At 33.4% G+C, this 144,179-nt stretch overlaps 5 protein-coding genes and 1 long non-coding RNA gene across 15 annotated transcripts in view; 3 read left to right on the forward strand and 3 right to left on the reverse strand.

Moving 5' to 3' along the window:
* The first annotated feature begins 11,732 nt into the window (after positions 1–11,732).
* LOC148604682 (ganglioside GM2 activator-like) lies at positions 11,733–29,996 on the forward strand. 2 transcript variants are annotated; one of them, XM_088548930.1, is made up of 4 exons: positions 11,733–12,561; positions 22,970–23,177; positions 25,595–25,778; positions 28,871–29,996. In XM_088548930.1, the coding sequence occupies exons 1-4, from the start codon at positions 12,438–12,440 to the stop codon at positions 28,982–28,984; spliced, it is 630 nt and encodes a 209-aa protein (XP_088405056.1). In that variant the 5' UTR covers positions 11,733–12,437; the 3' UTR covers positions 28,985–29,996. The 2 variants fall into 2 exon arrangements, with proteins under 2 accessions (XP_088405056.1, XP_088405057.1); XM_088548931.1 differs by having other exon boundaries at positions 11,738–12,561; positions 25,595–25,772.
* A 946-nt stretch (positions 29,997–30,942) lies between these two features.
* On the reverse strand, positions 30,943–68,188 carry LOC148604683 (putative polypeptide N-acetylgalactosaminyltransferase 10). 4 transcript variants are annotated; one of them, XM_088548929.1, is made up of 13 exons: positions 68,169–68,188; positions 50,996–51,185; positions 50,225–50,303; positions 48,578–48,722; positions 47,186–47,352; positions 45,807–45,995; positions 45,005–45,182; positions 42,857–42,974; positions 41,079–41,189; positions 39,521–39,742; positions 38,797–38,907; positions 37,529–37,672; positions 30,943–36,232 (listed from the first exon to the last, which is right to left on the reverse strand). In XM_088548929.1, the coding sequence occupies exons 2-13, from the start codon at positions 51,143–51,145 to the stop codon at positions 36,068–36,070; spliced, it is 1,779 nt and encodes a 592-aa protein (XP_088405055.1). In that variant the 5' UTR covers positions 51,146–51,185; positions 68,169–68,188; the 3' UTR covers positions 30,943–36,067. The 4 variants fall into 4 exon arrangements, with proteins under 4 accessions (XP_088405055.1, XP_088405054.1, XP_088405053.1 ...); XM_088548928.1 differs by lacking the exon at positions 68,169–68,188 and adding an exon at positions 65,603–65,721; XM_088548927.1 differs by lacking the exon at positions 68,169–68,188 and adding an exon at positions 65,505–65,642.
* Positions 65,534–79,755, forward strand: LOC148604684 (uncharacterized). 6 transcript variants are annotated; one of them, XM_088548924.1, is made up of 4 exons: positions 65,534–65,638; positions 70,225–70,320; positions 70,750–71,049; positions 72,041–79,755. In XM_088548924.1, exons 2-4 carry the CDS (start codon positions 70,272–70,274, stop codon positions 74,539–74,541), a joined length of 2,850 nt encoding a protein of 949 aa, XP_088405050.1. In that variant the 5' UTR covers positions 65,534–65,638; positions 70,225–70,271; the 3' UTR covers positions 74,542–79,755. The 6 variants fall into 6 exon arrangements, with proteins under 6 accessions (XP_088405050.1, XP_088405047.1, XP_088405049.1 ...); XM_088548921.1 differs by having other exon boundaries at positions 65,538–65,677; XM_088548923.1 differs by lacking the exon at positions 65,534–65,638 and adding an exon at positions 66,306–66,432.
* Positions 79,756–81,024: 1,269 nt separating this feature from the next.
* On the reverse strand, positions 81,025–107,739 carry LOC148604685 (uncharacterized). Its single transcript, XM_088548932.1, has 4 exons — positions 107,547–107,739; positions 100,535–100,643; positions 84,680–99,844; positions 81,025–81,577 (listed from the first exon to the last, which is right to left on the reverse strand). The coding sequence occupies exons 2-4, from the start codon at positions 100,590–100,592 to the stop codon at positions 81,297–81,299; spliced, it is 15,504 nt and encodes a 5,167-aa protein (XP_088405058.1). The 5' UTR covers positions 100,593–100,643; positions 107,547–107,739; the 3' UTR covers positions 81,025–81,296.
* An 18,907-nt stretch (positions 107,740–126,646) lies between these two features.
* LOC148604686 (uncharacterized) lies at positions 126,647–129,327 on the reverse strand. The gene is made up of 3 exons (XM_088550655.1): positions 129,151–129,327; positions 128,440–128,572; positions 126,647–127,734 (listed from the first exon to the last, which is right to left on the reverse strand). Exons 1-3 carry the CDS (start codon positions 129,172–129,174, stop codon positions 126,938–126,940), a joined length of 954 nt encoding a protein of 317 aa, XP_088406781.1. The 5' UTR covers positions 129,175–129,327; the 3' UTR covers positions 126,647–126,937.
* An 8,466-nt stretch (positions 129,328–137,793) lies between these two features.
* The window catches only part of LOC148604687 (uncharacterized), an 11,369-nt gene continuing 4,983 nt past the window's right edge, over positions 137,794–144,179 (forward strand). The window contains exons 1-2 of the long non-coding RNA XR_015916084.1: positions 137,794–137,965; positions 142,845–142,899. This is a non-coding gene — a long non-coding RNA (uncharacterized LOC148604687). The remainder of the gene's footprint in view (positions 137,966–142,844; positions 142,900–144,179) is intronic.

Here is a 144,179-nt window from a genome sequence, read left to right on the forward strand (position 1 = left end):
AATCAAATATGGTGAAAAAATCAACCTTAGAACAATACAAGAAGTACTCAAAACCAAAATTATCAATGTGCAATACACGGAATTAAGAGTTTTGGAATTTGTAATACTGCAAAATTTGATAAATATGATAAATAAAATCTGATATAATTCGGGGTCAAATAAGTCGGACTACTGGGTTGGAGACTACTCTCGGCGACCTTAGGTACATCAGCAGAGGCATCAACCCAGTGGTTTTAAATACAAAGAAATACCAGTCATATATATTGTAAAGTTCGATTCGAATTGAGCAATACTGACTACATCATTAAATGAGTACACATCCTCTGTTTCATTTCGAGTTTATGTGACGAACCTTTTTCGTGGCACTTTAAACGACAATTACGAAACACGGTAAATGCTACTTTAATACGACTTAAGATTTTTAAAATCTGGTTTCCCAAATTACAGAAAAACAAGTACTATCTAAAAATGATAGCCGACATAGTAAAATTTGTTCTTTTTACTTATAATTGTCTACAGTTCATTCAGGAAATAACACATGACTCGCAATTTCAATTCCCGATGCAGATTTTTCGAACGCCACTAAGTTATCAGTATTTGGCCAATCGGGAAACAGAATTTCGATCAGGTGACTTACGTTTCTATGGAAGAGCGTCTTTAAGGTCGAAGGGTGAAAAGCGAAACTATACCGACTGTGTCGGAAAAATACTTCTTTTATCAGTCCTCAGTTCATCTAGTTCAAAACATTTTATCAAAGATGTTAACAAGACAGAAGATGATACAAAGATAACTAATTTACTCGGAAATTTCCCCTACATTAAAATATCTGAACTATTCTAGTACTTAACTTCCGCTTGTTTCCTCCAATTTATCAACTGGACAATTAAGCATAATTTATTTACTATTATCTTTTTATATGAAAGTTCACAGCAATCATCAAATTATTCTATTCTCATTCCTTAATAAATCTTCTTAATATTGATTAGTGAACTGGTTGAACTTTTGTAAATAACCACCCACACCACAATATTTTTTTGCCAAAGTTTAAAGGATAAGTGTAGGCATTAGTGATGAACATCGTGACTGTTTTTTAAAGTTTATATTTGGGCGTATCAAGTGTAAAAATATTGGTTGTCTACACAGTATTTGTTTTGTTGGGAAACAGATCTTGTATTCCACGTATAAGCTTTGCTCTGAGAATCTCTTTCGCAAATTGGAAGTATTAAAATAAAATAAAATAGTTCTTGTCAAATCACTGATTAGAAGTGCAAAAGTATAAAACAAATACGGGCTGATTAAACGTTAAAACAAAAAAATATTAGAGAATACCATTGCAAATGAACAACACGGGCTTAAGAAAAGACGATATATCGAGTCTGCAATGTATTTTTGCCTTGCCTCACTTTGGAGGTTGTTTAAAACACCCATTTGTTCCTATTATTGTAATTGAAAACAACTTTCAACAGCAAATACAAATGAAACAAGACTGCTGTTCAGAAAGAAAATCTTTTAAAATTGAATCTTCATTTTTACCATACAAGCAACGATCAATTTCCTTTTATGCCAAGTTTCATACCTAACCAGAAGTTTAAATCATTTTCTTGCTCAAGAGTTTTCGTTTCCCTGTAGTTTAATGGTTCCCTCTCATATCCTTTATTGATTTTGCTTATACAACATATGAAATGCCAGAGTAACTGAAATGTATGGAATAACACTACTATCTTTAAAAATAAAGATAGCCGACACAGTAAAATTTGTTCCTTTTACTTATAGTTTTCGACATTTCATTCAGGAAATAACACATGGCATGCAATTTTTATTTTCGATACAGTTTTTTTTCGAATGCCACTAAGTTATCATTATTTGGCCAATTGGGAAACAGTATTGCAATCAGGTAACTTTCGTTTCCATAAAAGAGCATCTTTAAGGTCAAAAGGTAAAAGCAAAACTATACCGACTGCGTCAGAAAAATATGCAGATGATGAGTTAGTAATCGATGAACACCATGGTTAGAACATTTAGAATCACGTTTAGAACAGCACTCAAGCTCACGGTTGGAACATTAAACTCACTGTTAGCACAGCATTGAAAGTCGCGGTAGAACAGCATCAATGCTCAGTATTAGTACAACATCATAGAAAACTAAATATACTTTGTCTAAAAACAATAAAATTTTCACTTCTTTAATTTTTTTTACGTTTGAGCATTAATTAGGTACCTAACTTTCTGCCTACTCATTAAAAACAGGCCCTTGGTGTACTAACTATTTACCTGCCTATCTATCTTTCAAAATATTGGTGCTGAAAATTAGTCTTTCGCATAGTTAAAACCTTTATTGATTTTGTGTTTATTTGTTTTCTCTCTTTTGGACCACCATACCGATAATGTAATGTGAAACAAAACATTATTTGTGTTTATGAATTGATATAAATAATAAAACGTCAGTAAAAAGGCATTCAGAACAAGCATTACCCTTTGTTGAATGTGAAGGATAGTTAGTCTATTTAACACATTTATCAAATTGCACTCATCTTCTTTCTGTCCTTGAAAGATTTATTCCGATAACTTTCCTTATCATAGTTGGTGCTTTCGTAAAAAATAAGATGTATTGTGCATACATACATCTTACCGGAAGGAAATTAGTCGTTATCTTTCGTTCAACTTGTTGCATGTCACAAGCATCTCCTGAATAACATCATTCTTTACCCTACTGAAGAATCATGATATCTGCAAAGGGTATCTAGTTGTTAAATTCAGTGGTAACCCTTTTCTTGAAGACTTCGTACTTTAAGGTGGTGTTTGAAAACGATAAGAATATGACTTTATAACGAAATTTAAAGTTTCTGAATAGACCGATTATAATCTAGTATCTACGTTAGCATGCTATATCGCTAAAATTTCAATAATTTCAAATTTCAACTATGTAACTTTCCTTAAAAAAGATATGTACTAAAAAGTATTAACACATCAAATTATAAATTACAAATAATTGAAAGTTTTAATAAATCTACAAAAGAACGAAAATCAATGTTTAACTGGAATTATGTATAACCGAAAATAAATTGGTTAGTTTTCTATTTTTTGGAAATACGTCTGTAAAGATGTAAAAGGCAACTCATATTAGCTATGTTACATACATTTTGTATGTCTTTATATAAGAAAAATGCATAACAACTGTAACACTGTTTTTGTTTTGAATGAACGTATTTTTTAAGGCAATGACAATTAATGAAAAAAAAGGAAAAAATAGTAATAATAAACAGAAAGAAAAAGGAAACAAGCTTTCGAAATGATATTGAATGAAGAAAGAAAAAGGAAAGAAGCTTTCGTAATGAAATTGAATATTTATCTGGGGTTGGATCAACTATGGTCAGTCCAGTATTAGGTAAACATTCTTTATTCGTTGTACATAAAAAATCCCCAAAAAGAGGAGAATCCAGTTCAGATCGGAAATACTTAGGTCTGGTTCAAACAACCTACCTTCATAAATCTTAGAGTAGTCAATATATTGAATATCTAGATGTTCTTTAAACCGAATATTTAAAGATTCTCTCATAAAAGTGTCTGGTTTAACCCCGTATATTACTGGGTTAAATACTGTTGTTATACTTTTGCGTCGTTCAAGTTGTTCTGTGTCTATTTTGCTTTTGGTGTTCCGGTCTTCCTCAGGCGTCTTCGTTATTTCCCTTCGTTTGTACGATTAATGTAAAAGAAGGCTGCCTTATTTATATAAAATTTTGTATACGTTCATGGTCAGTTTTAAGTTTAAAGTATCTAAAGTACCGGATAACACAGGTATATGAAAGGTATTGACACTAATTAGCCTTTTTATAACGATACAAATGTTGCCTTTAGAACCAATGACACTCACGGGTCAAGGAGTATCAACAGCATGTCAAATTTCACCGAAATCGTTCAATTAGTTTTGACATATGTATACCTGTAAAACAATTAATCAACAGGTAAAAGTCTCACCTGGTGGCCAAGGTGAATGAATGACCAATGACAAAAGAAATAATATAAACTGTCAAACAATAATCTATGAAATCTTTGGTGACTAGGTCCACCTTGACCAGAAACTTCGTAAATAAAATTTTCCTACAATATATTTGTATTTTAAAATTATTTTTTTCTTCAAAATTGCTGTCCGCTTTCTCGTTAAATATCTTAACTTACTTATAATGGCACGCGCCGCAATTCTTAAGTCTGCTACATTCCTCTGTTGTTTTTTAACATAATTTCCTTATTTAAACAACAAAAACAAATCTATTCACTAAAAATGATAAATGGAGAAAATAGACATTCATTTTTAACACAGACCACGTTAGAACGACGGTTTTGTATACGTTTATTTAATATATGAATATAAATGTGTAATTAAGAGTGATCAGGAGAACTAAGATTCGAGCAGAAATCAAAAGATTATGATCTAAAGCTAAAGACAGACACACGCAACAAAGGACATGAAATAATCAAAATAACACGTACAAAGAAACAAAAGTAATTGAGCAACTCGAACTCCACCAAATACGGGGAGCATGGACAAGATGCACCGGTAAGGCAAGCATCCTCTGCTTTTCTGGAAACACCCGCCGAGTTACTCATAAAATGTCAAGTCCGGGGTAGACGAAAGAGGAAAGGAAAAGTATGACATGGTAAATCGATTAGATAGGTACGCCGTTTTTATTAAGTTTTGTCCCCCTGTCAATGATTTCCCTACATAGTGTACCTTCGACATTGCTACTTCGTCTTTTATTCACCAACCAAGTAGTCAGACTTGTCTGATCCGAATTATATCACGTATCATTTATCAAAATTTGCAGACTTTCTTTTTCGATAGTTTAGATTTTGAATACTTCTTGTATACAATTACTTTGGAATTAAGATCTCCCTATGTATTTAATTTTTATGCTGCTGATGAGCGGCAGGTGAAACACGTGTATCAACATTTTTAATACTAATCTTTAAATGGAATCTTTGTATTTATGGACAATGAAAACATAGTGTGCTTCCTTTCTTAAAACTTACTAAGTTTAAATAAAAATCACGGCTATAAGTAATAAGTTTCTCATTCTTCTCGTCGGTACAACTACACAAAACTATTTTAAATGAATTTTCATATTCTTTGTAGTTCTACTAAATGACTAAAATTGGAAATTCTTAGAAAGAGTTAAATAATTTTAAGTCATGAATGCACTTTTGAATACCATGAACTCTATAAATTGAATGAAAAAAAAAAAAAAAAAACAGGTGCGAATATGATATCTAATTTTACTTAAATCAAGAACAATTTAATGTGATTGACAATCCAAAATCAGTTAATGGATAAAAAGTGTCAATATATCATTAATTAACAACACAAATACATCATAATCTTTGCTTGTATTATGAAACTTTAAAAAAAAAATAATTGTTTTTATTCATCAATTATAGAAATAACATTAAATGAATCCACTATGAAAATGCACTAGTTATCACAAATTAAGTTATATTAATTTGATTCAAAACAATAGCTATTTGTTAAATGAAATAAACAATATATTGAATGCAAAAGGTTATATTAGATTGATGTTAGAAATGACCTTTTTTTTGTCATTACTAGTTTTTGCATATTCGATGAAATATAATAAATGGTAATAAATGATGTAATAAATGTGATATATCCCTTTCATATTATTTTGCCTTCATTGATATGTTGAAGGGCTGTCCCTACACGGGAAAGGCCTTATTGTTTTTTTAATGTTTTTAAGGGCTTTCCCTACCAAGGAAAGACCTTATTGTTTTTCTAATGTTTTTTTTTATTCTTCCGTTATTTGCAAAAATTTCTTTGACATGGTCTCCCCTATTCATCTTTCAAGATATCATTACCAAATTTGAAACATCGATAGAGCTCATTAAGGACTTTTATCAGAGGACCCTGTGAAGAATTCCATTATCCATTGTAGAAGTTATCTCCCTTTATTGGCATTTTTTTCAACATGGTCCCCCGAACTCATTTTTCAGGATATGATGACCATATTTATTGAACATGTAGATGTCATCAGGTTCAATTAGGAAATGACCCTGCTAAGGATTTTAAGAGTTATGCCCCTTTAAAACAGACGGCCTAATTAATAAACCTAAATTTGTATTTTGTTATCAAACCATACGGGAGTTATATCCCTTGAAATATCATACTTAAATTTTAAAAATTTATATTTCGAGAACTGGAAGTTGTAGAGACATGGGACCTTCATCAATGATCTTTGGTCGGTGTGACCTTTCATTTGCACCCAAGGTCAAAGGTCACAGAGTGCTAGTTTTTTCTCTTTCAATATTTGCATTGGCACGGCACTGTTGCGTCATCTTTCAAAATATCATTACAAAATTTGGACCATCGATAGACCTTTCGAGAATTTCATTATCCATTGTAGAAGTTATCTCCCGTCTTATCAATATGGTTAATAAGTCCCCCGAACTCATTTTTCAGGATATCATTATCATACTTGGTGAACATGTAGATGTCATCATGATCTATTAGAAAATGACCCTGCTAAGGATTTCATTATCATCTTTAAGAGATATGTTCCCTTAAAACAATTTCTTTTAATTGCTCATATCTTGAAAACCATAATAGATAGAATCAATCTAAAAACTGTTTCATGTACACAACAAGGAAACCTAATGAATAAACATAAACATGTACTTTATTATCTATTATGTAACTATACAGGAGTTATATCCCTTGAAATATTAAAATTAAGTTTTAATATTTATATTTCGAGAACCGAAGTTGTAGAAACATGGGATCTTCATCAATGATCCTTGGTCCATGTGACCTTTCATTTGCATCCAAGGTCAAAGGTCATAGAGTGCTAGTAAGCCTTCTCACTGCAAACTACAGGACTTGATATTAAGAAAACGACATACATACAGCGTATGAAATAACCCTCTCGATCAGACCTACATTTTGAGTCAGTTTTGACTATTTAAATGTTTTGAAGAATCCGGTTTGTGACCTTGACATAAATATATGACCTTGACCTTGTAAGTTTCTTCAAGGTCAAATAATCCTAAGATGTATGGTGGTAGTTTCATGTCTGTACGACTTTCTGTTCTGAGGTTTGTTATTGCATCATATTTCAATAATCATTGGGCTCAAAATGAGGTCCAGAGTTGCCCAAATTGTTTTGTATTTTTTTTGCATATGCACTGTAAATTATCATACAACTTTCAGATTTAAGATATCTTGTCTAGTTTTGGATCTATTGAAATTTTAAATTTAATTTTGTAAGCGGAGATATATATTTTAAAATCCACAACAGACACAGACATGGTCATTCCACTGCATGAAATATTTGCGCAAGTACAACTGTTTGACAAAATACCAAGGACCAATATAAAAAAAAACAATGACACTACAACAACTTAAAATTTTCATATTTTCCAATGGTTTGATATATTTCATCAATACCTATTTATAGATTTGATATCAGCTCCGTCGAAGGGGGTCATGTGATATATCATTTTGAAGGTCTAAATGAGCACATTTAAAAAATCAGAGTTTCAACCATGATAAGTCATATATGTTCAAGTAGTGGGGTCATTAAGTGCAAAAATTTAAAGTTCTTAGAGGGTAAAGTTGTTGCATATCAAATGAAAGGTCTTAAAGCGTACATCCGAAATATCGATGTTTTGTCTCGAAATAAATGAGTTGTTGGGGTCAATGAGTGCAAAACATAAGTTGTTTATATAGTAAGATTGTCGCATTTTAAATTAAAGGTCATAATGTGTACATCTCAAATTTCAATTGTTGGGGTTAATAAGTGCAAAATTCTAAAGGTCACAGAAAGTAGGGTTGTTGTATATCTAACGAAAGGTCGTCGAGTTTACATTACAAAAATCATGATGAACACATCGACAACTGCATTTGACAAGGTCACCAAGTGCAAAAAGTCAAATTGTTGTAGAAGGTTAGCATTTTATGTATCAAACAAAATGTATTAATGTGTATATTACAAAGAGAAAGTTTGCAAAGGAAAGCCCTTTCAATTGTTTAACAAAATTTATCTACTAGAAATATTAGATATCATCAACCTATACTTTTGAGATTTCCACCCCACGTTTTTCAATATAATTCCAAAATGGTTTTGAATAAAAAACACCAAAATATCACAGAAATGTTTGTGTACATCTTTAGCGCAAAGTAAAACTACAACAACAGGAACCCCCAAAATCTGTTTGTGAATTTAAGTTGCACTCCGACAATATCTTAATGTTAAGCAAATGATTCACCCTAATCCATTGTGATCGGAAATATTGGTTTTCTTTGAAAGATTAATCAAGGGAACCAAGGTTATAGCGGTAATCAAAAGAATGTAATCCAGGGACAAAGACCAGACATGAAAAACAGACACACACAACAAAGAACATAGAGTAACTAAAATCATACAAAGTAACAAAACTAAATGAGCAACTCGGACTCCACTAAAAACTAGGAGCATGGACCTAGTTGAATCGAGGTAAAAACACTGATAATAGTACTTATTATAATGATATTAGAAAGTAAGCATGGTAAATACACAGCAACCAAAAAGTGATTAAAAACACATTTAATGTTATATGCTAATTTACAACAAAAATAAAAGTAGACTAATCGGAACCAGACGTCATGAGAGTAAAAGTCAGTAGTTTGGAAACCAGGAACTTCAAAACGACAACAGAGGAACAAGGCAAATGATGGACAAAATACAAAAATCGACGAACAGTTCGTACCATATTGACTAGAACTCAGGTGCACCAGAAGAGCTAAGGCCGACACACAGGAAGAATTTAATCTAAGATTAATTGCATTTTTTGTTGCATGAAACTCGGTGTTCACATGTTGCGTTGAATATTATATTTTCTGGTAAATATAGTTTCTCTATAAAATAGATTATGTTTTACTCAAACCAACAACGTAATTAAACAGTTGTATGATTAACACTTTTGATGAGTGTATTGTAGGGGAGAAGGACTTGGAACTGGCGACACCGAAGTCAGATAGAAATGTCGGGTTAGGTGAATTAGATCAAATGAAGGCCTACAATAAAGACCTTCCAAGCCCTTTCACAGATGAAAGTCAACAAAACAACAAACATGTTTTTACATATGACCTCTTTTGATTGGCAATCGAAAGTAAAGTCTCATCCAACACATTTTACAATAGAGCAATTTCCTATTCAGAAAAAAAATCCTATATCTTTTGGCGTTTGTTGCATGCAACACAAAATTTATCGGTGCATATGGTAATATTTGTTGCATGCAACTTATCTCATAAGATAAATCTCTTCGTATGTACCGGACATTAGAAGTTTCTGCATCATTTAAGAAACCCGACATGCTGCTCATTTATGGTCATGTAAACATCTATGATAGTTCGAGATTTACTGTCTTATCGGAAACTGACTCCGAAAATGAAGTCAACTGAAATGCACACTAAAATCCTGACAGTGCGTTGAAATTACTTATAGAGTTGTATGTTTGTCGACTTTTTATTAAAGTAACATGTCCATGTCTGGAGAGATAATAATATATAACCTCTACCGGAAATGCATATGTTTGACATAGATTTTTTTTCTTCAAATCATAGCACACTTAAAAATAATATATTAATAACTCTGCTCTGGTATCAATGCCATGGGTTTGTATTGTCTAAAACGCTTTTTATGTTGAGTTTTACTCTATACATGATTGAGTTTTTTTCTTAAAATATGTCCTATATTCTAGGTACAAGAATATCCATTCGCAGGTCTGGCGTAAATAAATATGTATATTTTCGATAAAACTCATTTCATCTATTATCGGAAACGTCGTGCTACCGTGTAAATACTTTTAGAGAGACAGAAAGAGATACATTTTTTCCTTTGAAATCTTCAAGTAAATTTTTAGACCTATGTTGATTTATATCGCTTGATTATTGCTTTATTATATCAAATTCAAGATTAAATTCCGGTTTAAAAAATAATTGACAATGGCGTATGGTTTATGGTGATTTTTGTTATCTTAATCTAATTTTGTCAATTTAGGATATTTTTCAACAATTTCCAAGTTATTTACATCATGGTATGAATGATTAGTGTGTATAATGATTTCTCTCCAGTGTGTATAATGTTTGATAAGTGTCTCGGAGCTATATCATTGTTACCAGATTATTACCGGATTGTACTCACCTGAGTTTGTTCACTGTGTCATAGCTTTCATTTCGTCTCTCGTCTATACCGAACGCGACATTTAATGAGGAACTCGGTGGGTATTTCTGGAAAATGATCAGGTTGCACTTAGGGTACAAGATAATAAAGCCGATTATACAGTGAACAAAATTTTGTGATTGATTAGTACTAAAAATCTAATGTAGGTCGATTTACTAACTGTGAACTAAAATTGTTTCGTTCTTATAACTGCAGCTAATTCACGACAATTAAAATCATGTTCTATAGGCAAAACTACATGAAACGTAGACTTATTTCTTTCCTGTATTAAAAAAAATAATAGAAGAGATGTATTATGGATATCCATAGACTCCAGTAATAGAATACTTAATAAAAAGACAACATCTGATAAGTCCCCCTTATCTATACTTTTACTTTTATTTGTAGGAGAGCTGACACACAAGTAGAATTAAGCTGATGTATAATACCTGACACTTGAAGTAGACCTGTCATGCTGTTGTGACAGAATGGTAGCACAGTAGGACTTGTGTTGACTGTTAGGCCAAAGATAATTTAGGTTTAGCTTATGTGTAATATCAGGAAAAGATGATTTAAGTTACACGTTTAAATTTTAGAAAGAAGGGAATGTCGGTAAATATTAACGAGCTTAATTAACAATATACTCAAGGCTAACTGAAAAGACAATTGTCCTGTTCTTTATCTTTGGATATAACTATTGATATATTGTGATATTAAATATTAACACATCGTCATCTTTTGAATACCACAGCAACTTACTTATCCTCTTCACGCCTGGTGGCGCATAAGGCTGTAATCACGGACCTCCAGTTTTCTCGATTTTTGGCAATGCTCTCCATGTCACCCCAGGTCTTTTCCATGTCTTTGAACTCTGATGTCATAGTTCGCCTCCATGTTTCTCTTGGTCGTCCTATCACAGCAACAGTCAACAGTCAAGTTTATCAAACAATAATTGACACTTTTGCACTATTCTTATTGTTAGAAAGTAATAAACTATTTTCGTTAAAGACGCGTGCAATTATTAACAATGTAGCAATGTAAGTATATATTTTGTTACCTAAGGGTATATTCCAAATATTAAACTTTACAAAAATAGAAGTATCTAGATATGGTCTCATATACAACGGTAGGATATCACAAAATGTGAAATGTAGTGTGATACAGAGAAATAGTTTTGTGTGGCCTAACCTCCCAAACACCTGTATGTCACCCTAGTGTAAACATAAATATCATCAGTATCCGGTTAACAATTAATTACCTACTCTTTTCTCCATTCATATATCTAATTTATACCAATAGGGATTTATGTTAATAGATGAGTGAAAGAAAATAAATAATCCTACATCTGTATACTGTCATTTTATTTGTTGAATAATTTGTTTTTGGATTGAAAATTGATGTAATGAAAAATTTTCATTGCATTTTTACATTGCAAAATATAGTAACGGTTCAAAACATTTAACTTTTCATCCCAATCTCGTACACTTGCCAAGATCTGTGAACGTCGTGTGTGGCAAGACAGATATTGTCGAATAAAATGCTTATGACTGACCGCCACTCTTTATATTTTCAATATATGCTTCATAAGTTTGAACGTCAATAACTACTGGATAATGTAAAATCAGTCTTGGCATGTAGGAAGCTAATAACTAATATCGACAAATCGGATAAACTTTTTAAAACTAGCGTTTTAGTCAATTACAGCTTCTGTTAAACGAACAGTATTAAACACCGAATGTGTGTCTTACACCATAGAAGATAATTATTCGGTTCAACGGACACTTTTATAGGTTAAGCCTTAACTTGTATATATGGAGTGGATTGTTCCAACCTTCCAGCTCTGTCGCTGCCCAGAATGTTTAACGTTTTGGTAAAGAAAAGTGGGGGTGTTCCCTGGGACGTAGGATATTCGATGTGTGAGGTCTCTACAGGTTTACATGTGATCCAATGATCATTCTAAATACATGCGACTGTTCTCCGAATTCTGACATTTTGTTATCAACGCTTGTCATATTCATAAGCCAATAATTATGGCATTATGTAGGAATTTATTGGATATATCGAAAATGTGTTTAATGACGATAAAATTTTATTTCACTTATTAATAACAAAAAGTACATACATATTCAAAGAAAATTGGATTTTATTCATTAACACGCTTTATGCCAAACGAAATAAACCATTGAACAGTGGATATACGATTTTACATATTGATGGTTGATAGAAAGAATGGTTAAAATTAATTACCAGAAGTTCATTGTATTACCGAGTTTGATTATTTTACTGACCGGGTGTTCGTCAGTATTAGGCAGGAGAAAACGAGACGAAAAATCTTTCAAATTTTCTGATTGTGGTGAGTTTATATTAAAGATAGTTTAAAACACTCTGTTCAACACCCAGCATACATTCTAATACTGGTAAGATCGACTAGTGATCAACTGTTCAAAGGAAACAATTATAAGAAATATTATAATCTACAGTATGTTATCATTCGACACAGTACACTCTATCGATTGACTACAGATTTCTTTTAATTTTAGAAATTAGAAATGGAGTACATTTTTAAAAGCCAACTTGACATATTCTATACAATTAATAGGTGTCAATTTATTTACACGTACGTTATGTACGAAATTGCAAAAAACCACACACATATATATATGTATATATGTATATGTATATTTACTGCAAATTTTTTTGAATTTCGTTAAAAAACCTATAATGAAAATTGGAATGTCAGCTGTATACTACCAACGCTAGCAATAGTGATGTGTTTCATTACATATTCGCCAATTTTCTCAGTAGTTTAGTAGTTACCATTCGTTATTTTATCTGGACTTGTGTTTTTGAAATATGTATAAGACTTTTTTATCATCACCATTCAATTTAATGTCATCTTTTGAAATGATTAAAACATCAAATAATCAAAGATACAACATTCGCAACCCTTAAATCTATAAGACTGTATTTCTTAAATATGATAGCTACAGTGATATGACTCCTTTGACTGATTATGATATAACTTTACACTGCTTGATTTGGCTTCCAATTTCGATATTTTTGGTTTTGAATACGTCTTGCATATACTATAATTTTCGTTCAATTTATTTATTTCCGTTGTAACAAGGGACTAAGACCTTTTAAAGTGATTTTAGGTCTGTTAAATTGTGTAATATTTTTTTCCACACTGACCACATACTTTTGGATTCGAAATTTCTAGAACTAGAGTTTGTCAAATTTTTATAGCAAGAAATTGCTTAGACTTTCTACAAGGAACTCTGTATTAATATTACATGGTCTAGTGTACAAATCTACGTTGTGGCTACTAGTATTCAATTTCCAACTGTTGTACTACTTGTACCGCAGTTTGAGTATAATTTGATATTTGATAGCAATGTTGTAAATTTTTTCTTAATGATTAATTGATTGATTGATTGATCGGATGGTTGTCTATATTACCTACATTTAATGAAGATTGTTAGAACGTATATTATGCTTTTTCATAATAGTTGTGTTCACATCACAACCCAAACGTTATGCCAGAGCTTGCCGAAACTACACAGACTTTTTTTTATCGTGCTAGAACTCTAACAAATAGGCTTCTGGAACAGGGTTATGTTGCTACAAGATTGAAGTCATCACTACAGAAGTTTTATGGTGGTCATCATGAACTCGTGGATCGTTATGGTGTATCCATTTGCCCATGAAAACTGATTTATTCGACGGGTCATAGTTTTTCTTTCCTCGTTTGTCTACCCTGGACTTGACTTTTTATGAGCAATTCGGCGGGTGTTTCTAGAAAACCGGTGCACCAGGTCCATGCTCCCAGTTTTTAGTGGAGTCCGAATTACTCATTTGCTTTTGGTTCCCTTGGTTACTCTTTAAAAAGCCCATAGTATATTTACGTATACATTCTACTTAAGTTGCTTATAATTTGACAGACAAGAAAGTGAAATACATGAAATTTGAGACAGAAATCATATCTTTCTCTTTAACATCTTTGTACAAACAAAAACAGAACTTAATATTAACCATTTGAAAGTAATTTCTTCATGACGTCCGAAAATATTACTTTGATAGTAAGGTATTCTGACATTTTATAGTGATGTAATTATGTAATTAGCTTAACTGTATGTGATATATTTACTTAGTTTGTAGTATTGCTTAAATCTACATGAAAAAGGACATTGCTTATAGAATACAAGACTGATCATTTCGAGTGATGACATACCTGGTTTTTAACACTGATATTATCTTAAGAGAATTATATCATTACATACAAGCGTACTAGACCAACAGGGCTTAATCAGAACACAGCCTGTCTAATGTCCATTTATACTACAATTATTGGCACATAATGAGAATATTATACGCATTCGCTGTTAATGATAAATCGTTTGATGTTTAAAAACAATTAATCAGATCAGGTATCGTACCCAATTCCGGGTTCAATCAAATGAAATAAACATCTACCTCCCTGAAAAGAACATAACCCCCTGCTAGTTAATAGAAGTCATCTATTGGCAGTGATTTATTTTGGTTGTTGGGAAGAGTTTTATTAGATTAAAATCTTTTATTTTCAAATTTGATTTATTCACAAAAGATTAATATAAAAATGGAAAACACAGGTCGTTAATCTTAGGAAGTTTGGAAGGAAAATAGATTTTCAATGTGCAATTTCAATACTCAAAGACGTAAAATTGAAATCTAACCACACATGTTAATTTCAAAGTTGTGATGAATTTCAATATGTCAAGTCACAATAAAAAAAAGAATGATAGGAAAAACTATCAATATTGATGAATGAAAATGGCTTAGTACCAGAACACATTGCATTTGAAGACTTGGCAGATCACTTCATTTTAATTAGATATTATGCGCTAAACTTTTCTTAGGTATGCATAAGACTGCCACAAACTTATTCATATACTGTGAAAGTGTTATTGTTCTTGGGGTACAAATTATCGTGGTTTTGGTGGGCTGGATAAAACACGAAATTTGGTTACCAACGAAACGGATATTTCTCATTCGTATGTAAAGTAGAGTTGACAAATCAAGGAATTGAAGAATCCACGAACTTACACATTTTCTCTAAACCACGAAAATTGGTACCCATGAATAAAAGTACTTTCACAGTAATTGTATAACCTTCAACAAATCAGATATTTGTGATATATAAGTTAGCATACAACAATATAAATATTGTTAAAAAAGATATCTGATTTCATTTCTATTTGGATCAAAACAGATCCCATCTCTTACATATAGCATAGTTGTATAACCCATCTATGTTTATTCAAGAAAGGTCTTTGGTCAAGATTTAGCCGATACTAAAATCCATTCTTGATTATAATAAAGTAATACTGATTGACCAAAGAAGCAATTTAAAGAATCCACTTTTTATATCTACTGAAAACAATCTGCACATCGATATATACATTTCTTATAATTTAATTTATAATGGATGACAGTCCAAATACTTAAGACTGATTCGTAATCAAAACGTCTTTTTGTTTGGGAATATTTGATTCGCGGAGTGTGGGTCAATCGACGTTAATGACGTCACAGTACCAAACCAGGTTATATACAAAATAACATGGTTTGTTCAAAGAGAACCAACCAATCAGAATGCTTGCTACAGATCAAATTAGATTATTTAACGTTAATTTGTTAAACAGGAAGAGTATGGCATGAACCACTTCGTTTTTTACTAATTTCATTTTACATAAGTAACACTGAACTATTTCGGTACAAATACAAGGCAGCACATGGTATAATTATTACATTATCATAACCGGTTAATATATATAGTCTTTCATGTTCTATTTTAAAAATTACATATCATGAAATTATTTTAAAGATGTTCGCCAAGAAGATAATTGCTTATTGATTGACTAAAAGTCGTACTTTCTTCGTAAACAAGAGAGTGCCTTCAAAACGCAAGCAGATGTAACAATTTATTATCGTTTTGTTTATCATGGAAGTTTTTCGTCGTAATTCTTGTTTGTTTATTTAGTATATTATAGGACCTATTGTTCGTCCACTTTTTCTTCATATTTATTTAAGGTGCTGTATTTTAATTTCTTATTTGATACTTAGGAGCCCTTAGAAAAATTGTGCAAATCCTGATTTTTAGATTGAGGAGAACGCAAGAAAGATTTTGGTGGAAGTTAATGAAAAAAAATAAAATACTAATATGTCAGAAATATAGCCTAGCTGGCCAAGTGGTCTAGGACTCTGAACTCAGTGCAGACGATGTTACCATAGATCTAACAACGGAATGAGTTGGAGGAAGCCCAGACAAGATAACAGTCAAAATTTTGCTTTGATTTTTTTCAAAACTCTAACATAAATAGGAAGTTTTCAGACTCTGATATGTATACGTTATCTTCCTTGCATTATGCAAAATATGATCCGATAGAACAATGTAGGAAATTGAATGGTCACATTTTAATGCGTTATTTAAAGGAATAATTGCCATTGTTTCCAATTACTATTTGTGTCATGCATGAAACGGGTTCCAATTTTGGTTTATTTAAGTAGACTATTTCAACCATCACAAACAAATATATACATTGTATTAATTCTTTTTTAACTATTATAATTTCACAACGCTTTTCATTACTCACATAAAAGTTTTGGATTGCAACTGAGATGGGGCTGTGTACATTTTGGTCGCCCTTTTTTCTATATCTCTAAGTTTGAATTTAAAATAATGTATTGGAATTTTAAACCCCACAGAGATTGTTCTCAAATGAGGTTACGAATCATCATAAATATACATGCTGTAGAGCTTTTTGTCCATTACAGATAAATCCCTGATGAAACCTTTATGTCTTTAGTTATTATTGATACAATTCATACGATGCATTATGACAATTAGAGGCATAGACAAAATTTTACATTCCTGAACGAAGTCTTTTATTAATATTAATTGAAATCACACATTTATTTGACATCATTAAGCTCATACATATGAAGATAAAATATTAAAATTGTTTTATCAATACATTATAAATGCTTAAAACGAATATATGAATTTAATACGAAAAGGTCTTGCACGTGTGAGATTAGGTCTAAAATTTAAAATTAGGCGGATGAAGACAAGGAAAGAGAGAAAAAAATTACTAACAATTTAAAGGAACAAGCAATAACTCAATATTGATTAATTTAGTAATACTAAAATGTTCTGTTATCTTTTTTTTGAAGTTTCGATGGTTTTATTACCAGTTGAACTTTTTGGCGACATTTTGATATTACAAAGTCAAATGAATATGTTAGAGACATTTTGAAAGAAAAGCATACGACACCTCAAAGACTGTTATTCATGATAGGCAGCTCTGACATGTTAGAGTGGCATCTTGAAAAATTTTAAAAATCTGAAAAGCATCCGTGACTAGGATATTTCAATTGACACCTGGATTTCTAAATTGCGTGACGACACACCTGTTTAAATTCATTAGGGTTTAAAGTATTCCTATAATGTCACGGCATACAATTTGATGTATAGAAAAAGCAACGATTTTACACTTTTACTTTCCTTTCGGATTCATGTAACTTTCTCCTTTTAGTAAGATGTAAACAAATAGTAAAATTCAGGGAGGCCCCAATGTTTTCATGGTCGTTTGAAATTCATACATTCATTTCAATGAGAAAGCAAGAAGGTTTCAATTTCTTTTAAGTAAAACTTGATCAAGGTTCAGCCACCAAAGGCTTACACAACGATCAAATGTGACATAGTCTATTTCTTGAAGATTTTTTGTTTTGTTTTGTTTAAATAGAACATTTTTACTCTAACAGTAAGCCCAAATAACAAATCCTGAATTGCATAATAGAAAAAAAAACCTTATTTTTCATTGTCTATAACGATACTTCAATAGTATTGTACATGTATAATGTTCATTTCTGAATGTGGTCGGGAGAGAACATATGAATATACTAGCATTGAAAAATAAACCATAGCAAAGAATGAGGTAGTTTGATTTAAGACCTTTAAGAAAAATTTCCTCACGTCACGAAAATTCCGTATCAATTTATATATACTACAGAATTTTGGTTCAAACTGACATGATATCGATGTTTCGATACCTTTCTGTGATCATTCTGTCACGGAGGTTTGTTTACACGAATCATAAACAATATGATTGACAGCACCTAAAACAATTTACCATCAACGTTCTACTGCCCATATCCTTTCAACAATATTAATTACAGGTCTTCTAAATTAATTAACGATCTCTAATTTCTTCAGATCAAACAAGGCCACCAGCTGCGACTTCCATTCTCCGCTTACCTTACTATATCAAATTACTGCCATCTGTGACCAGATATTTAAAGAAGTACAAAATCTTCATTTGTTAAAATTTACCCTACACGAAAACAGAAGAATGGGAAATAAAGAATAACATTAAAAGCCGTCAATATATCTTGTGAAGTAGTATTTAGAATGTATATTTTTCAAGTTACATGTATATCATTAGCAGTATAAAAGTAAGATAAAATGCATCAGGTAAAACCGACAACACCGTAAAAATTAAGAGTAAAAATTCGGACTTTCCGGTTTTTATTGGATGTAAATGACACACTTTGGACGATCTCTTTACTATAGTAGATTGTGTCCTTAAAGAGTAAAGCAGACCCTGTGCATAGATCGACTAAACACTATTTTAAGTGGCACAACGTTAATTAATTAAAGATTTTTTATTTTTTTATTTTCAAAGATGCAATTTTTGCAATGATGTGACATTTATTGCAACACATTGCAAAATTATCAACAAATTATACATTTTCTTTCATACAAAACACACCTGATCGTCAAGAGGTTGTTAAAAGTTGTTTCTACAATAAAATACTCAGAACGGAAATCTTGGTAAACATTGGTTTTCTAATAGCGATGTTAATGCCTATTTCAACCATGTGAGAAAACTTTGATTAGGTAACAACTTCTACCTACAGCAAAGGTTCACTAATTGAAACATATACCTTTTGTATACAGGTAACCTTCCTGACATTCATTGCACTCATAGACTACCAAGTTCAAGTTTCCTTAGAGTTTTTTTGATAGATTTAATTGAAATTGATGAAACACCTTTTTGTATGTGTTCACTCATCCATGAAATAACAGGCAGTGGGTTTCAATGCAAAACAAATGTAATAGGTTTTAAAAAATACATTACATCTTCAATATGACAATGTCTGTATTTTTTGAGAACATGTAATTCAAACACATAAAAATGTTTGAAAGAAGTTATTATCTTTAGTTTTTTTTTCAATATCGCAAAATCGTCCGTATTTGTATATAAAACCACAATTTGAGGATACATGCTCCAGATCCATAGAAGAAAACATATGACAATTCAGTGGTAAATAAACATATTTGATATTTAAGGGGAACTTTGCACACCATACAACCGTTTCTTTCATAAACATCTTTTTTCATTTTTATCAGATTACGTTTTGTCCTGTGCTGTAGTAGTTACCGAAGGAACATTATTGTTTTTTACAAAAGGTATATTAAAAAGAAAGGTATAGTAGAAAAACCAATTTCAACACCCGTTCGTTTGAATGAATGAACCTCTCACGGAACGTTTTGGGTGTAATCTGAATAATAATTCAATATAAAATATATTTTTTTAGTTTATTGGTAATGAATTTTCCTATTGTAAGCCTATACAAATTCGAAATTATTCAAAGTTGCTTTCATCCAAAAGCAAATAATTGAATATAATTAAGAGGAAGCGGGAGGAACGTAAAAGTTGTAAAAAATGCTTTAAATCTTGGTTTTCAACAAATTTTACTCCAAATAATTTAGCGCCTCGAAACCCTTTGAAGATGGTTATTTTTACGCACTTTGTCTCTCCTATGCCTGAAAACTTAGATCTCCCCTACGTTTGTGAACAAAAACACAAGTTCAAAGATTGGTCTGTTTACAATCGGAACTAGTCGGCCATTTCTGCTACACTAAAACATAACTTTTCTTTTGTGTAACGAGAAAGGCTGAGGAGTTCCGATTGGCCTGTTTCATGGTTTTCAATCAAAATAAGCTTAGAACATTATTGATTATGTTTACATGCATACAAATAAAATCAGATTTGTTATTTACTCCGATGTGTAAACTATTTTCAAAAATTACATTGAAGACATTCGGTCCTTTGTTCTATAGGTCGATAATTTTTACGTAAATTTATGACCAAGATCAGCGCGGTCAGTGCGGTTTGACTACTATTATGAATGTAATAAAAGTTACCCATTTCTGTAATAATGTGATATACTTGTAATGGTACCCGTACGTCATCACCGAGAAGAGATAATTAGTTTGTACTTGAAAACATTGACTAAAAGAATTTAAGACATACATAAACATGACCCGAAAAATGTGGTCTTCTTATAGTATACGTCACTGCATATTTACGTCTTACGTATTTCTGACTGCAATTTAAAGAATTTGCACTATTGGAATGATAACAGATCAGCATTCTTAATACTCTCATTTAATTCTCCACATCCTGAAACTGAAAAAAAAAAGAAAAATGAATTCACAGGTTTAAGCTTTGTATTGCCATTATAATTAAGCAGCCGAACAATTTTTGAAAGTACATGCTAATTTTCAACTAAGTATCCTGGAATTATTTGTTTTTACCAATGAGCATACGATCTAATTTTAAGCATAATTTACCCAATTTTGATTTATTTGCCATTATGTCCATTTCTATCCGGTATTTGGTAACAAGTACAAATCATACAAACCAAGTACACACTCTGAGAATTTTTTACTATCGAAATTTTACAATTAAACATACTCTTATGAAATGCACAATAGAAATTACATTTGCCTGTGAAAGTGAGAAGTATTCACGAAACAGAATAGACAAAATACTATTAGTAGGGAAAAAAGGAACGATTCTAGTTTTCTTTCGCAAGAGCATTTAAGGATATATTCTTGCGCTAGCTGTGAATCTTTGATCATCCCTACAGAATTTTAGTTATTTATTGTAGACACTTAAATCTATATATCTGAATATAAGCTGAAATTACTCTGAGAAACCTAAACTAATAGACAAACTTTTACAATTCAAATACATAATTTTCTATTTGTTTGTGGTATTATCCTGTCATCTCCCTGTGTTGTGTATGTTTTTAGATTTTCCGCAGTAAATGTGCTATGTAAAATCTGTTGAAGTAATTTTATTTTTTAAAATAAATATCATGAAAAATGCCTCAGCTGCCACCGTGAATTTATTGATGAAATTCGAATTCATATCTACCGGGAGTACAACATTACCTTGTCGTTGTTCTCTTCCGACGGATATGTGATCATATAGAAACATGGAGAACGCTTACCTAACCAATGTATTTGATCCACATTTCTAAAATAAGGCTGACTTTTTTTTTGTTTTCTACCAATTGTACTTAACCACTACACTTGTTTTCACTTTGAAAATAGGATATTTCCTCATTATTAGACATGCGACACAGTGATGGATCCAGATACTTTGAAAAAGAGGAATGCCGGCCTGGGTTCCTCAGAAAAAGGACATTATGTACCCTTTTTGTCAATTTTACACATAAAATGACTAATTTACCAATAAACAGAGGGTTCAACCCCCTGCACAATCCACTTGATCCGCCACTGTGATAATTCTGAGTTTTTTTTAAATGAAATAACATGAGTTTTTGATATGAACAAAATGTTGATAATACAATCTTAAATTCTTATTGACAATGCTTCTTTAATATTTGTTACTTTACATAATAGTTTCCTTGCAATATTACAAATTTGTTAAATATCAATTGAATTATTTTTTAGCCACACGAATTAACAATAAAAATTGTTAAGCTGTCCAAGGAAAATTTTAACAAAAACTTTTGAAAAACCGCAAAATGTCCTTAACAATGGTTTCTCATTTAATGATCCAGCAAATATTTAGTTCTTTACCATAACTTATATTTGTAAATAAAACCGATAACATGTATCTATTGAAGGAAAACTAAAACGGTATACAATGAACATGACAGTTGTATGAAGATTTGTATTATGCGAAAGTATATAACCTCTAGGAGTTATCTTTAGCGCTTTGTTAAGATAAACGTATTATATCATACACTATAATTTATCTCTCAAAAACATATCACAGAATTAAATAAGCTGCTACCCTGACCCAAAAGAATTAAAATGTCAAAACATAATGACAATTATAAGATTGTATAGCATACCCCACGTAATAACCCCCATCGTAGATGCCAACAATCTGAGGATTATATAGTGAAGTCGATACATCTTAGTTTAAGATTCCTCATTCATATGTTGATAACATGTGATTTGTTATTTCATGCTTTCAGTGTGAGGTAGTTACAAACATGTTAAATCTGAATGGTATGATTCCGAAGACACATTGTTACAAAAAAACAGTATTGTCAAATTCAACCGAATAGGTTAAAATATGACAATGTGTTTACAAAGGTAAATGTGGATAGATGTATTGTCATGTAAACGTTTTACTACAACTACTTTCATCAAGATAGGTAGCACACCCTTCTCATATTGCACCAACTGTCATTACTATTTTTTCATTTATTACTATGAGATTCTATAAATATGCTTTTTAATTATTGTGTTAAATTACACCTAAAAATACAGTTTCTCAGATCAATGCTTTGATGTCAGGCCAGTCGTAAGCACTTGGCCAAAGGAATTAAACGTTACATTTTAGATGTCGTTTATTGCAGCGTAATAACGATGTAGTACTTTGTTTTTTTTTCAGGTTCCAGTCCTCATCGCCCTATATTCTTTCATCACGTCAAGATACATCCTAATCCCATTATAACGCCCGGTACTCTGCAGTTTTCGATGGCTGGAAATATCACTTACGATCTGCCGAGACGCCTATCAATAGATATGAAAGTCACAAAATATTTCTTTAATAGAATCCCTTTTAGTCTTCCTTGTTTTGACAACAAAATTGGTTCTTGGTAAGTGTGATATATAGTAAGTATAATTTCCTAACGAATGACTGAATGAAGTGGAAGAAATTTATTTGTCTTATGTACAGGTACAAATAAACATAATATGTTATAAGATCTGTCATGTTCCGTGGGAGTGCCAAATATAATTGAATTACACCAAAGTCGTCTTTTCTATTTTGAGTGCTAGCGATATAATAACACTATATTTCATTACACACATCATCATGAAAGCATGTACTAACCTTATTCATTTGACAAACCATATTACCAAGCTCCGAAGCAGCGTCTAACGTTAGAAATTTACTCTAGGCGTTGCAGTCAGCCCTCTAAGAATCTTTCAAGGAATATGGCTAGACGGACAGACAGGGAAATTCCTAAGTATATATTACCCAAAATTTTTTTTACAAATGGTATATTGCAAAGTCGGGAGAATGTGAATGATTTTACACGATGTTATCTGATTGTCAAACAACGTTTGATTTAAGTAATGTCCGAGAATTTCGAAAGTCTGTCTTCAGCTGTTAATTAGAGAGGAAATAAACAACTGCCGCCGCGTGGAGCTTGCCATATTACAGACTTACGGGCGATTTGTTCTTCTATTTTGGATACAAGTGGAACTATGTCAATATCTCTTCTTCAGAAATAATGTTAATTATACTATTTTAGATTTGTACCTTCTTTTAAATGTTAAAGATAAACTATAGCCTGACAAATCTAAACATAATCAAAGTGAATTACCATTATTTCTTTTAAAGTTAAAGAGTATCAAGGCTAAAAAGATTCATCGGGGTACACCATAACATTTTGGGTACAATTTTCGTAAGGGGAAGACCAGACTTAGATGACATCCACAAGACAGCTTTGTATGTTTGTATGATATTTGTATAGAAGCGCGTCAGTCTTTGGTCTCTTTATAGATAATTAGTGATAAAGATCAACCCTCAGATAAAAACCAAGCTGAAAACGATATGTTAATCGTATGTATAGGTATTTACTTATTCAGTTACCGTACACTTCAAATTGCTCTTTTCTACGAAGATACCAATGGTCTACTTTACTTTAACATCTCCAAATTAGAAAATTGTTTGCTACTATGACGCAGAGCGTATACAGTAGTAGTAAGTAGATTATGTATAAAGTGACTGACATTTACTATAAACATGTAATTACTGAAACCATAATGATATATAAACACCTTATTATGTCTGTCAGACCTCACACATCGTTCCTTCCACCCCGTTATATATACTTCCAGTTCAATAGTCCTTTACTATTAGTAGAAAGTGTATCTTATCAATAACAGCTTCTTTTACATTCATTTTAGTTTGTGCTAGCACTTCGGCTAGTATCTTTAAATTTAAAAGAGCCTCCAATTACTTTAATCGAACAATCAAAGTTGAATATATTGTTCTCGTTTGAAATTTTCTAATTTAGTCTCATTTAATTGTCATAATTATTTCTGCTTGGGCGAGGTCTGTGTGTATGTATTTTTTCCTACACTATAATAAGATTAAAGTGATTATAACATGGGAAGAAGAGGAAAAGGAACTAATAGACAACGTATTCAATTTCTACATTGATTTTTTTTAAACATATATATACCCTACTTCAAACTTTTAACTGTATTTCTTTACGTTAGTATGTCACTCACATCAAGACTTAAACATCTCATCATAAATGTTCTTAGAAGTTCAGATTTACAGAAAACAAATTTCCAATAAAATGGTTTTCAGAAAATCAAATAACGCTTATGTTTCATTTCGTATCATTCGTGATATTCGAGTTTTAAAAAGCTTTCAAAAACTACTTACATCGAAATCCCCATGCGAACACTACTTAAATAAAATATCGGACTGTTTTCGAGAGACTTCGTCGTCAAAATATATCTTCAAATACCATACTTTTGCAATAAAGTATTATTTATCTATCTGTATACTGGTAGCGTTTTCAATACAATTGCTCAGAAGATTAACGAAACACGTAGAGTCTTAGTTATATATTATCTTTCTGATATTTCCTGAGACTAAACTTCTAAATATGATATTTCAGGGCGCCCTTTTCTGTATGAAATTATTCAAAATGTGCATTATTCACAACTTATTTTTCAGTTTCTCTCTTACAAATTGAATACGATAAGCATTATTGTCGAGGTAAAGACTTAATTTTGTTTTAAACTGTTAATCTTTTTTTTCAGGTCTAATAAATTACATTTTTTTCATATTTTTTCCAAAATTCTATTCTATTTGCCAAAGAATTGTTAATATTAACGAATTAATAAATTCGTATTTGCTTCAAGAAGTTAGACATTTCATCCCCTCCCTAAAAAATTATAGTATAAAAAAAGTAGAGGAAAACGTTACAAAAACAAAAAGAACATCGTTCAAGTCCATATCAGCTTTAATAGTTATTGTTTTATTTTTCAGCAAGTATGAGAATATTTGTTTTAATTTAGAAAGATTCGAACAGAGACGACGATGTCCGAAGAGATTAAGACATTTAGATATACAATGTTATTGTCCATTCCGAGCAGGTGCATTTAGTGTGAAGAATTTAGCTGTAAATATACCAAAGATAGGCGGATACGCTGGTTCATTTGTCAAAGTAAGAGTAAGCATATTACTTGACTTGTTGTTTTATAACATTTGAATATCTATTGCAAATGACTTCGAAAATTGGCTTAAGTATCATTTTAGAATATGATTCATTCCATGGAAATGTTTAATAACAAAATTAAGAAGAAATTTCCAATAAGTCAAAGTATGGTAAACTACAAAGAAACATTCCTATCCTGTTTCAATTAGCTAGGTTTCCAAGATACATCATGATGCTATGTTAAAACCTTAAAGTATCTGCAATATAAAATTATCTCCTTATTTCCAGTAAATACTGAAAACCGTTAATTTTTAATTAAAAATATGACGGTGACTTTCACACACACACACACACACACACACAAAACAAACATAGAAAATATCAATTATATAAATATTGCAAATTCCTGCATGATGTACACGTTTCAAGCAGTAACCTAATTCCTTACAAACGCCGATCTCACGATTTGTGATACGGAGGGACTACTTTTTTGACCTCCTGTGTAAGTTCGGCGTGACGTATATAAATAGAACTCTGCTCAAGTCATGTCCTATTGTAGAACAGATAAAATACTATGGGGTTTGTCTATGTCATGTCCAATTATATTGGAAATAAACAAATATAGCGAAAAAAAAAATCTGCCCTCACTCAGGGAAGTAAACAAGCCATGTCGATCACTAAGATCGGCGTGGCATTAAACAAACATAAAGCAAAAAACGAACTTCATTATGACATTGAAACGATATTGTTTCTCATGCAAACTCTTTATTTGAGTTATCAAAATCGTCTATTCATTTTACTTTCACCTAGTCTTAATCGATATTTTCAACAACTAGTATCATGAAACACATCTGTTAAATATTTTTTTCACGAAAATGCTTAACTGCGAAAAATACCAGTATTCAGGCTTGAAAATTATAAATATGGTACAAACAATTGTACAATATCAAATAGCGTTCCGCGATTTTACGCGATGTTATCCGATGGTTAAACTACTTTTGATTTGTATTATGTCCGAATGTCCGAAAATTTCGAAAGACCTGTCTGCAGCGGTTAGTAAGAGAAACGATCGTCTGTCGCTGCATGGAGCTTGACAATTGTAAAACCAGATTCTCAACCTCCTCTTCGTGTCAGTAGCGAAATAAAATATACATGTCATATTTTATTCACTTGATGAAATATCCCTCACATACTTTGCTTATAATATAAAGTAGCACCCACTTAAATTTGAATAAACACTTCATAACTACCTCGTATCTCAGGTCATGGATTTACTTTAAATTCCACCACAACGGGCACCTGCTATATAGAACAATACAATTTAAGTAAGAGTTTATTAAGAATTGAGAGCTTAGTCCAATACTCTAAAATGACAATTATACTTATATTATAAGACCACCTAGGTAGAAAGAGCCTTCGGGCTGCTACGCAAAGTCTTGTTAGTTTTTCGCTGTTCCGTTTCATTACATTTCTTTTGTAATTTACATCAGTTTCTGAATAGCGGAAAATGATTATGTGATTTAACACAAATAATTAATATTTATCTATTTTCCGTCATATGTAATAATAATATAACATGTCCCTTGCAAGGCAAGAAGATAACAAATTATTTTGTGGTTGATATACGCCTTATTAATGATGTTTAACCTTTCCAGTATGACTGACTCTACAGTGTCGTTTTAATGAGTATATTAATTATATGCTACAGTGGTGTAGAGACATAAAGATTTGCCTCCCCATGAAGATAGAAGTATGAAGAAATATTTATTATGTATAGGATGATATTTAACTTCATAGGGCAAAATAGAAAATTAATTTAAGTTAATATTTATCTTTTTGTGAATTGATGTTTGACAATAAATCAATTTATTTAACGTGCTGAGAAAATTAAAATGAATGGGTTTTGGGAACGGCGCTACAAAATTTCTCATCATTTTGTGAATGAAAGGCTACATAGTAAAATTAATGGTAAAAAGCGTTTGGTTAAATACGAAGGAGTTACTTAATATCAGAATTAAGATTACAGCTAAATTTGGGCAGTATATATATGTACCAAATATATTACAGGGTTAGGCATTAGATATAACCATGCTACCTGATAAATACTTCTAACATGCAATGAATGCATTACAAGGCTACCCGATATTGTCAGTAATTTCTGTCAACACCTTTTACTTTGACACGCTAACTTGACACTTATCTTCATATACCGTTTAGCTCTCATTTACGGTGTGAAAGATTATCTGACTTGATAAGTTACCCAAAAGTTTAACAGTAACTTAACGTGCACTGCGCGGTGGAGTTATACGATCTGCCACAGTTGTAACATTCGGTCGTAAACCTTCATGCCAATTCTGCTAAATCCGTTAGTTGACATTTGCCACTTATGTTATTGAAATTTTGTATAGCCGATATTTCAAGGTCAAATCGAAAACAATCTCTTTTTTACTAAACCCCTGTCAATTTATCTGACATGTGTGATTGATAAGTAATCGAACAATAAAATACCATCTGAAGAGCTGCATTAGGTAAGAAAGTCGGTAATTTATTGCGATTGCAAATCTATATAGAAAAAACCTGAAATTGCCTTACGAAATGCAGATTCATTCTGACCAATCCGACATATCAATATTCAAACAAAAAATAGGAGAGTTGTAGGGTCAGAGGAAATCGGACTAACATTTGATATTCTCAATAAAAATGGGCCACCATAAGATTATAGTCAATATATTTTAGTTAGGAAGTCTCGTCTTATGTATAACTGTCATTCTAACAATCCACTCTTCAAAATAAACTGTGATCACTGCAACTATGGTTAAGAACTAGAATGAGTTTGTCGAAACAGTCAGTCATACTAGAATGTAGCAACAGTATTTTTTCGTCAACGAACACATTAAATGTAATTGAGCAACAAGACTCAATGAATAGTATCATAAAGTGCATGGTGAGAACGTAGGTATTCTCCGCTTTTATAAAAACTGACCCACAAAACTTTTAATCCTAACACTAGAAAACATCAAATGAGTTATTTTAGCAAATTCTATTGATATATATTACTTGTTTCGTTTAACCAGCATGTAAATTCTTCATTTTTTTTCTTTTTGTAGGGTGATTATACCGTAAACTTCAGAGTCCTTGATGAAAATGATGATGAATTGGGGTGCTTGAATTTGAGGTTCTCGATGAAAAAACGTAATAAAGGATGGCTATTTCGGATATAACATATGAAATGAAATGACATTTCAATCACAATACGGGTCTTTATTCCGACAACTGAATAATGATCAGAATGAAATCCTCGTTAACCCTGCAAGCAGGAAGATTCAATAATGTGGAAAATACAACTTGTAGCTAACTGGAATGTCAATAATAATTATCCTGAACTGTACAGTTGTAGAACAACCAAGTGAGAATTTAAAACGTTTCATCTGAACAGAAAAGATGTTTAAAGACATCCACTTCAATCAAACTAGCGTTAGTTTGTTGCTTCATCAACTATTGTATTTGGAATCCACTTGTTTTCATTTAGTGGATTGGCTATATGTTAACCCAATTACGTTAAATCTTTAATGATATGTCAGTGTACACTTTGTAATGTTCATATTGTGTGTGATTATTTAAAATTTGTTGTTAGATATTTTCAATTATCTGTAACATTGTTTCATGGACTATATCATTCCTTCATTGTTTTTCGTGTTTCAATTTGAAAATCAAATATTTCTATTTAAAGTGTGTACACAAGTTTTTCTTTAAACCATTTCAGTCTCAAACGAAAAAAAAATTTAAAAAATCCATTTCACAAAAAATGAAAGATATTTAATGTCAGAAAATAGTAAAGTTGATCAATAACTAATTACAAATTCGAGCTAACAACCCTTCAATGAATTTGCAGTATAAAAATATTTTCTTTTTATTTGAGCAGAAAAATGTAAACGGCTGTAACACACATACTACAAAAAATAACAAGTATCAAAATGATGTATATTTAAAAGATGACTTTTATCAAATGCAAGATATCACAATTTTGTAGAATATAAGACATTATATAGAACACTTCTATAAAATGTTTCCTTTTCAATAAAATTTCAGGATCCATGTTCCCTTGAGAAGAGGTTGACCTATTGTAACAGTATTATAATTAACTGACTGCATTTACTATTGAAAATCAAACCATTAGTCTACTACTTAATGTAAAATGTGTATTTATTTATAGATTAAATGTGGAATCAAAATTAGAAATGAAGTTTTCTTTGCCATTTCTTAAATATATGTTACTAGAGCTGCAATTTTACAATTAGTTTTATTTACATTTTTATACAAATGTAGATTGCGCAATGTTATATAAGGAGTTAACTCACTTGTTTCATAACTTATGAACAAATAGTTTCTTTTACTTTAATCTCCTTACATGAAATAGAAAAAAAATGTGAAAAGAGACTCATTAAGACAAGGCGCAAATGCCAGCATGTGGTAAACCCAGCAAATTGTAAAAAATGAACTTCTAAAACTACTGACTACATCATTTTTGATCCAATGAACAATCATTATTGGGAAAATTCGTTGAAATTTCAACTGAATGTTTATAATATAAAATAAAGAAACTCAACACCATTTTTCAAATATATTTTTATTCCCCCATCTACTAATTGCATCAAGAAAAAACAGGACCAAAGCAGAAACTGTAACATTGTACATTGTCATCCTACATGTGACCATGTCACTCTCTCTTGTCCTGAATGTATAACACAAGGTTAACAACACTATCTACATGTATTATGAATATGATACAATGATATGACCAACTGCATGCATTATACAAAATATGAATCATATAACATGGTTTGGGATGAAAGTCATACATTAAAAGGGAATTTTAGACCTGTTTACATTCTTCATGATTTAGCACAATTTTTAATGACCACACCTAACAGATAGAGGCATTAATGAAAATTGATGTGTACCTAACATGTATAGAAAGCTATACAATGCTTGAAATTTAATCATGCACGAAAAACAATATACTTTTTATTACCAGGAATTCCCAGTAACATCAAAAACATTAAAAAACGTTACATCTGCCACTAAAGGAAGGAAAAGATCGACACAAAGATTGTTAAAAAATCAAAATGTTTTATTGAATTTTGAAACGTTACTTAATGCATTGATATTTCAATTAAAGGTATTTTTGTTGAACAACTGAGCATATAGGTGGTCAAATTTAAGTCATGTTCCTGAGAAGTTTTTCAAGTGGACATAACAGATAAAGCAACAAAATTGAGACATCAGTAAAAAATGTATAACTGTCCAAACAGTAAGAATCAACAGTTCCAAAAATATTTTAAAGTAAACATTAAACTTCTTCATAATTGCTTATAAAAAAATTAACAGTTATGATTTAAAAAACAAACAACTAATGCTTAGTATTCCCTTATTCACTCACACAGATTCATTCAGACAACATCTATCAATTAAATTAGTTCAATTTCAATAAAAGCAATTATATCCATGGAATAGTAATGATTTTACTACAATGTAGAAAAATGGTTACAGTTTCTGTTTTGCTCAATGACAGCTACCATCAGATAAAATACAAAGTGATACATTCATATTCATATACAATCTCATTCAAATTAAAGTTCAATGTTGTCACACCATCTAATGTCTGCCTGCAGAAGACCCAACATTTTTCCTCTAGCAGTCACATCAGGAGTAAACACAACTGCATTTCAAGTCTTGTTAACCAAATACAGAAGTCATTTCATGAATTTTGATAATTAGTAAGTTAGTAATGAAATTATGAAAACTCTTTGAGTTAAAATGTGGTATATTTTGCTAATTCACTTTTTTCAGGTTTCATAGGCAACCATAGACACAGCAGGTATACTAAAGGACATAACATATATAATACAGACATAAAAAGGGCAACATTGAAGACTTAACCTGAATGAGATGAATATTCCAAATACACACAAAAAACTAAACAAAAGCAACCATACAAAAATGCTTAAGAGTTCAAAACACTACAAACAAGTTAAAATGAAAAACAAACCAAACTTTACTTCTGTGGAAGTACTTTAATTCGTGGATAACAATTTTCGTGAATTAGGGAAGAAACATTAATTCGTGGATTCTTGAATTTATGGTTTTGAGGTTTTCAGTACACACTTCAGTGGAAATCTCCATTTTGTTGGGAACCACGAAAATTGGTACCCCAAGAACAATAATACTTTCACAGTATATAGTAGATAACATAATTCTATGAAATGATAATATTTTGACATAAAATAAAATTAAGTATATCGAGCCTTTCATCTCTATAGTACCAATCGTTTGTATGTCATAGAATAAATAGGATATTTCAGAGTAACCTTAAAGTTCTCTATCTGGTTTGTATGTCATAGAATAAATAGGATATTTCAGAGTAACCTTAAAGTTCTCTATCTGAAACACCATAAATAAAAAATTAACCATTGTGCTTCACTTCCTGTAGTAAAATGTTTTTATTCAACAATGAATTTGTTTTAAAAAATTAGAAATATGCATTATAAAACCACTTCTGAATTGCAAATCTGCAATCAAAGCACCCCAAAAATGTTGGAAAACTAAAAACCAAACCAGCGGTCAGTCTGAAGTTTAAAACTGACCATAGGTGTTGACTACCAGTACACAATAAAGAGAACAAATTGTGATATTCTATCTTTGTAACATTTACAGCTTTGTAAAAATAACTGCTGGCCATTTTATTAAGTATGATGGTAGAATTTGTTGGGAGGGGAGAATTTTTACTGACCAATATTTCCTTACTATATAGTACATGTTGATAAATATATATACTGGCATTCAACAGGTTTAGCTGAGACATATTGGTTGACAAAGTATTTATATAAAATATTGTTGTCTATTGATTGTAAATGCACTGTTAAATAATTTCATTTTTGACAGCATGTGTCAAGAATATTGAAATCAAATAATCAGTTCTGAACTTAAACACTTTTTAAAAAAAAAAGATATCAAAAGAATTTTGACAAAGACAAAATACAAGAACACCGGACACAAACCACACAGAGATTGTCACAGATTTTAGAAGGAAATCATTAGAAATACTGATAAATTACAGAAAAAGAGGAATTAAAATAGAAGTAACATTTAATAGACGTAAAGTAAAAAAATACAGAAAAAAGAAACAACTTACAAAATGTATTAGAAATTAAAAAAAAAACACGTTATAAAATTAGAATCACATATGTGTACTTACTAGCCCACGACTGATTTCATGGATAAACGAAAATAATACATCATTGAATATAAAATATCAAACTTCTCGAAAATCGTCCTGAAAAGTCTCAAAAGAGGACATGATTTTAACCCTAAAGTATTTCCACAAAAAAAAAATATTGATAACAGTACATTGTTTAAAGTTCTATATCAATCACTAGTCATTATGGATTTCCAGAAAATATAAAAGAAAGTATATCACTCAACCACTTAACTAATAATCAATCTTTCAGGTACTCACAATTTAATAAACGACTAATCTTTAACACCTGTCATTAACACAAATTTATGATATGGATACTAAGTTAATAGTTGAGAGATTGAGAAAACTTCAGCATGGGCCTCAAGCAATTTGTTGAAAGATAAGAACAGACACAGAAAACTACAGCATTCACTTATCATATCAAAAACAAAGAAGTTAAAAAATATTTTTTTACAGATGAGGTAGAAAGACTTTTAGGACTTCAACAGAGAGAAAAATAAATCATTACACACATAAGGCTGGAATACAGATATGTTAATGTAAAAATTATTTCATATTTATAGAGACTCTTAAGACCAAATGACTACAATCAAAATAAATTTACAGCCTATAAACAACACAATCTCCTGCACAGATGGTAAATTCATAATTTCAAAGCTTTAAATCTTTGCCACACTTAGTACTTAACACCACCTCTTTATGCAAATTAGCACTGCACAATGGAAACAGCTTGGAAGAGTAATCAAGGGAACCATAGTTCTAGCGGTAATCAAAAAAATGTAATCCAGGGACAAAGACATGGAAACAGACACACACAAAAAAGAACATAAAGCAACTAAAATAATACATACAAAGTAACAAAAGCAAATGATCAACTAGGACTCCACTATAAACTGGGAGCATGCACCAAAAGACACATCTACACCAGGTAGAACTGTATTAATTTTGCTTACCCAGTATTTTGTTTAATAGCCATGACACATACTAACAACTAGAAAAACTGTGAGCAATGCTAACTAAATTGATACTACCCATACCCCTATTTGATAACATTCACCTTTTGACCTCCAAAATGATTTGGATCAAAACCTATAATAGGAGGTGTACAATAGTTATATGAAATAAAGCTTCTGTGAAGGTTTCATAACATTCTACTCAATGGTGTAAGATGAGTAACAGATCCTCCATTTAATGGAAGGAAGGAAGGAAAAAAAGTAACAGTACAGACAGAAGGATGGACACCACTATTTCGAGATTATAATAATGAAATAAATAAAACTGACAACTACATGGCAAGTCATTGGAATATTTACATTTATAATATTTTTTCCTCTGTTATTCAAAAGATTTATGATAATCCTACAAACATTACAATCTCTCACTAAAGCAAACAACTCCAAGTAGTTTTTCAATGAACAGAGTAACTTCCCTTTATTCTAGATATCAATTAACCAAGGATAGATTTAAAAAGGAAAATAGAATACCAGTTAAATAATAATAATGAAAAATAAATATCAGCACAAAAATCTTACAATGTGTCTCATTTTACAGCATCAAACCTCTAAAGAAAAAATAACGCATATCTTTAAGTTGTTTACAGCACATTTAATAAGAACTAAAATTATGATTTATTTAATACAGCTATTGCTGGTTTCCATTTATGATCAGTACCACAAACACACTCATTGTTAGAAGTAACAACCAATTAATCTAATCAGCACATCTTGTTACATAATTCACACAAAACAACTGGGAAATTAAACATACCACTTTAATCACTGTCCTAACTCAATAAAAGAATTTCCAGCAACATGAAAGTACTATTTCTTTGTAAAAGTGGTCAGTGTGAAAACCCATCAATATTACATTCATAAAGTAAACATCTAAACACCTTTAATAGTATAATTATTTAAGTAATAGTCTTTCTGAAAATCAGATGGTTATTCATGCATATCAAAAACCTATGGAATTCACTTTATTTCTTATTCAGAAACCCTTACTGACCACATAACCTGTCTTGATTTTCATTCTCATGTTATAATTGGAATAAAAACATGAAAATGGATGTATGGTTTTCTCCAAAATACAGGTTTCTATGCAGACAGGACAATAATAACTGTCTGTTTGGTGTTTTTTTCTGCATCGTGAATCACCTCTATCATAGGCAGTGTCTGAATTCTATATAAATTGGAATTTATCATTCAATTTAAAGGAATGATAAAAGAAAAATTGTAAAGATATTTGAATAGAAAATATATATTTTACCACAAGAAAAGACTAGATGATGAAAGTCAATAAATAATCTATAAATATTGGATTCTTTCCATATAAATCTATAATATCAAATCAACACACATGTATCTTATGACTACAAAACACTCAAAAAAAATTCCTAAATCACCCAGACAAATCCTGATTCAAGCCTATATTATATTTGCATACTGAAAATATAACTACCCACGTACAATACTGGTTTTAAATTTATATTACCGTTAGTAGAATCTCTGATATCATCAGAGCTAATTGAGACACCGCCTCTGAATGAACAAAATTTAAAGCATGTAGAAAATCTAAAAATAAGTCTACATAAAACTTTTGAATCTAGATGTATTTGATTGAATAAATGTATCCTTTTTCTTATCCAGTTAAAGTACAAAATTTCAGCAATTAAAAGGACATGCGCTATTAGAAAAAAGTGGCATTTACAGATAACATACTTTTCATCACATGATATGGTTTTATCAGTAACATTTGTACCAAATAAAAGTTTGCAAATTTATACACAATACCTGCTGTAGTTGGACTACAATATTTGTCCATAGATTCACTATCTACTTATAGTTCTGTGGAATGTATGTTAAAACATTGTCATGTACAATATATATATTGCAGATAACTAATCACAGCTTGTTGCATAAAAGTTGTTTTTTATCAACACCAAACATTCACTCCCTCTCAATCACACATTACCACCACCATTCTTTCTTCCCATATATTCCTCCTATAAAAGAGCACCATCTATTCATCTGGCATATTTTCCTCCAACCTAAGGAGCACTCCACTCATGCTTTACTTTATCTTCCAGCACATGTTCTATTTTCCACTTTTGACTGTCTGATGACTGGTCACACGGATTCATAAATATTTCCTTATTGTTTGGATCACAGTCTAAACATTGGTTACTTATAACATGATATATCTGTTTTGTATCCTGTAAAAATAATATGAACAATGATAAATAAGTTGTTAAATCTTTTGAATTTGGACAGTATTAAAGCATCAACACAATCTCGTTTGTTTGAAACAGTTTTTGAAGTCAGTGGTGTACAAATACATAAAGTCAATATGAAAACAGGTATCTAGCAAAATTTATAACTTCATAGAGACTTAATCTCTGACTAAAAATGTATGATTAAGATTTAATACTGTGTTTTAAAATGTCTGCCAAGTCTGTTCAATTGTTTGTTAGACATCTCATATATTTTAAGAGTGAAAATGATATATAAAAGTGATACACATCACAAGGGAGGTAACTACTGGGTATAGATAATCATTGGGAAATAGCTAATTTATACATTAAATTCAATATAGTTTTATCATCCTTCCCCTTGCATTTATCATTTGACATGTTTGGTAAACCCAGAATCAAGTCAGGCATGACCTGGTTAGGACATATCAACAGTCTCAAGGGAATTAAATCATAGTTGCCAATTTATAAACCAAAAATATGACAGCTGTGGATATCTAATAAGCCATTAATGGCACAACAAAAAAACAAGTTGCCTTTATTAGATGCCAAAGAGTAATCAAGGGAACCAAGGTTATAGGGGTAATCAAAGAGTAATCAAGGAAACCAAGGTTATAGGGGTAATCAGAGAGTTATCAAGGGAACCAAGGTTATAGCGGTAATCAAAGAGTAATCAATGGAACCAAGGTGATAGCGGTAATCAAAAGAATGTAATCCAGGGACAAAGACCAAACATGGAAAACAGACATACACAACAAAGAACATAAAGTAACTAAAATCATACATACAAAGTAACAGAAGTAAATGAGCAACTCGGACTCCACTAAAAACTGGGAGCATGGACCAGGTGCACCGGTAGGGTAAGCGTCCTCTGCTTTTCTAGAAACACCCGCCGAGTTGCTCATAAAAAGTCAAGTCCGGGGTAGACAAACAACATAGGTTTTGTATCACCTAAGTTGTAGACAACATGAAGTACCATATATGATCATTATATGTTTTCCTATCCATCTGATAATATAACATATTTACATCAATATGATTTTCATATGTAAATATTGGCCAGATAATTTTAATCATATATTTGTGAAAAATATATTATACTCATATTATAATTATATGTACACTGAAACATATGATAATCATATCATGCTTGAGTCATAATAAGATAATCATATTACCAATCAAAATAAGGATTTAATTTAGATAAATTTATAAAAATTTTGTAAGGACCAATATTTCTATTATGTAAGGTATACTCACTATATTATATTTAAATCTTTGGTTGCCTTTCATACCATGACAGTTATATAACAACACAGGAGCTTTCCTTATAGACTGAGATACATCAAAACATACAGATCTTCTCCCTGGACGAATATCTTTATGCCATGTAAACTGTATATTCTGAAATGATATTTATTGTTAAAAACTAAGACCTTTACTAGGATATATCATCATTTTACCTAATATGTAATTATTTTATAACTTGATATCAGCTGTTTGATGTCTTTTATATCAAATTATTAGGCATAAAACAAGTACCTGTAGTATGACACTCAAGCTAGAAGGTGTCATTGTATTTCAGTTAAAATTACAGTTCAGCTTTTAAGAATATGTGTTGACAGACTGACAAACAGAAAACTATAGGACAACTCCATCATCAAAGCAGGGTACTAATAATATTATATAATAGTTTCTGTCATAAATTGTGTTAAATTTTCAAAGGACTGTTTTCACCCTGATGACCTCAGATAACAACTTGTTTGCAACTACCACTAGCTAAATCATTATCACAGGGTTCTGTTCTAAACCTCTCATTGCAATAACCCCCTTTTTTCATGCCCTGGTATCAAAGCAAAGCTGTTTCTCACCAACTTCATCCCCATCTGTAACACATGATTGAATTGTAAAGCTTTCAATGTAATACAAATCATTCCCTTTTCCTTGGCTTGTATCCAGACAAAGCTGTTCCAGACCAGCTTCTCATCCATCTTTAATGTAAGACTCCTTTAAAAGCAAAAGTACACCCCCTATTCGTGGTTTGGTTTCTACACAAACCTTTCATTGAGAACAAAATACAGCTCCACTTCCATCTTAAACAGGGTTTTACTGTAAACCTTCCATTGAAAACAAAATTACAGCTTCACCTCCATCTTAAACAAAGAGTTCTATTGCAAAACTTTCATTGCAACAATAACAAAACCACCCCCTCTTTTCATGTCATGTTATATACACAATCTGGCCCTCATCAGCCTAATCACCATCTTTAACACAGGATTCTATTGTAAACCTCCCATTGTAGCATCAATAATCCACCTTTTCATGTCATGTCATCTTTACAAACCTGTTAACCAGCTCAAATGCCATCTTGAACACATGGTTCCATCTTTAACCTTTCATGTCACCGTATCAACACAAACATGTTCCCCACCTAATCCACCTTCATCTTTAACATGGGGTTCTATTGTAAACTATTCATTCAAAACAAAAATATAAACCCCTTTTTATGCCTTGTTATCTATACACACCTGTTCTCCACCAGCCCCACCACCATCCTTAACACAAGGTTCTATCGTAAACCTCTCATTTTGTCCTTTAAACCTGGTATCTATACACATATTGGCTGCTTTGTTTCTAATCTGTAATACAAAAGAAAAGGTTATTCATTAAACTCTGTATAGTTATAATATATAATTTTAGAATGTCTTTTAAAGAGACTAATTGGTGTGTAAAGTAGATCAATTCACTCATAAACTAAGAGAACTAAAGAATTGTTGATTGACTTTATCAATTTCATACACCAATATATATCAAACTGACAGCAAACCAGATTTTCTCGGCTAAATATAACTCAAAAAACCATAATAGTGAAAATTGCAAAAATCAGTACAGAACTTCCTAATAAATAAAAAAAAAACAAAGCACCTAAGTTTGAGAAGATTCTGCCAAGGTAGTTTATATTTATATTGTTTAAGTTGGTATATAAATAAACATTGTTGATCCAAGGAGAGACACCTTCAAGAACTTCTCGACCCTTTATATAAATGTATACCTTATACATGCAAATCATATAAGAATTATGAAAAAAATCCATTACTGTTTTTAAGTAAACACCCAAAGTCAAAGTGACCAGTGACAAACTTTATACTGATGTCGTCTTTTAGCAAGTACCTATACAGCAAACATTTAATAAAGGACAAGAAAAAAATCAGATGAGAAAGTTATACCACCCTAACACTACCATATACTTACTTCACCATTAGCAAATGGTGGTGGTTCAACAGCAGGATAGTAATCCTCTAAATCAAAGGCCACTTCTTTCATGAACCACTTGAATGGTTTACAATTTAATTTCTCTCGGATAGCTTTCTGTTCCGACAGATCTCCAGCATCAATGTTTCTATAATGTGGTCGATGGTCATATAAATACTTGGCATACTCGTCCATCCATACCTCAGCTACTCTCTTGTAATTCTGTAAATTTCATAAGTAGCATTCTTTCTAAAAATCAGACTGAAATAGTGACTGATCCCATAACCAGTCTTAGTTAATCATTTGACTGCTATGCTTTTGAGATAAAAATCATACAGACTACATGAAATTGGTACTTTGAAAGAGTTATTGTTCCTAATTTGGTTTCATTTGGTTGATTTCAGTGGGTGATGAATGATTTTCTACAAAGTGCAGATCTGGGTTCAGAAATGATTATCTTTATATGAAAGTATAGTATAAATAGACTGAAAAGCATCATATGTTTGACTGTGGACTGGTACATAAATGAACAGAGAAAACTTTATTAGTCAAACCATACAATTACCTAATACATGCTGTAACTTAAGTTTGACTGTCAGAGATTTTAAGGTACATGTATTGTCAGGGGCGGATTTAGGCGGGGGCAGGCCCCCTTAAACTTGAAAAGTATGGGTTGTCATGGGTAGATATAGGCGGTTTTAGGTTGAAACTTTCTTGCTAATTTTACTGCAACAGTACCTATACTGCACCCACTCTAGAAGAATATTTCAAAATTTAACCTCAAAAACTTTTATCTGTGCGCCCCCTCCCCCCCCCCCTATCTAGAATCCTGTATCCACCCCTGATTTTCAACTTAGATACATTCATCAAAGCCGAACAATATCGTCAGGGCAGTAGACAGGTTTGACTGTATGTTAACATAATGAAAATAAACAAATAACTTAGGGGTAAAAATAACCTATTATTAAGGATGTTTACTGCTCATGTTCAGTAATTTTTGTAAGATTTTCAGACTCCTCTTGTTTTATCCATTTCTTAGCATAAATATTTTTTGCCCAGTGACCGTCACTTTTCTTTTCATAATTTCATTTAACATATCTTTGGGAAATCCTTGTTATCTCTTCAGTATTTTAAATAGATAAAACTTACTGAGACAAAACCTATGGAAAATCAAGAGAAATCCTTTTCACGACAAAATTTCAAATGCTAATATATCAAAAATGAGCACACTGACTTATAAATTTTTTGTACTTATATTGATCTAGCATGAAAAATCTTAAAAGATTTCACAAATTTTTGAAACCCTTTATAACATGAACCACAGCAGTAAACACCTTTTAACGTAATATCTTTTAACCATCTTGGGAATGGATATAAAAGCCTTCAAGTTTCATATGGATAAAGGAAAGACTTCAATGTGTTATTATGTAAATACAGAGTTGGAATCATCCTGAGTGATACATGGTATTTTTAAAGAGTGCGTTGAAATGTAATCACATGTTTTAAAAGTACTTGTTTCAAGTTAGAATGAAAAATCAAATAACAAAGAGTTACCTACCCTTCCTACAAAGTCTCCAACTCCAGGGTTAGGAAACGGAGCAAACTTTCTGTAAATATGACCAATCCTAGAACAAGGTGCATCTACCATCTTACCACCACACTGCCAAATCTAAACAGAAATCACAATGTTAGATTTGTATCCCTAAGATAAAGGTTGTATGTACTAATATAATTATAGCAGAAATAAAAAAAAATATGTTAGTCATACCACTAAGATACATGTTGTATGTGGATGTAATTGTACAATGAATGCAACAACTACCCTGTCAAATCTAAAAGATAAAACATAATTGAAGTGCATTTGAAACATACATGTGTCTGAAGATAAATGCTGTTCACCGACTGAATATAACTATTTGCTGACATCACATATATCATATTTGACACATTTGAAGTTACCAGGATGTCACCCACTTTGAACCAAAATCCTTTTTCTGACTTAAAATGCATTTTTGATAGCTTAAGTTGCAGTAACAATGACTTAATAACTTTCATATTCAAATGTGGCTTGAACCAGTGAGATTTCTCGACACAGCCCTTTATTTTCCCTGTGGTTCTTACCCTATTCCAATATCACTTTTACATCTAGTCAATGCACTATTATTGTTTATTATAACAGTAGAATATTGTATTACCACTTTGTTTGTCTGGGTGTAACACTAGTTTCGATGTCTCACAGTGTTTTTTTTTTTTTAGAAGTATAATATTGAACTCATTTGCTTCGATTTCTAACAGAAATAGAATTTGTTCAGTTTTCTGAGGTATATTTTATTTAACTAGTAACTGAAGTTTTAGGAGTAAAGTATCACAACTCATATATTATGCTAGAGGTTGCCATAACTACACAGACTTTTTGAACCGTGCTAGACTTCTTACTATTTGGCTTCTGGAACAGTTTTTTGTTGCTACAAGATTGAAGTCATCAGAAAAGAAGTTTTATGGTTGTCATTATGTCTCGTGGGTCATTACACTGTATCCATCTGCACCATGAGAACCAATTTGTTCAATGTGTATAGTTTCCTTTTCTCTTTCATCTACCCCGGACTTGACGTTTTATGAGCAACTTGGCAAGTGTTTCTAGAAAAGCAGAGGACACTTACCGTACCAGTCGAAGCTCCCAATTTTTCGTGGAGTCCAAATTGATCATTTACTTTTGTTAATTTGTATGTATTATTTTGGTTATCTTGTATTGTTTATTGTGTTTTCTGTTTTCCATGTCTGGTCTTTGTCCCTAAATTACATTCTTTTGATTTCTGCCAGAATCTTGGGTCCCTTGATTAATCTACTAGACACTTACCTTACCTCTTTTTAATCTCCAGATAAGATTTGAAAAATTGCATAAAAATACATTTTTTTAAAGGTAACCATAGGGATTCTACTGTGTCTAATTTTATGAGCAAGAAGTGATATATAAAAGCAAAGATAAATACTATTCCCAAAAGAAGCGAATATATTTCTGCTACTAAACCAAATAAGTAAACAAAAACTTAATGAGAAATATCTATTATCTGATCACCAAACTACACCTCTCCACTGCTTTGTCAAGACTTCAGTGTCAGATACATACTGAAGAAAGGACTGCTTCCACTGTCTAATAATATATACACAGTTCATACAGCTCTCCATAACAATCTGTTCCATCAGGAGACCAGTCTAAACTGTTTACAACCCACTTATTATACCTCCATTATAAAGAACCCCTTAATTTAAATCCATGGCAAAATATCTGGTGTGTAGAGAAGCATCAACTGTATGATGACCTACTGACCAACTTACCTTAAATGACAGTTCATACTGCTCACCACCCCAGATATCAAGACCAGGATCATAACCACCTAACTCCCAGAACCACTTAGCACTAATAGCAAACAAACCACCAGCCATTACAGGAGAACTACAAAAATAAAATGTAATGATAATTGAGATAAATAAAATGGAGCTTAAAAATCATACAATCGAAGTTAATACAAAAATCCAAAAGGTTTTCTTGTTCAAATGTTTTGGTTTACAAATACAGAAGAATCAAAACATCAAATAAATGACCTTTAGTCAACTTATAGGACGATACCGTTACTTACAGTTCAGGCCCATTACTATGAAGTACTTACAGTTCAGGCCCATTACTATGAAGTACTTACAGTTCAGGTCCATTACTATGAAGTACTTATAGTTTAGACCCATTACTAAGAAGTACTATGAAATACTTACAGTTTAGGCCCAATATTATGAAGTTCTTATAGCTCAGGCTCAATACTATGAAGCACTCATAGTTCAGGCCCAATATTATGGAATACTTATCACTCAGGCCCAATACTTTGAAGTACCTATGGTTCAGACTCAATATTATGAAGTGCTAAAGGTTCAGGCCCAATATTATGAAATACTTATAGTTCAGGTCTACAACACTATGAAATATTTTCAGAAATGATTATTCAAATTCTATTTCACATGACAGTATTTTAAGATTAGTTGTTTTTCAAACACCTTTACTGACTTTAACATTTAAAATATTATCAAAAGCAGTTAAGGGTAATCAAATACTTCTAATTTGTAAAAAACTTGTATGACACACATTTTTGTCTATAATAATTTTCATATTTTGGGGTGTTTAATAGTAATGAACTCCTTTTGAAGTAAGACATCAATCATACTGCTTTAGTGGATAATATTTTAATTCCTATGAAATTCTGTTCAGTGCTATTATGCAATATTGTCCATTTTGTATAACCTAACTTGGTACTTTAGCCACGCCCTGAACTACAGAACTACTTCAATGATACCCAATACACTAAAAGCATGCATGTAAATTACAAACGGCGCTATTGAATGGCAGTTGACAATATTGATCCGTGTTAAAAGAAAATTTATTTCTATATTAGAAAAACAAATTCTTGTTATTTTACTTTTGCTTTCTGATGTTTTTCAAATAAAATATAAGAACTGTTTTCAATAGTCAGTTAGATTATTGGATATTAATGACTTTGGGTCTATTTACACTACAACATAAACAGTTTCTCTGTTTATTCAGCTCAAATCAACTCCAAAGTCATTTATATCCAATGATCTAACAAGCAACTGAAACCTTAACTGTAATTGATAGAAGGCATACCTGTTAACCCTTGGAACAGTTCATGATGGAGATATACCTGTTAACCCTTGGAACAGTTCATGATGGAGATATACCTGTTAACCCTTGGAACAGTTCATGATGGAGATTCTTCTCCAATGACAGTCTCATTATAATTTTTAAGTAAAACTAAATTTTCTATGTAAAAATTCAATTATTTAGTACTTTTACAGAAAATATAGTAATTCTAACAAGCAAAATATCCCACAAATCTCACTTTTTTATGTGTGATATTTTAAATTTGTCATTAACTTTGAGGGAATCTCTTTCCTATTGTGAAACAATTGACAGGCAGTTATACAGTGAGTCAGACCTACTTTGAAATAGCTTTTCATGGAAGCTGTAAAAAATATGAGCCATGTATGGATTGCCAGCAATTCCTTTAATTAAACGTTTCTAAGCTTTTGAATTAAACAATACTTTGAATCAGACTTTATTATATAAATAGCAGTGATTTACCAAATGTACCCAGTGTAATCAATTTATTTCGGTAATTCACACTGTGAAATAAATTCAGTAATTTCATCCTGGACTTTCTCCTGCCAAAATGTCACAATGTTGATTTTAATCCACCAATCACAGAATTCAAAATTCATGTTGAAAATATTAATCAATTATGAAGAAAATCTACATAATCAATAAGAGAATCAATTGTTTATTGTGAATAACCAAAATATGATCACTGGTGCCAAGAATGCTTGAGGATTTAACTCGTGATAATATTTTGGTTATGCACTCTTTCCAATTAATTATCCTATTAATTACAAAATTAAGAATATTAAAATTGCATATCCTACTCAAAAGGCTCTGCTGGATGTTTGAGATCATTTGGTCTCAGTGGCAGACGTTTGTAGAAGAACTCCCAATCAAATGCTCCCCTGGCTCCTTCATCCTGAGCTCTGTAGGCAAATGTTTCATAGTCAATCACATCAATAAATGGACAGACAGTCGTCTTGTAATCCTCGGCTATAGGATCTGAAATATTGCTTAATCTAATACTGCTGCTCAATTTTGATCATTGGTGTTAACGTTGAAGTAGCATTGTTATTGAAATTTCCCCCCTTTTTTTATATCACAGCCTGAGACAGAAAATATAAAGCTACAACAATGCAAAAATGTACAAGTCACCAATATTTATAAATGCCTTGTACAATATTGCTATTCTATATAATTGATTAAACCAGTAAAGGATAAGATTCTTTGTTTTCATAGCAAACGGTACTCATTCAAATATAGTCAACAGCTTGTGTGATCTATTTTTTCCAGAAGTCAATAACTTCATCAAAAGACAGTAGTTATGTAATAGCTTTATTTATGTTGTGTAATTGAAAATTTTCTATGTAAAAATGTCAAAATGTCATAGGATATGGCCCCTCTAATCCCAACCACCGAATCATACAATGCAGTTTTTATACCATAAAAGACCCCAGTGTACAACCATAGGTCTTAAATCATGCAGCTAGAAAAACACTATTAGACAAAATTTAATTCTAAAATATGGTATTTAATGAAGAGGGAAAGTATTTAGTTATTGCTAGCATCATGACAGCCAAAGAATGTAATTACTTAAAAGGGGAGGTAATCAGATAAGATACTTACCTAGGAGGGGTGGTAACCAGTTGACATTGGCCTCACAATGAGAGTCCAGAAAGATCAGAACATCTCCAGTAGCAGCCTTGGCCCCCAGTAACCTGGTCCTGATTAAACCTTCTCGTTTCTTAGCTCTCACAACTCGTACATTGGTGAAGTGTTCTTTACAGTATGCATCCAACTTATCCCCCAGGAAATCTTAAATGAAAATATCAAAATGCTCCTGTTTAGTTGATCTGTTTATTAGTTCATGATTAAAACATACATCACCTTTCCATTATAAACTGCTAACAAAATATGGAAGAAAAACAATACTTTTTGCAATCAAAAGTTACCTAAAAATCTTTGTAAAATTTATTCACCGACATTTAGCCATTAGTAGATTGTTTAAAAAATCTGACCCTATTGCCACAAAAGTTGAAAAAATTACTTAAGTCTGAGAAAATTCTTCACTGTTCATGACATCATCAATTTCAAAGACTTTGATTGGAGTTACCATTGACATTAAGAATATTCTAAGACTCAGTTCAATGCTTAAACTTTTTCAAGTGCCAACCAGTTTACATTTCTAATAAAGAAATAAAATTTAATGCATTTATTTTAAATAACATGAGGTAGTATCTTTCAGAGCACAAGACTTAAAGACAGCCTAATTTTATCATTATAAGGTTTGATCAACAAGAACCTTGTAAGGAACAGTCTATTTTACAGGGTTCATACACCTTTTTTGCTCCAATTTTCCAGGACATTTCAAGGATTGTTTTTAATATTCCATACCCAAAACCACAAACAATTGCGCATCTTTTTATAAGTTTTTCAATTATTGTAAGCATACGTTGTATTTATGTATGCCAAATGTTTTGAACACATTCATAAAGCTGGTATGTATTACCATGACTTCTAACAAGAGCAAAATCTAAGCTTCTTAAGTTTCAGATTTGACCGGATTAGACTGCTTTGACCTATAAAAACCTTTGCACTAATTTTGTGAATATTTTAGCCCTTCAATATGTTTTAGCCAACATAGCTGATAAGAACTTTAGGTTCGAAACATATGTCCTATGTGACAGAATTTTGTTAACCTCGATATCTTTAATGACTGTATTTTGTTCTATAAGGTCATAATGGGTTGACACTGGTTAAATCTGGTTCCCTTTATGACATTCACAAATGGAAACCAGTCCCTGAACACTTACAGCCTAATCCCCCTTGACTTACCTTCCCGAATGTTAGATTGAGAAGACTGTAGATTGCTTATTTCAACACTTAATAAAACAATATGTCATTTGAATAAAATTCCATGACTTTTCAAGACCTTTAATTTTCAAAATAAAATTTCATGACTTTTCAAGGATTCAAGAACCTGTATGAACCCTGATTTTACTTACCTTTAGTACTGAAATCATCTACTAGTATGACCTCCTTTAGAAGTTCAGGTGGAGCTCTATCTACGACACTAGTAGCAGTCCTTAGAAGTGTTGTCCAATGTTCGTTATGGAAAGGTACAATCACACTAGCTGTAGGTAGTTTGTTCCAATACTTTTTCTTCCTACAGCTAAAAAAATATACCGGTACATGTATACGATGTACAGTGTATAATTTCCACAGAGGTGTAAATTCAATGTATCCTAGCAGTTTAATCAAACTTGAAATAACTTAAGTGATATGTACAGAATAACAGCAGTTTTGAAGTCAAGTCAGAAAATATCACAGCCTGACAAAAAGAGTTCAAAACTGACATTATTCTGTTTACTGGCAATAGCACAGTCAATGTTACTTAATGTTGTCATTGAAAATTGATTTTTTTAGCATCACTGCAGTAGCCAAAAATAAGAAATTATCAGGAAGTAGATACAATGGAAAATTGATAAATCTACACTTCATAAAATGTTATTGATATAACAAAGTATTAAAGTAATGATAGTAAAAATGTAAACATTCTGCAAGAACCAGTTTTAGACAAAGTAAATTTCTATTTCTGGTCATCATTACTGACCAAAATCTTCAACCATAGGGAAATGTCAAATTAAAAGGTGAGGAAATAGGGAAAGGTCAAATTCAAAGGTGAGGAGATAGGGAAATGTCAAATTCAAAGGTGAGGAAATAGGGAAAGGTCAACTTCAAAGGTGAGGAAATAAAAATCAAAAATAAATTTGAACAGGCTGTTGTTGTAAAATGATGTACACGTGTATGATGATGTAACAAGGCAAAATATATCAATAGACCTGTGTTGAAGTAAATTACATCATTTAAGAGCTATTCAAGGTACAAATTTAAAAGTTCTACGCTTGTTTATATGACAAAATAAACTCTTAAGTGTAAGTGTTTGTAAGAATCAAGCAAAATGGGAAAAATCAAAAACATGCATGTCAATACCCCACCGATCTGACAGTGTAATATCAATCAAGGATACTTTCTCTATTTGAAAAGACCATTATTTTATCTCTGCATCACTGGCTTTGCACTGAAATTTTTCAATAGAATCTTAAAAAAAAAAAAGAGGTTTTTGACAGTTATCTGCATTTCAAATTTTCAATGGCATTGTAACTCAAAGGTCCAGCATGATATGGAAAATCTTGTCTGTTTTCCTTGATTCTGATGGTGCAAATAGTCAAATTACACTATCAAAATGATGATTTTTTTCATACCATGTTTCACCTACTGCCTGATTCTTACTGGGACTGACACTTTATTTGTTTCCAGTGATAGACAAGCTTGGCCAATAACAAAGGTGTCATCTGAAGTCTCAGGATGTCACCTTAGAATACTGGCTTCCTTACTCTGGATGTCTGATGTCCTTCATAGATCTGTGTAATGAGATTTTATCACTACCAAAAGCATTAAATCCATTCACTTTATATAGATCTTGTTTCTTCTTCTCTTCACTGGCATCTAAGATAACGGCCTGTCCTTGCTCACCTGGACCTATGATATAATTACAGTTGTAATAGACCCTTTTGTCTTAACTGCATGCCCAATATACTACATTTATTATAATATTTCTGTGATGAAAATTTTTTGTTCTAACCCCAACCCTACCTTGTGAACGTATATGTCATGCAAGCTTATGGTGATCTCAATTAGAAGTAAATACAAAGGGGTTTCACAACAAGTGAGCATTCTATTTACTTGATATCATCTCCAGTTATTTCATTTCTACATATTAATAAATGAGTATTTTTTTTTCACAGAAAATAAATAACATGTAAAGGTATCATGCATTCTAATATGAGGTGTTTCAAGGGTCTTCAAACCACAGCCCTGGTAAAACTTTGATAAATGTATGGCCAATGCCATGGTCTTATTGCCGATTGTAATAAATAAGTTTACTTAATTTTATCAATGACATAACAGAATTTTGCTCAATAATAGTCACCAATTGGTGCAACAAATAGGATGCTTCTTTAAAAAAAAATATAAAGAAATTAGTCCTTTTAGAATTGAAAAAAAACATTGGTCAGGGTAAAATAATGATAAAATGGAGTTTCCACGATTTAGTTCTTAATAAATAAACAATTTCAAAGAATGTTGAAAAAAAAAATTTATGATTTTGTAGGGATTATTTTTTTCTTTCAGTAAAATGGTGTCTTTTGTCATAAATCAGATTGTACTGTGATATAACTGACCAAATCATAAAAAAAACCAGCCCTTCGCTACATTTAAAACTACGATAATAAATAATTGTGTTGAATTCTTGTATTGTGACTATAAAATACACTAGATAACATGGTGGGACCACAGAATTTATATGTAATGTTATATATTGTCATTCACATATGTGTCTCATATTGAACTATAAGATATCCTATATGAATGTCTAATACTGAACTATCTTTATGTGTTAATAACTTTTCAAAACTCCTTCCCCCAAAATCATCATAATTCTCACGAAATGTTCTTCACTCAATAAAATAAGAGAACAATATTTACAGTGTTCTATGTTCCCATTTCCAGTCACCAGGGGCAACTTCAGTAGGAGAAAATTATTTATTATGTTCCACTTTCCAATTGGCAATTAGAAAGAATAATCAACTGAAACAAGGTTATAGCGGTAATCAAAAGAATGTAATCCAGGGACAAAGAGCAGACATGGAAAACAGACAAACACAACAAAGAACATAAAGTAACTAAAATCATACATACAAAGTAACAAAAGCAAATGAGCAACTCGGACTCCACTAAAAACTGGGTGCATGGACCATGTATACAGGTAGGCTAAGCAACCTCTCCTTTTCTAAAATTTTTTGAAAACTGTGTTATGAAAACTTGAATTTATGAACAGATTTAAAAAGTAATCAAGGGAACCAAGGTTATAGTAGTAATCAAAAGCAGACCTTATTTGTGGGCAAGTTATTTTTTATTTCAGTTTTCCCTTGTAAGTTTAAAATTATCAAACCAGAACACTGAATTATTTCGTTCTCTCATACCATTCCTCTGTTTCTCTTCTGCTATCTGTTTATAATTGTGCCAATCTACCTTCTTCATTTTACCATCATTGACAATAAGCTGAAAAAGAAAGAGTTGGATTAGATGTCAGAGTTAGCCTGTCTTCAAGTCAAGGAGAAAACATCTAAAGGTTTAAAAAAGAGAGCTACATGTCATGTAGCCATATATCTCCAACTGTGGCAGATTAAGTTAATGAAATATAACTATAGAATGCACTTGTTGTAAAACTGGAAAGAGTAAAATACTCAAATTCCTAGGTAATGAAAAAATGAGTATACAATGTAATTTTCAGAGAAGAAGCGTCTACAACATCTTCTGTCTATAACTACTACAAAACTGAGATTTACACTTCATAACATAACACCACACATCTGTCATGTGGTTTCAGAGGAGTTGCATCTAAAAACTTTTATGGACAGATGGCCAGAAGGATGGGCTGATTGCTCCCATTATCAAATCTCAGCATTACCATATTATTGGGATATATTTCCTGCATAATACAGTTAGAAAAGATATGATCTCTAATAACTCAAATATTTATTATTTTGTTTTTAACCTTTTCAAAGAACTAAAAAGCTGAGGATCAGTGTCGTAAATTTGTGCCAGCATGCCAAATATCAGAACCATATCTAAAGACAAAAAAGTTACATGAGTTTGGTCATGGCAAAACAAGAATTTGACCTTGTGGTCCAAGTTCAAGGTCATAAGCCAATATCAACCTGATTCTATTGTAATCGTAAATTCATACATACGGCATCTACAGATTTTTTCTCCTGGGGAAATTTGCTGTCAACATAGACATCCTCTGGTCCACTTAAACTACCCACAAAATACCTCATGATGACAACAAATATAACAGCTACAACCAAAAACTTCAGCAGGGTCACTGTGTTTCTCCTCATCTTGTCTGGTATTTGGTTATACCCAGGAGTTGGTCCCTACCTAAAAATATTGAGATTGTACAACTCTAATAATTCCATAACATTACCTAAGGCACTGAGCACTTGTATACTGAAGGGGGCCTGGGATTATTTTGAAAAGAAAAAAAAGGAATATTCCAAGTTTGAGCAATTTTTTTTTCCTTTTACTTTGTTTTACAAGGACAGAAAAAATATATAATTTAATATGTCTCCCATCAGTTAAAAATGTAGATTTTCAAAGAAAATTTTTAACTTTGGTTGCTCTTGAAGAAAACTTATTATTTCTGCTCTTGCGCAAACAAAATGTCCTAGCTCAACAAAAAAGCACAGCCCTCCCCCACCCTCAAGAAGAAAATGGTCTGGATCTTTCATAACAGTTATCATATCTTATACCTGCTCCTCGTAGATGAAAAAAAAATATGGAAAAATATGTCTCTACAACACTTCTGTCTTGCCTGGCAATTTCTTGTTTGAACCATGCATCAAAGAAGCATTTTATTTTTAAACTTCACATCTGAATTACATGTGTATGGAGCTTATATAACTAGAGGCTCTAAAGAGCCTGAATTGCTCACCTTGTCAAAAATTTCTTAAGCTGGACTCTTGACCTTACTGTACAATTATCACAAGAATCATTTAATCAACAGACAGCATCTTAATTATCTACCCTGTTTTCATATTATACATGTACATTAAAATTAATTTCTCATAGCCATTTTTTTACTCTTCAAGGGCAATTACTCCAACATCGATCAAAAGATCTTTATGAAAAATTTGGCATAGGTCTGACTCAACAAGATGATCAATTTTACCCTATGAAAAATTGGCTAAACCCATTTGTTTTAGAGTTATTCCCACAAATCCTCAATTTTCAGAAATGGTGGCCATCTTTATTAACAGATCAAAAATCTCCATTAACAGATTGTAAAAGGATATTCTAACAAACATCTATGCCATGTTTGGTTACAGTCCATCCTACTAGGTGTTTTGTCATAAAAAAAGTGCATATTTTTTAAATCCTTGGTGTGTGGATGTTCAAGTCATTTATAAGTAATTTAGTGATTATTGTTCCAGTAGCCCTGGTAACATACTGAAAAAAATATTACTGAGTTTTAGTACAAATCAGGGGTGCCTTTCCAAAACTAACAGCCAATTACTATGTTTTACAAAATATCAGGCACTTAGACACTACCACAGGATGAAAGCATGCATGGAGTAGTTGGAAAAAGGGTAAAAATAATAAGACCATTTTCGATTCATTCTCTCACAATTTTAGTTCCAAAAATTTGTGCAAAATAAGGTATTTTGAAAATCAGCCATCTGATGCTGAGGAGAGAACCTAATACGGCAGGGGACTGAAACGTTCCGGATACCATTCTTCCTTTAATTTACACCTGTTTACCATTACATATATTATATCTGTCTACGTATAAATGCTTAACTACATTTAAACAATATATCCACCAAATTTCAACTTTTAAGTTTTACAAAATTTGACCGGGGTAACTTGGTGTGCGAAACAGTGTGCCTTAATGTAACTGTATAGTGCACCCTCTGAGAAGATTTTCAAAGTTGGAAATGTAAAATTTAGGAAAACTATTCATTTCAGGACCCATAACTCATTCATCTCTCTAACCATATGGACAAAGAGTCAATGAAACTTTAACACAGACCTCACTCTTGGACAACTTACAATGGACACATTACACAGAGACTACAATATAGATGTCCTAAGCTACAAACACACAGAGACTACAATATAGATGTCCTAAGCTATATTTTGCATGAGTGGAGAATAAAAACTGATACTTGTACAAATATGGCAATGGGTTTATTTTTTTTTTATGGGAGTGGGCTTTTTAGCCAGATTTGTATGGTTAGTATTTCTGTGTTATTTTTGTGTAGTGAAATTTGTTATTTATCCATTGTCCTTTTGATGTTAACTTAATAGTTTTGTCTATGGACTTCCCCACATTTGAATTTTCAATATTGCTGATGAAATGCTTTAATCATCCTAAAAAAATATTCTTAATGAAAATCATAATGATGTGATAGCATGGAGGAGTGCTTGCTAATTTGTTGGTGGAAAATTTTGCAGTGCATTGCAACTTCTTTTCTAATTTTCTGCTTATATACATATAAATGATTGTTCTCAATATGCATAAAGTGTGTCTACTTATTGGATTTTTTTTCTAATGGGCATTATATACATTTCAGTAATTTTTATGTACAACTGAACTGTATGACCTGTCTATCATCATATCACTAGCTTAAATGAAAGTCAAAAAGGATATAAAAGTACATGTAATACTGTTAACATATTATTTTTCATGGTTGCTAATTTATGCAGATTTTGTTAATTGAGCATATTCAAGGGCATCAGTTTTCATGGATTCTGTTAATTGAGCATATTCAAAGGCATCAGTTTTCACGGATTCAATAAATAATGAGTCTTATACTGTGTTAAAAATCAATTTCACAGATACGTTTGGGGTTTTATGTTCATGAAAACAGCGAAAATTAGTCCACAGCGAAAAGTTTAAAATACTTTTACAGAAATGTAAAAAATACCACAATACATGAAGTAACCCTGAATTTTTCTTTCACTTTTAAAACCAGATGTAGAAACATGAATGATTTAATTCATTACTATACAAAAAAATAACAATAAGTTTTGTAGATTATGGTGATTTTCTTCTTAATAACAATTAAAATTCATGACATTGATTACAATAAAATCTTACTAAATACAAGCTGTCACTGAGTCAACAATATAGGTTTATTGAAATTCACATTTGGTGAGATTTTAGTTCCTATAAATCAAGATAAATGTTTAAAGCATTACAGGAAACCTAAACATGTATATCAACCTTTCCCTATACATATATATATGTATATCCAACTTCCCATATTTCCCTGTTCTGAATTTCTTCAAGAGTAGTCAATAATCATACACACTGTAGCTGTATTATAAAGGTCAAAAGGTTTTCCCATAGTAAATGCTTCACAGTATGCAGCTTAACATGACGGAGGAGAAACAATTGGAACATTCAAGCTTGATAAAGCATAATTAAATGTTTGACATAAATATAGCATAAGATTCTAACACTAAATAAAAGAAATGTCATGGTATGTCTATAGAAAACACATTCCTAAACCATGTACAATTCCACAGAAATATTTATTGCATTGAGATGGCTGTACATTGCAGTACAACTAATTTGAGTAATGGGCACCACTATGCATTATGGGGAATGAATTAGCTGTCATACATGTTGAATCTTTCCATGTTTGTACATGTGTTTTGTACAATGATAGAACAATAACAATACCTGATTTGTTTAGACACTATGTGTATATAGGCAACAATTAGCATCACCATCAATGGGATTATTTTTATCATTAGATACCATGAAAGGTAACTTGAATTTGACCATCAAGGCAACCTACAATGTATCACCTTTTCTGAATATTACATGATATTTGATGTATCCATCCTTGTTTCATAAAGGTGGACTAACACCCACAAGGCATACAAGTTATTGAAGTCAACTCAGTCAAAAGTTCCTTGACTGGACTGAAACTTCAGGTACAAGAGTTCAACAGCTTTAATTTAGATTTTTTTTAACTGATTGGTAACAAATAGTAAAGAAATTCAAAGTGAAAGAATATCAGTAACATTAATAATATGTAGATGCTCAGAAACATCAATGGCTTAAGGAGGTAGACCTAGGGTAAGGGACATAACTCATGAAATCAGTAATATGTTTGTATCATATCCAATTTCACCAAAGCCTATCAAGCTTTCATATGAATCAGAATGAAATCAGTCCAAATTACTTTGATGCTTACATAAGATTGATGTACATTTTTTGTCAAATGCTGAATACAAACGTTCCAATGATTTGTAAGGGTTGTGTCCCTTACCCTAGGCCTACCTCCTTAAAATCATTTTGATGGAACTGACATGTTTCAGAAATAGCTTATGCAGTTAGAAAGTGATTGTTTGAACATCTAAGTAGCTATCTTTGTATAAATCATGTAAAATCTGAAAAATGTTATACATCCCAAAAATGGCTACATATTGTTATTTTTGTAATTAAGTTGTTTTATGGGTCTATACTATGAAATGCGTAATTATTCATTCAAATCTGTCTGCTCTTAGGAGATAATCAACATTGAAAATCCAATAGATTCTATTATTTTTGAGTGTCATTTACAGAGTTATCTCTGTTAATTTTGAAATCAACAGTACATTCTATATATTTTTATCGCCTAAGAACATGGGTTAAACGAAAAAGTGAATGTTAATTTCTGTTTACCATGGCAATTCAAACAAAATATCAAAAATAAAAATATGTAGGCTTTTTACCCATGAATCACATTTTGCATGATTCTTAGCTAGAGTGCTACTTAAATCAAACGCACAACATGTGTTACAAGAATCTTCCATACTCATGTTGGTCAAGAATCAGCAATATTACAATATACAAATGTACTGGTCGCTGTGCAAACAAAGACAAACGTAATGTAAGTACAAAAAGCTCTGTTCATCATAAGCAAAGCCTCAATCATATTACTGTACCATTATACAGCAGCTATTTATGTCTAGTCAAGCTGGACTATGATTTTATCCTCTAAACTCCTATACAGCTTATCCCTTCTCTTTTTTGACAAAAAATCTTTTTGTATAATATATGATGACATGTTTTTAATATAATCAATACATAACATTATCCACACATCTTAAGGCCAAATTAAAAAAAAAGATGTGTGTTTCTTAAAATACTTTACCCACTCTGTTTTTTCAACTTTAAAAATATTGTACCCGTTTTTTGTAATTTTTCAATGAAAAATGTCAGAATGTTTCTTTAATAAAAATCCCTACCTACATTGGTGTACCTACTCTATTTAAAAAAAAAGTCATAGAAAACACACAGTTTTTTTTTATTTGGCCTAAGCACAAGCTACAGAAGTACACAACTTTAATAATCTCTTTTCATTTATACTGTCACTGTAAACTACAGTCAAAGAAACTCATTAAATATCTAAAAATGTTATAGTTCAAACTTCAATATGTTTAAATCAATGTGAACGTTTTCACTCTTGCTAACAAAATGTCAAATTTACCTTACAACGAATCCCAACAACTTCAAAAGGAAATGCCCCGATATAATACACATCATAAAAAAATTAACAACAAAAAAATGCCACAGACCTTCGTGTCTTATCATTAATAAAGATGCTACACAGTATGTAACATGTTAAACTATGACCCTTGGGATTACGTACTACACAGGACATTATCATTTTATAAAAATTATGTACAAATACCAGTATGCTCTAGGGCGACATGTTAAAACATGGAACTCCCATCACACTTTTACCACTTAATAACTTCATAATGTATCAACTTTTATTATTAGCAGTATATGACCAAAAAAATCAGTCATACACTGAAAAAGGATGTAAATATACAAAGAAATCAGTAATGCACTGAAAAAAAGATGTAAATACACAAAAAATGTAGACACTGTATAGTTGATAAAATCTGACTTAAGATCAAAATATACAGGTATGAGGCTAACTGAACATCACTAAGTGTTTTTTTTTTCATATAATACAAATGTACATGTATATACTCAGCGCATAGCATAATATGTAAATTGATTATAGAAAGTTGTATGCCCATATACAAGCTGAATTTGCCTGTGATTAGGGAAAACAAAATAATCTTTTTTGATGATTTTAGATCCTTCAGTTCCTTCCAATTTAACTGAACACCAATATACCTGGGGCACAGTCAAACTCAAATTTAGATGAGAAGTCCCAGTATCTCCATCCAACACAGCAGGGACACCATTTAACGATATTTTACATGTACAAAAAGTATGAAACAATGTACATAAGTGTTCTGTCTGTACACACAGTACATACTATACATGAATGTTCTGTCTGTACATACTTAATACTGTACAAGAATGTTCTGTCTGTACATACTTATTACTGTACAAGAATGTTCTGTCTGTACATACTGCAGATGAATGTTCTGTCTGTATGTACTTATTACTGTACATGAATGTTCTGTCTGTACATAATTATTGCTGTACATGAATGTTCTGTCTGTACATGTACCAAATGTAAAACCTATTAGTATCAGTCATGGTACATGTTGAACAGCATCAATTACAACATCAATGAAAATGATCGATTCAAAATAATTTACATTAGTTTTATAGTTGAGGCATGGTCAGATCAAAACCACCATATCTTCATGTGGTGCTATATTATACACTAAACCTAAATTTTAATTTCTCCACTCTTCACAGTGGAGTCACCATTTTCCTCCAGTGTATTTTCAATAATTAAAAACTTCTAGATAAAATTGCTTCATAGTGATACTTTTCATTTATTTCTTTATGTATATCACTCAAACTAGTTTATACTTAGAGAATCATGAAATACATTTTGTCAAGTAAACAAAGAATCAAACTACGAGCATATTTTGAAAATGGAGACTCCACTGTGTTGGGTGGAGACACAGACACTCAACTCACTAAGCCTCCATTGTGAAGAGTGGAGAAAATAAAATTTGTGTTGACAGTAGTGTATATTCTCCTATTTGTAAAGACATTAAAATTAAGCTGACTTTTCTGTTTTTTTTTCTGGTAGACATTGCCTGGAGAACAACAAGTACCAGTATATTCAATACTATAATAACAAAACAGTACAATACAGTCAATTATAATGGTCTGACTTGAAGCAAAGACACATGTATATACATGTGCACAGGTAAATGTGCCACATATAAGAATCACGTTTTGGTTTACGTAAGATTAACACATGATTATCATATGTGGCATATTTGGCTGTGTAGGTATGTGTATGTGTAATCAAATGGTACTAATTTAAGACACAGAAAGAGGGAAAAAATACCAGGAATCAGGATAAAAACATATAATGTACATGTACATGTATACAAATGTATATTCTGAAAATGACATAAAAGCCTTCAAAATTTTAAGAAAATACTCCCAGTGATGCCCCAGGGCCATGTACTATAATTGTAATACTGATCTAAATGCAGACAAATCAACAATTCATTTATCTAGAAAAGATATAATCAAACTAAAACCTAAAATACAAGAAGACCTAGTGGAAATAGAGAAATGGTGCGAAAGTAATAAGATAAACAATGCTAAAACAAAATGTAAGTTAATTGGAACTAGACAGAAACTATTGTCACAAAGTGATATTCCACCATTTACAATAAACTCTAATATTATTCAAATATCCAACTGTGTTAAGTTACTAGGAGTTATGACAGATCCTCAATAATACTGGACAAAGCAGATAGAAGATGTATGTCTGAAAATCCAGTTGTATTTACATGCATCTGCTACATGTATCTAAGATATGGAAATTTCTAAATCTTGATTCAAGGAAACTATTTTATTCAGGTTCTATTTTACCTCTTACTGATTATTGTATAGTTATTTGGGGAACTCTGAACTGCATTTTTAAACTACAAAAAAGGGCTGCATGACTAATCCTTGATACAGATTTTCTTGCACTATCTGCGCCCTTGTTCAAACAACTAAAATGGATGGCAGTTAAAAATAAGATGATATACCAGAAATGTACTATCATTTTTAAAAGTGTAAGAATGGGAACTCCATCACATCTCTCTAATAAGTTCCCTAAATAGCAAATAAGACTCTTTTTATTCATGGAACCTTTAAATAAATGTTCAGTAATTAGACCGAATGAACATAAATTTTTAATTACAATTCTGTATGAAAATAAAGGTTTAAATGTACATATAAATACATGTATCACTTCAATTTTATTTTTCCAGGTAAATAGTTATAAATTCCTACATAAAATAAGAATTATTTTATCTAAATGAGACATTTTACGGAACCAAAATTGGAAGCAAAATAGCAAAGTAATAAAGTTATGGAGATTGTTGTCATGAAATTGTCAACTGTTTATTTAATTGTTTATTTGCCAAGCAATTTTACATTCAATGAGATGCAAAATAGTGAATTTGAGTATGACATTACTAATGAAATTGGCAAACTCTCCTATTACATTGTAATACACATGTACATGTGCTTGTATAGCAATCACAAATGGTAATATTAGTCAAAGAAAGTACCAAAGAGAAATTAAGTCTTTACAAGTGAGTATATACATTGTACCAGTAAATTGCAACCTTGAAGTCTTGAATTACACATGTAAACAGGGACTATCATTTGAAAATGATAGAAAATCAAAATATATATATTTTTTGCAGCACAAATGATAACTGCATGCAGAAAAATGCATCTGTATATTGGACTAGGTACATGTAGATCTACAAATGTAACAAATGCATAATTATAACCAGTCATAAGACTGACTGACATAATGTCCTTTGGCAAATATTACAAGAACTACAGACAAGTACATTCAAACAGACAATGATGCCACAAGCTTGATAAAGAAGCAGTGACCACATACAGTGATTTTGTTACCCCTTTATTGCTGCGGAATATTGGCAGTTTCCCTTGGAGACTTTTCCCAAAATGTTGAAAAATATTTGCCCAAAGGGAGGAAATTTCCAAATTGTCAGGAATCACATACTGAAAACTAGGTAAAGAAGCCAGTGAAAGGTTCTTTGAGATGTGATTTCTCAGCCTCTGTAAGTTGTATTATTGGGATGTTATCAGTTTTTATCGGCACATATGTGTGTCTTTCGCCCGTACCATTTACACCCTTGTTGTGAAAATATCTAACAACTGGAAGGACAACACATAAAATCAAAAATTGGGATGCCAAATGTATCCCTAAAATTGGAACATTGTTAAGAAAAAAAGGTGAATAGTGACAGTAATGAAAGTTCTACTGTAACATTGAGTGAGTCTGATGAAATACTTAAGATCACTAATATTTTTTTTTGGTCAATGAAGAAATAACCTCAACCACATGGTGTACACTAAATACATATGTAACCTGCATAGCAGGTTATTTTCAAGTTTACACCACAGGCATTGGGGTTATTTCAAGTAGCCTGCACAAATATAACAGTCATTCCTTATACACTGTAAATTCATTTTAGTATTGAAACTCAACAATTAAATCATTAAAAAAGGCTGATGACGTCATAGTCACACTACAAAATTTGGTCTTTGATATGATGGACAAAATTTTCTATCCAATAATGATTGATTGTTGGGGTTTAACGCCTGAGCAGCAATTTAGTCAGACGAACATGAAATGGATGATAAACTCAACATGAAATGTCGATGAAATGAAAAGTGGGATGGGACACAAGGATAATAGGGTTGACAAATTTTGATTGCCATTAGAAATAGCGAGGCATGGGTAGGGTCAGGCAATTTAGCCTCCAGTGGAGGAGCGCAAAGGTTCCTATTCCTATCAAATATCACAGCAGGGTTCTTCAACATGCGAGGAACATGGCATCTTTCCCAACACGGTGCACCACTACGGTTTGCGGTCAAGGTTACCCCATTCCAGCACCTGGGACACACAACCCAGTTGGTCTGTGGGCAGAGCGCCATAGAACCCCACTAGGGTTCTGAGTACTATTTAGTTGCCTTTTACGACAAACTTAGCACTGCTGCAGCCCTATTCTTTTAACACCAGGACCCACAAGGGGCTTTATCCAATCAGAAAGCTGTTTACTTCTGAAATTAAATTATTAGATTTCTGCTGTGAAAAAGTGTACAGTAAGCATTTCTAGTTCACCTATGAAAAAGTCCACAGTCAAAATGTCTAGTCCATCTACAGTTGACCAGTGCAAGTTTACATCTACTAAGTATGAGTTGAGGCATAAAGTGGCTATATACTTTGCAAAACTGATTATTGGTCACTGTCTATATTAAACAAAGTTTTTTTGGTGACAGTCTTCATTGAAAACATTTTCCTAATGTTGAAAATACGGCAAACTTTTACCAAAAATAAAGGGTTGGGGCTTCTTTTAAAAAAAAGAAACAAAATCACTGACAAATGTACAAGTACATATATTTTGAAGTCTTTGTTATGACTTAATGAGGGATCAAACCCATGACCTGTTGCACTCAAGGAATTTATGGTACAAGCAAACATTACATCTTATATATTAAAGGCAGCAGAAAAGAAGAAATTAGAATGTGATACCAGTGATTATGTTACCCTTTTATTGAAGTCTTATACTGGCTGTTTTCCCTGGAGACTTTTCCCAAAATGCTGTAAAATATTTTTCCCAAAGGGAGGAAAATTCCCAATTGTCAGGCATAATTATTTTGAAAACCAGGTAAATTTGCGGCCCAGTACTATGTTCACTTCTGGTGAATGTCTTTTTTTGGCAAGTCGTAACCAAATGAATATTGGGAGTACACATTTGTCAGTTTGGTATCAGTTTTCAGTTCCGGATTGGCATACATTGTATGACACGTTTCTTTCCCCCATACCATATTTTCCCCATGCATTGAAAATACATAAAAAACTTCCCCCCAAAAAAAGGTTGGGGCTCCTTTTAAAACAAGGACCAAAATCAGTGGATACTACAGGTACCCTAGAGAAAACCCAACTTTAAATGGTAAATAAATACATTTGTACCCAATATTAAAGTTAAATTTTATTTAACCACGGTGAATACACATGTACATACATACATGTAAGTAAACAATTAAAGCAAGCTTTTGTAGTAATGTCATTAAAAATTTGGCATTGTCTTTTTACGATATTTTGTACATGTTTATCATTCAATGATGTGTTGTTTTTTTATTTACAGCTACCTCCAATGAGTGGGAGATATCATGTAGAAATATTGCCTTGTATTTTTATCAAGTACATGTAATAACGCAATCTTTTGAAATTTTATTTGATTATTATATATAAATATAAATAAAACACTTTGAAAGCATTAATTTTTGTAATTTGATTCGAGTGACGGACTTGTGAAAACAGTCTGGTGACGCTTTTAGTTTCTGATAGTTTTAGTAACTGAACAACTTTTTTAGAAATAAAGAAAACTAATTACAGGTCCCAAGCATGGATCCAGAAATGATAAAAAATGCTGGTCATTGACCGACAACTTTTCCAAATGACCGACGACAATTTTCTAATATCGGACATAAAAAAAAATTGTCAACCCTTATAAATTACAGTCTGCATGGTTTTATTAGTATATAAACATCATGTCTACTGTTCTCCTAATTGTTTATTGGAAATTAATTGACAGGTGTGTGTCAATTTTAGATGATGTGCAGCCACCTGTGACTGTGATTCACATGTAACTGATTAGTTGATTGCATAATTGAATCAACGGTAAATGTGCAGCCCCATTGCTTATACGAATTAATTGAAGTAATTCGGAGAATCTTCATACATTTGTTAATTAAGAAAAAAGATTGACAAGTCCAACATTTTCCTGCCGATCTTTCAGAGGTAACAAAAGCACATGGAATTGAAACTTCGAATCATTTGTACATATAGTTTGTAATTATTAATTTGTCGACTGAATCGTTTTAACACAGAAGTCAACAGACCATTTAAATCAAGACAAAATGTGTTCACGATTTTCTTTCATAAATAAACATTTTATTCATCATTTGAAAGTTTTCGGCGGTTTGCCTTTGTAATGAAAAAGTCCGAGAGATACGATGTTTTGTTTACATGTTGGAATGTCCACATGTGGTCAAAACCAAACTTGTTCACTCGCTCTGATATTTTGTAAAAGACAGAGTATGTGATGAAATAACATACTTTCCAATATTTATCTTAAAATAACTACATACAAAGTTTATTTTTTGGATCTGAGCATGTAAAAAGACTGACAAAAACGTCAGCTTAAGTTTGATAAAATGTCTGGCATGGGCTGTCAAAATTTCTGGACCCTTGATCCCAAGATAATGTGTACATGAGAATTGTAAAGGAGAAGCCCTTAATCAGGGCTGGGAACATTGTCAGTAATAATTATATAAGTTACAAGACGTGCTAAGCCAGTTGTTTTTTTTGACTGCCAAAATGCTTCAAGTTAACTCTGAGAAATTTCTTATTTACATTGTAAAGTATGTTTCAAATACAACCTACATATATCTTTATTTCTTTTAGAAGTTTGTTAAAAGGTTTCAAACATTCATTGATGCCGATGGATGTTTACTCCTGAATAAAAATAATTCCTTGATGAACCTCACACATATATAGTTGTCTATTTTTAGAAATTTAAATACATTGTTTACCATGTCTCCGATGTGTATGTGGTCATCACATGGGCTGCAATTAATTATAATTACTCAATACAGGACAGTCATTAAGTATGTATCAACGATAAACATCTTTTTTATGATTTTCATGTTATATTTGTCCATCTTTAATACCACATGCTAATCGTCTCAATTCCAGTTTTATAGTACCGATGCCTTGGATTAAAGCTGGACAAATCAACTAGTATCAATTTCGGCAATTTGATTAAGAGCTTTCATATGTCCTTCGGACTTCCTTGTAATTTTCTGGGGTCCCAAATCAATTTTTGAGATCAGTGACCTGGGAGCTCAGATATTAATGTCCATATTGTTGGGGAAGATCAATGAGATTAACTTCACCGTGCTAGATAATTTTCCACCAAGGTCGGTGGTTCTCCGTATACAATTAACAACTAAAATATAAAATGTCCCAGGTGGGTGTAACACTCACAGTTCACCGTAAAAAAATCTGACTGGCACCGTGTTTCACCGACTAACATGGATTTAAAACTCTGACGAGTGTTACAGAAACACAAGTCACTGAGAGTAGTGTATGTGGAAGTACAATATATGCCCCTGAACATAAAATATCTGAAATGCTTTTATATACAGTGTAAATACATCATTTAAAATTATTTGTTTCTGTTCCCTTGGCTCATACTGCAAAGTCTCCACATTTTCAGCAAGTTGACCTCAGTAATTGAAGACGATATCCAGAATGGAAGTGACCAATCTATAACCCTGCTTTGAACTAGTCCAACAAGCTGAACTGCTTCTTTAGTGTGCTAGCTAAGTCTAGATCACAGAAGCAAAATACCACAGGTAGGCATGCCATCATACTTGGATACATTATTCTGACTCCAAGCCAACTAGTCACTCTACACGATTGTCATGAATATCCTGAATACCAAATGGCTGAGAAAGCGGTGACTATCAAAGTTACGAATAAAAAAGAAGGGTTGTAGGTTCTGGGGAAATAAGGACTAATATTTGTGTAACTGTATTTTTTGTTACTGTTAATTCTAAGAGTTATCCTGGTCACAATCTATTGATAACAACTTCACACCACTGCAAGATTCCAAGTATTCAGGTAAAACATTATTCATTTTTTATTCCACAAACGGACTGCACTATTATCTTAGCCAAAAATTGCATCACTTGGATCTTTCTAAATATATTTTACTTCGTGCAATTCTGTTTATATGCTACCAAAGAAATTTTAACCACTTACCACGTCTTCATCAACAGAAAAATAAATTCACAGTTATAGCCCTTGCCAAGGGTACGGTCTAAAATATGTAACCCGTATTCGTACCAAATACTACTTGATCAATTTCTTTATTATTGTTTAATAATTCCAGCTGAAAGTTGGTACACGTATACAAAATGATATGATGGTTAGGCTAGAATTAACGATTTTTAAAATGTTTGTCGAAAAAATAGATTTTATTCGATTTTCTATTTTTCAAGAGGTCTATAAATGTGTAACCCGAAATTCCCGTACCCAAAATCAAAGTCCGGTATTTTTTGTTATCTGTACTAATTTATGGCATATTTGACATTAAAAAAATCATAATATGATAAAAATTTTCATTGACAATAAATTAAATTCGCATCAGACTCTGTTTATGATATTTTGTTTTTCATTCTGGATAAGATCGTATCAATTTTTTGTTGTGGTACGGAGATTGACGCTAAGTACGGTACGGAATTCAAACTCAATCACTTCTTTTTCAAAACAATAATTATAACAAGTCCTTCAAAACTTTATCTAAAGTCATAAAGTGACGTTTTAACCTCTGAACAATTTTAGGAAAACGTAAAATTCGGACAGGAAAGTGAGAAATAGTCAATAAATAGGTTAGGTATGGTAATTTCCGGTTACACATTTTAGACCTTCTGACTTCTGAAAACAGATGAAGCATGAAATATCAGAAAAAATATACATCATTTTCTTGATTAAAAATGAATTGAAACGGACTTTTCCACACCTCATGCAATTTTCAGTTCTTAACATACGTAAGAATGAACATTTTCGCAAAACAATATTTGGGTACGGGAAAAATTGGTACGGGTACGGAAACGGGTTACACATTTTAGGCCCTAACCTTGCCAAGTTCCGGTTTCTTTAGACTGGTTCCCGACGCAATATTCAATATGTTACACATGTACAAATACAAACTCCAAGGCAGCTCCAGTTCCGTACCGTTGACGTTCCTCCACTAATTCTGGAAGGGCAAAGGTAGTGCAGGCGTGGAAGAGACCAATGCTCCGGAGTTTGGTACAAATATATGAGAGTATTGCTAGTAGCTAATACCTGGAACGTAGTCCCGGGAACCAGGATATGGTTCCTGTGGTTTTTTTAGGGGTACTCATAAAATGAAAAGCGAAAACGAAACAAAACAATTCGAAACGAAAGTACGAAATGAAACGAAAAGAAGAAAAAATCATTCAAATCATCATCATTTTGTCACGTAAGACCTTCGTGTTTCGTATAATTTATATAAATAGTTTAGATATATATGCTTGTTGTACTTGTTTAAAAAGGAGGCATCAAGGCTGGATTATTGTTGCATTGTCATGTGATTTGACTCAGTCCGATACTGCTAGTAGCGTCGGGCAAAATAAATAAGCCGACATAAAAATCTTTAAACAATAACAGAAGACATTTTATCATTTTTTTTCGATAATTTTAGTCACTGCATGTGACATAATACACATGCAAGTGGGGTTGATTAGTACCCATGGACGAAGTCATGAACAAACACACGGACGGCTACTAAATAAAATACTGTGCTAGCCATAAATACATTTTCATTCATTAAAAAAAACTTCAAAAGATATCTAATGGCGACCTCAGAGGAATTATCTTTGAAGTGTGCATCTTGTTATATTTGCCAGGTGTGAACTGTGAGGGGGTTCCTGGTGTACAGGATGACAATTGTGGGTTTTTGTGGTCAAAGGTCTCATGTCTGTGTATTCCGATGCTGATATTAAGTGCAAACTCAGGAGTCGGTGGTCAGGTTTGCTTGTATAGTAAGTCTAGAGAACCTCGATATAGCTTATCACATGCAGGGTACAACAAAACAAAACATATTCACTGACCTCAAGTCCATAAAATGTTTACAGGTCAAATCATGTTTATTTATAACAAACGGTAAGTGATGGATAACCATCAAACTTCTAACTTAAATCATATATTTCGTAAAACCCATGAATAAAGTAACATGCAAGAACGCAAACGCAATTTCCTTTTTTGCAAAATGTGCAAGCCGAAATTCAAACTTGTGACTTTACAAGTGATACATTGGCTGAGATATTTTTAGAAGTGGTATTTAATGCATTGATTTGTTTAGATGTTTAAATTTGAATTCCGCTGACAAGAGCCCGAGTTACTTCTCGAAATAGGCCTATTCAGCATAACAAATTTACTGTAAATGATAACATTTTGGTAATTTTGATATCCTTATCAATGGTATCTCGGCAAGACGCGTTGTGAACAGGAAAAACACGCCAGTCAACCGTGAAGAATACATTAGGCGAAATATCTTGCAAAGCATAATGTTCAACCCGCGAATGCTAGGCTCCAATATTTAATCCAGTTACTATCCAAATTCCACGGTAATATCTAGTCTTGAGAGATCCGAATAATGGAAAGTTTAAACTAAAAAAGAATCATCACCAGAAATACTCAGTCAATGGTTTATCATCGATCTTGAGTATTTACATGTGTAACATCCAGAATTATGGACGACATTATAGGGCTACGGTTCCTAAGCCGTAATATATGTGGATGTGAACCAGACATCAAAGCTTCTGCTTACAGAACAATGGTTAGATCACACTTGAATATGCAGCCACAGTTTGGGATCCCTATTAGCAGTCTTACATGCAGTCACTAGAGAATGTACAACTAAATGCAGCAAGATTCGTCAAGGGCAATCACTACGACAGAACTCCTGGCTGTGTTACATCAGTGCTAAAGCAGCTACAATGGGAAACCTAGAAGAACGTCTACTAAGATCCATGCTAGTTAGTCATGATGTATGAAATCACCCATGATATGATAAATATACCAGCTGCATCTACTTAACAACACTGAGGTGATGCCAGAACTCGAGGAAACAGCAACTATAGACATTGAACACCAACTGAGACATCTACAAATGCTCATTCTTTCTAGAACCATCAAGGACTGGAACAGCCTTCCAGACAGTGCCATCGAGGAATTTAAGGGGCAGCTAACCAACACCATAGCTGCCTCTCACCAGCCGTATACAGCAAGAGGCCATGTTTTTAACCTGTACATAATTTAGTTTTAAAGTTGTAAATACGAGGCTTTTAGCTGTGTCCCCGGTGCTACATTGTATTTACACTCTAAATGAGAAGAAGACATTCACTCTGCTATGGACATGAGTAAAAGTAGTACATACTTACATACATACATACATATATATATGTTAACCTTGGTTAATCCTTTTTGAATATTTATCGCTGCATACATCTAAAAGAGTAATCAAGGGAACCATGGTTATAGTGGTAAAGATCTAAAGATTTATTTCAAGTACATATATGTGTATATAGTTACAATTCACGTACATTTAGCTTCTCTGTTCCGTTCCGTTTCGCACTTTACAGTTTCGCTTAGCAATTTATAGATTTCGTTTGGCATTTTATAGGTACCCCTGACTTTCTAAATGAGAAGAACAAGAACAAGACATTCACTCTAATATAGACATGAATAACAGAAGTACATACATACATATACATACGTTAATCTTGGTTAATCCTTTTTGAATATTGATCGTAGCATACATCTAAAGAATTATTTCAAGTACATATATGTGTATATAGTTACAATTCACGTACATTTAGTTTTTCTGCGTTCCATTTTATTTCGCACTTTACAGTTTCGTTTCGCAATTTATAGATTTTGCTTCGTTTTGCATTTTATAGGTACCCCTATTTTTGTCGTATTCCGATGAGCAGTTAGATTAAGCCTTGCCCATTTCAATGCTTTTAAAGTTACCACCTTTCGCTAGTATGTTTTTCAAATCAAATGTACCCTGAAGAGATTTTGTTTAAGTGTAAATATCTCATGCGTTGTAGCTATTTAAAATGAAAAACAAGCATTCACCACTAAAACATAAAATATCAAAAGGTCGGACACGGATCCAATTAGCATTTGTTTCTAAAAATAGATACAAAATTTCCCAGCCATGTTTACTTTCCGTTAGCTCTAAACTAAGGAAAAGTGCATGGTAATGGTTTTTAGGTAACTGCCGATTATCATTGTAGGTTTCCTATAATTAAAATTAATTTATTTTGTTTTGATTGCAACAGGAATGAGAAAAAAATCCTAACAAACTGATTTTCAAAATTCTAATTATGGCCCGGGCCCAAAACAAGAAACTATTTGACACCCACATTTCTGACCCCAAAGGTAAGGATAAGCATAATATGAGACAGGTGAAACACCTGCTGGTTCATACTTGAAGCTGCTTGGTCTAAACAAACCGGTCTAATGTTGCACGTGTTCCATTGTAGCCAAAATTTTCACAGCATACCTGCCAACTTAAAAATTCCTAAGCCCGGGGTTTTATTACACGGAACAACATGTGAACCGACATTTTCGAGACATATTTGCAAACTCGGTTTTATTGGAGTAATGTATGAATGAAACGACCACTGTAGCATTAAAGGGCCTTCTTAGATGAACTGTGCACGCACAATATAAGACTGAAGTTTGTAAGTCCCATTTTCTCTTGTGGTGGGTTCCTCCAAACCTAATTGAAATTCAAACATTTGATTAAAAAATATTAAATAAGAAAACTTTTTTTTACATTCAAGTGTATATCTTCAATTTTAGAATATGTTGAGCACATCTTATCTTTTTTCCCTTATTGTCAATTAAATGGGAAGCTAGTATCAATACAGTTTCATGTTGTAATAACCCTAATTTGGTGATGTGACAGAATGATGCTTTATAACTTTCAAAGGTGTAAACTGGAAACTTCGGCAATATTTTTGTTTTCAATAAATGCATACCTTGAAGTGCAGTATATGAAGAAATGTAACAAATATTCAAGAATGTTGCTACCAAAGTACAAAAATCATCATCATTTTAAAGGAATAGTTTTTTTTAACAATGCTAACTAAACTTTTGGAAAAATATACATGCTTTTTGAAATTACAGGAAATGTGAAGACTGCAGGGGAGGTAACTCTTTTTGACAATTTTATAATTTGTTTACATACTTTGTTCTACAAATTTTAGACCAGTTTAATTGCCAGTATTTGTCAGGTTACTTGTGGAGTAGAATTTAATCTTTAGAATATGATTGGTTGTTCATAAAATAGTGGTAGATCCAATCAGGGTACATTTTCTTATTGTAAAACCACCGTGTCAAACACTGATCAGCTGATTGCTCCTCAGAGATTATTAACCTGTCATAAAACATACCCATACCTATAAGGACATCAATTGACACCCTTTGTCAGCTTTATTACTCTTCAATTCAAAGAAATGAGATTGAAACACGAATTTAGGGGTTTGAATTCTGTGGTTTTTTTTTAATTTTTACAAATTGGGTTTTAGGACTTGAAAAATTGTGTTAGAGGGACAAATAGTCAAATTGTGAAAACATGACCCTGTAAGTTGGTAGGTATGCCACAGTCTTTGCGACTGTCCTTTTTTATTTGATATTGATACATGTATGTCAGATTGTTTGAGTTAGAACAATGTTCCATCAAAAATTAAGATTTTTTGCAGCATTTTTCACACTTGTAATGCTTCTGACCAATTTTCTGTGTTTATTTTTGTTTTCAGGTCAATACTCAGACTATAGGAAATTAAAACATACAACAATTTAAGAGATGGCAGATAATGTAGACCTAGACCAGGGAAATCTTGTATTTACTGCAGGTAATATATGATTATGAACAACAAACATCTATAAGATATACTAAACTATTTTGACCCTCCCTTTTGCGCACTAGATGTTTTTGTCTGTTTATTTGTTCATGTACCGTGTAATTCCTCTATTACAGTTCAATGGATTTTGGTGAAACTTAATGTGAAGTTTAAATATTATACATGTACATGATGCAAGATATTATGTTCTAATTGCCAGATGCTTGCAAAAGGAGATAACTAAACTTTTGGGTTTTATTGATTTGTTGTAAAGATTGCAAGCTTTACTCCTCCTTAATCATTTATATTTATATTTATATTTATATTTCATACCTTCATCGAAGACCCATGGTTGGCCTTGAGTCGACATTTTTCATCCTAGTAGGGTTGTTCTCTTGACATATAATCACCATATCCATTCTTATTATACTATAATTTCAGAGGATTCTGATGATGATTTGAATGTAGATGATGATGAATTTCATTTTGCTTCTGATCAGTTACCAACAACTCCATCACAACCAGCCAGACTGGCTCCATCTAGTACATTTCAGTTCTCTTCTAATCCTGAACCATCACAGAATATAAGAGCTCAGCAACCTATCCAACCAGTCTTACCATTCTTACAACAACACCAGCCACGACCTGTTCCAACACAGCCTCGACCTGAATTCATTGAAATACATAAAACACCAGCTCAACTTACAGCACAAAGTTATCTACCAGAAACAGAAGTTACTTGTGAGTTGTGTTTAACAAGAAAATGAAGTTTAGTAATTGTATGCAATTAATTATCTTCCAATTTTGAAGTTTCCAATCTTATAATACTGTACCTTATGCTAAGCTTATCTAATTTGCAACATGAAACCTTATTCCTTTCATGATTTTTCATTAATCTTGATGATATGGAGATAAAATAAAAATACACAATTTTTATTCGAGTAACCAATGATAAAAGCAGGTCCAGTAGCCATCTGTCTGTCTGTCCACCACACCTATGATGTACTTACTTTGTGTACTGTAACTTATAAACTATTTACCCTATAATATGGAAATTTTGCCCAGTGGTTTTAAAATACATATTGAAGATGTACACCTTTCATTTTGGCACATTCGTTTAACTTGCATTAATACATATAGCATGTGTTGATGGTGACACAGGTCCAGACTTGTATGGATGTTGTTAAGTTTAACCAATGGCTGATTAGGCCAAAACAAATAATATGTCTGTTTCCTGCTACCATACCTACAGTAGTTTTTTGTAACTACCTTAAACATATTATTGCCATTTTGGCGCAAGCACTGTTAATGTCTAGATTGATTTCCCATTAAGTCAATGTAAAATGTTTTGGAAAAATAAAAGAATTTCCCTACCTACCTAATTTTTATATTTTTATTTAATCCCAAGCAATAGCTTTAGAGTTAAATATACAAATAAAAAGGTTGATTTGGAATACAGTGAACATATTAATTTTTACAGTTGCTAATTTTGGCATAATATCTGTCAAGTGAACGTATTTGCCAGTGTAAATTATCCTCGGTTTTGAAACACTGATAAGCGTTCTATAGTGTTAAAAAATCAATTGGGCAGAACTTTTTTTCATGCATATATGTCCACCCCAAAAATACCAAAAATAAGTATACTACAAAAACTAATACTTTTACAGTAGATAAGAAGAACTGTTGCATATCTACTATGGATGACTAAAACTACTTTTACATTTTATTTTAGTATGGAACAACTTTTTTACAACAAAACCATTGAACCCTGAAGAAATTTTCTGTGAGAGGACCTACTACACAAAGGCTAGAAAGAACCTTTGGTATAACGGCTACTGTACAATTGTCGGCTATTGTGGTGAAGGCAAATCTTGTATGGCTGAACATCTAATGATCAGCTTTGTCATGAAACCAGGGGCTTTGAAATCTAATGCACCACCCTGGTCTGATAGAGATTCAAGAGAAAACAGCATACCAGAGAGTGGGAGACCCTTGTATACTTGTGTATATGTCAACAGTCCTGAAGAATGGTACATGAAAGTCGACACAAGTAAGAAACAAGTTGTAATCATAGATGATATATTTGGTGTAGCTTCTACAAGTATGCATACAATAGAGCCATGGATACCCCACTTAGATAGGATGGCCCAGACTGCAATAGAGAATAAACCTAATACTCTACTCATAGTTACTACACATAAACATCAGTATGATAAACTGCCTCCATATGTTAAAAGGAAACGTCTATTTTCTGCTAAGAATCTGATAGATCTATCTGCTCCTAAAGAGGGATATAATGATTCCGGCAACCTAATAGAGAAAATCTGTGAGAACTATGACTTTAAACTAGGCTGGAGAGATAGGGAGGAGTTAGAGTATGATAAGGTCAGAGAAGGTTATCTTATCAAATGCAGACTTTTTGCTGCAGTCAAGAGTTTCCATATGGAAGGAAAACCATATTTTGCTAACCCAGGGAGAGAATTTGAAAATGTAATCCAGAAAGTTTACAGCTTTGACAAGATCATTTTCTATACTCTAGCTGTAGCTGTGTTGTTTGATGGGAAACTTGATCTTGATAAGGAGGTTTTTGAACAGTACACAGATAGAGAACAAAGGATCCTCAGGGAGTTAATTGAGCCACTTAATGTACCCAGAGATGTCAACTTAGAGAAGATGAGGTTTGCTGCCACACTTTTAAATGGTGTCTTCTTTTCACCTAGACAGCTTCATTGTTGGGTTTTCTGCCATGAACATGTGATGCACTTAGTTGCTGAATCAATCAATCGTAAAATTCCTAAGAAATTAGTAGAACTCTGTTCATATGAGTTTTTAATGGAGCGGTTGAGAACTGGAAATTATTTTGGAGGAAAAATGGAATCTTGCATTACAGTTTGGCCAAAAGAACATTCTGAACTTTCTCAAAGGTTAACTTTTGAAATTTTATCGGGTAATGTTAAACCTATAGCATCCCATTCTGCTCTGAACAATGAGAAATTTTGTAAAGATTTCTTTGCATTCATGGCAGAGATGGGGAGTCTCCTGCCTGTAACTCAACAGAAAGGACCATACAATAGATCTTTGTTTTTTTGGGCAGCATACTATGGCCAAGAGGCTACTGTTAAGCAGTATTTGACAAATGAGGAATTAAAAGATTTCAAAGAGGAACAGTGGTTTCAGGAGGAATTGAGTCTTGCTCTTTTTGCAGCATGTTGTGGGAACTCCATTGCATATGGGAAATTGGTTAAACAGTTACTAGATAATGGAGCTCCAATAGAATCTACAGAAAACCTTGTTGAGGAGGAACTCCTCGAACTCTATGGAGATGATGTTGTAGATCTTTTGAAGTTAAAGCCTACTCTGATGCATATTGCTGCCCAGTTTGGATTTGGAGATACTATTAAAGTTTTAAAGGAGAAAGGTCTAGATATCAATGCAGCACTTCCAGATGGATATACCCCTCTACATCTGGCTGTCAGAAATGTGGATGAAAGTTCAGCAAGAGCTCTGATAGATCTTAAATGTGATGTAGATGCTGAGACACCCAATGGCCATACCCCCATGAATGAAGCATTTATACGTGGACATGATAGTCTCATTAGACAGTTTCACTATAGTGGCAAAGACAGATTAAAAAACCTAACAATGGATGGAAACTTGTCTGTCTTATTTGCTGCAGCTTGTACTGGTGAAAAACAGATTATTTCGACAGTTGCTGTACCATTAAATGATTACCGTGGGAACAGCGTCCATGATCCATGGCCGCCATTGGCTGAAGTTGCTGCACAGGGGAATCTAGAAACTGTTCGCTACCTAGTAGAGAACAAAGCAGATGTAAACCAGTCAGGATTGTCTGGATGGACAGCACTACACTTTGCAGTTCTTTTCTATCATGAAGAAATTGTCACCTATCTCTTAAGTAAGGAGGCTGATGTAAACTGTACAACCTCTAACAAACTAACCCCTCTTCATCTGGCAGCTGAGAACGGATATACTGAGTTAGTTCATATATTGTTAGATAAAGGAGCTAAGGCTGAAGCCCTTACAAGTCAGGGTGAATTTCCGATGACACTAGCAGCTAAGAATGGACATTATCATCTACTGCAATATTTCTTAGAGGAAGGTATAGAATTGCCATTACCAAAGGAGAGGGAAATTACTGGTAGTCAGAAGGATGAGATTGTTATGGCTCTGATGCAGAGTGCAGAGGACAGACATAGACATTTGTTCTTTTAAAGATATTACTGTAATAGAACTTCTAGTATGAATTTGTTAAAAATTAATGATGAGTTTAATACTAGAAGAAAGCAAATTTTTTTTTGAAATAACAATTAATATTAACTGCTTTACAAATATCATTATCTTATCTTTTCGTAAAGTTTCATATCTTTACTTAAAGAATAGTACTGAGTTTTAATTAGTAAGAAAGCACTAGGTTTTAGGTATCAATTTGATATTTTTTTCAGAAACTGCTTTGTGTAGACTTTTATACTAACACTGAATATACTTCAGCCAATGTCAGGTGGCATGTACATGTGTGTAAGTGTTGTTTGTGTGAAAATTGTAATTTTGATTTTATTTTAACCATATCACAGTATAAAAGGTTGCTTCTTTAAATGCATTGATGGATTTGTTATTTCCTGAAGATTTTTTACATGTCACGCTGATGTATGAGAACCCCTTTTACGATTAACTACAAAAGTTACACAATATGTTTATGATGGCTGAATTTTAACTGTAGTATAATAGTATCACCCTTGTTTCGTCATTGGTATCATTGGCGTCAGTTAACTTCCATGTATTTACAATGACTTGAGTATAACTTACTGGATCTTTTTGAAATTTTAATTTTTAATTTTGTTCCTATGGACGCGGTGGAGGAGAGTTTTGCTCCATTCACTTCGAAAATAAGGGGCTGAAAGGTGGAAAATAGGTGTAATTAGAATTGATAGAAATAGTTCACTGTTCAATAATCTGATTTGATGTTTCTTTTGTCAGTGTGTTCCTTTTGAAATTCTGTTAACATCAGATGCTTTTGAAATTCACCAAAAAGACTTCTCTTCAACTGCTTTGGACTTAAAGGTGTACGAAAAAAAAAAAAAAAATTCAACTTTTATTTATTTGGTCTGATTTTCAAAACATTTAATTTTGAGAATTTTGTCTCTGCCTGCTTTCTATCAGATTTCAGATATCTCTTGCGTTTTTCGAGTTCTAAGGGCAAGAGTGGTTCACTCACCCAAAATTTCAACTTTTTTTTTATTTCCGGTGGGAATTAAATTTTTTTTCAGTAACATTTTTCTCAGCAACTATAAATCACAGCTAGTAGATATTTGGTACACAACTTTAGTATGGGGTCCCATATTGAGTGATGTGATTTCAGGTTTGTGGCACTTCTACTTACTGTTTATGGCAACTTGGCCATTTCTGTATTTGACCAATTTTTCAATCAGATTTCTGATATCTCGTATAGTCCATATGTTTTAAGAGGCCAAAGTGGGCCACACCATGAAGATCCACCTTTTGGTCAGGTCTGAGTTTGCAATTTCTTATGCAAATTCATGTCTTTGTTTTTCAATCATAATTTAGACGTCTGGTACGGTTTTCGAGTTACAGGAATCAAAGGCAAAGGTCTTAGATGAGCACCTTTAAAGTAGAACTTTGAAATTTAAGTATTTCTTGATCAGATATTGTGTCCGTTATGAACAGTAATACCTTGTTAAAAGCATGTGAGAAACTAATATTGTGTCCACACTTATCGGCGATTTAATAGAGTTCAATATGTTATAGTCGTATCATTCTGTGCTCACGGAAGCGTTTTATTGTATAATTGTCTATAGCTAATGGTCTGTATACTATTTGTCCTTTGTCATCACTTGGTGTATGTCGTCATCATCAACTATTCTTTCAAAATCTTACCCTCTGAAACCAAGCAGTGGATTCTTACCAAACTTGGTCTTCAGCATCCTTAGGGTATCTATTTAAATATTGTGTTGGTTATGTAAATCAAAGGTAAAACGTGACCGCCGTTGCTATTTTTAGATCACAGGGGTCAAGTCACCAATTTCTACATATATTTCAAAAACTAAGAGTTATTTGAAAATAAAAGCAACCTTCCTATTTCAGCTTGTGGAGCCCTACAATAGTCTTCTTTGGGTCCAAATTGTGGGACAACACCTTGGTAGATTTAATTTACCGCCCTTGGGGAAAAATGACAGTTTTTGAAGTAGACCGTGGGCTGGGAGGGTCCACCGTGCACCTCCACCCCAACTCGTCAACTTCATGGTGATTTTTAGGTACCTTTATAACTTCCATTACCGAATCAATTTGTCGTCAAAGAATTTTCTCGGATTCTTTTTCAGTAAAAGCCTATATTTGTATCCATCTGAGTCAAAAAGGCAAGATGTTATAGTGTCATAGCATCAAAATGAGCCCGAGTAATAAATATTTGAACTTTTTTAAGTCAAGTTAGGTGGAAAATTGCCACACCTACCAATGAACAAGAATGCCTTAACATGAAATAAAATGTGAATTTTTGGTATATATACAGTGTACAATAGACGTGTTGGGTACTATTGCTTTAAATATGGATGTATCCAACATTCTCATTTCAGGCGCGTATTTTTCAGTTTCAATATGACGGTTTTTCATGAAAAGGGTAATTTTCGGAATTTCAAATTTTCTTCAATTTCACCTATAATTGGCATTTTTATTCAAATACCATACTTCAAACAAGCTTTTGTATATTCAAATACAATTATATAGTGTCTTAACTTCTAATGAGCCCGAGGAATAAATATTTTCCAAGTCCAAATAGGTGAAAAATTTCCACCACTACCCATGAAAAAAAGGACCTCAACATGAACCCAAATGTTAATTTTTAGCATATAATCGATGTAAAAAATAAGTTGGGTACTAGTGTTTTAATTATCAATGTTTTCAACACACCTGCTCATTTCGGGCGCGTAAGTTTCAGTTTCAATATGACAATAACAGTTTTTCATAAATAGGAGAATTTTCGGAATTTCATATGACACTATATTAATGTACCGTACCGCACAAAAGCTTGTTTAATCTACGGTGTTCTAAGAAAAGGTAATGAAGGGTGATATAGAACAAATTAATTCTGAAATTCTTAAAATTTGACTTTTTACGATTTTATAGTAATTGTTACCCTAAAAAGAAAATCTAACCGCCTGAATTGATCAGATATGTTGGGTACGTTATTATCTTAATTATGAATGCCTTAAATATGACTTTTACGGTGTCGGTATGCTGTGAATGAGAATTGTGTTTGATACTGAGACCATTTTTCTAGGGGTAGGGGTAATATTTTTAACATTTTTTGAAAATTCGCTCTTCAAAATTATTTTTTTTTGGTGGTTAATTTATGTAGAAAATTAAATTATCTGTAGAATGATACCGAACTTGAGACGTTTTAGTTGAGCAATAACTTGTAGAGTCGAATTTAGTGACTTTTGACCAATAAATCGAAATTCCCATTTTTAGGTTTTTGCTCACCTTGCCCAAGGCCATGTGAGCTACAAATGTATTGCCATCACTTGACGTCCGTCTTCGTCGTCGTAGTCGTCCGTCATCCGTCCTCGTTAACAATTTTTCAAAACTCTTCTCCTCTGACACTACTTGGCCAATTGGATCCAAATCTGGTATGAATGTTATTTGGGGTATCCTGCATAGAACTGATGTAGAGATTTTTGATATGTCGAAAAAAACATGACTGTCGTTACTAAAAATAGAACATAGGGGTCAGACAGTAGTTTTTCGCATATGTCTCAAAAACCGTTAGGTTTAGCTAAATTCTGACATATGGTGAAAGTGTACAGCATGATGAGATCTATCTGTGGTTAAACGTTCGTTTAAAACCATTTAGTCATGCTGGAGTTATTGTCATTTTTCAACTTTTTTTTTGCTTTTTTGATATTTTTAATGTTATTTCTTTCAAAAATCTACTCCTCTGAGAGTACTGGACCAATTGAAATCAAACTTAGTATGAACGTTCCTTGGAGTATCCTGCATAGAACTGATGTTTGGATTTTTGATATGTAGAAAAACATGGCCGCTGTTACTAAAAATAAAACATAGGGGTAAGACATTAGTTTTTCGCATATATCTCCAAAACGTTAGGTTTAGCCAATTTTTTTCAATTGCTTAAATAATTCTTGTTATAAGGCCTTCAAAAGTCTTCAGATATTAAAGTTGTCAGGCGCCTCCTTGTAAGAGTTATTGCCCTTGAAGGGGAAAAATGATGTTTTTTTTTTACAGATTTCAGCCAGTATCTTGAGAACTATAATAGAAAGAAACTGTCAATTGCTGAAATGATCCTTATGATAAATCTTTGAGGCAAAATTGTTGGGCAACTTCTTCCTAAATTTATTGCCCTCGAAAACCAAAGTTCAACCAGGTGAGCGATTCAGACTCCTGGGAGCCTCTTGTTTTTGGATAACTTATGACTACAAAAATCGCAAAAATTCATCAAAAGAACCCCAGAAGTATAAATTGTGAAAATACCAAAAATAAAGGCATTTTTTACTGAAGCATAAATACTCTAGGGGTTTTGACATTGAAAAATATGTCAATTTAAGCGATTTTTCGGCAGGGTAGGGGTACATTTTTTCCATTTATCCCAATACCGCAACTTTCTTAGTACCATTGTAAAGCTGAGACGTTGAGCTACATGATGATATATACACATGTAAGTTTACTTCGTTTTGTAGAAAGATGAAGTCCGTTGAATAAAAAAACTTCAAAAGTGGATTTTTGTCTCAATGAGGTATAAACAGTAGCCAAAAAAATACAAAAATGCTTCAGTTTATTTTTTGGCGACAAAAAGATTCGTAAATGGAAGGTATAAGGGTACCTGAAATTCATATTTTGGTTGATGAGTGGGGGGGGGGGGGTGGGTAGGTGCACGGGGGTTATCTCAGCCCACGTACTACGGCTTTCAGCTTTTAATTGATGAAATGATCCTTATAACAATATATAGTTTCCATCGAGTGAAAATTTTCCGACGACTCATTGTTAGAGTTACTGCCTTTGAATGGCAAAAAGTCAGTTTTTACAGTTTTCAGCCATTATCTTGCAAACTATAATAGAAAGAGAAAACTTTTAATTTATAAAATGATCTTTATGATGAGTCCTACAAAAGTTTTGATTGGGTGAAAATTGTCAGACCATTTTTTTGTTAGAGCTATTACCCTTTAAAGACCAAAAATGACAGTTCTTGCAGTTTTGAAAACTATTATAGGCAGAAAAAAAACTAGGGACAATTTTATTTCCTTTAAGACGATCGGTAAAAGATGATCCCCTGATTTGACGGGTCGTAAAATGGTCTTGGTCCAGAGGCAGTACCTGTTGGGGTAAATTAAATGCATTATGTACTTCAATTTATGTAAAGATATCTTAAAGCTATTTGAGTAAACTTATTAATTCATATTTGATTTTTTTTAATTATTTGATATTTTTTACGAATTTACTACAAGTTTCAATATGTTTTTTTTTATGACAATTTAGTTATTATACATAATTCCTGCTCAATAGTATGATTATGCATAATTCATGAAAATTTCAGTTATCATTTCTATTGAACGATTGATTGTTGGGGTTTAACGTCCGAGCAGCAATATTTCAGCTATATTCAGACGATGAACATGAAGTGGATGATAAAATGAACATGAAATGATGATGAAATGAAAAAGGGATGGGACACAAGGATAATGGGGTCGACAAATTTTGATTGCCACTGGAAATAGGGAGTTTGGTAGGTTCGGGCAATTTAGCCTCCTGTGGCGGAGCCCTATGGTTCCTACTCCGGGAGAATACCACAGTAGGTTCTTTAACGTGCGAGGAACGTGACATCTTTCCCAACACGGTGCACCACTATGGTTTGCAGTCAGGTTTTCCTTATTATAGGCTGACAACCCCAGCATGTAACACGCCAGGGGTACCCCATTCCACCACCTGGGGCACACAACCCAGTTGCTCTGTGGGCAGAGCGCCCTAGCCCCCGGCAGGTTTCTGAACACTATTCAGTCGCCTTTTAGGACAAGCTTAGCGCTGCTGCAGGCCTATTCTTTTGACACCCGGACCTAAACGGGGTTATTATTTCTAATTATCCAGTCATTATACATATTTACTGGAATTTTCAGTAATTATGAATAATTCCTAATTATACACTTTTACTGCAATACACGCATATACATAAAATAGAATAGTTTGATATACAAAAATAGGAGATGTGATATGATTGCCAATGAAACAGTCATCCACCAAATTGTCATCAAAGAACAAAAACTTTGACTGGTCATTATACGGTCTGCAATGATAGGAAAAAAAAACTATACCATAAAGCGAAATGTAAAAGGCCCCAAAACAAATGAAGTGAAACTGATCACAAAAGGCGGAAATCGACCTAATACAAAAAAAAAAAAAAAAAAAAAAAAACAACAAAAAACATAAAACAAAGTGACAAAATAGAGACTATATCTAATATTTACCCCCGCAGAGTCGAGAGCCTTTAATTTACAAAAGTATGAAAAGGAAAAACGCCTTTCACCGAAACGACATAAAACATTAAATACTGGCATTCAGAGTTTGTTTCTTGTACTTACAGTGAGAATACATTCTTAAAACAATATCCAAATTGATGAATATATTGTTTCAGGTTGGGCATTCATTTCAATGTTTAACATCTGAAGACTAATAGATGGGATCAGTTTTATTATAAATATTACGAAGTAACTTATTACCTGGCGAGTATATACAATGATCACAAACGAAAATGATGATAAAAATAAAGTTACAAGTAAAAAAAAAAAAAAAGAGAAACCGAAACAAAAATTTTTCTCCAGCAAAATATTGCTTTCGTTGCAATGTTCAACAATATTAATAACTCAGCTTAAATTTATGCACCAATAAAACAACCGGATAATTCGGTCTCTTCAGTAGCTATTAGCACTGAGTCACCGATTCCATCATTAACATTTAGAATCGATCGGTTCTACAATAATCAATGTTGTTGAGCGCGGGGGCGGTGCAATATCATGGAAATCACCGAAAATATCGTCATCCTCGTCTGAAACGCTTTCAACGTCATCTATAGACGGACTGACACGTCTATGGAATAAGTCTGCCTTCCTTATGTTTCTTAGACCTCCAACTTTATACAGCAAGAATGCTCCTAAAGCCACAAGCATGGCGACTGCAGCCGTAGTTCCGAGCGCTATGCCAATAGTTCTTGCGTTGGAATTACCCGTAACTGAATTAAAAAAAAAACATACACAACTAAATAACTAGTAAGAATATAAGCATTAGTACGGTGATTGATACCAAATAAGAATAGTTCAAATGAAAAAAAACAAACAAAGAAACAAACAAACAAATCAAAGTACTCATGTACTGAATCAATTTATATCGATCGTTTGAATTTTTACACTGGAAATAATCGTCAAATAGTCCTTTTTCATATTCCCGACTTTAGCTTCGTTTTGTTTTTAAATTTTAAGCAGAGGGGAGTAACTTTCTACAAATTTGTCATCCTTCAGACCGGTCTACTGTCAAATTGGAGCAGTGATACATAGGGATGTTTTTGGGGGTTATGCTACCATTTTGTACCACATTTTGCTCAAAATTGAATGGCAAATGATAGCATGAAAGCCCTTTCTCTTGATCGGACCCACTTCCCCATTTTTCGTAAGTATTTGGATCCGCTAGGGCCTGTGATATTTGGACAGCTTCACCATTACTCTTTACATTTCATTTATATGATCGATGAAAATTTATAGCCTAGCAGTGTTTTCATTTCTAGCTAAACATTAAATAGTTTATTATGCGCATAAAATAAAAAAGATAACTTGAATTTATCGACAGTGAACGACTGGTTGCATAGAAATCAATAGGTACTGATAAGAGGTTAGAGGTCAACTATTTTTAATTAAATGTTGTTAATACAAATGGGCAGTCCGAATTAATCAGCACATTTTTTTTACAGTAAAATTTGTTTATTGCGTTTAATAATTGGTGTAAATAACGTAGAATTAAATTTTGATACATTAGAAATATCTAACTATCTGTATTTGAACCTAAATGGGGTATGCTAATGGGACTATTTTACCGCAGTTGTGTAAGATTATTGCAGATGCTGTCAGGTTTTACAAATATTAACGCTCTGACGACTGCTGTATCAATTCTGATCTTCGATATAAATTGATAAAAACAAAAAAAAACAAAAAATATTTTGTTTACTTTCTAAGATATATTTGCCTTTCCGTAAACGTTTTATGGACCCCTAGGTAATTATGTAGACGGATCGATTTCAATAGAGCGTGCGACATTATGATTTAAAAAGTGGTGAATGTTTTTCTTTTTCCCCTCATGAACACTTCATAATACGGAATAAGCTACATTTAGAAAGTATATAATATCAAATAGTTCACGATACTTCGGGGCAAATGGTAATATATGGACCTGTTGATCACATATATAACATATTGCCACCACCAACTATTTGCTAAATATTATCACATAAACATATGTTACAGCATATAAAACTGATTAATATGTAAACGTATTAATGTATAATGTATAAGTATCTATAGAAGTTGAATGCATTGATTATCTATGTCTTTCCACATAAGAGTGAGAATAGAAAAAGAACAGATATGGTGAAACTCAACAAATACACCATCGTATAACCCATAGTAAAATAGTAAATATTCACAGAGATTACTAAAAGATCTTCAATAAGTATAAACACACTTTAAAGTAAGCTCTGAAAGGCCCCGATAACAAAAGTAAAAAGAAAAATCCACGGTAAAAGAACGATAAAATCCTTCAAAATAAACTAAAAAGCCAAACAGTGACACGAAAACACATTAATGTCCAACACTGACAGTAGAGCGAAATCATTCATTTCTAGCCAAGTATCATGCTGCAAGAGCAGCAGACAACTTGGTAATACTGGATAAGCATCTGAAATCGAATAAATTAGATTAAAACAACGAAAAATCAAAACATGCGTCATTCATAATTTATTTGTTGAATAGATTGAATTTGTTTTTAAACTTGATATTACAATTGTAACGGGAGAGCATGATTTGATTCCGCTACCGAGGATCCAACCCTAGATGGCTCAGTGACAAGCCAGCGGCAACCGATTCAGCTAAAGAATTAATTATTCTTTAGCCAAGTCAATTTACTGGTTTTTTGAATTTCACCACCTGCTACAACGCAAGTAGGCCATCCTGTCAGAATATCACAAAGCATAAATCGTGTGATAATAAACAACGCAAGGCCAAAATGTTTAAAAGAAATAAAATGTAGAAAAAATGTGTTAAATCGAAAACTTTAACCTTAAAATGTGTTTTGAAAAAGTCTTGCCACCGAAGAGATACAATAACAGTCATTAAATATTGAAATGTGCTATGAGGAACAGCCTAAATAATACCTTTTGAAGTTACATGTTACAGAAAAGGATATGTTTTCTTTTGGAAACTGAGTTATTAAAGATCAGTCAATTAAAATAGAAATAATATTACTAAGACCAGTGGCGTAATCAATCAATCAAATATAGTTCTAACCGTTCTAATTCAGCAGTCAAAATGCATTGACCGTATACTTACAAGTGATTAACAGTCACGGACTGAATATAACTTTTCTGTTGTGACGTCCCGAACATTACATTGTTTTGAAATTGCCAGGATGTTGTCAGTTTCTAATAAAAAACGGTGCTTTCCTAGCTTAAAATGTCATATTTCGTTTAAAATTTTCTTGCATTACAAAGACAAGCACAACCTCGCATTTTCCCGCGGTTCTTATATAAAAGCTCATCCATATATCAGTTTTATGTCAAGTCTGTGCACTGTTATTTTCTATGTAGTCGTACAACTGGATTTTTGGCGCGACAAAGGTAGTCCGAAAACTAAAAGTATATTAACATGTACAAAAAATGCAATGTTTAGATTATTGATAAACAGAACAATCGTTACTTTTGATTTTAATACTGACACTATCATATGTGGAACACTCAATCGAAAGTAACTATTCAAGGAATGCCTTAAATTTTTGATCTGGTTATACAAAATAACCGGGTTTGTGAGAGTTCACGCTTATAAAACGCGAAGTTCAAACTTGTCTAAACCAGGTTATTGAGTATTACCTGCTCAAACATTAGGAACATTCCTTATGACTTGATTTCTAATTGAAGACAGTCCAACTATCAATAATTCATTCGTAATCAAAACGTTATTTTGTCATAGTATCAAGCCAGGTTATACAAAAAAAGCTCAAAGAGAAGCAACCAATGAGATAGATTGTAACAAATCATATTGAATTGCTATTCTGTATGAGTAAGTAAAAATACCTGCTTCTAAGCTTGTAGCATTTCCTAGGATTGTGGCGTATTCAAGTAGTGTACTGCTTTCTGAGGTTCCGAAGTCAGCTGTAGTGCTGTCAACTTTTGTCAAGTCTGTTGTAGAGCTGTCTGATCTAGTGACGCTAATTGTACTGCTTTCTGGTGAAGTGACGTCTGTTGTAGTGCTGTCTGGTGTAGTAAAGTCTGTTGTAGTGCTGTCTGGTGTAGTGATGTCTGCTGTAGTGATGTTTGGTGTAGTAACGTCTGTTGTAATGCCGTCTGGTGTAGTGAGGTCTGTTGTAGTGCTGTCAGGTGTGGTAACATCTATTGTTGAGCTGTCATGTGAAGTGACGTCTTTAGTAGTGCTCTGTGGTAAACTGAGGTCTGCTGTAGAAGTGCTGTCTGGTGAAGTGACCTCTGCTATAGCGGTGTTTGGTGTAGTAACGTCTGTTGAAGTGCTGTCTAGTGAAGTGACTTGAGATATAGTGCTGTCGGTTGAAGTCACGTCTGTAGTAGTACTGTCTGGTAAAGTGACCTCTGCTATAGCGGTGTTTGGTGTAGTAACGTCTGTTGAAGTGCTGTCTAGTGAAGTGACTTGAGATATAGTGCTGTCGGTTGAAGTCACGTCTGTAGTAGTACTGTCTGGTAAAGTGACCTCTGCTATAGCGGTGTTTGGTGTAGTAACGTCTGTTGAAGTGCTGTCTAGTGAAGTGACTTGAGATATAGTGCTGTCGGTTGAAGTCACGTCTGTAGTAGTACTGTCTGGTAAAGTGACCTCTGCTATAGCGGTGTTTGGTGTAGTAACGTCTGTTGAAGTGCTGTCTAGTGAAGTGACTTGAGATATAGTGCTGTCGGTTGAAGTCACGTCTGTAGTAGTACTGTCTGGTAAAGTGACCTCTGCTATAGCGGTGTTTGGTGTAGTAACGTCTGTTGAAGTGCTGTCTAGTGAAGTGACTTGAGATATAGTGCTGTCGGTTGAAGTCACGTCTGTCGTAGTACTGTCTGGTAAAGTGACGTATGCTATAGTGGTGTTTGGTATAGTTACATCTGTTGTAGTGCCGTCTGGTGAAGTGATGTGTGTTGCAGTGTCGTCTGGTAAAGTGAGGTCTGTTGTAGTGCTGTCTGGTGAAGTGACGTGTGTTGCAGTGTCGTCTGGTAAAGTGAGGTCTGTTGTAGTGCTGTCTGGTGAAGTGACGTGTGTTGCAGTGTCGTCTGGTGTGGTAACATCTGGTGTCGAGCTGTCTGGTGAAGTGACGTGAGATATAGTGCTGTCGGTTGAAGTCACGTCTGATGTAGTGCTCTGAGGTAAACTGAGGTCTGTTGTAGTGCTGTCTGGAGAAGTGACGTCTGCTGTAGTGATGTCTGGTGTAGTGCCGTCTTGTGTAATGATTTCTGTTGTAGTGCTGTCTGGTGTAGTAACATCTGTTGTTGAGTTGTCTGGTGAAGTGACGTCTGCTGTTGTGATGTTTGATGTAGTAACGTCTGTTGTAGTCACTGCAGTAGATGTTACATCAGCTATTATTGTTTCTTGTGTAGTCACCGCTGTAGTTGAAACATTAGCTGTGGGAGTTTCTGATGTGAGCACTGCAGTGGATGTGGCATCAGCTGTAGATGTCTCTGGTGTAGACACTGCAGTAGATGTTACATCAGCTGAAGATGTTTCTGTATTTGTCATTACAGTAGATGTTGCATCAGCTGCAAATGGTTGTGGTGTGGTGACAACGTTAGTTGTTATATCATCTGTGGTTACTGCAGTAGATAATACATCAGTATATGTTTCTGGTGTGGATACTACTGTAGTTGTAATATCAGCTGTGGGAGTATCTGGTGTGGTCACTGCAGTGGATGTTGCATCAGCTGCAGATGTTTCTGGTGTGGTCGATGCAGTAGATGTTAAATCAGCTGAAGATGTTTCTGGGATTGTCGGTGTAGAAGTTGTTACATCAACTGTGATAGTTTCTGGTGTGGTCTCTGCAGAAGATGTTATATCAGCTGCAGATGTTTTTGGTTTGGTCACAAGTGTAGGTGTAAAATCAGCTGTAGATGTTTTGGGATTGGTCACAGCAGTTGATGTTACATCAGCTGTGAATGTTTCTGAAAAGGTAACAACTGTAGTTGTAACATTAGCTGTAGACGTCTCTGTTGTGGTCACTGCAGTAGATGTTACATCAGCTATTATTGTTTCTTGTGTAGTCACCACTGTAGTTGAAACATTAGCTGTGGGAGTTTCCGGTGTGAGCACTGCAGTGGATGTGGCATCAGCTGTAGATGTCTCTGGTGTAGACACTGCAGTAGATGTTACATCAGCTGAAGATGTTTCTGTATTTGTCACTACAGTAGATGTTGCATCAGCAGCAAATGGTTGTGTTGTGGAGACAACGTAAGTTGTTATATCATCTGTGGAAGTTTCTAGAGTGGTTACTGCAGTAGATAATACATCAGTATATGTTTCTGGTGTGGATACCACTGTAGTTGTAATATCAGCTGTGGGAGTATCTGGTGTGGTCACTGCAGTGGATGTTGCATCAGCTGCAGATGTTTCTGGTGTGGTCGATGCAGTAGATGTTAAATCAGCTGAAGATGTTTCTGGGATTGTCGGTGTAGAAGTTGTTACATCAACTGTGATAGTTTCTGGTGTGGTCTCTGCAGAAGATGTTATATCAGCTGCAGATGTTTTTGGTTTGGTCACAAGTGTAGGTGTAAAATCAGCTGTAGATGTTTTGGGATTGGTCACAGCAGTTGATGTTACATCAGCTGTGAATGTTTCTGAAAAGGTAACAACTGTAGTTGTAACATTAGCTGTAGACGTCTCTGTTGTGGACACTGCAGTTGATGTTAATTCAGCTGACGGTGTTTCTAGTGTGGTCGATGCAGATGATGTTACGTCAACTCTAGATGTTACTGGTGTAGACTTCACAGTAGTTGTTACATCAGCTGTTGTAGTTTCTGGTGTGGTCTTCACAGTAGATGTTACATCAGCTGCAGATGATTCTGGTGTAGTCACTGCAGTAGATATTGCAAAACCTGTAGATGCTTTTGGTGTGTTTAGGGCATTAGATGTTACACCAGCTGTAGATGTTTCCTCTGTGGTGACAACTGTAGCTGTACTATCAGATGTGATAATTTCTTGTGTGGTTACTGCAGTAGATGTTACGTCAGCTGTAGATGTTTCTGGTGTGGTGACCACTGTAGTTGTAATATCAGCAGTGGTCGCTGCAGCAGATGTTGTATTAGCTGTAGATGTTTCTGGTGTGGTGACCCCTGCAGTTGTCATATTAGCTGTGGTAGTTTCTGATGTGGAAACTGCAGTAGATTTTACATCAGATGTAGATGTCTCTGGTGTTGTCGCTGCAGTAGATGTAACATCAGCTGTAGATGTTTCTGGTGTGGTGACCCCTGCAGTTTTCATATCAGCTGTGGTAGTTTCTGGTGTGGACACTGCAGTAGATGTTACACCAGGTGTAGATGCTTCTGATTCGGTCTCTGCAGATGTTTCATCGGCTGTAGATGATTCTGCTGTTGTCCCCACTGTATTTGTAACATCAGCAGTAGTAGTTTTAGGGGAGGTCACTGCAGTAGATGTTACATCAGGTGTTGATGTTTCTAGTGTAGTCATTGCAGTAGATGTTGCATCATGTGTAGATGAGTTTGATATGGTTAATGTAATAGATGTTACATCAGCTGTAGATGTTTCTGGTGTGGTGACCACTGTAATTGTAATATCAGATGTAGTCTTTTCTGGTGTGGTCGCTGCAGTAGATGTTGCATCAGCTGTAGATGTTTCTGGTGTGGTGACCCCTGCAGTTGTCATATCAGCTGTGGTAGTTTCTGATGTGGACACTGCAGTAGATGTTTCATCAGATGTAGATGTTTCTGGTGTTGTCGCTGCAGTAGATGTTGCATCAGATGTAGATGTTGCTGGTGTAGTTATCACTGTAACATCAGCTGGGGTAGTTTCTGGTGTTGTCCCTGCAGTAAATGTTATATCAGGTGTAGATGATTTTCGACTTGTTGTCACTATAGATGCAACATCAGCTGTAGTAGTTTCTGATGCGGATATTGCAGTAGATGTTACATCAGCTGTAGATGTTCCTGGTGTAGTGACCAGAGTAGTTGTCATATCATCTGTGGCAGTTTGTGATGTGGACACTGCAGTAGATGTTACATCAGCTGTAGATGTTTCGGTTGTGACCACTGTAGATGTCATGTCAACTGTGGTAGTTTCTGATGTGGACACTGCAGTAGATGTCACCTCAGCTGTAGATGTTTCCGGTCTTGTCGGTTCAGTAGATGTTGCATCAGCTGTAGATGTTTCAGGGGTAGTTACCACTGTAGTTGAAACTGTAGCTGTGGTAGTTTCTGGTTTTGGCACTGCAGTAGATATTTCAACGGCTGTAGATGTTTCTGATATGGTACTTGTAACACCAACAGTGGTAGTTTCAACTGTTGATGTTTGTAATGTAGTTACTGCAGTAGATGATACATTAGCTGTAGATGTTTCTGGTGCGGTGACCATGTTAGTTGTGAAAAAAGCCATGGTAGTTTCTGGTGTGGTCGCTGCAGTAGATGTTTCAACGGCTGTAGATGTTTCTGATTTGGTACTTGTAACATCAGCAGTGGTAGTTTCAGAGTTCATCACTGCAGTAGATGTTACATCAGCATTTGATGCTTGTACGGTAGTCACTGCAATAGATGATACATCAGCTGTAGATGTTTCTGGTGCGGTGACCATGTTAGTTGTGGAAAAAGCCGTGCTAGTTTCTAGTGTAGTCGCTGCAGTAGATGTTTCAACGGCTGTAGATGTTTCTGATTTGGTACTTGTAACATCAGCAGTGGTAGTTTCAGAGTCCATCACTGCAGTAGATGATACATCAACTGTAGATGTTTCCGGTGTTGTTGCTGCAGTAGTTGTTGCATCAGGTGCAGATGTTTCTGGTGTAGTTACAGAAGTAGATGTTACAACACCTGTAGATGCTTTTGTTGTGGCCGCTGCAGTAGATGTTGCATCAGCTGTAGATGTTTCTGGTGTGGTGACCCCTGCAGTTGTCATATCAGCTGTGGCAATTTTTGATGTGGAAACTGCAGTAAATGTTACAGCAGATGTAGATGTTTCCGGTGTTGTCGTTGCAGTAGATGTTGCTGGTATGGTCATCACTGTAACATCAGCTGTGGCAGTTTCTGGGGTTGTCACTGCAGTAGATATTTCAACGGCTGTAGATGTTTCTGATGTGGTACTTGTAACATCAACAGTGGTAGTTTCAGATTTCATCACTGCAGTAGATGTTACATCAGCTGTTGATGTTTGTGATGTAGTTACTGCAGTAGATGATTTATCAGCTGTAGATGTTTCCGGTGTTGTTGCTGCAGTAGATGAAGCATCATCTGTAGATACTTTTGTTGTGGCCGCTGTAATAGATGTTGCATCAGCTGTAGATTTCTCTGGTGTGGGGATCCCTGCAGTTGTCATATCAGCTGTGGCAATTTTTGATGTGGAAACTGCCGTAGATGTTACATCAGATGTAGATGTTTCCGGTGTTGTCGCTGCAGTAAATGTTACATCAGGTACAGATGTTTCTGGTGTAGTGACCACAGTAGTAGTCATATCTGCTGTGGTAGTGTCTGATATGGACTCTGCAGTAGATGTTAAATCAACTGTAGATGTTTCTGGTCTAGTCGTTGCAGTAGATGTTGCATCAGGTGTAGATGTTTCTTGTGTTGTGATCACTGTAATTGTAATGTCAGATGTGGTCGTTTCTGGTGTGGTCGCTGCTGTCGATATTGCATCAGCTGTAGATGTTTCTAGTGTAGTCACTGTAGTAGATGTTGCATCAGCTATAGATGATTCTGGAATAGTCACTGCAGTAGATGTTGCAACACCTGTAGATGGGTTTGATGTGGTTACTGTTGTAAATGTTACATCAGATGTAGATGTTTCTGGTCTAGTCGTTGCAGTAGATGTTGCATCAGGTGTAGATGCTTCTGGTTCGGTCTCCGCAGATGTTTCATCGGCTGTAGATAATTCTGATGTTGTCCCCATTGTACTTGTAACATCAGTAGTAATAGTTTCAGGGATGGTCACTGCAGTAGATGTTACATCAGGTGTTGATGTTTTTAGTGTAGTCACTGTAGTAGATGTTGCAACACCTGTAGATGGGTTTGATGTGGCTACTGTAGTAGATGTTACATCAGCTGCAGATGTTTCTGGTGTGGAGACCACTGAAATATCAGATGTAGTCTTTTCTGGTCTGGTCGCTGCAGTAGATGTTACATCAGATGTAGATGTTTCTGGTGTTGTCGCTGCAGAAGATGATATATCAGGTAAAGATGTTTTTGGAGTGGTTGTCATTATAGATGCAATATCAGCTGTGGTAGTTTCTGATGTGGATACTGCAGTAGATGTTACATCAGCTATAGATAATTCTGGTGTAGTCATTGCAGTAGATGTTGCAACACCTGTAGATTGTTTTGATGTGGTCGCTGCAGTAGATGTTGCATCAGCTGTAGATGTATCTGGTGCGGTGACCATGTTATTTGTGAAAAAAGCCGTGCTAGTTTCTAGTGTGGTCGCTGCAGTAGATATTTCAACGGCTGTAGATGTTTCTGATGTGATACTTGTAACATCAGCAGTGGTAGTTTCAGAGTTCATCACTGCAGTAGATGTTACATCAGCTGTTGATGTTTCTAATGTAGTTACTGCAGCAGATGATACACCACCTGTAGATGTTTCTCGTGTAGTCACAGAAGTAGATGTTTCAACACCTGTAGATGCTTTTGGTGTGGCCGCTGCAGTAGATGTTACATCAGCTCTAGATGTCTCTGGTGTGGAGACCCCTGCAGTTGTCATATTAGCTGTGGCAATTTTTGATGTGGAAACTGCAGTAGATGTTACATCAGATGCAGATGTTACCGGTGTTGTCGCTGCAGTAGATGTTGCTGGTGTGGTCATCACTGTAACATCAGCTGTGGTAGTTTCTGGTGTTGTCTCTGCAGTAGATGTTACATCAGGTACAGATGTGACCACAGTAGTTTTCATATCTGCTGTGGTAGTGTCTGATGTGGACACTGCAGTAGATGTTAAATCAACTGTATATGTTTCTGGTCTAGTCGTTGCAGTTGATGTTGCAGCAGGTGTAGATGTTTCTGGTGTTGTGATCACTGTAATTGTAATATCAGATGTTGTCGTTTCTGGTGTGGTCACTGCTGTCGATGTTGCATCAGCTGTAGATGTTGCTAGTGTGGTCATCACTGCAACACCAACTGTTGTAGTTTCTTGTTTGATTACTGTAGTAGATGTTTCTGGTGTGATGACCCTTGCAGTTGTCATATCAGCTGTGGTAGTTTCTGGTGTGGACACAGCAGTAGATGTTACATCAGATGTAGATGTTTCTGGTCTAGTCGTTGCAGTAGATGTTGCATCAGGTGTAGATGCTTCTGGTTCGGTCTCTGCAGATGTTTCATCGGCTGTAGATAATTCTGATGTTGTCCCCACTGTACTTGTAACAGTAGTAGTAGTTTCAGGGGTGGTCACTGCAGTAGATGTTACATCATGTGTTGATGTTTCTAGTGTAGTCACTGTAGTAGATGTTGCATCAGCTATAGATGATTCTGGAGTAGTCACTGCAGTAGATGTTGCAACACCTGTAGATGGGTTTGATGTGGCTACTGTAGTAGATGTTACATCAGCTGTAGATGTTTCTGGTGTGGTGACCACTGTAATTATAATATCAGGTGTAGTCTTTTCAGGTCTGGTCGCTGCAGTAGATGTTACATCAGATGTAGATGTTTCTGGTGTTGTCGCTGCAGAAGATGATATATCAGGTAAAGATGTTTTTGGAGTGGTTGTCACTGTAGATGCAATATCAGCTGTGGTAATTTCTGATGTGGATACTGCAGTAGATGTTACATCAGCTAGAGATAATTCTGGTGTAGTCATTGCAGTAGATGCTGCAACACCTGTAGATTGTTTTGATGTGGTCGCTGCAGTAGATGTTGCACCAGCTGTAGATGTATCTGGTGCGGTGACCATGTTAGATGTGAAATGAGCTGTGGTAGTTTCTAGTGTGGTCCCTGCAGTGGATGATACATCAGCTGAAGATGTTACTGGGCTAGTCGTTGCTGTATATGTTGCATCAGCTGTAGATGTTGCTGGTGTGGTCGCTGCAGTAGATGTTTCAACGGCTGTAGATGTTTCTGATGTGGTACTTGTAACATCAGCAGTGGTAGTTTCAGAGTTCATCACTACACTAGATGTTAGATCAGCTGTTGATGTTTGTACGGTAGTCATGGCAGTAGATGATACATCAGCTGTAGATATTTCTGGTGCGGTGACCATGTTAGTTGCGAAAAAAACCGTGCTAGTTTCTAGTGTGGTCGCTGCAGTAGATGTTCCAACGGCTGTAGATGTTTCTGATGTGATACTTGTAACATCAGCAGTGGTAGTTTCAGGGTTCATCATTGCAGTAGATGTTACATCAGCTGTTGATGTTTGTGATGTAGTTACTGCAGTAGATGTTGCATCAGCTGTAGATGTTTCTGGTGTAGTCACAGCAGTAGATGTTACATCACCTGTAGATGCTTTTGTTGTGGCCGCTGCAGTAGATGTTGCATCAGCTGTAGATGTTTCTGGTGTGGTGACCCCTGCAGTTGTCATATCAGCTGTGGCACTTTTTGATATGGAAACTGCAGTAGATGTTACATCAGATGTAGATGTTGATAGTGTGGTCATCACTGCAACACCAGCTGTTGTAGTTTCTTGTTTGGTTACTGTAGTAGATGTTTCTGGTGTGGTGACCCTTGCAGTTGTAATATCAGCTGTGGTAGTTTCTGGTGTGGACACTGCAGTAGATGTTACATCAGATGTAGATGTTTCTGGTCTTGTCGTTGCAGTAGATGTTGCATCAGGTGTAGATACTTTTGGTTCGGTCTCTGCAGATGTTTCATCGGCTGTAGATAATTCTGATGTTGTCCCCACTGTACTTGTAACATCAGTAGTAATAGTTTCAGGGGTGGTCACTGCAGTAGATGTTACATCATGTGTTGATGTGTCTAGTGTAGTCACTGTAGTAGATGTTGCATCAGCTATAGATGATTGTGGAGTAGTCACTGCAGTAGATGTTACATCATGTGTTGATGTTTCTAGTGTAGTCACTGTAGTAGATGTTGCATCAGCTATAGATGATTGTGGAGTAGTCACTGCAGTAGATGTTACATCATGTGTTGATGTTTCTAGTGTAGTCACTGTAGTAGATGTTGCATCAGCTATAGATGATTCTGGTGTTGTCGCTGTAGATGCAATATCAGCTGTGGTAGTTTCTGATGTGGATACTGCAGTAGATGTTACATCAGCTAGAGATAATTCTGGTGTAGTCATTGCAGTAGATGCTGCAACACCTGTAGATTGTTTTGATGTTGTCGCTGCAGTAGATGTTGCATCAGCGACAACAGATATATCTGGTGCGATGACCATGTTAGTTGTGAAATGAGCTGTGGTAGTTTCTAGTGTGGTCCCTGCAGTGGATGATACATCAGCTGAAGATGTTACTGGGCTAGTCGTTGCTGTATATGTTGCATCAGCTGTAGATGTTGCTGGTGTGGTCGCTGCAGCAGATGTTTCAATGACTGTAGATGTTTCTGATGTGGTACTTGTAACATCAGCAGTGGTAGTTTCAGGGATCATCACTGCACTAGATGTTACATCAGCTGTTGACGTTTCCAGTGTAGTCATTGCAGTAGATCTTCCAACACCTGTAGATGCTTTTGTTGTGGCCGCTGCAGTAGATGTTGCATCAGCTGTAGATGTTTCTGGTGTGGTGACCCCTGCAGTTGTCATATCAGCTGTGGCACTTTTTGATATGGAAACTGCAGTAGATGTTACATCAGATGTAGATGTTGATAGTGTGGTCATCACTGCAACACCAGCTGTTGTAGTTTCTTGTTTGGTTACTGTAGTAGATGTTTCTGGTGTGGTGACCCTTGCAGTTGTCATATCAGCTGTGGTAGTTTCTGGTCTAGTCGTTGCAGTAGATGTTGCATCAGGTGTAGATGCTTTTGGTTCGGTCTCTGCAGATGTTTCATCGGCTGTAGATAATTCTGATGTTGTCCCCACTGTACTTGTAACATCAGTAGTAATAGTTTCAGGGGTGGTCACTGCAGTAGATGTTACATCATGTGTTGATGTGTCTAGTGTAGTCACTGTAGTAGATGTTGCATCAGCTATAGATGATTGTGGAGTAGTCACTGCAGTAGATGTTACATCATGTGTTGATGTTTCTAGTGTAGTCACTGTAGTAGATGTTGCATCAGCTATAGATGATTGTGGAGTAGTCACTGCAGTAGATGTTACATCATGTGTTGATGTTTCTAGTGTAGTCACTGTAGTAGATGTTGCATCAGCTATAGATGATTCTGGTGTTGTCGCTGTAGATGCAATATCAGCTGTGGTAGTTTCTGATGTGGATACTGCAGTAGATGTTACATCAGCTAGAGATAATTCTGGTGTAGTCATTGCAGTAGATGCTGCAACACCTGTAGATTGTTTTGATGTTGTCGCTGCAGTAGATGTTGCATCAGCGACAACAGATATATCTGGTGCGATGACCATGTTAGTTGTGAAATGAGCTGTGGTAGTTTCTAGTGTGGTCCCTGCAGTGGATGATACATCAGCTGAAGATGTTACTGGGCTAGTCGTTGCTGTATATGTTGCATCAGCTGTAGATGTTGCAGGTGTGGTCGCTGCAGCAGATGTTTCAATGACTGTAGATGTTTCTGATGTGGTACTTGTAACATCAGCAGTGGTAGTTTCAGGGATCATCACTGCACTAGATGTTACATCAGCTGTTGACGTTTCCAGTGTAGTCACTGCAGTAGATCTTCCAACACCTGTAGATGCTTTTGGTGTGGCCGCTGCAGTAGATGTTGCATCAGCTGTAGATGTTTCTGGTGTAGTGACCCCTGCAGTTGTCATATCAGATGTGGCAATTTCTGATGTGGACACTGCAGTAGATGTTACATCAGATGTAGATGTTGCTTGTGTGGTCATCATTGTAACATCAGCTCTGGTAGTTTCTGTTGTTTTTCCTGCTGTAGATGTTACATCAGCTGTAGATGTTTCTGGTTTAGTGACCACAGTAGTTGTCATATCAGCCGTGGCAGTTTCTGATGTGGACACTGCAGTAGATGTTACATCAGCTGTAGATGTTTCTGGTCTAGTCGTTGCAGTAGTTGCTGCATCAGCTGCAGATGTTTGTGATGTGATCACCACTGTACTTGTAACATCAACAGTGGTAGTTTCAAGGATCGTCACTGCAGAAGATGTTACATCAGCTATAGATAATTCTGGTGTAGTCACTGCAGTAGATGCTGCAACACCTGTATATGCTTTTGATGTCGTCGCTGCAGTAGATGTTGCATCAGCTGTAGATGTCTCTTGTGTAGGCACTGCGGTAGATGCTGTAACACCTGTAGATGCTTTTGATGTGGTCGCTGCAGTAGATGTTGCATCAGCTGTAGATGTTTCTGGTGCGGTGACCACAGTAGTTGTCATATCAGCAGTTGTAGTTTCCGGTGTGGATACTGCAGTAGATGTTACATCAGCTGAAGATGTTTCTTGTGTGGTGACCATGTTAATTGTGAAATAAGCTGTGGTAGTTTCTAGTGCGGTCACGGCAGTAGATGATACATCAGCTGTGGATGTCTCTGGTGTAGTCACTGCAGTATATGCTGCAACACCTATAGATGCTTTTAATGGGGTCGCTGCAGTAGATGTTGCATCAGCTGTAGATGTTTCTGGTGTTGTCGCTGCAGTAGTTGTCGTAGTTTCTGATGTGGACACTTCAGTAGATGCTACATCAGGTGTAGATGCTTTTGGAGTGGTTGTCACTGTATATGTTTCTGGTGTAGTGACCACAGTAGTTGTCATATAAGCAGTTGTAGTTTCTGATGTGGATACTGCAGAAGATGTCACATCAGCTATAGATGTTTCTGGTATAGTGACCACAGTAGTTGTTATATCATTTGTAGAAGTTTCTGATGTTGACACTGCAGAAGATGTTACATCAGATGTAGTTGTTTCTGGTGTTGTCACTGCAGTAGCTGTGGTAGTTTCTGATGTGGACACAGCAGTAGGTGTTACATCAGGTGTAGATGTTATTGTTATGGCTACAGTAGTTGTCATATCAGATGTGGGAGTTTCTGATTTGGACACTGCAGAAGATGTTTCCGATGTGGTCACTTCAGTAGATGTTTCAGGGTTAGTCACCACTGTAGTTGAAACAGGAGATGGGGTAGTGGGCATTGCAGTAGATGTTACATCAGCTGTAGAAGTTTCTTGTGTGGCGGCCATGTGAATAGTGAAATAAGCTGTGGTAAATTCCAGTGTGGTCACTGCAGTAGATGATACATCAGCTGTAGATGTTTCTGGTCTAGTCTTTGCAGTAGAAGTTGCATCAACTATAGAGGCTTTTGGAGTGGTCGCTGCAGTAGATGTTGTATCAGAAGTAGATGTTTCTGTTGTAGTGACCCCTGTAGTTGTCATATCAGCTGTTGTAGTTTCTAATGTGGACATTGCAGTAGATGTTTCCGGTGTTGTCGCTGTAGTAGATGTTTCCAGTGTGGTCATCACTGTAACATGAGCTGTTGTTATTTCTGGTATTTTCTCTGCAGTTGATATTACATCAGATGTAGATGCTTCTGGAGTGATCACCGCCGTAGTTGTAACATCAGCTGTCGATATTACTGGTGTCGTGACCACTGTAGATGTCATATCAGCTGTGGAAGTTTCTGGTGTTGACACTGCAGTAGATGTTGCATCAGCTGTAGATGTTTCTGGTGTAGTCTTCACAGTAGTGTTTACATCAGCTGTGATAGTTTCTGCGATGGACACTGCAGATGTTAAATCAGCTGTAGATGCCTTTGGTGTGGTCACTGCGGTAGATGTTGCATCAGCTGTAGATGTTTCTTGCGTGGTCAGTGCAGAAGATGCAACATCACCTGTAGATGTCACTGGTGTGGTGACCACTGTAGTTGTCATATCATCTGTGGTAGTTTCTGATGTTGATACTGCAGTAGATGTTACATCAGCTGTAGATGTTGCTGGTGTGGTTATCACTGTAACCTCAGCTGTTGTAGTTTCTTGTCTTTTCATTGCAGTAGATGTTACATCAGCTGTAGATGTTTCTGGTGTGGTCGCTTCAGTAGATGTTGCTTGTGTTATCTTCAGCTTAGTTGTTATATCATCTGTTGTAGTCTCTGTTGTGGTTACTGCTGTAGATGTTATATCAGCTGTTGATATATTTGGTGTCATCACCACTGTAGTCGAAACATCAGATGGCGTAGTTTCTGGTGTGATAACTGAAGATGTGAGATCAGCTGTTGATGTTTCTAATGTAGTCGCTGAAATAGATGTTGCATCGGCTATAGATGTTTCTGGTGTGGTCACCACTGGAGTTGCCATATCAACTGTGGTAGTTTCTGATGTTGATACTGCAGTAGATGTCACATCTGTTGTGGTAGTTTCTGGTGTGGTCACAAATGTAGTTGTATCATCAGCTGTAGATGTTTCTGGTGTTTTGACCTGTGTAGTTTCTGGTGTTGTCAATGCTGTGAATGTTACATCAGCTATAGATGTTTCTGGATTGGTCACAGCAGTAGATGTTACATCAGCCGTGGTAGTTTCTGGTGTGGTCACAACTGTAGTTGTAATATTAGCTAAAGATGTTTCTGGGATAGTTGGTGCAGAAGATGTTACATCAGCTATCGAGCTTTTTGATGTGGTTGGTACAGAAAATGTTACATCAAATGTAGAGGTTTCTGTTGTGGTCTTCACAGTAGTTCTTACATCATTTATTGTAGTTTCTGATGTTTTCACTGCTGTAGATGTTGCATCAGCTGTAGAGGCTTTTGGTGTGGTCACAACTCTAGTGGTAACATCAGCTGTAGATGTTTCTGGTATGGTCGATGCAGACGATGTTTCTGGTGTGGTCGCTGCAGAAGTTGTTTTTGTAGTAGATGTTGCATCAGCTGTAAATGTTTCTTGTGAGGTGACCGCTGTAGTTGTTATATCATCTGTTGTAGTCTCTGTTGTGGTCACTGCTGTAGATGTTACATCAGCTGGTGATATAACTGGTGTCATCACCACTGTAGTTGAAACATCAACTGCCGTAGTTTCTCTTGTCATTACCAGAGAAGATATCACATCAGCTATAGATGTTTCTTGGGTAGTCGCATGAGTAGATGTTGCATCAGCTGTAGATGTTTCTGGTGTGGTGACCACTGTAGTTGTAATATCAGCTGTAGATGTTTTTGATGTTGTCACTTTAGTAGATGTAGCATCAGCTGTAGTTGTTTCTGGTGTGGTCACTGCATTAGTTGTGACACCAGCTGTAGTACTCACAGTAGTTGTAACATTGGTTCTACTTGTTTCTGGTATTATCACTGCAGTAGATGTTAAATCAGCTGTAGTTGTTTCCTTTGTGCTCTCTGGACTAGATATTATATCAGTGATTGTAGTTGCTGGTTTGGTCGCTGCAGTAGGTGTTACATCAGCTGTTATAGTTTCTGGTGTTGTCATTGCAATAAATATTATATTAGCTGTGCTAGTTTCTGATCTGTACTCTGCAGTAGATGTTATATCAGATATGGATGTTTTTGGTGTGGTCATTGCAGTAGTGGTTTCATATGAGGTAACTACAGTAGTTTTTACTCTTGATACAGAAGTTTCTGGTGTTGTCACTACAGTACTTAATCCATCAGCTGTAATAGTTTCAGATGGTTTCATCACATTAGCAGTAACACCATCAGTTGTAGTTTCTGGTATGGTTATTTCAATAGGTGTTTCCTCAACCATTGTAAAGGTAACTGGTATAGGCGATGAAACATCAAGGTTTGTTGAAATAAATGTCGAGTATTCTTCGTGTACGGTTGTAATTGTATTAGTAGTTTTATTGTCGTTTGATAATTGAGTCTTGGTGTCTATTGTGGAATCGGTAACGTCGGTGGTGACTCGAGTCTGGTTGTCTGTCGGGGAATCGGTGACGTTGGTGGTGACTCGAGTCCGATTTTCTGTTGGAAAATTGGTCATGGTCATGTCGATTGAAGTGTTTGGCACTGAAGTCGTTGTAGAAGCAACCACACAGAGTATGTTCAAGGTAGATAACAGCACCAACGTGGACATTGCTACTGTAAATATAGAAAAATGTCATGATTCGTCATTTGTGCTTGTTCCCTTTGTGACAGAAAATTAAAATTATTGTAAACTATGGTATTGAAAATAAAAAGTAAAGTAAAAAATTTTGCAATATTATTGATTGTACAACATTTAAGACATTTGTATAAAATATTTAATTATTTTGTCATCGTTTAGTAGCGTCACCCTGTACTCTTCAAAATTGACGCTTAAAAAAACAATTATCTTCTTTTTCCTTTTTTTTTTGTTTTTGTTTTTTGTTAAATGATGTGGATGCTCGAGCACCTGAGTTTACATACAAGCTATACCCAAGTTAGTGGATAAAAGACAACCGGGGATTGCTTTAACCAGCGATAATATGCAAAATATATTTGCACATATGATGGTCGTAAATCATTTATTTAAAGTTCTTTATTTCATTTCACTTCATTTCGTGAATTTTCTTTCGCTACGTCTTTTTGCTTGTGTCATGGTTCACATGATTTCATTTCATTTAATTATATTCGTACTTCATTTTGTTTTCGTTTAGCGAACAACGTTAACTACTCAACGTTCTTAAACGGAATAAAATTGTATTCATCTGCAGACTGAGGTGCTATTTTCATCTATCATGTTATGGTGTTATACAATTAATTGTATATCGTGTATAATAGTAGTAATCACTTTATGATATATATACTTACAGTAAGATAATCGGTATACAAAGCTTATTTTCCATAATTCAAGAACAATTTTCGCCATTCATCTGTAAAGTGTTTTAGAGTCCGGATCATTGGCAACTTCTGTCAGAATCTGAATGATGAAAGTAATTATAGAAAAACAAAATTTTTAAAAATGTTTTATCATTTTTATTGTCTACTGGGTTGCATATGTCAAATTGCATGATATACAGAAGAAGTAATCTAGTATATATGGTCTGTGAAAGGTGGCGTAGCAATACTGGGGGTACAACCGAAGGGCAATCCGTGGAAAAAATAATGCCGCGGGAACACCAAATGAGAACAAGAAGAATAATAAATCGAACAGCGTAAAACTAAACAGTGCTCATAATAAAAATTACAACACGAACCCAGCAAAAACACGGGATTGGCAACGTGCAAGACGTCCGCCTTATTGCCTGTTATGGATCAAGTCCGTTGAAAGAGGACGAATATCTTTAACTGTTGAAGGTCGTTTTTCATATTGGAAACGGACACTCCTGTATAGGTCAAACAGGTCATGATGACGAACATTAAATCACTCGAATAACGATCTTAACCAATTGCATTAGCATGTTCTAGTATCTGTTTGCGCTATGAAATTTTGTGTAAACGTATGATTTAAGAGGCAAAATACTAGATATTTTCCATTTCCTGAAATATGCAAAAATATATTCAACCATTAAAAATTATGTTTAAACATAAAGTATCATGCTGAATTGTTTAATGTAACCTTCTCTTTAAGCTACTCAGAATTTAAAATAATGTTTTAACTTCTCCACTCATTGTTCTGTTAAATGACAATACTTAGGCGATACATATAATTAATGACAGCGCCAAGATTGTTGCCATGATTTGAATTTGTGACCACTGATACGAAATAAAAACCATTATTTAACCATGGAATTTGTTAATACTCATTTTCATACACCTTGTCGTACGTCTTGTGTTGCTGTAACTATGCAGACTTTTTGTACCGCGTAGGCTAGTTCTGGAAGGGAGTTATGTTGCTACAAGATTGATGTTATCACTATCGAAGTTCTGTAGTCGTCATCATGAATTCGTGGATCGTTGTGGTGTATCCACCTGCACCAAAAGAACCGATTTATTCAAAGGTCATGGCTCCTTTTTTATAGCTCGGCGGTTGTTTCTTGAAAAACAGAGGACGCTTTTCCTACCGGTGCACCTGGTCGTTGCTCCCAGTTTTTTTTTAGTGAAGTCCAAGTTGCTCAATTAGTTTTATTGCTTTGTACGTATTATTTTGGTTGTTTTATCTTATTTGCTGAGTGTGTCTTTTTTCCATGTCATGTCTTTGTCCCTGAATTACATTCTTTTAATTTCCGAAAGAATCTTGGTTCCCTTGAGTACTCTCTCAAATGAATAAAGCACATATAGCACAATGGTAGTATTTCTACAAATTGAGAGGTTTCATCTTTAATCGAAATTCTGACGTATTACACACGTCTGTCTAGTCGTTCCAACGTAAAAGGAAATATGCATTACCGAAAAATGAAGTCTACAGTCCGCAGGATGAAATATGATATTGGAACTAGAAATTCACGAAATAATGAATATATATATGCCTAGTCTTATTGTTTTTTTGTTTGTTCGTCATAGAGTTCAGTTTGACATAATAATTATGCAATCGTCAATCTAGGCAAAGTTTGATATATTTTGCTTTTTATACAAAATAACAAAACAATGTCATTTGATTTTTTATTTAGTAATGACACAAATGTATATTACCTGTGTTAACACACATAAATTAAAAAACCCTCCCGTTCTATTAGCATTAATGTAGTCATCCAGAAGTTAAATATGTCAGTGTTAGCCTGGAAAGCGTAGTAACATTTCATTCATTTAATTTCAGCTTTATTAAAATGAAAATGGACAACCATTGTTTTAATTTCACGCAATTCGACACATGCATACATAAAAAATAAGGAACCAGATCAGTAAAAATCAAATACTAGCTAGTAAGCTTTTATATCGTGGTAGATTTATCACCTCCTTGTCTGTATCAATGTAGGTAACTACGCGATCATTCTAGAATTACAATGAAAATATGTTTTTGAACAATTATTTATTTGTTGATATATTGCAAAAAGGTCGTGTGCTTTTGTTCTCAGTCACGAATAACATCGGGTCATTAATTTCAAAACATACAGTTTGACTCAATGTCATAATGCAATATATTACTCATTTGAGAAAGAGGCATGATTACTTCAAATCAAAGTATTGAAATCACACATACAGTCAACTTGTTTTGTTCTCCTGTTAAAACAACCAGTTATATAAAAAGTCAAAACCAGGAACCTAGATTTTATACATTTTCTTTCAATTTGGTTTTCAACATTTTTTTTCTTTGAAACCTATTTATTTTTTTTATTGAGATAAATATACTAAAGCAATGTTATTTATTGCCAAGATGTACTTTAAAAACGAACTTTGTTGTCTGTGGCCCTTTTCACAAAAAATCGTAAGAGTAAAATTCGTCGTAAGTTATGACGTCGCAATACTTTTATTTACTATGACGTCGTCATAACTTACGACTAATTTTACACTTACGATTTTTTGTGAAAAGGACCAATTAACTATATTTTTGAAAAGGGAAATATGACTATTTGCAGTGAAGTATGTTAATTACTCTTAAATAGATGTAGAGGGAGCAAATATGGTTCCAACAAATTTTCTCAGTACATTAACAATCTCCATTTGACACAAGTCCATTTGACAACGCTGCACCGCTGATACTTATTATTACAACAGTTTTTCTTATTCATATTCATCGGTTAATCTCGAAATAACATAAATATCAATCTTCATTTTTTCCAAATTGGTAGATGAACGGGAATGATAAACATATACATTCATCTGTAGCAATAGTCCTCCTGCCAACTATGTTAACTTAATTTTATAATGGGGTTTTATTTTCTTGAGACTGATGATATGTATATTTTCGACAAACTAAAATATCTGCAGTAAATAATAGATCACTAAAAAAACTAAATTCAAAATGAGTCAAGATTAACTAGCAACTCGAAATTAAAAAGAAATCGTTTACATTGATAGCAAGATTTTATCAATTAAATGAATGAGTAATATGGGAAAAGTGTACATGTTATGTGTATGAAAAAAATATAATGAAATAAAAATCAGAGTCACAGTCTGATATCCTGGTTAACTTCGGAAACTGTAGAGCCTTGTCTTTTAATTTTATGACAGATATTTGTTGTGTAAAAGTTTCGCATTTTTATTAACGATATTCAAATTTAAACAAAAACAAATATTTCAAATATTTTCATTGAAGAATCGGCATTCATCTTAATAGATACGCACTTATTTGTGTGTAAATGACTATTGTGAAAAAAAACTTTTCACATAAACAATTCTAGATTGTTGTAATATTTAAACTTTTTGTCAAAGGTCAATACAACTGTTACTTGATATCCGTGAATATGTAAATGTAAATATTTATTTTTAGGGAAGTCTGACTTCATGTTAATTCACATCTTCAATCGACACCAATGTACTCGTATTGAAGTTTTGTTTTTATAGTAAGAGGATAAGAACATAAACGTGACATACATGTAAATCTTTAATAGATGACTAGCCTGTTATATGACCATAATTAAAGATCCTACAAGGTCTAAGTTCCTATATCATATTTTTCTAATGATTAATTTTCGTTAGTTTGAACTTCTAAATTCAAAGGGATATCAAAGGAACGAAATTCGAAGGGTAATCAAAATAATATAATTCAAGGCAATTAAGAGACAGGAAAAATAGACAGACGCAACAAATAACTTGACCAAAATAACACGAACAAAGAAACAAAAGTAAATGAGCAAACCGGACTCATGGTGCAGATGAATAGACAAAAAAGATCCACGAGTTCATGATGGAAACAATGAAACTAATGTAGTGATGATTTTAATCTTGAAGCAAAATAATCCTGTTCCAGAAGGATAATTGTAAGAAGTCTGGCAGGGTACAAATAGTCCGTAAGATATTGCATAACGTATGAGTTGTGATATGAAACTTACAGGTGCTGAAGGAATGTTATCTCATATAAGACATCATCTATATGGGAAACTGAGATAAAAGAATCTGGGGGAAAATATTCCTTCTTCTGGAAAAGATAAACTTTAGTCAGCTCATGTAAGAGTTAAAGAATAGATCAGAGAGAAAAGGGGCACAATTTGTTCCGATTGTAATGCCGAACAACCGTTGAAACAACATGTCCATCGCAGTGGACAAACATGTTGTCGATAAAAAAAAATCCAGCATTTTGTCAAACCTTTTCTTCGGTATATTTAGAAGAAGATTTGGAATCGTTTGTTTATATAAAGTATTGAATATCTTTACAATGTACTACGTATTTGTATCGAGATGTTTTATCTTTTATTTTTACAGTAACAATGATATATAATGTTTTTGAGTTGGGATTTCAACTCATTATGGGGAATAGATCTTGATTCTATTATATACGGATAATAATCTAGTATTAAAAGTTTTTAGAATTCTTTTGAATTTTCCAGGATTTACATTGAATTGATACCTATATGGGAGTAATAAGTGTCTTGGAAATATTGGTGAGCCCCTGACCACCTGTAGGTATGAAAGTTAATAATTACAAAAGATGCCTGGTACATGTAGTACATTTTGCAATTCCAGCTATGTAGCCCTGGTCTCGATTTCACAAAAAGTCGTAAGTGTAAAGTTGATCGTAAGTAATGACGTCATAAACTAAAATAGCATTGTGACGTCATGATTTACGATCAATTTCACACTTACGACTCTTTGTGAAACTCACGCCTGGATTATTGTGTTGTTTTGGAATCCAATACCGGACGATCACAATTGTCGTCTTTTGTAGAGAGGCCGAAAGAGGATTGAACAGAGTTGTGGTTTTAAACTATTCTTTGGAAAGTGTGTTGGTATTATAGTAAATCCACCTCCGTTAAAAAAAAGGAAATACATCCAGTTTTGAGTGGAGTCCGAGTTGCTCATTTACTTTTGTTGCTTTGTGTGTATGATTTTAGTTACTTTATGTTCTTTGTTGTGTGTGTCTGTTTTCCATGTCTGGTCTTTGTCCCTGGATTGCATTCTTTAGATCACCGCTATAACCTTGGTTCCCTTGGTTACTCATCCACGAGTTATGTTGTTTAATTGTGCAAGAAAATTAGATATAAAGTTAACTTGTCCTTGAAATATAAAATAATGTAAAAACCGCAAAACTTAATAAATGGAAAAAAGTACGCAACCGTTGGGTTATGTTCAGCTATATGTTTTGCAGACAATTCAGTATCAATCAGGATCGTTAAGACGTACATAAAATGCGCATCACAAATCCACGTGTTTACACATAATGAAGATCTTTTTTTTTTAGTTAAACGTCCAATTTGTATTGATGATATGTTTTCGAATAATCTCATTCATTTGCTTTGGCTTGCACACTCTACAGTCACGTGAACACCACATATCATGACTAATTGAATCACGTACATTGTATGAAACCGTATGTAAAATAAGTGTACATGTAAACAAGTTCAAGAGTTTTTAACACCTTAGTTTGTTTATATCTATGCCATGTGTACAAATATGAACCAGGGACAACTATTTCACGTCCCAATAATGTAAAGAAAATCCTCAATTAAAAAAAATCTGACTTATTTAAGCTTAGTACCAAGTAAGTTTTTTTTCTACTAAATATCTTACCATATATCACCGGAAAATGACAAGAGTATTCCGACTTTTCAGATTTCGTAACAGATTGTGACTTACCAGTATGTACTATTGCAGTTTTATTCTGATTCTGAGCATAAAATGTGTCATCAGAAATATTTTGTCAAACTCTTCTTTTATCTTTAAAGAAATTTTATTTCAAGGTTCATTAATCTGTACTATAGAAATATATTTTGTTTCGTTAAATGAAAATGATACTGTTTAATAAAGTACAAAACTATGTCACTACACATCATTACCCTCTGGTTAAGTTGAGGCTTGTTAAATTAAATGCTTACATTTTTGTACCCATTTTTGAATGGTTTTTAATAGGAGTACGTGATACAATTATTACAATAACGGTAGTTACAGATAAAAATAACAAATACGATGAAGCACAACAATTAACATTGACGACTTTAAAAAAGAAAGCTTTTAAATTTACTAAGTTTTCTATAGGCCTCTCTTTTATTGTAACAGACGCATTTAGTTATTTAATGACTGTTATTTTATTTGAAAATCATCAACATACATTTGCATTTTTGGGGTAAATCCCTACGTTCTTCTCTTTTCAAAGCAGCCACTCCATTTGTTGTACCGGCAAATCGTTATAAATGATTAATTCAAGATTTTTTACATACTTTAGATTTTATCATTATACCTTAATTTTCTTTACAGCACAAATGATTTCGATTTATTCCGGGTTAGAGCCGTTTCCGGTTTAAGAGAGGAACCTACGCGATTGATTGTGATTGCATTTTAAATTGCAGTCCGACTAAAAATGTCTAAAATATTTAGAACTAATCATTTATAACGATTTTCCGTTACAACATATAGATTGATTGCAATGGGGTTTGGAGACTAAGTTACAAAAAATGCTGAAAATCTCATATGTGGCTTAAATTTCCTGCTATTCTCAGTCAATGGCATATATCGTGAATGACTCTAACCCGGAAAATAAAAACTTCTCTTTGAAATAATAATAATTATTATTATTTTTGGTGTAATTACGTTTAATTTTACTTTAAAGATAGTCTGAAATTAGTTCCTTTATTGACCATCATCATTACAAACAATGTACTAAGTAATACAAATTGATGTGAAAAACGAAAGGAGTATTTCGGGGGATACGAATGAAACATGCACATGTACACAATGGTTAAGAGAGACTATTGATATTATTTTAAACGTTTACTTTCATTGTATAATGTTATCACTGTTAGTTTTGTTCCTACTAACTAAAACATTAACATTTATAATTTGTCCTTACCTTACTTGGCATTCATTGGTTCAGAAAACAAGTTACAATAGATCCGAAAGCGAAATCAGAAATATGAATAAAATATATTAAAGTCGAGAAAGCATGAATAGTTCCAGAAACATAAGTACTGACAAATGTATAACCGGAATCAGATTGTTTACTGAATCTATATCGGCCTTTTATAAACATCAAAATCCGGACGTATAAATACACGATTGTTTAAGGCATTGATTGAATTTAATGGCATTTATTGAAATTTAATGTTACATTTGGTCCATTGCCTCTTGAAACGTTGTTCTCAGTGCCCCTTTAAATGTGCTGTAGACAAAACCACTGTAAAGTTAGAACAGCTTACTGTTTGCTTGTTGCGTTGGGACCCATTAAACATATTTTCGTGATATTCATAAGTATTGTAACTCGAACAAAAGACTGTACGTTAATAATATATGAATGTTTTAGTTGCACGAATAATTTCAAAGGGAAACTGCAATGTTTACGGGAATGAAATTCGATTCTCATATGCTCATATATTCAGATTATTTGGCGTCATTATGAAATTCGGTTCACATTAGCATGCACAATTGTTGATTTCTCGAATGACTAAACGTGGTGTATGGCAACAGATGTAGTTAAGTTTGTGAAATATTAGTCTTCCAACGATATCGAACAACGACATACAGCAGTCTCATGCCACTCTTATTCAAACTAGACCTTGAGTATCTTTTACGAAAGAAACAGATATCGAATGGGCCAGACATGGAAAACATACATATACAGCAAAGAACATAAAGTAACTAAAATCATACATACAAAGTAACAAAAGCAAATGAGCAACTCGGACTCCACTAAAAACTGGGAGCATAGACCAGGTGCATCGGTAGGGTAAGCGTCCTCTGCTTTTCTAGAAACACCCGCCGAATTGCTCATAAAAAGTCACATCCAGGGTAGACAAACGAGGAAAGGAAAACTATGACCCGTTGAATAAATCAGTTTTCATGGTGCCGATGGATACACCATAACGATCCACGAGTTCATGAAGACGACCATAAAACTTCGGTAGTGATGACTTCAATCTTGTAGCAACGTAACCCTGTTCCAGAAGCCTATTTAGAGTTCTATCGCGATACAAAAAGTCTGCGTAATTTCGGCAAGCTCTGGCATAATGTATGAGTTGTGATATGAACACTCCATACGCAGGTGCTGAAGGAATGTTGCCACAGGTGAAAGGAAAGTTGACAATTCTGAATGAAAAGTCATTACGTTTGTCCTAAAGTTTGGTCAATAGTTTTCCTTTACCATCGATTTCTAAGTGTAGGTCAGGATATAAGTCTTATTGAGTCACCAGCGTTTACTTAATATGTGCCCTTTGCAGTGTTAAAATGCGAACTTTCGTAGTTTTAGGCGATGATTATTATATTTACACGGAATGTCTGTCTATGTCACTAGAATTACAACTGTCGAGGTGGTTAAGATAAAGGACAACAATTAAAATAATACAAAACATAATCTATTTGACAAAATCGCGCTTTATTAAGTTATAGGAAAAACATCAATACATTACAAAAAGCAGAAGTAAGACATTGTTCGTAAGTTATATCATTTGCCGTAAACTTAACATTCCTTGAGAAGGTCTTGTTTCTAGTTGGGCTAAAAAAAAACTTTATCAAGATTTGTTGCACAAATAGACGTCGAAGAAAAAAAGTAATTATAAATTTCAATAAGTTTCGTTATTATATAGAAACAGATTCATATGAATAAAAATGACCAAGTTTTCCCTTTGTGTAAATAAAAAAGGCTTAGTAGTTCCGAGTGGTATAAAACTTCAAAAGATACGGTTAAACTTCATGCTTTTGTAAGTTATCTCACTTATCCCTCACCACAATTAAAGTAATTGAAAGGCAGGAATTATAATTCTTCATTTTTATATAAATTATCAAGAAATAGACGAATCAAAAAAGCAAATGCATATAAAAGTATACAAAACTACGTGTTTATCAGAATATGTCATTCAAAATGGAAATACGATTGTTGTTGGTACTCTGAGAATGTCTTTCCCTTAAGCAAGTATCCTCTTAATTATCGTGATAAAGTTGGATTCATCGGCCTGCAAAAATAAAATGAAAATGTATGAGAGATAAATCATCATTTGTTTGAATCAAATGTTTGCATTCTCTTTCATTTTTATTGAAAAAAAATGAACAAAAAAATTTAATAAGATCCTTTTTAAAATTGTTCAATACAAATTCACAGTGTATACGTGATTGAAATTGAAATTGTCATATATAAACGAGGTTGGATAATATTATCAAAGTATCCACTCAATACGGTACATCTATAAAACTACCTGTTTCAAATCAGTAAATTCCGTTACAACGAGGGTATTGTTATCAATTATGCGTGAAGTATAGCTTATCTTTTAATAAATACATAATAAATAAATAACGACATTTAAATTTACAATTGTCGGTGGATTTTTTAGAGAGAGTAACTGAGAGGGAGCTTTAATTAGTTTATCATAAGCAAGGTAAGTTGTCAGTTAATGCTGATGCAATTGTAAAAAAAGGTGCAAATATGAAAAATCAGCAACAATAGCAACAATTATATTTTCAAAGTTATTCAAATGCTTGTCCCAATATTGTGCATTTAACGGTAAGAACTAAAATTCTTTAAAAAAATTGCGATGCTTAAGTTTAAATACTCTGAATTTAAGGATAAGAACCCTTACCAGTACAGGCCAACTCGTCTTCTCCGTTATTACAATGTTCAACCATTTCATCGCAAACATGATCTGCACGTAGACATTTGCCCTCCGGACAACGGAACCCATTTGAGCATGCTGTTGATTAGAAATTTATTACTTAATAATCATTACATATAAAACCAGTGGTATTGCGTTTATTTATGGATCATTTTTTGAGTTTTGATCTATTTTTTTTTACTTCGCAGTTTATGAAACGTAAGCTGCTACAGAGTTGGTTATTTCGCATTACTTGGTCAACAATCCTTACAGTTTAATTTCTAATCGATTCCAGTCAAAATTAAAATTTATTCTTCAGAATAGTCTTGTCAATGTTAGAATCATTTGAATTAAGAGAGATTTAACAAATCAAGTTAAATTATAATAAAATGAAGTAAACACTGGAGAATGATACTTGTGAATTTCTAAATATAATAAAGAGAGAGAAAATAATTTAAGTCGTTTGAAAGTACAGGAATTGCTTATAGGAATAATTTTGCACAACAAAATATAGATTAATGCAGTTGAAGCATAGAAAAAAAAGCGATATGGAATAGCGGTTAAATGTAGCGAAATATTCGTTAGTTTGTATTATAAACGGTTAGAGATCTGTATAATTGGTGAATGCATCTTACAGTTCTTATGTTTCAATAATAATCGTTTTCAAAAGCTAAAACCAAACACGTCGGTTTTAGATATAAAGCAAATTGTAAATTAAATCCGTCCACCCTAAATTGCAAACTTAGAAGAGAAATTTCTACTTCAACAAACACCCTATTGACTTTACTGGTTTGCTATTCAAGCTACTGGCAGACGAACTTTATCCAACTATACCTACAATAGATACATTTATTGAAGTAAACACAAGAACATTGGCCTAAGATTGCATAAATTGAAAAATCGACTTATTCATATCAGGTGAAATAATAAGTCAATAAGTGTTTAATCGGTAAATTAGTAAGCGATGGAACACGTAAAGAAAAAAGACACTCATCTTTCACACCATTGGGTCGATACCTCTGCTGGTGGATTTTGTCACCGAGGGCATCACCACAACAGTAATACAAGTTTTAACAAGAGGAATGAAAGAAAAACTGGCTCGGACGTCGCCCAGTATAAAAAGGTCCGAACCAGACAGCAGATCGGACACTCTGTTGTCTTGTAAGAATGTGGTGTCCCCAGATGGGAATCTTAGCACACTCACATATGGTATGGAAATGCCCCGTCCAATTCAACTAAAAGTACCCAATCACACGTTCAGTGTGCAGACCATCTATTCCAGTACTATTTCAAAATTATCAAACCATGTTTCATCTCTTTAAATGATATATTGACTACAACAATGACGAACATCATTGTACCATATCAAAATGTGGTATTAAAAATAGCAAAACATGCAACATTCTTATAACCGACTCTTACTTCTCCAGTTCCCTTACAAACAAAACCTTCCATACAAGAAGTCACGATGACTTAAGTTGCAAATCAACAAACTTAATATATGGATTAGAATGTGATTTGGTATATGTCGGAGAAACGCAAGAACGATTAAACAAAAGAATGTCTTGACACTCATGTTTGTGACCCCATCTCATCATTATACAGACTTGTTGCCATCATTTTGGATATTGGTTTCCACAGACCAGTTTGTGTGAAAAGTCAAGATGAAGAAAAATGATCATTTCTTCCACTACCGTTTGTCAACAAAGGTATAGATGCAACTAATTTGGCTTACATACTCTATCACAAAAGCGTTACCAACAAAATTCCCCAATATTTCAAAGACAAATCCATACCAATTATTTAATATTCCTATACTTCACCCATTGTATCCAAAATTTTCAATTATAAAAGGCTATTGCAGAACCTCGAGATTGAGGACTTCAAGGCTAAACTACCTTACTGTTCTTGCAAAAACACTCCATTCAAATATGGTCCTTCTGATCACGTCGTTACGGGAGATTTAACCATCATTGAAACCGAATCTCTGCGTAATATCCTTTCTAAAGGTCCCAAGTACCGTGAACCACGCTCCATAAATTGGAATTATAACTTTAAAGTTCTTATGGATGCCTTCGAGGACTATGCAAGAAAATGGATAAAACGAGAACATGAAGACATTGATTCTCTGTCAGAGTGGTTAAAGGCCTGATGTCTTTAATTTTGAAACGAATTAAAGTTTTAAAGTACGTCAATGAGCGCCAAGGATACATCAGTTTTCAAAGACCCCGACGTAGCAAAAAGATTGTCTACCAAACACGGCAAATATGTTGTCGTACCAGCAGACAAAGCCCAAAACAACATTGTTTTTGTCTGCAAAACGTTTTACATCCAATGTTTATTATCAGAGGTAGACGTAGAAAATAAGGGCAGTGATAAGACCTGTACTGCTACCACACTCTCCAAAGAAGAGATTGTGGAAAACCATAAATCTGTGCTATCTTATGGTCTCTCTACCAAGGACGATGATTGTGATTTACCGTCTATCTACTGGTTTCCTAAACTCCACAAGAATCCATACAAACAACGTTTAATAGCTGGATCCGCAAAATGTACCACCAAACCTCTTTCAAAACTTTTAACTTCTATACCCACAACTGTCAAAGAGGGTCTACAGTCCTACCACAACACTTGTTACTCCCGTAGTGGTATTAATTCAATGTGGATCCTGAAAAATTCGAGAGATCTTTTGGAGACAATCGGTTATTATCTGAATATAATAGTATTAAAACCTATGATTTTTCAACACTGTATACTTCTATTCCCCATACTTAGTTAAAATCAAGACTTTTTTTTCTAGAAAAGATGGTACACTTAGATACAAATATATAGTTCTTGGTAGGGACTCCTCATACTTTGTAAGAAATAATTCCAAATCATCTTCCAAATATACAGAGGAAGATGTTTACAAAATGCTACAATTTTTAATCGACAACATATTTGTCCAGTGTGGTGGACGTGTTTTTCAATAAACGGTCGGCATTCCAATGTGAACAAATTGTGCTCCTTTACTTGCTGACCTATTCCTTCACTCTTATGAGGCTGACTTTATCGCTGATCTGATCTGAAAGAAAGAATATCGTTTGGCTAGATCCTTTAATCTCAGTTTCCGCTATATAGATGACGTATCATCTTAAAACAATCCTAATTTCGGGGATTTGATACATCGCATCTACCCCAAAGAACTTGAGATAGAGGATACTACAGACACTGTGAAGTCAGCCTCATATCTTGACCTACACTTAGAAATCGATGGTAAATGAAAACTATTGACCAAACTTTACGACAAACGTGATGACTTTTCATTTAAAATTGTCAACTTTCCTTTCATCTGTGGCAACATCCCTTCAGCACCTGCGTATGGAGTATTCATATCACAACTCATACGTTATGCCACAGCTTGCCGAAACTACGCAGACTTTTTGTATCATGCTAGAACTCTAACGAATAGGCTTCTGGAACAGGGTTATGTTGCTACAAGATTGAAGTCATCATTACAGAAGTTTTATGGTCGTCATCAAGAACTAGTGGATCGTTATGGAGTATCCATCTGCACAATAAAAACTGATTTATTCAACGGATCATGGTTTTCCTTTTCTCGTTTGTCTACCCCGGACTTGACTTTTTATGAGCAACTCGGCGGGTGTATTAGAAAAGCAGAGGACGCTTATCCTACGGGTGCACCTGGTCCATGCTACCAGTTTGTAGTGGAGTCCGAGTTGCTCATTTGCTTTTGTTACTTTGTATGTATGATGTTAGTTACTTTATGTTCTTTGTTGTGTATGTCTGCTTTCCTTGTCTGATCTTTGTCCCGGGATTACATTCTTTTGATTACCACTAAAACCTAAACTCAACGAAATAATGTAGAAGTATCAATGAAATAGGACTCTAACCAGCGCAGTTTTGTTCATCTTCAGAGTCTACATCTCCAGAACAATCATATCTATTGTCACATTTGCTGCTAATAGGGGTACATTTCCTTTCCTTGCTGCAGTGGAAGGCATTTGATCCCGAACATGCTAGAAGAAATGAATAAATGGCTTTTTAAATTCATTTTGTGTGATGCATTGCCGAAATATAGACTTCTGACAAGCTTATTTCAGTAATATTTTATGAGGGGAAATTGATTCATTGGGAAAAAATAAGTACTATAAATTTTGAAATACTGTGAGGTAGCAAAGGGCCTCAAATGAAAATAAATGTAAAATCCGTCAATTAATTATCTCCCTTTATAATCATTGAACAGTATTACCGTGAAAGTATTATTAATCATGAGATGCCAGTTTTCGTGGTTTTCGTGGGTTTGGTTACCCACGAAAATTGGTTCCCATACTAGTTTGTATAGTAGTTTTCAAAGCCGCGAATTTTTGATTCCACCAAGTGATACTTTCAGCCTTAGCCAAGATAATTGGTACCCACAAATAAAAATACTTTCACAGTATTTTATAAATATCTTAACTGCCCTTTAAAATTAAATCAGAGTCGCTTGGTCACATTTGACTACTTTTCAACAAATTGGCATATTCCAATGGGTATTAACTGTACTCTCCTCGTAGCCGATTTGTTTTTATATTCATACGAGACTGAATTTCATCAGAATCTCGTAAAGAATAAAGATACTAAATGTACCAAATTCTTTAACTTTATAAACAAATATATTGATAATGTTTTGTCCATTAACAACCCTCCTTTTGATGAATGGGTATCTTCAATATATCCACCAGAGCTCGAGATAACTGAAATAGCATCTCGAATTTGACAACGGTGGTCATCTCTGCACTGATATCTATGATAAAAGAGACGACTTTAATTTTAATATTGTAAATGTTTCATACCTATGCAGGTATTTACATTCATTTCTTGCATATGGTATTTATTTTTCACAATTGATTCGCTAGAGGAAGTACTAACTACTCTGATTTCCTTTACCGCCATAAATATTGGCGTAACAGACTCCTGAATTAGGGGTAAATGCATCTTTAATGGTCTCTTACCAATTACTTTTTTTAGACATCAGTCCTTGGTTGAGATGCTCAGTTTCTTCTAAACTAATGCGTACCAATTGTTTTATGTAATTTGTTCTTTGTGCTGCTTTGACCGCTGATTTACCAATTATGACGCAATAGCATGCAAATGCTTTTTAATCGCCACCGGTATATTAACGTCGCGATGGAAAAAGGAAAAAGGAGGTTTAGCGCGCTGTAAAACCTATATTTAACTCACCATATCGTTTGAAATGTCTGTACCAAGTCAGGATCGTTGCGATACCAGCTATTCCGGTGGTAATACCTATTTTGACAGATTTGTTATGGACTAGACTTGATTATGGATCGGTATATTGTTTTTACTCTGATTTACTAATCAATAATCAATGATTTCAGAAAGTTTTGTACAAGATTCAAACTCATAGGGTGTCATTACTTCATATTGATACCGGAAAAAAAAGTCAGTGGGCTCGAATTGACAGTTGATTGATATGTGTTAATTTTCAAAGGTAAATTTACACGCTATCCTTGAAGGCTATTTTTTTAAATGATAAGCAATTAACTTACAATCACAGCTGTTTTCGTCTCCATGATCAGCAACACAATCAGCTGTGCCATCACACAATTTATTTGAAGGTATGCAAGTGTTCATTGAAGCACAGTGATATGCACCATTTTTACATGCTTTAAGGAAACACAAAGTAAATTTGTTAAGTCCATTTCAATATAGATAGTGACTGAATAGCATACGGGGGTATGGGCACGTGCAAATCATTAAAATTCGGGTCAAAAACAAAACACATCGTGTTAGAAGTAAAAAGGTTTACATTTAAGGATGGATTAAAATTAAACATGACTTGGCTTACATATAACAAAAAAATCTTAAGATTTAACAACGATGGACAATGTTGCTACGGTTGTATGTGCAGTTTTTCGCGCCACTCATTATACGTAGTTCTGTCTGGCTGTTTCTCAACTGTCAAAGGGAAACGCATATACTTCTTGCTTTATTGTCAATTTGCTCAAACTTTCTACACACTTTTGTAAAAATTAATGCCAATATATCTTAAGTTTTACTTCATTATATAACACGAACATATATGTAATTGACTTCTGTGATAACGCCGTTTCTATTATTTTTTAACATTTTGTAAAGAACGAAGTGAAAACAAAATATAATCTTTGCAAGAAAAATGTCACGAAAAACAAAAACTAAATCTAATTGGACAAAACTCAAAAAATGCAATGAAATGTGCATCATGATGAAAAGAATTACTCCATCGGATCATATGGAGCTCTCGGGCTTTGTGTAATATGTCATCATATAATGTTTGACATCATGATTGGAAAGTTTTGCTAAATATCTCATTTCTGGACACAGATTTGATTAACATCTATTTACATTTACAATTCGTTTCGTCTCCATTGTCCCCATTACAATCTGCTGTGCCGTCACAGAGTTTATCAGAAGAAATACAAGTACTAGAGGTGACACAATAGTGAGCCCCATTTCTGCAAACTGAAAAATTACTACCATTATTGCACAATTAATCAGAAAAGAAATACAGATCTATGGTTTACTTTTTTCATTATTAAGTATATTGAATGAATTCAGCACGTATTTAAAACATTTTTTTTAATATTCTCATTTAACAAATGTTTTCTTGAAATGATAGTTCTACTAATAATGTCCCTTTTCGACCACTTCTTTATTCATCTGTAAATATGGACAGTGTGACTTATGTTTACTGTTCATATCAACCAAACTTGGTAATATGCATACATATGCCTTTTGAATTTTCCTGTTGAAGTAACTATAAGTGTCATCGTCATAGAATCTTATGTAAATTACCATGAATAATTATATGGGAATGATATAATACTAGAATGAAGATAATAATTAGTCCATTATTCATTTTATATTTATTACCCTGACAGTTTTGTTCATCCTGACCATCGGAACACTGCTGTATTCCATCACAGACATTGTCCCTAGCTATACACTTTTTGTCAGAGTCACAGTGAAATCCATGGCGTTTACAACCTACAAAATAAGTTCTTAAAGTGTGATTTTACAGTGTTCATGACAACGATACAACAGATAAATGGTAAGAAAATTAGCTTGTTTCATTTTTGTATATTATTATATAGTTATGGGAATTTGAACTCTAGATGCTAATCCAAGACCAGCTCCAACTTAATTCTTAGGACAACTGTATTGGAACCTTTTTGGTATGTACGTCATATAATGAAATAGTCATTGCAGTAGATACCGTTTGCACTTTGAGTTCATTACACAGTAAGAAATACACAAAACATAAAATGACATCCTTCCGAAGTTAATGTAGGCACAATGAAATAATCTAAATAACTTATATGAACTATTTTTGTTTTCACTTACAAAGAACGTTGAATATTAATATTTCATAACAAAGAAAAAGTTTATGGGTATGAAATGAAAGAATATTTAGCTTTTAATGTTATAAAGCATATTTATGTTTTAAGGAAATGTATTTTATTATTATAAGTCATTTCGCAATAACTATTTTGACACATTACTCTCTTCTTTACTAGATGTCTAACAGTAAACACTGTACAACCTTCACATTCAAGTTCGTCCTCTGAGTTCAAATCACCGGAACAGTCATAAATGCCATCACAGCGCCAAACTTCAGGTATACATTTCCGTTCAGCAGCACAATGGAAAGCGTAATGGCCAACGCAAACTAGTAAAAATAGACATGCAACATCAGTAATGAACAAAGAAACCATTGCCAAATAAATACATGTAAACATAGAAAAGTAAAAATATGCAATGTTTATTAGATATTATTAATGAAATCGTTCGATAGGACGGGATGAAAATATATTGCCAAAATGTCCATGTGGAGTTAATAAATAGGTACATTCCGGGAATTATTTAATTACTATATATAGTTGTTTTAATTGTATATTTCAATTACAATCACAATTCTGTTCATCTTCAGCTCTCCTAAAGTCTTTATCATTGCAATCAAATATGCCATCACAACAGTAACTGTTAGGGATACACGTCTTCTTGTTTGAACAATGATAGGTATCGCCAACACATACTGTAAAACAAAGAATTATTTCAGCATTTAACTGGAACATTATAACCTTCGTATGATTTCGTTGATTTTACTAATTTATTATACAATTGTATGAGAAATTTCCATTTCGTTTGCCAAACCCACGAAAACCACGAAAACTGATACCTCACGAACAATAATACTTTAACAGTATATGCGAGTACCTATTGAAATACTGATGAGACGACACTACTCTATTTCCTCAATATAATGACTATAGCAGTGCAAAATCTACAATTTTCTACTGACATCCATGTTGAAAAAAAATTACATTAACACGCATAAATGTATACAAATTATTTTTAAAAAATAAAATCATTAAGAGTGGGTACAATTCACATATTATTAATTTTATGTAAAATCATTTAATATGATATTGTGAGTTTATGATTATATTGTCTTTTTCTATTGGCTAACATGCAGTTATTGAAGATTGTAAAGTAATACGTATAATTGGAAGTCTTTAAAGATACCTTCACAATTTTCTTCGTCTATGCCAGGAGCGTAATTTTTGCAGTCTACTTTACCATCACACAATTGGCCATACCGTTTACCACATGTTCTGTCTGGACACTCCAGTCTATCGTCGGGACAAACTATAAATCAGAAAATAAAAAATGAAATCTATAAAACAGAAAAACACCTTTTAAAACAGGTTTATATGTTCCAAACTCAATATCAAACAATCGTATTAAAGGTGGCGTTGAGAGCAGAATCTAAAAACGGCATAAACTCGTCAGAACGGAATGTATCAATAAATAAAAACCATAAAGCAGTAGAAAACACCCTAACGTGTCACGTGACTAACCTTGCGAGCCGCATTCCCATTCGTCACTACCGTCAATACAATCCATGTGACCGTCACACTTTTGTGAGTCGTCAAAACAATCGTTGGATGTTACACAGTGTTCCTGCCAGTAGTTACGAGCAGTCCAATAACTAGACACTGTAATCATTTACAAAACAGAGACTTATTATGGCTCTTATAAAGGATTTACATTGAGGTAGATTTCAAATCCAAGAATTTACTTTCTTTGTGATTAGTTGAAATTTATTTTGAATGAGCAATCTGGAAAATGCAAATTATGGTAGTAGTTATGATATTTTAAATAACGGTAAAATTCCTTCTTTTGTTTGAATTAAAGGCAACACGTTAGCAGCATTTTACAAATAATCTGATAATAATACTCTTAATCTAACTTAGAATACATGATATTTTTGCATATTTTATTTCATTACACATGTCTTATTGAGGCAATTATAAGATCTATACTGTTAAAATAAAATGATAATGCACATGTCTTATCATTTACCTTGACCGCATAAGATGGACAAAAACCACAAACAGCCTTGGAACAGTATACTAGTATTCATTCTGAAATATTCATATGAACAAATAACGCTATAATGTGTGACTCATTGAAAATACTTTCTAAAAGAGTAATCAAGGGAACCAAAGTTATAGCGGTAATCAAAAGAATGTAATCCAGGGACAAAGACCAGACATGGAAAACAGATATACACAACAAAGAACATAAAGTAACTAAAATCATACATACAAAGCAACAAAAGCAAATGAGCAACTTGGACCCCACTAAAAACTGGGAGCATGGACCAGGTGCACCGGTAGGGTAAGCATCCTCTGCTTTTCTACACTCACCGAGTTGCTCATAAAACGTCCATTCCGGGGTAGACAAACGAGGAAAGGAAAACTATGACACATTAAACAAATCAGTTTTCATGGTGCAGATGGATAAAAACAATGATAATATGATATGTGTTTTTGTTTTATTTCTTATTAAAGGCCAACTATTGGAAGTTCATACAATTATATGCATTTGTTGGTGATTAATATACCGCTAAAGTCAAATTATTACTTAAAATATTATTAATCATAACTTCATGAATGCATGAATATATGTTCCTGAAAGTTTCCTGAATGCCTCCTAATACAGTTTTAGGCATAAATATTTCCTTGTTTACATCAAAACATGACATTACAATTATATATTTATATTTTTTTTGCAAACATTAAAAGTGTTAATATAAATGTTAAAGACAAATCTACAGCTAAACTGTTTTTGTTTTCATTGGAAAAGGAAATCAGGGGTACCAGGCTTCGAACGATAGTCGAAAAGAGCATAACCATGGCATAAAGACAAGACAAAGAAATTAGACACACATCAAAGGACATAGGAACGAAAGTAACTGAGCAACCCAGGTTCCACTAAAAAAAAAGACAAGGAGCAAGGACCAGGTGCGCCGTTAGGTTCAGCATTACATGCAGAGTTGCTAAGAAAAATGTCAAGTCCGATGTAGACGACAGAGGAAAACTGCCATGGTAAACAAATCGGTGAAGTAATGCAAATGCTATATAGCTTAAATATCTAGCGCTGCAAGCAACCACTGATATGTAAAACAAAAACACCAGATGTCGGTAGATACTTTATTAATATTGGTGTTGCTTGATCAGAAAAATAAAATGTATTTCAACTTATATTTAAAGAAATGATAATCTGTTCAAGAAGAACAATGACAGCCTGCACTGTTTAATATGGTAAGGATATTTTCACTGTTTAATATGGAAAGGAAAGGATATTTTCACTGTTTAATATGGTAAGGATATTTTTCGGACTGTAAGTCTGGTAGTTGACAGTTACAATACTATTTCAAGTGGTGTGTTTACACCTTTGTTGTTTTTAACGTAGAAGTTATGAACCATCCTCTCAAAATTTAGAATGTAATTTTGTATTAAACGACTTATCAAAGTTTCGATGCAGCATTAAAAATGCATGGTAAAATTAAGAAAGATTTTGAAAAGAAATCTCGAATTTGGCTTTTCACCAATTTTTGACTAATTGCAGTTTTATGCTGCTCATTTGCCTTGAAATATTTCGGAAATGATAACCCGTATTGATATCGAGAGGTTGAGTGCGCAATAAAAGCTGGTTACATCAACGTTTCATTTTGAAATGCCTCTACCAAGTCAGGACGATTGCGTGGTTTCAAATTTTCCGGTTTTAGCCCTTACATCTTACATTGCCATTTGTTTCATGGACTCCCCTTTTGACTACCGCCTAAATTTTATCAGTTCGGTAATTTTGTTACTACCTTTCATTTTCTATAAGTCTATTTGTCCTAAAACTAGGCTAGAAAACCCATTTTCTTCTTTAAATTTGGTACAAATAAAGTTTGGCTGATGACGTATAACTCGCGAAGAAACTTTAGTAATTTTGTTGATACTTGATCAAAGGATGATATGTATTTTGATTTATATTTGAAGACAATCTGTTCAAACAAATAAATGCTAGCGTGAACTACATGATATGGTAAGGATTATATAGTGTTTATATTTTTGTCGTTTACGAGAGGAAATCTCTTCGAGTTTGATTTTAGCGCAACTTCAAGTTCGACAAGTCTACAATCTAAAAAACTAGGAACAAAGCAAAAGTGAAGCAGTCGATATACGCATTATTAGGTACGAATAAAATTTCGTTTACACATCTCTGTAAAGTGTTGACGACCTCTTTAATTCGTTTCGGTTACTGTGCTATTGAATAAGTTTTAAAAGTCAAATACCTTTTTACATAAGTTAACCAATTTAACTTTGAAGTTACTAATTTTTTTCTTTAAATTCTGTACAAAACAAAGTTTGGCTGATCACGTTTAATTCGGCAAGTTTAAACTTAAAAATACTATGATTAGATACTATTTTCACTTCAATGAAAAGAATACGGTAGGAAAGTGTGTGTTTCATGAAAATAATTTATGATTTGTTTTTTTTTTTCTCAACTAAACCGTAGAAGAGTAATTAAGGGAACCAATATTCTAGTGGAAATCCAATGAAGGCAATCCAGGGACGAAGAACAGACATGGGAAACAGACAAACACAACAAAGACAACAAAGAACATAAAATAAGCAAAAAAATACACACAAAGTAACAAAAGTAAATGAGCCACTCGGATTCCACAAAAAAAAACTGGGTGCATGGACCAGGTATACAAGTAGGCTAAGCGTCCTCTCCTTTTCTAGAAATACCCGCCGAGTTGCTAATAAAAAACTGTATTTACTTTTAAGTAACAGATATGAAGTTATTATAAAGTAGTATTATATATTTGGTCCGTTTTCGCCATTTATTGGTCTGAATTCAGATCTCGATACGACAGAAGACTCTTAATCTTATGTTTTCGGTAAGAAACAAACAAAACAATACAATAAATTGATAAATGAACAAAATTGAAAACAATACTGATGTTAAAAATCGGATCAAGAGTTTTTGATGTTACATTTCAATGAAAAACATGTACTTACGAGCAATAATTTCTGACGAAAAGTGTAAGCACTATATGCTCTCATTTAGTATATGTACATAAATATAACTAGAAAGGGTATATAACAAAGAGACAACAACCCACCGGGATGAAAATGTCAGCCCAAGGCCACCCTTGATCTTCAATGAACGACGAGGAAATCCTCATATCACAGGACAGACTGCAGCTGGCCCTAACTGAACATCATTATACATATGTACAGCAAATGAGTTGCTCCATTATACTCATTTTTATTAAACATGATAAAACAACATGATAAAGGTGAAAACAAAACAAGACATACAGAGGCCAGATGTTCCTGACTCGGGACAGGCGGAAAAGAGTGCGGCGGGGTTAAATTACGTTGGCGTCATCACAAGCCTCCCCTTTCAAAATCTGGCCAATGTGGAAGCAAATTACACTGTAAAGTTCCTATGAGTAAAACAATGTTAATACAAAAAAATGATATCCTGTATGATTTGACTAAAATATCACAGCTATATCCCTTACGAATGAGCCTATTCGACGGTTTAGTTAACTTATTGGGCGACTATCGAGTTTTCCGTGCTTTGTTTAGAATATTACCGTAAAACATAAGCGGAGAGATACCCGCACGTATTAATCCTTTACAGGTACATCTGTAAGTGAAAGTGAGTTCCATGTATCGGTTGAAAGAAAATTTGGAATGTTTTTACGAGAAAACCTTGATGTAGTAATTTTCGTTAAAATCCGAAACATTGTTACAAATACTACCATATTTATTCAATTGTGATGTGTAAACACCATATGATGGTGACAAGCGCACGTCACCATCTAGAAAACGCATAGTGGACGATAGGAAATAAAAAATCCTCCCTTTTATTGTAACTTTTAGTAATAAGTTTACCATTATCGATATATGTGCCGAGGTGACTTAGACCTAACTACGGTGACTCCTAACTAAGATATACTGTACTTACTTGGTAAACTTAACCAAACCAGACTTGGTAATGAAGACCTACCACGGCTGTTTTATACCTCTCAATTTAATATTGATAAGTAATCTCATCAATAGAATTAATTTTTTTGTATTTCGAAAACATGTCATCGATATTAAAAGTATTCAAATGAAGATTTCATCTTTAATAACTATGTTTTACAGACGCTGAGCAAACATCAAATTTCTTATTGAAATTTGACAGAATTAAAAAAAATCATACTTCATACTTTTATAAAAATTGATAATATCAAATAATTTACGTAAATGTGCTTTTCCGTGGAATCGAATTAATTTCATGGCTAGTGAGATATGTTTAACTCTTGGTACCCTTTTGTCACTAAAATATATACTTACTACACAGGAATTTAAAAAATTGTATAAACTGTGCGTGCTCATTAGTTTGTTGTAGTTTTTCCTCTTATAAAAGGCTTTAAGTACACATGAATTATTATAGAGTACTTATTCCTGCGGCGTAGTGATTTTAAGTAATAAGGTCACTGGATGTAGGATAGAGTACATTCTTTTATATGACTGCAGTGATGTATGAATTGATTAACCGTAGTTTACAGCGCTTGTTCTATAAAGCAAATGCGAGGTCAGGACTTGGTCTCTAATAAACAACCACTGACTGATGTTCACATTAGTTTTCATGCTATCAAGAAAAAGAAATGTAAGTAAGCTCACTTAAATCATCGCGAAAACATGTCCAAGATGTTTGTTTGTTTGAAAAAGGAAATTGCATTTAGCAGCTAAACCTGCATTCAACAGAGCAGTATAAATATATCACTATAAACTGAAACCTCGACGATATGATCTAAATTTGTTATACCTTTTAAACGTTTGTTTTACTTTTTGTATGGATTATTCACGTATGACACATACGAAACCAAAAGAGGTCAACTCACGAGTCAGTCTCTGTAAGAATCAGGCAGTGGGTAAAATATGGTATGAAAACCCACATTTTGAAAGTTTAATTTAACTATTTGCATCATTATAATCAAAGAAAAAAGACAAGATTTTCCATATCATGTTCGAAAATTGAGCTATAATTTCATTGAAATGCACCAAAAATTAACATTTCAAGGGCAGATAACTCTGTCAAAAACCTTATTTTTCTAACATTCTATTGAACAATTTCTGAGCAAATCCAGTGATGCAGAGACAAAACAATGGTTATGTCAAATAGAGAAAGCATTCTTGAGTGAAATTATATCTTCAGATCGGTGGGTTTTGACATGCATGTTTCAGTTTTTTTCCCGTTTTGCCTGATTCTTACAAAAACTTACACTTTAATAGACCATCTGGTTTCTGTCGTATAAAAAGTAAACTTAAATAAAAAAAAATCACAATACACTATTGCAGTTCACCGAAAATCTATCTTGCCAATGTAAACAATAAGGAAACAAGACTATCAAGGTAAGAAAAAATGCGTATCTACTTTTCTTACCAAAGAATTATTAACCAAGTACCCAAAATACGTTACAATATGTCAAAAACTGACCAATTGATATGAATTCAAACCGGGCATCTATACGGGATCAATATGAATTAAACTAGGGCCAATACGACATCATAACTTCCGGTCGTTTGACATCGCCATTTTGAGATAGAATTGGATTTCATAAACTTTGATCACTAGAACTAAAAGCTGCAGAAACACAAAAAAAATCTTTTATTTTATACAAATGGATATGTAAGACTGATTAATGCACATAAACCTACATGTTTTTGGTAAAAACCGAAAACAACTGTTCTAAAAATCATCTAGTTGAGTTGTTTAATAAAATTGTCAATAAATATGTATTTTCATATTGGCCCTGTTATAGGTTTCGGTCAATCATATTGGCCTCGACATCCGTATTGACCCTCGCCGATGCCTCGGAACCAATACGACCGCCTCGACCAATATGACAGACCTCAAAACTATAACAGGGCCAATATGAAATTACATATTTATTAACATATATTATAACATGGAGCGCCTAATGACCTTTACTTTTTGTAATCTGCATCAACTCTTCAGTTGAGTTTGTTGCTATGTTACCATGTTACCTCTGTGGCTCATCTAAATTCCCTGTTATAAAAAAAATAAAAACAAGCAATCCCAAATCGTTGGCATAGGGATAATTCAAATATGTCGAAATCATAAAACATGGCCTAATCGTGAACACAGGAAACAAAGATGATCTACATAAACAATGTAGCGGACCGAATAAAATAGATTACATATAAAAATTGAATATATTGAAAGCAGGACGTCACAGAAAAGAAAACTAAAGAACTATCAATATGAACTACCACAAAACAAAACAAAACAAAAACAAACATTCAAACAAAAACAACAAAAACCAAAAACTAACAAACAAACAAACAAAAAAACCCAAAAAAAAACAAAAAACAAACAAAAACAAAAAAAAGTAACAGCAGATGCTATAAGCTTAAATTATGAAATGTTTTTTTTTTTTAGTTGATGATGTCATGATGAGTTTTAAGCTATATTACACTGATCGCAATACGGGAATAATTCGCTCGCTAACTTTACTACGGGGAAAATATATTGCTACACAATAAAAAAAATCTTAACCCCAATGCATGTGAGCTTATATTGATAATACAAAAAGGATTGTTCATCATAGGGCAGCATCTTGTACACCTTGTGTTATTCCTTTACAAATTGTTGTGGGACAACTTGGAACAGTCTTGCTGTGTGACGGCTAAAATCCTTTTGTTCGATTTTGCGCTGTATTGACTACTCGTGCTCGGATAAAACCATTCGTCCAAATGACAGAAGCAGCAAATGCAAATGAAGATGATACATAGAAAATCAATCAGCCAAAATCAAGAAAAGAAAAATAATAATAATAATAATAAAATAGTGTAATTGAGAAACTTGTATACAAATCATGATCAACTTTGTTCTTGGCTGTATTGATAGAATATTCTTTAAAGATGTGTTCTTCTGGATTCACTTGTGATCGAAATAAGAGTTAAACACTTTAAAGGTATATCTTTATTTATTTGATATAAGAATACTGACACTATGGTAAGATAACAACTAACTAATGTATGAATGAATTGAGATTCAATAGAAAACATAATTTTATGTCTTTTTCATTTAGACCTTTATCAAAGCCGTTCTAAATGGGAGAATGCATGTGAACAAAACCAAGATGGACGAATCATTAAAAGAAAATTAAAACTGGTAATAACGAAAGGCAAGTTAATAAGAACCATAAGAACTTGGCTTGAAAGCTGAATTCTTAAAATTTCAATCATGTTCAGGCATAAGTCGGCACAACAATATCTTTCTTAAAATGTCTCCAGATTGTAACGAATAATTTAATACAAAGGAATAACACAGCAACAATGAGAAGGATGAGCGAAAATAAAGAATTTTGTCTATTTGTATCTAAATTATAGTTCTTACTAATAACTCCAGATATGGCTACTACTACTGTTAAATATGGGGTCAATGAGTATCGGGTAAAGTTGTCGAACAAGACAATATCTAATGATATCCAGGACACCAGTTCTACTGTCAGAATGGCCAGAGCTATTGTACTGCTCGTTTTCACCGAGACGTCTCCTTCGTATGACAATGTAATGGCAAAGTTTATCAATGTCGCAATGGTTGTCCATGTGGCATAGAAAGCCAATCCGTTTTGGATCAAGCCTCGAACTAACCATTTCTCTTTAGACATGTAATTCTTATCAAGAAATGAAATATTACGGTTAAGGTTCAGATGCGAGAACACCAAAGCTACATACAACATAAATGGTGTAATAGCTATCAGGAATATGGAGGCTACTAGTTCTTCCCTGTCCCACGTAAACAACCAAGCGATGTTGAAAATGTTCGATACAGTAAATGCGATATAAACGGACGGCGGTGTGATGTCCATTTGATAAAGATAGACTCCATTGGAATTTTTCCTGAATATTGTTGATATAACATAGAGTAACCAGAGAGCGTTCCAGGTATATATGAAGCCCCATATTGTGAATGTCCATCCTGCTGGTGTGATATTTAACTCATATTTGCGGGATGTAGCACCAGTAGTCTGCTTGAAGACCCCTGTTCAAAAAAACTTTTAACTTAAAACATTTTGCAAAACAATAAAATGACGATAAAAGGAATGTTTTGGACGATGCTCAAGACGCAAACACCTAACAAACGATAGCCTTATTTGACAAATGCATTAATTATCATGAATTATTTCTACATGCTATTGCTTTAGTATTAATTCATAACAAAACTAATCAGTAGTATCATAGTATGTTTTGTCCAATAGCTTTGGCTATAGTATTGTATGAAGTCGTCTACTTAAAATACTGTGCATAAAAAATAAACGTTAACTCTGGGTAAAACAAAACAAAACAAAACAAAAAGGTCTTTAAAATGATATATACACATTTTGCTAAGGTATACAAAATGTATATATCTAATAATAACTGCAAGATACACAATGAAAGTGAAATTTCATGTATTAGGATAAGCTAACCCGGATTTCACCACTAAACGCGGAGTATAGTGAAGATAAATTAGTTAATCCTGGGTTTTATTTGTTTCCTTTTTAAGCCTGTTATAAAAAAAAATCACGTGACTTTCAAACCTACGATAGTGATTCAATTTCTGCTCGTTCTGATTCTATTTAGTCTTTTTTCTATTGATCTAAAATAGTCGTCCACTACCTATGGCAAAATTTAGATTTAGATTTGAACAAGCTTACATGTTGAACATCTCGAGTGTAGAAACGTATTTGCAATCCTCATTACGTACCGTTGTTAGTTTCTGCAGCAGCGAGACCATTAAATGTTATCATTATTATGTAAATCACAACAGCTAAGATAATCACTGCAAGTTTCCAAGGACTGTGACCTGCAGGCTTCTGTTTAACCTCCGAAATGGAAATCTGTAATGTGACAAACTATATTTAATTAAGTCAACTCAGTACACTGCACTTTCCCACTAATTATCCTCCTCTCATAGCAGTTTTTGTTTCTCACTGTCACGAATCACAATTCATGACTTAACTTTTTAAATATCCTTCCAAACATGATCTGTTCCATAAATTTAAAAATAATTTAATATATCTTGATGATATTTTGGTCGTAAATTAGCCTCAGTTTGCGAAACTATGTTAAAGATATCTATCCGAAAGAACTTAAATTCACTAAGTAAAACAATAACAGTACGCCTTTTCTTGATTGAAATACATTTGTATTACTCTAGAAAACGGCAGTTTTCATTCTAAAGTTTCTGACAAAAGAAATGATTTTGGTTTTCTTATTGTTAATTTTCTTTTTCTAGATGGTAATATTCTCGAAGCACCCTCCTATATGGTAATCTTGGAAATCTGGGCCTGCTCTACTATTCCGTCAAAAATATTTGCTACCGATTCTGGGTAATAAATAAATCGTTTATTGAAGATCTGAACATACAATTAGACAGACTACAGTACATTTGTTACACATTATGGTTATATCTTACCTTCTGTCTTTCGGATATCTCCATGTTTCTATCTCACAAATGAATATGACTTTGTATAGAAGGCATTTGTTCCTTTCCACTTTAATAAACATTTTATACCATATGCACGAACACGTGTACTTCTGTTATATAAAATGTTATCATACGTTATATAGTCCCTAATACAAATAGTTGTAACTAGTTTAGGACTGTTAGGGTATATTTATACGTAGTAAATAGGTTAAGATAAACTTATTGTTGTTTACTGAAAGGCTGTAGGGGTACATGGCGTACTTTGCACCCCTCTTTTCATCAGATTGACTTCGTTTATTAATAGATAAAAAAACTGCAAAAATCTACGAGAAATGGCAACGGAATAGCGAAAATCAGAACGGGTAGGGGTCAAGGTATGTCATATGTTTACGCCCTGGAATTACGTGAGGACTACAAGCCATAATTTGCAAGCTCATCGTGGTCTGCATTTACGAAACAATTTTATAAGGGTCATTTCAGATGCATTTATACACGGGAGATTGACAATTATGTTGATTTTAGATGGCGTTACTTATCTAATACTTAGTACTTTTTGTTGTTACTCACATCATGTCCGATTAAGGTTTGTTGTCCAACTCGAGCACGCTAATCAAATAAGCATATGTGAGTAGGGAAAAATAACATCTTAACTATCGACTGTAGAGGACGAATCAAGAAATACCACTGGCATTTATGAAAGTAATCATTGACCTTTATTAAATCAAAGAAATTCACAACAAGTATTCAGTATATCTGGAAAATCAAATTCAAGTTCAAAACGATACGGAATCTGTAAAAGTAGAATAATATTAAAGATTCAAATGGGGAGATCGGAGAACAGACTATGAAAGCCAAGAAAAACATACACAGACACATTCACTTAAGCACAATAGACGAATATAAGTTACACAACTCTTAGGAATCAAAAGTTCGCACTGAGTGGTTATGTATCCCATTAAGAGATCACATTGTAACCAAGATGCTCCACTTCCTAGTTAAACGTGTCGCACCGATTCCAAATACTTCAGCGTATGGAGGAGTTATCGATTTGTTTAATTTAGGAAAAAAACCTACAATAAACCCCCGGGAAAATGATAAATTGAAATAAAAACAAAAAACAAAAACAAAAACAAAAAAATAATAAAAAACAAAACAAAAGCAAAAAAAAAACAAAAAAACAAAATACAAAAAAAAACCAAAAAAAAAAAAAAAACCAAACAAACAAAAAAAAAAACAACTTAAAAAACGTAAGCTTACGATTTAAACACAGTAAGTTAGTATTATGTAGTCATATTTAACACAAAAATATTCTTGTAAGTTTTTTCTTTTTATTGTCTGTGAACATTTCATTTTCTTACACTGTGACCATTCTATTTGAGCAGTGAAAAAAAAAATGCATTGACTGCATATTTACAAGTGACAGTCACTGACTCATGTCGTCGCTTCGAATAAAAAACGTTTTCCTATTTTTCGTTTAAATAGTTTTTGCAATGTAAAGACAATAACTGTGTACTGACTTGACAAAAACGTAAATACACGAATTCGGCTTGAACCGGAGAAAATACTCGACACATACTTCGCATTTTTCCGCAGTTCAAAGCAAGGCTCATTTTATGTAAAGTCAGTGCACTGTTATTGTCTATTTGCAATGGAGTACAAATATTATAAATACAAGTATTGAAAAGTTGCCGAAAAACATAAGACCCAGATCAAATACATGGTAGAATTTTAAAACAATTTACATCATCAATCACTCCAATAATTAACTAACTTTTCCAAAAGTCATTAGATACAGACAAAACACGATTGGCGTCACACCAGTGTATGTCCATCATTTAAAAAAAGATGACACACATGACCCATAAACTACAGGCCTTTATCATTGACGTGCATTTGTTGTAAGCTAAACGTCGTGAAACACCTTGAAGATAACATTCTATCTGACTTTCAGCATGGTTTCAGAGCATCTCGATCATGTGAAACACCACAGGGCCGGATCCAGACACTTTGAAAAAGAAGGGTGCCAGTCGAGGTTCTTCTGGAAAAAGGGGTGCTAGGGGTCTCTCGAAAAAGTTGACTCCACAAAATATTTAGGCGTAAAAATGACGTAACATTACAATCAAACTTAATCTCAAATCTCAAAATATCATCAGGAAAAGTTAAAGCGAATGCATTCATAGCTCTGATAAGACTCAAATTTGAACGACGTTACGCGCGCTGTTCGTACCTACAATGGTAACACAACGTTACGAGTTTTTAGGGAAAATCAGAGGAAATGTGGACGCTATTTTTCTTTGATAAAAGGTTGTCTGATATATAACCACGACAAAAATCACAACTTTCTGTGACTAATGATCAACCGCACCATGCAATCTAGAATAGCTTTGAAGAAGTCAGTCTGATGTTTATAATGTATTATAAATTATAAAATTGCTTTTATAAAGAAATAAACAAGAGAGCACTACTATTATTAGTAATCCTCTTGAAATAAAGTAACATTAAATGTTATTTTATTGTAAGTGATTTTTGTATTTGTGACATATTCCCATGTCCTTTCTTTTTCTAAAGACATATTTAAGATATTTGTGTCGGTGCCTCATTCAGTAATATTTTTGTTTGATTCTCTCATGTTGAAAGTTTTCATGGGGAGGAAACACAAAAAAAGTTCCTGCCATGCTTGATGCGCTGCGTATTTAATATAACATTTCCCGATATCCTTTCTTTCTCATGATAGTTTTATTTCACCGAACCCGTGTATTAACGTTATCACTAGGAAAACTGTGATGGTAAAAATAAAAAAAAAGTTTTTATAAGCCTAGTTGCGAATATTTTTATAATCAAAAACTTTCAGCAATATACATGTATATTTAATTTAATGGTTAATCTAGATTTGTGTCTTACTATAAGAATGACATTTTCGAAACCGCACTGGTGATTTTTTTCTTTAAAAAATACGACAATATCGCATTTTAATTGTTGTTTTGAATAAAATTCTAACTTGATAATGCGAATTGTAGCTGTTAAGTGTAAACTGATGCGAAAAAAATCGCCAACCACACTTACGGAACGTCGCTTTTACCGTTATTGAAAACGTTATTTTTATGGCGTTGTGACAATATGTAAGATTTGTAAAATATGCTGTTGTAAGAGTAATAAGAATGAGAAATTAAAAGTCTAGGACTTAATGAAAAACTGAGGAAAATAACATTCAGAAAACAGTTGTTGTTGGAAAACGGAATGTAGCAATAATATAAAAATAAGACGTGAACTTTGCATAAATGGCCGTAATGCGAAAAAGAGCATGTGTGACATTTTGTAAGACTCAATAAAAGTTGCCGTATTTCGTAAAACTCTGTTTTTCTTTTAAAATATGTTGAAATTTATGATTTTGAGTAAAATAATATTACTTAAATGTAAAAAGAATGTATCTCTGTCCATATAGGATACTCCTTTTCTTTGTTTGAATTTGTGTACTAGTTCTGTTGTGTTCTGTGGGACAGTTTTGTCCTTGGTATTTCTGAACAATTGCTGGGGAATGAGGTCACCATGACGTCAAAATAAAACAACATTAAAAAAAACGTGGATGTTTGCCATTTTTTTTAAAATTTCGTTTTATTATAAAAAACAGATTTTCTATGTCATATTGAAATTATTCATGCAACTAAAAATGTTACCTGGGACAGCTGAACAATTACAGATTTCAACATTTGCAGGATAGATTACTATAGGTTAATTAGTTTTATCGCATTTTTAATGGTCGATTACGCCGCTATTTTGAAACAAGTACGCGCGCGTTAAGTCAATATTGTTCAACCATTTGGTACCCTCGTTAAAAAACAGCAAGTAGCAAATTTACTCATTCTGTCAGACATTAAAACAAGAAACAACAATCCATACAACTATATCATATTCAGACATCAAAAGACTGCTACAAATCCCACACAATTACACAATGGATACCATTACAGTACAGTAGAAGGATTCAGAACAAACCCTTATTCATGTCTTCTATCCATAACCTACACCAAATAGTTATCGAATGTGAATAGTTTTTATATGTTGGGTTTCCGTCATCAACTTGTTCAAATTTATCATCATCATTTTGTAAATTAATATTATTTAGACCCTATACAGCGAAGGAACGCTGAAGAAAAAGGAATATAAATAGCTGTGGGACGAATTGACTATTCGCGTGTTCCGTATTTGCAATTGTTGACATTCCCCTTCCCAATTAAACCCCATAACAGGAAGTGTCCAGAAATTAGAGGTATTTTAAATAGAAAGTTTAAAATGTTAAAACAATATAATATGTTGATTAGTATTTCTATTCCATTAATCCTTGAATATTTCCATTCTCTATATGAGTCTAGAACCCCAACCGAACTCGTTGCATTCAAATGAAGTGATTAACTAAACTAGTGCTCCACCCTATTTGCTCAAAGTCAAATGTACAATGTATCTCTTGGACTTGTGGAAATTACATGTATCGTACATGTTTGTAACAATACAATTGTTCAGATTCTTTCGAACAATTTATTGTCACAAAATCGATTTCAACAGCCTTTTTGGTTGTACATGACATACATGTAAAGTAAAAAAATATCAAATGGGGTTTCCAGTTTGCAGATTCTACCAATGGTCCATCTATGAAATCACCAGTGGTGTCCAGAAAACAATGTAAGGAACATCACAACATCTCTTACAACCAATCATGTGTTATAGAAAATGATGCACAACCACACATACATGTACATGTATTATGTTCTTTTGATTATGGATTAAATTTTGATTCCCTTGATTTCTCTTTCATAAAGTACAAATGTTCATGTGCAGTAAATGTACATTATGTTAAGCATAGTTTGGTCTACTGATACACATGTATAAGCATAATTATCTTCTGGTTTAAACTTCAATTTTTTTACTTTTGATTCTAATTATTTTGTTATTCTTATAAAATACATGTATGTCAGAATTGTGTCACCCCTGACATTTTCTGTTTGGTTAGCAAGTGAACAAGCAGTGATTTTTATTACTGATAGTACTACATTTCACAGAGTGCAAATTTAATTTTTAAAATGTTTTATACATTGTACATGTACATGTGTACAGTGTATCAAGTCATAAAAAAAATTTTGTTGATCAATATTAATGAAATGTACATTATACTGGAACTTTGCAATATTTTGCTTTTATGTGAATAACTAAAGTAATGGTAACTAACACAGAGGGTTTTTTTTTCTGATTTTGGGATAGCTTAACTTGATAAGATGTATGTAGTCTAGAAGGCCTTGGGCTGATATTTCATCCCAGAGGGGAAGTTGTCTCTTTGACATATTTGTACATTATACGCCATACCTATTCCATATATATATTATAAAATTGTACATCAAGCTTTTATGGAATGCAACAAAATGAAGGTTTTGATTGATTTCGGTAGTTGTGAACCTATGTGATAGGATTAAGGGACCAAAACCAAGCCTTCCATAAAACTGATTACTAATTTACAATTGTCTAGATCTCTATAAAATCGTACAAGAAGGTTCCATATGGTATACACGTACTACCAAAGTGAGGCTAGGGTAATGACCATAATTTTGAAGGAATTTCGAACTAAGAATAGCCAAAAAAATGGACGTGTTGCTGGCTTTCTGGCAACAACGTTAATAAAATGTAAACTGAAAGATGTCTATGAAATTATGCTACACCTGTACATTGAAACTTGTCGAAACAGAACAGCAGTGGACTGTGGGTTCTGTTGGGTTTTCGATCCTACAGGATCAAAGTACCTTATGTCACCAGTTCATCAATGGAAATTCCCTACTATTTCTGAACACTACACAAAAATATACTCCAAATGTAATTTCTTTAATATCAGTAAATATATTTCTGGCAATTATTCAGCTCTATAATGTTTTATTATTTCTGTAAATAAAATTAAGATCTATTCTTCAAATCAACTGAAGATTTGGAGGGCTCCTTTTTGGCCATGAAAGATATTTAGTAATATTTAATTTGCATTTAGGTAATATACATGTAGTTCTTTTAGCATTGTGTCAAGAAGTATTAAATGTGTTTAGCATGTTCCATTTAACAAAATTAATCAGTAAAAATCTCCATCCTATTATAAATATTTTACCAAATAATAAACAGGAAGTAAAATTGGCAGGAAATTTCAAATTGAAAAAAAAATGTCTAGTTGTTTAAACTATCGTCAAGGAAAAATATTTCTTAAGCTGAAGTTGGTTTTATTTAAGTTTAATTACAATGTAGGATAAATACACTGTTAATATAGTTATTGAATGTAAATGCAAACTATCTTTTGGACAGGTTTAAAAATTTGGGAAAAAAATAAAATTGAACAAAATTTTCAAATGTATTTGAAATTGGATTCTGTTTACATGTAACTATTAATTACAGTTTATTCTTCAGAAATCTATAGTATTAATTGACATTCAGTTTATATGTATTTGGAAAAAAAAGTTCTAAATAATATGAAAAATATAATGTATGATCACAGTTTTAATTTACATCACGTGTTCTTTGAAATTTTGACATGCTACAATTTTCACAAGAATCAAAAACCTTCAGTGCTAACAGCACTTTGATTTGGTTTAGACAGGAGTTTGGTTTTTCTCTGTGTTACTTTGAATGGGTAATGGGAATTCAAGAACTTAATTCTTGTGTTTATTATCAGTTACATTAATTGGAGGGATCCAATGTGTGATTTTCAATAGAAGCATTTTATTATTAAAAAAATACATGTTTTTTTTTAAAACAAACAAATGTAGTATTTTTTTATCAATGCTTGTCTTGCCTTTTACAATCTTTGTTTAAAAATGTGGTCTGTTATTGAAATCTGCCATATTGCCATTCAATGAGTAGTTTTTCCCCCAAAAGAAAATTTCTGACAAGTTTCAAAGTTTTAAATAATTGTTTGTTGTTGAAATCAGCACCCTGTATGTTGAGTGCCATGTGTTCTAGCTCTAGGTCTCATCCTCAAAGTCTGTATCAGTTCTGGCAGTTCTGGTTTAACATTTTGGGTTCCCATTTAGTTTCCTTAGTTAAGTAGTAGTCTTTGTAAGAATCATGCAAAGTCTAAAATGTGATACACCTAAAAAAAAGGCTACATATTTTTATTTTTGTTTTTTGTTATTAAGTTTCTTTATAAATCTATATGATAAAATGTATAATTATTCATTCCAGTCTGTCTGCTCTAAGGAGATAATCCACATTGAAAATCCAATAGTTTTGATTTTATTTTAGTGTCATTTACATAGTTATCTCTCTTAATTTTAAATTCTACAGTACATTCTTTTACATTTTTTATCTCCTATGAACAAAGGTTATGTTAAAAGCCACATGTTATTTTCTGTTGACTATGACATTTTAAGCAAAAAATCAAAAATGAGAAGAAGAAGGCTTTCCAACCATGAATCACATTTTGAATGATTTTTATTCCAAGTGCTATTTAATGTTTCAGTTTGTAAATTTTAGGTAGACATCAATATCTGAATCAAGTAAGACACAAAGGCCATGCAACTTCAATGGTTTGAGAATTCCATTTAGAGGAAACCAAAGAGAAACCAGTATTTTAAAGAATTTTCCTATTTTGTGATTAATTTGATTTTCTCATCATTTGAATGTTCTTTATGTTCACAATTACATTGTGTAGGATAATTCAGAACTAGTAGGTCAAAAATCCATGGTTAAAAAAATATGCATTTTCCTATTAATAGAAACTATTGCTTATTTTGCATAGCTGTTTGCAAATTTAAGTTCCTTAACGACTTTCTATTGATTTGATGTATGTTTCATCAATTAACATTTATTCACAATCCAACTTTTGAACAGAATCAAGTTTGAATGTTGTGTCTACATGTATATAAGTCCAAACTGTCTTGTGTTCAATCTCTTAGGTCATATAAAGCTGTGCACTGTGAAGCAGTTAGTTAGCTAAAGTCTTAAAATCTATAATAGATGAGAAAAAAACATTCAATTCTTGATAAGGCCTAATAAAGTCTTGAATGGGTCAAAGTTACAAATATGAAAAGTTTCTTTTTGATTTGTTTCCCTTGGAAGACTAAAATGACACTTATGCAGGTTTTTGTCAATAATTATAAACATTTTGTAATCCATGATTTTTTATCTTGTAATCTGTAATGGACAATAACTTTCATTTGATAAGGCCTTCAAAGTCTCTTTGATCAGTTCAAGTATTTTAGAGTAATATTGGATTTGTATACTTTATTGCCTAACAATTAGGCAGGTATATGTACATGTATAATTCAATGTTATATTAGATGCCCTATTTTTATCTAGTGTTACAGATATTTGAGGTGTTATTAATGTAATAAATCTTTAGGCTTTGTAAAGTAAAATACACATGTAGTAACATCGTTGCTATTTTACTTTACAAAACCTAAAGATTTCTTTGTCGTTGAATAAATGATAAAGAAATTATAAATGTTATCATTGAAATCTTTATTAAATGGTTGAGGAAGAAGATGCCCAAATGAATAGGACATATTTGACAAATTTACCTGGGTAATATGGTTGTATTGGAGTATATGGACATCTGTATATTTATCTAGGAAGTCTTCCCTGTCCTAATCTTTAGTGTCTCTATATAGTATAGTATTTGTTTACATTTGACTTAGGACAATAATTTCCTGTCTATGTCAGTTTCCTGTACATGTGTACATTCCTAGTTGTAGAAAGAAGGGTGTTACATGTACATGTATTGACCATATGTGGATATAAACTGGTTTCTACTGAAAGGTCTGTGAAATCTCATGCTATAAAGGTTTGGATTTTTGGTTTTTTTGTCACATTTGTAATTTGTGTTTATTATAATGTTTTTAAATTACTGAACTGAATATTTTTATAAATGTATCTTGATCCCCTTTTTAAATAGTGGCTGGAAATTCAGTTTGACTTCTTTCTGTATGTTTTTTGATTGTACATGTACATGTATGTACATGTAGGTAAAAAGATTTTCTTACATTATTCATTTTATAGTCACAATATTGCAGAGTGTTTCTATCAGTTGTTTAACACTCTCAAATGCATGTCTTTCTTACTGTTAATACATAAATTAAAATTGAATGGTTACTTTGCCATAAAGGCTGACCAACCTGAATGAAAAGTTTTTGTTGGTGGAATATTGTCAAACTTTTTTCCTCATTTATTTTCTGATTTATGGATTTGTATTAGTAATGTTTTGATACTCTGAAAGTTTTTTGGTCTTATATATAGCTGTTATAATAAAAACAATACAGAATTATAGTAGTTTTGATGTCGAGATAGGAAATATCCCAGTGAACTTCTTTGGGTGTGATATGATGTTCGGTCAAGACTTTTAAAAATGACTTTATTCTGTTAATCCACAACATCACTGTCAATTTTGACTGACTCCTTTTTTATTACTCAGGTCCTGTGGAAAACAGAAATATTTTTAAATCTGGGTTATATACACATTGGACTTAAAACAAACACATTCAGTATCTTCTCTGAAATTTAGACTTTTGGCAGGGCTCTAATGAAGTTACTTGGTAAGTTGACACACAAGGGCTGGTTTAAGTTGATTTAATGGGTTGTACTATCAATGGTTGTTACTATCCATTACCATACAGTGTGATGTTGGATAGTATAGCCCATTGATAGTACAACCTGTTAAATCATCCTAAATGAGCCCCTGTGAGTGGGGGTGTATGTATGTGATCTGTGATTGGGATTTACGAGGGGGCCTTGGGTCATTTATCACATTCCAGCTGAAAATGTTACATTAAAATCAAATACTGTTTTAAAGAATATTTTAAAGAATGGACCATTGAAATCCAGATCATTAAGAATATTCTAATCCTAATCACTGAGTGATAGAGATGTCCATTCGTACTTCCCCTTCAGTACTTCTGTTTTAGAGAGAGGTACTGATAGAAATGTCCCTCCATACTTCCCCTTCAGTACTTCAGTTTTGTAGAGGGGTACTGATAGAGATGTCCATTCGTACGTCCCCGTTAGTACTTCTGTTTTGTAGAGGGGTACTGATAGAGATGTCCATCCATACTTCCCCTTCGGTACTTCTGTTTTGCTGAGGGGTACTGATAGAGATGTCCATCCATACTTCCCCTTCAGTATTTCTGTTTTGCAGAGGGGCACTGATAGAGATGGCCATCTATACTTCCCCTTTAGTACTTCTTTTTTACAGAGGGGTACTGATGTATATGTCCATATGTACGTCCCCTTCAGTACTTCTGTTTTGCAGAGAGGTCCATTCATACTTCCCCTTCAGTAATTCTGTTTTGCAGAGGGGTATTGATAGAGATGTTCATCCATACTTCCCCTTCGGTACTTCTGTTTTGTAGAGGGGTACTGATATATATATATATATATCCATCTATACGTCCCCTTCAGTACTTCTTTTTTGCAGAGGGGTACTGATAGAGATGTCCATCCGTACTTCCCCTTCAGTACTTCTGTTTTGTAGAAAGGTACTGATAGAGATGTCCATTTGTACGTCCCCTTCAGGACTTATGTTTTACAGAGAGGTACTGATAGAAATGTCCCTCCGTACTTCCCCTTCAGTACTTCTGTTTTGCAGAGGGATACTGATAGAGATGTCCATCCATACTTAGTACTTCAGTACTCCTGTTTTGCAGAGGGGTACTGATAGAGATGTCCTTCCATACTTCCCCTTCAGTACTTCTGTTTTGCAGAGAGGTACTGATAGAGATGTCCATCCATACTTAGTACTTCAGTACTCCTGTTTTGCAGAGGGGTACTGATAGAGATGTCCTTCCGTACTTCCCCTCCAGTACTTCTGTTTTGCAGAGGGGTACTGATAGAGATGTCCATCCATACTTCCCCTTCAGTACTTCTTTTTTGTATAGAGGTACCGTTATCTAATCCATTACTACCTCTTCACCACTGAGTGGAATTTTCACAGAATCTGTATTACATATTTCCATTTGCGCCTCCTATTTAAGATTTGGAGCCAATTTGATATAGAGGTTTCACAGAGCAAAACATGGACTTTATTATTTATGAATATGGTGACACAGGGTACCCATCTCTTAGCCATTACTCCTCCTACACTACTGCATGGAATTTAATCAAAGTTTTACTGCATCTTTATTAAACACAATGTTATTATAGATTTTCTTTTTTTATGCAGTATTCTAGTTTGATGATTGAGTGATTGATTTATAAACAATTAGAATGTTTAATGTGATTCTATAAACTTTGTATATAGAGGTTCTTTAGTGCTAATTTTTTTTTGAAGTGTGCACTAAAAAAGTTGTGAGATAACTATATAAAAAGGAAATCCTGAATCTTGACTATTTCAAAAAGGAGACTTATTTTTAAAATGAATTATATTTCCAAAAGCAAACATTTTTTGTTATTATGCCCTGGCAAGATCCTTGAATGAGATATTTCCTTGTATTATCCATATACATATTTGTATAGAAATGATATTGTTGAAATACTATACCCAAAGTACATGTACTTGTAACTAAAAAGGATATAGAATGAACACTTGAAAAAATATAGAAAGTGCTTCAGTACATGTACATGCACAAAAACATGCATATTGTGTATTTAAGTGAAATTGTCTAGATAATTATAATACCTATATGTATACATGTACATGTATGTTATTTGACTAAATCTGAAGTATAGCGGTGAGTAGTTTATGTTTTCCATTGTCAAAACAACACATTGAAGTTGTCCATAAAGTATGACTCAATTTTGAATAGTATTTTAAGAATCTATCAACAAAGGTCTTTCTTTCTAGCATAGTTTTACAGCAAGTAATTTAGTTAACTTCAGGAAATAGAGTTGGTTTTCATTTGATTACATGACAATCACCCAATAAATTTCCTTAGGTAGAAAACTGAGCAACGGACACATTTAACCTTTCTATCAAACAGAGGTTAAAAATACTTATAAAATGATAAAAAGTTTAAGTCTTTTTGTTACGGTAAATTGGGGTATTTTGGCAGTTTTCTATCAAAACATGCATGTTTAAATTTTGGTGTGTTTTAATCTTTGGCCTTCAGTATATTGGTGAATCTAAGCAGCCTTTTCACAAGCGCTTGAACGGACACAGGATCAACCTAACAAAAAAGCCTTTACTCCCAGTGAGTCAACACTTCAGATTTTCAAACCGCTGCCTCGAGGATTTCAACAAAATGCAAATCTTTATCGTGGAACAAAACACGATCTGGAGCGATCTACAGAGAGTGAAGCGGGAAGGATTTTGGATGAAAGAACTCTTTGTTTTACATACACATGGAATTAATAAAAAACATTTTAAGTTCTTCCTATTTTGTATAGTTTCTTATTACAGTGTTTGTAAATATTTTTAGTCTTATAGTTTTGCACAATGTTCAAGATCAGCACACAATGTGTATCTGTACACAATATTCAAGATCTTTGTTAACTGTCAATAAAATTTTGATATCTCACACGTATTCACCTGATTAGGTAGTGAGTTGCATTCACAGATCATTTACTTTCATACACACTCAGGTTATTTAAGGCACTGAAGGTCATTTGTTGACCGAAAATTTTGCTCATTATATGTTTTATTATAATGTATTAACCTCTTTATCGGTATCGTTGTGCAATCCTTTAGAATAAATATATTGACAGTCAAAATATTTGCATACATTATATTTGGGTGTATTAAATTTTGCACTTTTAGAAGAGGCGCCAAATAAGCCAAAATAAAACTACAACCAAAATATATCCCAATTTACCTTAATTGTCTAGTAGTAAGTACATGTAGTCTAAACATTTCATCAGGCACTAGTTATTTAAACAAGGGAAGTTCAACTCTATTCTTTTATTATATTACTCTTGTAACTACTACAAAAGTATTTTAATTCATTGCTACCAATTTTCATGGATTAGGGAAGAAACACAATTTCATGGATTTTTGAATTCGTGGTTTTGAGGTTTTTATTATAAACATCAATGAAACTTTGTGGTTTGGCCTAACCACGAAAACCACGTAAATTGTTAGGTATTAGAAATAATTAATTTGTGCGATGGGGTGGGGGGTGTATGGTGTTGAACTCATCTATACATGGGCTTGGTCTTAATGCATCATATTTATTTATACATGTACCTAGTGTTATTGATTTTTTTACAAATATAAAGACCAAACCATCTGTTTATAAGGATTGTCTAGTTAATTACCTAAGGAATTCATCAGGTGTTTTTTCATCTTATGAAGGGAAGACCATCTCGTTATGCGCTATAATTATCTGTTTCTCTACCTGGTCATAAACTAATGTTGAGAAACTTTATCTCTGTGATATACATGTACATGTAGTAATAAGAGCCAGTGATATACATGTTCAATGTACATGTAGTAATAAGAGCCATGAAGCTATCAAACTATTTATGAATATCAACTTTTAATCTTAACCTCAATACAACTTTCACTCCTAAAGGTAAAAAACGCTTATTGATTAGTACATGTATATTAATATTTAAATGATGAATTGAATACATGTACTTATGTAAGGATATAAGTATACCCTAGTAGACAGATTTAATGGTAGGGTCAGTGGGATAATTAGTAGATCTGGACAACATCTGTTGTAAGTTTTTATTAGTTATACAGCTGTTACCTTGATTGTCAACCTATTATATATCAAATCTTTGTGTTGTAGGTAAAACGACTCTATAACAGAGAATTGAGACATTGCACAAGTTATTTTATTGGAGGTAAGGAGTGTTTTTTTTTTATTGTATAATGTATTTTAACCTAGATTTGTAGTAAGAAATTGCATGATGTATTTTACCGTTATTTCTCCAAAGAATGGAACAAATTAGAATTGAAAGTAAAGATTAAGAAGCACTTGTATACTGATAGGAAAATTGTATGTACAGTGAAACCTGTGGAAACCATACTACTTTTGGATGTTTAGATTTGTTTGGTTTAGACAGGTGTAAAGTGTACTTAAAGATACATTTAAATAAATATAAAGGGACTAAAAAGTATCTGGTTTTGACAGGTTTTTGGATATTCAGGCTGAGTTTAGAGGTGTTTGGATATTCAGGCTGACCTTTGAGATATTTGGGTATTCAGGCTGAGTTTAGACAGGTTTTTGGATATTCAGGCGGAATTTAGACAGGTTTTTTTATATTTAGGCTGAATTTAGAAAGGTTTTTGGATATTCAGGCCGAATTTAGACAGGTTTTTGGATATTCAGCCTGAGTTTAGACAGGTTTTTTGATATTCGGGCCGAGTTTTGACAGGTTTTTGGATATTCAGGCCGAATTTAGACAGGCTTTTGGATATTCAGCCCGAGTTTAGACAGGTTTTTGGATATTCAGGCAGAGTTTTGAGGTATTTGGATATTCAGGCTGAGTTTAGACAGGTTTTTGGATATTCCAGCTGAGTTTAGACAGGTTTTTTGATAGTCTGGCTGAGTTTAGACAGATTTTTGGATATTCAGGCCGAGTTTTGACAGGTTTTTGGATATTCAGGCTCCATTGATAGGATGGTTTTTTTTACATTCAGGTTCAGTTTAGACAGTTTTTTACTGTTTTTTTTTTTAAGTGAGAGGAGATACTGACACTTTTCTCTATGATTCTTTTGGAATAGTTTAGCTGTCTGTCATGGCCGAAATTCTAGCAATGGCCGGTCTATGATATCACCAATGGTGTCTGGAGAACAATGTTAGAAACATCACGACATCACTCTTAGCCAGTCAGATTTTATAGAAAATGATACCAAATCAGACAAAAACCAATTGTAACAGCAAAGCTTTTACATCACTATTTCATATTACATTGTCCATGGTAAATATTTAGCTTTCCAACAAGTACATGTAAATAAAACAACCAAATCATAGGGAAATGTATGTCATTATATAGGTATCAGTGAGCCTTTGAATGTTCCTTGTGTATTCTGTTTCGATAATACACATGTAAAAGAAATTCTGTAATTTCACTTTAGTTTTTTTTCAGCCAAAACACCACACTATTCTCTTATGACATAC

The sequence above is a fragment of the Perna viridis genome, chromosome 10, assembly GCF_037379345.1.
Source record: "Perna viridis isolate PV_CMFRI_1.1 ecotype Kerala chromosome 10, ASM3737934v1, whole genome shotgun sequence".
In the NCBI taxonomy this organism is placed as follows: domain Eukaryota; kingdom Metazoa; phylum Mollusca; class Bivalvia; order Mytilida; family Mytilidae; genus Perna; species Perna viridis.

Bases quoted from the DNA above. Each gene is read 5' to 3' on its own strand.
- LOC148604683 (XM_088548929.1), bottom strand. From the start codon at position 51,145: ATGAGGAGAAACACAGTGACCCTGCTGAAGTTTTTGGTTGTAGCTGTT. The intron at 45,183-45,806 runs GTAAGTATCTTA...GCAATATTTCAG, and splicing joins CTGGTTACCACCCCTCCTAG to ATCCTATAGCCGAGGATTAC. The intron at 42,975-45,004 runs GTAGGATATGCA...TTATTTTTGTAG, and splicing joins CATCCAGCAGAGCCTTTTGA to TTCTCCTGTAATGGCTGGTG.
- LOC148604686 (XM_088550655.1), bottom strand. From the start codon at position 129,174: ATGGAGATATCCGAAAGACAGAAG. The intron at 128,573-129,150 runs GTAAGATATAAC...GTCACATTACAG, and splicing joins AGATATCCGAAAGACAGAAG to ATTTCCATTTCGGAGGTTAA. The intron at 127,735-128,439 runs GTACGTAATGAG...TTTTTTGAACAG, and splicing joins TGCTGCAGAAACTAACAACG to GGGTCTTCAAGCAGACTACT.
- LOC148604684 (XM_088548924.1), top strand. From the start codon at position 70,272: ATGGCAGATAATGTAGACCTAGACCAGGGAAATCTTGTATTTACTGCA. The intron at 70,321-70,749 runs GTAATATATGAT...CTATAATTTCAG, and splicing joins AAATCTTGTATTTACTGCAG to AGGATTCTGATGATGATTTG. The intron at 71,050-72,040 runs GTGAGTTGTGTT...ATTTTATTTTAG, and splicing joins ACCAGAAACAGAAGTTACTT to TATGGAACAACTTTTTTACA.
- LOC148604685 (XM_088548932.1), bottom strand. From the start codon at position 100,592: ATGGCGAAAATTGTTCTTGAATTATGGAAAATAAGCTTTGTATACCGA. The intron at 99,845-100,534 runs GTAAGTATATAT...CTATATTTACAG, and splicing joins TGTATACCGATTATCTTACT to TAGCAATGTCCACGTTGGTG. The intron at 81,578-84,679 runs GTATTTTTACTT...TTTTTAATTCAG, and splicing joins TGCTACAAGCTTAGAAGCAG to TTACGGGTAATTCCAACGCA.
- LOC148604682 (XM_088548930.1), top strand. From the start codon at position 12,438: ATGGTTAAAATTAATTACCAGAAGTTCATTGTATTACCGAGTTTGATT. The intron at 12,562-22,969 runs GTGAGTTTATAT...TTTTTTTTTCAG, and splicing joins TTTCAAATTTTCTGATTGTG to GTTCCAGTCCTCATCGCCCT. The intron at 25,779-28,870 runs GTAAGCATATTA...TTCTTTTTGTAG, and splicing joins GTTCATTTGTCAAAGTAAGA to GGTGATTATACCGTAAACTT.